The following is a 144,179-nucleotide window of genomic DNA, read 5'->3' on the forward strand; positions in this document are numbered from 1 at the left end:
TGCCATTCTTTTAGGTAGATACCCAGAAGTAGTATTGCTGGATCAAATGGTAAGCTTGTTCCCATGCGTCTGAGGATCCTCCATTCTGTTTTCCAAAGTGGTTGCACTAATTTGCAGTCCCACCAACAATGCATTAGAGTTCCCACATCTCCACATTCTTGCCAGCATTTATTGTTATTTGTGTTTTGAATGATTGCCATTCTACTTGGAGTTAGGTGAGATCTCAGGGTAGTTTTGATTTGCATCTCTCTGATTGCCAGTGATGTTGAACTTTCATGCATCCATTGACCATTTGAATTTTTCCTTTAATAAAGTGTCTATTTAGTTCACATGCCCTTTTTTTGTTTGGGTTATTTGTTTTTTTAATGCTGAGTTTCTTGAGTTCTCTGTATATTTTAGATATTAGTCCTCTATTGGAGGAGTAAAGACAAAAATCTCCCCTTCTGTTGGCTCTCAGTTGTGGTTCTTGATAGTTTCATTGATGTACAGAAGCTCTTCAGTTTAATGCAATCCCACATATTGATCTGCCTTTTAGTTATTTGTGCTTTTGGGGTCTTACTGTGACTATGTGTTACAGTGTTGGACCTACACCCTCTGCAAGGAGCCTCATAGTCTCTGGTCTAATTTCTAAGTCTTTCATTCATCTTGAATTGACTCTTGTGTATGGTGAGAAAGTGGGTTTTATTTCCATTTTTTTCTGCATATGGTTAACCATTTTTGCCAACACAATTTGTTGAACAGGCTATCTTTATTCCAGTGTATGTTTTTGGCCTGTTTGTCCAAAATCAATTGGTTGTAGGTATGCAGATTTGTTTCTGAATCTTCTATTATGCTCCATTGGTTTATTTATCTTTTTTGTGCCAGTGCCATGCTGTTTTTATTACTATGGCTTTGTAGTGTAGTGTAAAGTCATGTACTGTGATTTATCCCACATGGTTTTTGTTGCTGAGAAGTACTTTGACTATTCTGTTTTTTTTGTTGTTCCAAATGAATTTAAGGACCTATTTTTCTATGTCTGTGAGGTATGACCTTGGTAATTTAATGGGTATTGCATTGAATTTGTAGATCACTTTTGGAAGAATGGAGATTTTGGTGATATTTATTCTGCCTATTCATGAACATGGAAGATCTTTCCATTTTCTAAGGTCTTCTTCTATTTCTTTTTTCAATGTTTTATAATTTTCTTTGTAGAGGTCTTTTACCTCCTTGGTTAAGTTTATTCCTAAGTATTTTATTTTTTTTGTGTGTGTGGGAAATCCTGAGTGGAAGTGTTTTCTGGATTTTTTCAGTGGATTTATGGTTGCTAATACAGAAAAGCTTCCAGTGTTTTTAATATTGATTTTTGTATCCAGACACCTTGCTGAATTTGTTGATCAGTTCTATAGACCTTTTGGTTGAATTTTTTGGGTCATCTAAGTATAATATTATGTCAGTTCTTCCTTTCCTATTTGTACTCCTTTGATTTCCTTTTCTTGCCTTATTGCTCTGGTTAGAGTCTCAAGTACTAAATTGAGTAGAAGTGATAATGGACATCTTTCTCTTGTTTCTGTTTTTAGGGGAATATTTTCTGTTTTTAGCTCACAGTTTTTCCCCATTTTATGTGATGTTGGCTGTGGGCTTATTGTAAACTGCCTTTATGATGTTGAGGTATGTTCCTTCTATTCTGATTCTCTGCAGTGCTTTTAGGATAAATATATGTTGGATTTTGTCAGATGCTTTTTCAACATCTATTAAAATGATGATATGATTTTTGTTTTTTGTTCTGTTGATGTGATGAATTACATGGATTGATTTTCATATGTTGTACCAGCCTTACATCTCTGGGATAAACCCTACTTGGTTATGATGTATGATTTCTTGATGTGGTTTTGAATACCTCTTACTAGTATTTTGTTTAGCAGTTTTGCATCCAAGTTCATTAATGATATAGGCTTGTAGTTTTCTTTCCCTGAGCTCTTTATTTGGTTTTGGTATTAATATGCTGTTGGTTTTATAAAATGTACTTGGGAGAGTCCTGTTTCTTTCTGTTGCACAAAATTATTGATTTATGCTCTGATTTTAGTAATTTTCTGTCCTCTACTGGCTTTAGGGTTAGACTGTTCCTGTTTTTCAAGAGGCTTTGAGGTGTGATATTAGGTTTTTTATAGGTAATTTATTTGGTGATTTTCTGTCCTTATGTGAGCACTCAGTGCTATGAATTTTCCTCTTAATACTGCCTTCAAGATGTCCCAGAGGATTTGAAATGTCATATTTCTTATTTTTGTTTCTTTCTAGGAATTTCTTCATTGGGGAAGAGAGCAAACAAACAAGTATACATCTACAGGGGAAAAAAAAGCATCCCTACAAACATATACATATTCAGCAGACTTGGCCTCTGCAGTCTTTCTCTATACAGATGCTGAGTGCTACTGGCATCTTTCCTGCTGCAAGCCTGGTTTTCTGAGACTCTTTCAGTATATGCAGATAGCCGGTTTCAATGTGGCTGGATCTATTGTCAAGTGTAGGTCTCCCTCTATGCTTTCCATGAATGAGAAGCCTGAGTCTCCCTACCTGTGTAGGCAGCTGGGGCCTCTGAGACAAAACTCAGTGGATACATAAGAGTTTCTATTCTCCACTGCTAGGGTTGGGTTGGTCTGACTTCTCTCCATTCACCATGATTGGGTGGTCGGTGGTAATTTCAGATATCCTACTAGTTGAATCTAGTGTTAAGTGTAGGTCTCTCTTCATGCTTTCTACTGATGCAGAGCCCAAGTCTCTCCAGGCCTCTGCTATGTTTAACAGAAGATTCTATCCCGACCTTTGCTGCTTGAACTGCTAAGTCTCAGACCCAGAGAGTTTATTACAGCTGTGCAAGTCCCCATAACCACACTGGGCATTCTCCCATGAGGATGGTAGGTTCACTTACAGTATTGTTGAGCACCACTCTAGATCTCTGGATGGCATGGTGAGTCAGCCACCACTGCTGTAAGTCATAGTCAGTGTTTTCCCAGGAGGAACTGACAGCTTACAGTTCCAATGAGCTGAGCTGCTTACTTTGTTTCAAGTTATTGTTGGTTGTTTTCCTGTGAGTCTCTGGTAATTGGCTGCAGTGAGGCAAAATGGCCCCAGCCACTGAGGCAACCTTGGCTGCAGATGTTGGAGGTGGGTGGGGTCCTCTTTTGCTCTCTGATTGGAATTCTAGCTTTTTTTTTTTCTGTAGACTTTCACTTATCATGTTCTTTTTATACTTATGGTGCTCTCTTTCTTTTGTCACAAAGCTCTTTTTATGGCAGTGGAGACCAAGAGTCAGCAGGACTGATATATGCTTCCCTCAGTTGCCATCTTCCCAGAAGGCATGTTATGATTTTTCTAAAATATGGTTTTTAAAATTTTGGAATGTGAGTTAAAATGAAAGTCATTATTTGACAGGAACATGTTCAGTATTACAGTCTACTTTTATTGCTTTTTATTTGTCAAACATTATTCTTCATTGTTTCATGAAAGCTTTGAAAATGTTTATTAGGAATGAATGATAATGACTATCTTGAAACTTATAATATAATTGCATTATTGACTTATATAGTTTATTATAAATGTGAATCTTGTCTATATTTAAGCTTATGCTACTTTACATTAGGTTTTAAGCTCTTTAAAAATACTTGTAAACTGGGAGTGGTGGCGCACGCTTGTAATCCCCACGCTTGGGAGGCTAAGATAGGAGGATCATGCAGGTTTGAAGCCAGCTGAGGCTGGCTTAAGAAACCCTGTTTTCAAATAAAATATATAAAATAGGTCTGTGAGTGTAGCCTGGAGGTAGAAGGCCACTGGGTTCCATCCCCAGTACCACAAAAAGAACAAAAAAAGAAAAAAAATGTAAATATCAATAATTTTTTACTTTTATTAGCAATAACTCAAACTTTTATTTTCAAGATCATATTCTGCAGAATTTTTTCTACTAGTCAGAATCCTAATCACATTACAATTAAATGCTTTTTATTTTTTTATTTTAGTTTTTACTCTTTTAAGCATTGATTATAAAAAAGGAAAATGAAAGAGCTGGGCATGGTAGCCCACACATGTAATCCCAGTATTTGAGAAGCTGAGACAGGGGATTTACAGTCAGGCCAGCCTCAGCAGCTTAATGAGACCTTTTTAACAAAATAAATAAAAAGGGGGTGGGCATGTAGCTCAGAGGCAGAATGCCCCTGAGTTCAATCCCTAATAATAAAAAAAATCTATAAGGAAATAAAAGAACCAGGCATCCTGGTGGCACCTACCTGTAACCACTGAAATTGAGAAGTGGAGGTAGGAGGTTGAAGTCCAGCTTGGGCAACATAGTGAGACCTTCTCTCAAAAATTAAAACAAGCTGGGTGTGGTGATTCATATCTATAATCCCAGTATTAGGGAGGATGAAATAGGAGGATTGCAAGTTTGAGACCAGCCTCAGTAATTTAGTGAGATCCTTTTTCAAAAGTTAAAAATAACAAAAATAGAAATGGCTGGGGAGCTGGATTGCCTCTGATTTCAATCCCAAGTACCACAGGGGGAAAAATTAAAAAGAGCTTGGTATATATCTCAGTGGTAGAGAGACCCTGAGTTCAAGCCCCAGTACCACAAAATAGTAAAAAAAAATCGTATTCTTGCCCCTCAAATCTCATAATTCAGTTGAAAAATATACATATACATAATTATTTAAGATACTATGCATTATGTGCTATATGATACTGAGCGGCCAAAGTACAGGAAGAAAAGTCATTTTTTTGTAGCAGGAATAATAAAATCTTATGTTAGAGATCTAAGTAGAGGTAAAGAAACTATACAAGTAATGGTAACATGGGTATACCTGTGTGGCCAGCTGCGATGACTGGTGTAGCTACCATGCAAAATGTGCAGTAAAAAGGCAAGAATGACCTCAATGTGAGAAAGGATATTTCTTCAAGGGATATTTCTATTGTCTTGTGAATATGTGACTTCTATAATCAAATTGATGAATACCTTGAAGGCACAAATTGTCTTATCTTTGTTCCCTAAATAAGTAACAGTGACATAAGCAAGGTATAAGCTAAAAATTGTTAATTAATGAGTGAAGAGCTGAGGCTCTTAGAAGGTAATTACCAGGTGTGGTGGTACATGCCTGTAATCCAAGTACTTGGGAGGCTAAGACAAGATGATCATAGGTTTAAAGCCAGCCTCAGCAAATTAGCAAAGCTCCCAGCAACTTAGTGAGGCCCTTTTTCAGATAAAAAATAAATAAAAAAGACTCAGAGGTAGAATGCCTCTGGGTTCAATCCCTAGCACTACACACACACACACACACACACACACACACACACACACACACACATACACACACAAGATAGAAGTTAATAATTTCCTGAGTTCTTTCTATACATATTTAATAAATGGTACTGTAGCTTCTCTTAATCACTTCTAGTGATATAATGCTTGCTTCCTAATAATGTAACTTTGTTTACTGTTGAAAAACTCAAGTTCAAAAACATCTTGAACAATTGCCAAAATATTCTTCCTTCTAGTGTTGAACCACCTGTTAGTCTTACTGCCATTTTTGGAAGAGAGCCCATAAACGTGTCATAATTGACTTAGTGCCGTCTCCTCTCCCCAGCGCCACCATCTGCACCATTGTTATTGTAAGGCAGAAGTGTTAGAAGACATTGGCCGCACCCCTGGCAGTGAGTGTGGCCAGGGATCAAGAACAGACTCATGCTTCAACATCAATAGTATCCCGATTTCCTAGCAATTGTTGATTGGATAAGATTATAGATATTAGGATCATATAAGGCTAATAAACTGGAGGCAAAAGTCAGCTTATCTTTGGTGGCAAAAACTGTAAGATATCAAACTCTCAGGAGATGTCAGTAGCAAATATTTCTAAAACACGTAAAAAATCAAATTGTAGAAAGGAATAATAACTTAAAAAATCTGAGAACAAAGCAGAGAGAATGCTGGTGGCATTCAAATGTCTATTTTTTCTTATAAATGAAAAGTTGATATTTCCCAGAGTCTGTTCCATAAAGATTGCCTTTATGTTATAGTTTTTTTTTTTTAGCTTAAACTCAATGGCTTCTGCATCTACAGAAGAACCAGCAAAAAAAATGGCAATCTGTTTTAGGTGTTTACATTGTTAGTTTCAGTACTGATTGGTCATTCTTCAGCTTCTGTGAAGATAAGAATTTGTAACTGAAGACCATGGTCAGGATTCTAACTCCGATTTTTGTTGTTGCCATTCTTGATGGTATGAATTTATATTCTGTGTTCTCTATTGACTCTGTTTAATCTGGTGTAGGGATTTACAAGCAATATATTTAGAATATTTGACATTGCGTTTGTTTCAGTAGTGACATTAAATGAGTTCAAAATCTCATCTATATTACTGGGTGAAAAGTTGGGATTTAAAAAAAGAAGCAAGCCAGGGGTGGTGGCATGCCCTTGTAATCCCAGTACTTGGAAGGCTAAGAAAGGAGGATCGGGGTTGTCAGCCAGCCTCAGCTACTTAGTGAAGCCTTCCACAACTTAGTGAGAACCAATTTCAAAAGTAAAGAATAAAAAAAATAGGGTTGGGGATAGAGCTTGGAGGTAGAATGACCCTGGGTTCAATTTCCAGTACTAAAAAAAAAAAAAAAAGTGAAGGATTCTACCAATAGGTTCAAACAGAAAAGATTGGGCCAGCATAGTAGATTGCTTTGGATAGATAATAGGTGACATGCAGTAAACCTTTTCATTGTAATTGACACATTTGCTTTAGAATAGGTTCTAGAATTAAACATATTTGCCATTACTGTTTATTGGCCTCTTTATGCACATCCCTGCCTTAAGACCTTTGCATCTTTGTCAGCTCTGCCTAGAAAACTCTTCCCCATACTCTGGGCATTTCCTCTCAGTCCTTTCGGATAAGACATCACTTCGTCTAAGAGAACTTCTTGCCACTGTGTGACCTAGACTCCTTCTCACCTCCAACCATCCCTTCTATTATCAACTCTGGTTTTACTCCGCATGCTATGTTTGTATTCATGATCATTGTCCAAAATCTTATCTGAGTTGCATTATGATGTATTCTTTACATGGGTTATTTATTTATTTATTTATTTATTTATTTATTTATTTTGGTGGTAACTAGGGATGGAACCCTTCTACCTCCAAGCTACACTCCCAGACCTATTTTATATTTTATTTGGAAACAGGGTCTCTTAAGCCAGTGATCCTCCTGTCTCTGTCTCCCAAGCGCGGGGATTACAAGCGTGCGCCACCACGCCTGGCTACATGGGTAATTTAAATGTCATTTGTTCCACCAGCATAAAAAGTTTCTGGATACCACTTTTCTTTTTCTTTATGACTTTATTTAATCCACTAATTTTAAATAATTATAGATTCACAGGAAATTACAAAGAAATATTGAGGTCTTATGCCACCTTTACCCATCATTTCCTAATATTTTATTAACATCATACATAACTTTAGTACAGTAGCTTCACAGAATTCCTATCAATACAGATCATACAACTTACTCAGATTTCATCATTAGATATATGCAGATATGTGTGGGTATATTTAGTTTTTTAACATTTTATTACCTTGTAGCTCTATATAACTTCCACCATAATCAAGATACTCAAAATTTCTACTCAAAATTCCTTGATATTGCCTGTCACCCATCTCTAGCCCTGGGTACCGACTAATTTTTTCTCCTTCATTATAATTATGCCAACTCATGAATATAAATGAAATTATGCAGTATGCATCTTTTTGAGATTGACTTTTTCTCTGCTCACTATATTTATTTTGGCTACACTCCCAGACCTATGTTTATATTTTTTTATTTGGAAACAGGGTCTCTTAAGCCAGCAAGGCTGGCTTCAAACCTGTGTGATCCTCCTGTCTCTGCCTTCCAAGTGTGGGGATTATAAGTGTGTGCCACCACGTCTGGCTCTAGGGAAGGTTTTAAGAGTGCATTTGCTGGGTCTTATTGTTAAGTCCATCATTAGTCTTAAAAGTAACTACCATACTATTTTCCACAGTAGCTGTAATGTTTTATGTTTAAATAGTATTTACAAGTAACCCAGTTTCTCTATATTCTTGTTTGTATTTGGTGTTGTAACTAATTTTTTTAGTTATTATTCTGAAACATGTAGTGATATCTTATGTTTTTTTTTTTTGTGGTACTGGGGTTACTGGAAGCCCTTCTACCTCTGGGCTACACTCCCAGACCTATTTTTACATTTTTATTTGGAAACTGGCTCTCCTAAGCCAGCGTGCGGGGCTGGTTTTGAACCTGTGCGATCCTCCTGTCTCTGCCTCCCAAGTGTGGGGATTACAAGCGTGCGTCACCACGCCCGGCTAATCTCATGGTTTTATTTGTGCTTTTTACTTCTCTTATTACTGGGTGGGAATGGGAATTCCAGTTCCTAACCAGGCTTCCACTTATTCTCCCTGCCTGTGAGAGGAGGGAGTAGAGTACCATGTTATATTTCTCTTTGTGGTAGCCATTGACACAACTCTAGAGATTTGGCCCAAACCTGCTTTAACATCAAATTATGAGGGAAGAGAAAGATGCCCTGTTATTGCTAGATAGGAGTGAAATTCTGGGTTCCCCACTCAGTCTCCAACTGACACTGTGATGGAGGTTGTAAGTTATGGAGCTTGACTTCAATCCATAGAGTGCAAAGTCCGGGATCACTACTTGGTCTCTGAAACCACCCCAGCCAGAAATTTAGGGTGTCTCATTACTGTCTCCCAAGGGCTTCTCACTTTGTGGGGTGACATTTTTGTTTTTCTTCTTGTTTTGCTGTGATAGAGAGGTTATTGTCTAAACATATTGTCTCTTTCTAAACTGTATCTTTTCTGGTCCTTTAGTTGGAGAGAGCAGGCTGTTGTTGGAGCTTTACTTGGTCTGTACTTAATAGCATTCTGGGTTACTGATAATCTTCAGCTTCAAGGTTAGAATACATATTTAAAAAAACAATTCGCTTGGTGTGGTGGCACACGCTTGTAATCCCCGTGCTTGGGAGGAGGAGACAGGAGGATCACATAGGTTCAAAGCCAGCCTTGCTGGTTTAAGAGACCCTGTTTCCAAATAAAAAAGTATAAAATAGGTCTGGGAGTGTAGCCTGGAGGTAGAAGGGCTTCCAGAAAACCAAGTACCACCAAAAAAAAAAAAAAAAATCTCAGAAATGTACCAACTCATTCCTCTATCCCAAAGCTTAGTCTCTCTGCCTTTAAGTTTTCTTATGCTTGTTTTGTGTATAATGTGCAGATTATTTATTTTTGTTCTTAGGAGAAGGAATACATAATAATACATCAATTCTTTTTTTCTTTTTTGGTGGTACTGGGGTTCCTGGAAACCCTTCTACGTCCAGGCTACACTCCCAGACCTATTTTTATACTTTTTTATTTTGGAAACAGGGTCTCTTAAGCCAGCGAGGCTGGCTTTGAACCTGCAAGATCCTCCTGTCTCCGCCTCCCAAGCTCAGGGATTACAAGCATGTGCCACCACGCCCGGCAATAATACATCAATTCTATCTTCCTAGAAGTGGAGGTCAGGAGCATTGAATTTATATATGCTTCTAAATTTTTACTTTTCATAACTCCACGTTGCATTCAGAATAGTTTATTTTTCCTGAATTTGTTTCACAAATTCCTTCACCAACCTTGTCTAAAATGCTTTTACATCAAACCAGGGGATATAAAATTGCAGTTACAGTTAGTTTTCAGTTCACAAATTTCTAACTGACCTCATTTCAAAACTAAAATATTAATTTCCATTATTTTTAGTTTTGAAATTAAAAACTTGATGCTAAATTGATAAATATGTTAACATGGTTGTTTGGAGGCTTATCTGATAATTTCACAATCTACAGGGCCCTTGGGTCAGTTTCTGTTGCCTTTCTTTCTGTTGAGTTTTGTGTCTACTGACTTGTGTTGGGGCACCTTTGACTTGTATGCTGGGCAAGGACTGCCTGGTTCTATTTTCATCACATATGACTTTCTGTCACTCAGGTGATTTGATACGAGGTTTCCATCTATGAGCAGTCTTCAGATGTTGTTCTGTTTTCTGAAACACAGACTTTGGGGGTTTCACTTATAGGGATGGGTTAAATTTCCAGACACCCTCTCCACTTGACTGGATTCTATCTTCTGTTTTCCAGGTTTTGTGTGACATTTACAAATACAGCATCTCAGCTGCCACTCTCAGGCCAAGTATTGCTCCTAAAAATAAGTCAATCTCACTCCTCTGGATTTCTGTCTTCTTATAACACTTAATCCAGATATTCTTTATTATCTTGTTAGCTCTAATATGCTTTTATGAAAAACTTAAAAATGTATTTGAATGAGATTCTATTTAAGTAATTGTTTATAGAAACATTTTTTCAACTTAGTTATATATTACTAGGAAAATTAATATTTTCTTTTTTTTAAATGTTTTTAGTAATTTTGTATAGAACATAAAATAAAACTATATGTTTAACTGTATTCTTTACTGAAATAAAAAAATCTGTACAACATAATTAACATAATTTTTTGTGTGTGATACTTGGGATTGATCCCAGGAGCATTATACCTTCAAGCTACACCCCCAGCCCTATTTTATTTTTATTTTGAAACAAAGTTTTTCTAGGTTGATGAGAGTCTCACTAATTTGCTGAGGCTATCCTTGAACCTGAAATTCTCAGCCTTCCAAGTACTGGGATTACAGATGTATACCACCATGCCTGGCTATAACATAAAATTTAATCTTGTTTATTTCTTTCTCATTTTATTTAATAAACTGGTATTTATAAAATAAATTGGTTTATTTGAAAGAGTACCAGCCTTAGATTTAAGGTTTTTCATGTCTTTTCTCAGAAGTTTAACATATATATATATATATATATATATATATATATATATATATGCATATATGTGTATATATATGTATATATGTGTATATATATTTATTTCAATGAAAAATTTTTAATTTTTAAATAAAACTTGAACAAGATAACTTCTAATTTCTAAAAACTGAGATAATTTTATATTGATTAATAGAATTGTTGTCTTTCTATTCAGATGTTTAAATTTCCAACAAATAACAATTTACTGGTATAGCAGGAGATGGAGGAACTTGTGAAATATAGCACATGGAGGTTATCAGAAATGTGATATCAGAAATCTTTATAATATAAATTCTTTGGTTTTGACATAGATAAGTTGCAGAAAAAGAGGAAGAGTGAAATAATATGTTAAAAGAGAAATATGAAAGATTTCTAATAAATGCTACATGTGGGGCTTGTTCATGTTGTTACTCCAAATAATTTTTCAACACAGAAAAATATTTTTTAAAACAGAAAAATGAGACAATGAAAGAAATGTAAACATGTATGTTTAATAATTCCTGAACTATTTACAATTATAGTAATGTTATATGAGATTTTCTTAACCATGTTCAAAAATAGGGTAGACAGGCCAGTGGATAGGTTTACAGAATTCAGTTGGCCACAAGTTGATATTTTTTGAAATTGCCCAATGAACAAATAAAGTTTTATTACTCCTTCTTCTTTACCTTTGTATGTACCCAACCTTCTCCATAATAAAACATTTTAAAAAGGAACTGAAGAAAGGCATGGAAGTGATGACAATAATGTTATAATTTTATCATATGAAATAAAACTTTTACAATTTCCAGAATTCTCATAGTGTTTTGAATCCATTGTTTGTAATATCAGGCCAGGCATCTGTTTAAGTCACCAGCAAAGTGGGGGATTAAATATCCCTCTGTAATGTGGGTTTTTATAATTGGTGTTCCTAATGATAACATAGTACTTCTAATAGGAAAAAGGGTGCATCATTGGATTTCCTTATGTTTAACATAATTTATTGTTGACTTTCATATAGCTATAATATGTTTTATAATATTTGAAATTCATTGTGACACTATTTTGGTTCTCTAATTGATAATTTTAGTGAAATTAAATACAAATTAATTGTTCTCACAGTATTTAATTTTTTTTCTAATTAGGCTTCAAATACTGATGTTAATCATGCCTGAAAATAAAACAGTTTCCTCCTCTTCCAAGAGAGATGATGTAACCAAGCTAGGTAAGTTAATCCTAAATTGATTTTTTTCGAAAATAGATCTCAGGTAAATGGGATTCAAATCATTCACAGAAAATAGCAACTGCAAAGACAGTAGTCTCTACCAGGAACAGGATCACAAAGTCAAGTGAACAGGGATGAGGAAAGGGGAGTAAAAAGAAGAGCATGTTGTTTAAGGAAAACCTACTGTCTGACTTATAACCAATTTCTTCTATGCTTAACTTGTATAGATTGAAAAAAGAAGTTGGCAGTATAACAATGGAGTGCTAGAGTCCACGCCTTCTGGCTCATGTGAACTAATTGTGTATATCTCTCTTCTCACCTTCATTAGTGGCTTATCATCAGTCATGAAGTGTATTAAACTTTGACTAGCACACCACTGAAAACAAACATATTGGGGTTAGTGATATGTCTTAGTAGCAGAGTGTTGCCTAGCATACACAAAGCTGTGGATTCAATTCCCAGCATCAAAAGATAAATAAAATTAAAAATAAAATTATTTTTTAAAACGTGGTAGATTTTTAGCATTACTTTGCTCTATTGATGGCAACCTGAGATATGAGATATTTTCTTCTATATAATATTAGCAATGAATTTGCATGATATTACAACAGAGATTATATTATAGCCCATGATCCAAATTTGGACAATAGCTTCTTTATTATTTGACACCACCAAAGGTAAGAAGTGTTTTTATACATGTAAAGGGCTATAAAAAGAAAACAATAAAAACAAAATCCCTAAACAAAGAGTAATATGTAACAGAAATTGCCCATGGCCCACAAAACCTAAAATTTTTTTTGCTTGGAGCTTTTCAGAAAAAGTTTTCCAGCTTGGTATGGAATTTAACCTTGGCTGCTTTAACTGGGAACGATATAGTCTTTTTTATCAGTTATACATTGCTGTACTGGTGCTATATAGGAACCAAACACAAAAATGCAGTTGCACGCAGCATCTTAACCTTCGCTTTAGCTCACTTGTGCGTGAGTTTTCTGGGTGGGTCTGCTGATCTCAGGTGAGCTCTGCATCACTCACTCAGCCTCTGCAGTAAGGCACAGATAAACTAACCACAGCAAGTGTCATTATTGATTTTGCTCATTCTGCCTAAGGGCCTTAACAGGGAAACTAGATGACTCAGCTTTATCCTTTGTTGTCTGGCATACTCTGCTGGCAATTATGGTTAAACCTAAAGCCTAGCACATGCTAGGAAAGTGCTCTACCATTGAGCTACATCCCAAATTATTTTCTCTCATTAAATTGCTCAAACTGGCCTTGACTTGAAATATTACCACCTCGGCCTTCCTAATCTCTGGTTTTACAGTTTTATCTCCTTGCCTAGCCCATTAGGGTCTTGATTCATAGCACTGACAAGATTTCAGGATGGGTAGCAGAAGTACCACAGGCCTCTTAGGGTCAATGCTCAGAACTAGTAACACAATCATTTCTGCCACATATTTCTGTGGTACTGGGGATTGAATTCAAAGGTATTCTACCTCTGAGATGTAGGCCAGCTCTATTTTATTAATTATTTTGAAATAAGGTGACAATGAGTTACAGAGGGCCTCGCAAGGTTGTTGAGGCTGGCCATGAACCTGCAATCCTCATTTCTCAGCCTCCCTAAGACAGGGATTACATGTGTGTGTGACCATGCCCAGCTTGCCATTTTTTTTTTTTTAACAAAAGCAAGTCACAAAACCAAGTGCTTTTTACAAAAGCAAATTACAAAAGATTAGAGAAAAGAGATTAGACTTACATCTTAATCTACTTTCTCTTGCTTTAACAGAATGTCCGAGTCTTGGTAAATTGTAAAGGAATAAGCTTCATTTTGGTTCACAGTTCTGGAGGCTGAAGTCTGAGAGCATCTGCTCAGCTTCTGATGGGGCCTCATTCTGTGCCATTGCATGGCCAAAGAGAAAGACAGGTGGCACAAGCGGAAGTGACGAAACTTTCGAAGTGCCTTGCTTCTGAGTGGTAGTTAACCAGTTCTATTTAGTAGAACTGCAGAGTTCCCTCTTTCACACCTAATTGACTCTTAAAGGTCCCACCCCATTAATATTGTTACATTGAATTACAATTTTTTTTGCACTACTGGGAGTGAAACCCAGGGGCATTCTACCCCCCATCTATGCCCCCAGTGGTTCTTAGGTCTCCACCTCCCAAATGCTGGGATTACAAGCATGTGCCACCACGCATGGCTCCAGATTACAAATTTAACATGGGCATCAGAAGGGATGAATCATATTAAATCTTTATAATCTCTTGGTAGAAGATGCTGAAAAACAACACTGCAAAAAAAAAAAAGGTATATGTTGAGAGGAGAAAATGAGTGTTGCTGTGACTATAACCAAATTACCTCACTCTTCTTCAAGACCGTAAAATAAAGTGGTCATTTAGTAATTTCTGAAATGAATGAGGTGATGGCATCATGGATTTTATGTAATTATTTTCTGTATTTTTTCATCTATGGATTCATGGTTGGCAAATAGAAAAGCTACTGATTTCTTTAAGTTGATTTTGTATCCTGCTATTTTGCTGTATTGGTTAATCAGCTCTAGTAGTCTTTTGGTTGAGCTTTTTGGGCATCTGCAAAAAAGATAATTTTAATTCTTATTTTCCTATTTTAATTCCTTTGGTATTCTTCTCTTGTCTTATTGTTCTGGCAAGAGTCTCAAGGACTATATTGAAAAGGAGTGATGATAATGGGTTTCCTTGTCTTGTTCCTGATTTTAGAGGGAATTACTGCAGTATTTCCCCATTCAGTATGATGTTGGCTTAGGGTTTATTGTATATTGCCTTAATTATGTTGAGATATGTCCCTTCAATTCCAATTTTCTGCAAGGATTTTTTTTTTTATCATGAATGTATATTGGATTTGTTAAATGCTTTTTCAGCATCTATTGATATGATCATGTAGTTTTTGTTCTCAGTTCTATTTATGTGTTGAATAACATGTATTCATTTGCATTTGTTGAAAGATCCTTACTTTCCTGGGATGAAACCAACTTGATCTTGGTGTACAATTTTCTTGATGTGATTTTGAATGCACTTGGCTAGTATTTTGTTTAGAATTTTTGCATCTATGTTTATAAATGATATTGGTCTGTAATTTTCTTTTCTTGTATCTTTATTTTGTTTTGGTATGAATGTGATGCTGCCCTCATAGAAAGAGTTTGGAAGAATTCCATCACTTCTGATTTCATGGAATAACTTGTGAAGTATTTGGTTTAGTTATTCTCTAAAAGTTTTGTTGAAATTCAGCCAGAAACCTTTCTGGACCTGGGCTTTTCTTTGATGGCAGAATATTATTGTTATTTTTATTTCTTTGCTTGCTATTGGATGATTTAAATTTTCTATATCTTCTAGACTTAGGTAGGTTGTATGGGTTTAGAAATCTGTCAGTTTCTTCCATGTTTTCCAGTTTATTGGAATATAAATTTTCAAAATAGTTTCTGATGACCCTCTGAATTTTCTCTGTCTCTGATGATGTCTACTTTTTCATTTCTTATTTTAATGATTTTGATTGGTTCTCGATTTTGGTTAGGTTGGCCAGGGGCTTGTCAATCTTTTTAAAGAAATAGCTTTTTGATTTGTTGATTTTTGTATTGTTTTTTATTCTCTATTTCATTTATTTCTGCTTTTATTTTAGGTATTTCTTGCCTTCTGCTGGCTTTGGGGTTGGCCTGTTCCTGTTTTTCAAGGTCCTTGCAATGCGTCATTAGGTTATTTATTTGGCAACTTTCTGTTTCTCTTATTTCAGCACTCACTACTATAAATTTTCTTTTTAAGACAGTCTTCAGTGTGTCCCATAGATTTTGGTATGTTGTGTTTCCATTTTAGTTTTCTTAGGAAATTTTAAATTTCTTCCATTATTTCTGTTCTAACCCATTCCTCATTCAAGAGTATATCATTCAATCTCCATGTATTTCTAAAATTTCTTTTAGTTTTCCTGTTTTTTATTTCAAGTTTCTTTCATTGTGATCTGAAAATATGCAGGGAATTATATTACAACTTTTGAATTTGCTGGTGCCTGGTTTGGGGCCCAGGATGTGGTCTATTTTGGAAAAGGTTCCATGGGCAGCTGAGAAGAATGTGTATTCAGCTGTTGCTGTCTGAAATATTTTTTATATGACTATTAGGTCTATTTGATTTATAGTGCTTTTTAGGTCTGAAGAGTGTTTACTCAACTTTTTCTTGAAGACCAATCTAGTGGTGTGAGTGATGTGTTGAAGTCTCCCAATATTATTGTATATGGGTCTAATATTTTATTTGAGGCCTGATATCCCAAAGAGTTTATTTTACAAATGTGGGTACACTCTCATTTGAATCATACATGTTTACTATTATTATATCTTATTGCTGATTGTTTCTTCTATTAATAAGAAGTGCCATACCTTGTAGCTTCTAATATGTTTTAGCTTCAAGTATGTTTTATTAGATATCAGTGTTGCTACTCCTGCTTGTTCTCAATCTCTACTTGCATGTTATATCTTTCTTCATTCTTTCACCTTTAGCCTGTGTATAACTTTGTTTGTAAGATGATTTTTTGCAAGCATCATCTAGTTATGTTTTTAAATCCACATTGTCAGTCTGTGTCTTTAAACTGGTAATTAAGCCTTTGACTGACATTCAGTGTTATTACTGGAATATGACTTTTGTTTCCTATCATTTTGTTATCTGTATCCTGTTTTGTGTAGTGTTATTTCTTCTTTAATTAGTTGCTCACCTAATAGAGATTGCCTCTTCTCTGGTTCTGGAATTTGTTTCTTTTTTCTTCTTTATGATTTATTTCTTCTAGTACTTTCTCCTGCAGACTTGGTAGTCATGAATTTTTATTTCTGCTTATCTTGGAACATTTTTATTTCTTCACCAATTTTGAATGATATCTGTGATGGTTTTAGCAGTCTTGGTTGGAAGTTGTTTTCTTCCAGGGTCTGGAGTATACCATACCAGTCCCTCCTGGAATTCATGACTTTGGTTGTTAAGTTTAGAGTAATTTTTATTATTCTGCCCCTGAATGTCACCTTTTGTTCTCACTGCCTTTAAGATTCTTTCCTTGGCCTCTATGTTAGTCATTTTGATTATGACTTTAGGTCCTTTTATAGGGAGGTCTTTTTTGCTCTTGTCTTAATGGTGTTCTATACATCTCCTGTACATGAATGTCCAAGTCTTTTTTTATGTTTTGAAAATTCTCTAAAATTATTTCTCTGAAGAGATTATGGATACTCTTGTTTTGTGCCTCTATCTCTTCTTCAATGTAGAATGTTTCAATTATCCCATAATTGTTGGATATTTAGGTTCTGGTGTTGTAATATCTTTTGTATACTGTTGACTATGCTTTTGGTTTTGAATGAACTGTCTTCTAACAGTGATATTCTGTTTTCCATTTCATCTAATCTTCTAGAATTGTTTGTTATTGCTGTCTCCATTTATTGACTCCTCCATTTCCTTCAAGGCCTCTTTCTGATTCTTTCTTAAAGTCTCAATTTCCTCTTTCATGTTCTATACACATAACATGAATCCTTTCATCATATTGAAGATCAGAATTTGGAATTCTTGTAGTTCTTGTAGATCAATATTGGTCATCTCCTTGTTTTTGAGTTGTGGGAGTTTTATATTTCCTCATTTTTCCTCATTCTCATATTTTCAGAGTTCTTGGGTTTGTGTTTCTAATATTTTGTCATCTTCTTCCTTTCTGTGTTTGAGTCCTGTGTTTATTTGCTATCACTTAATAATAAGGTCTATGCGTGGGGGTAAATATTCACCCCTACCAGTTTTAGATTTCATTGTGCTAGAATTTTGCTGTCTCATTCAGAGTTGCTATCTTGAATCTGCTGTTGTTTAGTACTGCTCTGGGTTTTTGGAGGATATGATGAGCTTGGCCGCCACTGTTTCAGGTCTGGTCCAAGCAGGAGATTCTAACCACTTACAATTTAAATGAGCTGCAGCTGCTTACTTTGTTTCAAGTCATTGGCTTTTTCGCTGGGGGGTTTCTGGCAGTCCTGGAACAGTGAGGCAAGATAGTGCTACCATGACACCTGCAGCCATAGAGGTTGGAAGCAGACAGGGTACTTTTCTGCGCTTTCTTCTGCCTTCTAGCCTTGTTTCTGCCACCTTTCAATCCTTGGTGCTCTATTCAAATTAATCCTGGTTTCTTTCTCTTGTCAAGACACTGTTTTCATGGCAATAGAGATCGAGTGTCAGCAGGACTGATATGTGCTGCTTTCCTTGTTCACCATTTTCCTGAAAGTCCTTTTATGTAATTATTAATAATGGATAAAGTTTTTCTCCAATATCACATTTGTTTTCTGAACACTTAAATCATTTTGTTTTTTAGCCATTCATTCTTTCTATTAATATTAATTTTTAAAATGTTCTTACATTTTTATGAAGTTTGTGTAGCAAAGTTTAAACAATCAAATCATGCTGATGCATAATTCATGTTTAAATATTTGAAAAGAATTACTGAAAGTTTTTGGATTGAATATGATGTTAATTAAAAAGGTTAATAGTTTATTAAAATACTTCAGAGGGCTAAGCTAGTGTTATTTCTTTAAATGACTTGACAAACTATTTTCTATTAGAACAGAGAGTGACTAGTCTACACTGGTTTGCAAGAAAAACCTAGAAAAATAATTACATTAAATAGTCACACAGGCAACTTTCCATCATTGTACAAAATGGAGAAATATACTCAGTCTGAGAAAAATCACATAAGACTTAGTGAAATGTCAGTGTTCTGTGATGTAGATTGTTTCTATAAATGCATAAAATGGAAATGTCTGGATGGCTTACTGTTTGAAAATTAATATGGTTGATATTTGATTTAAAATGTGCTTGTTCTTAGAGGTAGAACACCTTTGAGTTCAAACCCCAGTACCACGCACATACATATACATGTGCAGGTACACATACACACAATGTGCTTGGTAGTAAGGCATGGCAATACTTGGAAGGCTGAGACAGGAGAATCATAAGTTCTAGGCTAACCTTAGGAACTTAGCAAAACTTTGTCTCAAAATAAAAAATAAAAAGATCTAGAAGTATAGCTCAGTTGCAGAATGCCTCTGGGTTCAATCCCCTTCATCAGAAATAAAGAGAGAAAGAAAATAACATGTGCATGGTTAGCAAGTTCAGGACTTTTTTATTTAAATGACTTTTTTTATTTATAATGCTGAAACCAAGCAATTTTCAGTTAAAATTAACTTCCATTTCTTTGGTATCATACCATCATCAAACCTCCTATTCTGTAAGGAAAACAATCAATCAATACAGAGAACACTCAACATATCAAGCAAAGCATTGACATGTTCATGCGTAAGCCACAGGACTTTATTAGCTATCAGACTTACTATTGTGTCTTGGAATATTTTGAGCATTTAAATCCAAATGGATGATGTACTAGATCTAATCATTTATCAACCTTTAAAAAGGTTGAATTTCTAGAGGATTACATGCAACATAATCCCACTTTTTTTAACATTCCAAACAAATCTTATTTTTTGATGGCACATCAACTATCATGAAACTACTGTAATCATATAAAACTCACTAAAATATAAAACTAATTGATTATTATATCCCCTTAGTTGAAGTCATGATAAAACAAATGATTAAACTTTTCCAACTTGTTATTGCAGTAGTAAGCATGAACAACTGTGTTTTCATATGACTCATTTGTGTAAATGGTAACTCTATTGGAAACAATAATATCCACTTTTTAAAAATGTGATGTTTTGATTTTCAGTCAATATTTTCACTACATAAAACTACATTTTATGCTATCATACTTTACATGCATTAAAATATTGATAATGCATTTTTATTTCTATTTATTGTCTTTATAGTATATTTTTCATAGTGTATATGTTCTATACAACAGATATTGTATTATTTATCTTTAGAAAATATTATCACCATATGACCCAGCTATACTACTCCTAGGTATCTTTCCAAAGGAATTGAAGTAAAAATATTATAGTGATACATACATGTCCATGTTTATAGCAACATAATTCACAATAACCAAATTATGAAATAAGACTAGGTATCCATCATCAAATGAATGGAGCACAAAACTGTGGCATATACACATAATGGAATTTTACTCAGCCATAAAGAAGAATAATATTATGTCATTAGCAGGAAATTGAATGGCATTTTGGATATGTAATGTTACCCAAATGCCCACATGTTAAAATTTTGGTCCTCAGCTTGGTGTGGTTGGGAGGTGGTGGGAACCTTTTAGGGTAGGGAACCTGAGATTGAGAGAGGTATTTCAGTGGCAGAGTGCTTGCCAGAGGTGTAGCTCAGAGATGGAATGCCCCTGGGTTCCATCTCCAGTACCATACACACAGTAAAGGAGTCATATCCCATAAATATATAGATTCCTGGTTTCTTTATGACTATAATTCTAACAGCAAGAAACATCTTCCTAAAAGCTTTCCACAGATGAGAACATTTTAATTGACAAATACCATTTAGCAGGTTTGCCAGAATATCTGTTTTTAGCATGTGTGTAAGGAGGTTTGACCTTGTTATCTGCTCACTTTTTCTCTGGGCCTCTCCTTTACTCCCCAGGGTAGAGTGTAGATAACCTGCAATAATCTTTTAGACTTAATTGGGTGCTAATTCATTCTTTCGCCCATCTATTATTTAGACCTATAAAATATATTTTGTTAGGAGACTAACATTTTTAAGATCTACCTCAGAGATCATGTGATTGAGGTGCACTATAAATCCTTATTAAATTTTATATCTATGGTTCTTATTAGATTGAAGTATTTCTACTATTTGCAGGTTTTCTGTTGTTCTTTTCATCTCCTCAAAGTTTGTTCCATGTTATTGTGTACATAAATGTTCATAACTGTGATAATTCTATCTTATAAATTAGTCCTTAATACAGTATTATGAAATATTTATACTTTTCTCCTTTCATAGTTTTCTATCTAAATTCTGTGTTACCTGATATCAAGTAATTATTAGTATATTTAATATTTATTTACCTGGTATATATTTTCTTAACACTCAGTTTGTTAGATTTTACTCTATTATTCAGACAAAAAATTATTATGGGTTATGTTAACCTATTTTCAATGACAAAAAAGACTATTAAGGTTTAACTTTATTATATTATCCATATTTTATACTCAAGTACACATAGATTATTTGTTATACTTTAAGTATTTAGAAAGGATTACTATTATAATGACTCACATATTAATATTTTACTTTTGTAATATACTGTGTATTGGATCCATATTTAAAGCTAGGGAGCTTTTCTTGCCCTTCCATTCTATTTTCCTAACATTTAATTAAATGGAGCATTATTTTATTTCTGACTTATAATTCTAAAATATACTTAGCATTTTTTGCATATTTTACCATTCCCTGCTTGACACAATTAATTTTATAGCAGTACTGTGTCTACATTGTCAGATAACAAGCATGTGAGCATTAGTCTATTTCAAAAGCTAATATTCAAGACTCACTGCCAGTACTTGTGCTAAATTTTCCCTGTCATTGTGAGTGTATAATGGACATTTTATCATGGATTCAGCAGGGAGGGATTATAGAAATCTGTCCTTTCAATTATTGAATGCTCAAATATCCTGCTGTGGCCTATATACTCGAATAGCAGTTTTGCTTGATAAACTTATTTACTCACATTTTCTATTTACTTTTTTTGTGTGTGTGATACCCAATTATCATTTGGTTTGAAGTATTACCAATATTATTTTATTCCATTATAATCAACCTAGTTTTGCCTATATTCCCCAAATAAAATTTTTATTTAAAGTTTAAACTTTTCCCAGAATATAACGTAAGAATTTTGGAAATATAACATGCCTGATAGAAAACTCTGAACTTTTAAACTTTTATTAAACCTTTAATAAAGCTCTAAACTTTTAAGTTTAAATTATGTCATACTCTTATGCATTTTTACCACTTGGGAATTACATATTATTGTGGAATACTCAAGTTGGTTTATCATAATTTAAATAACTATTTTATGTTGGAAATAAACTATTGTAATTAACATTGTGCTTAAATTTCTAAAACTAAGCTGTAATTCACATATCATAAAAGTCACCTCTTTAGAATTTGAAGTTCATCATTTTATTATAGTTGCAAGATTGTACAACTGTTACCACTACCTAATTCTGGATACCTTTCATAAACCACAAATTAAATCTTAAACCATCAGCAGTTATTCTTAAGTCTTCTATTCAGTTTCTGGCTTCCAAAAATCTTTATTTCTTTATGGATATGTTCATTCTGGACATTTTATATAAGTTGTTTCATAAAATAGTTGGCTTTGTATATTATCTTTCAAATTAGGATAAGTCAGATTTCTCCTGTGTTCTAAAATGGTTCTGTTTATCATTCCTGCTTATGGTTGAATAATATTTCTTTTTATGAATATTCTATATATTGTTCGTGCATTCATCAGTAGACAGATATAAGGTTGCTTCCTGTTGGGAGCTGTGAATATTTGAGTATAAGTTCTTGAGTGACCATGTGTTTTTATTTCTTTTGTAATATAGTTAGCTATAGTCAGAAGTGTAGTCACTGGGTCATGTTTTAACTCAATGTTTAACTTCCTGAGTAATTGCCAAGTTGATTTCCACAGCAGTAACAATAATTTACATCCTAAATAGCAATATGTGAGAACTCCACTTTCTTCACATCATTGCCAATACTTGATATTTTTTGTGGTTAATGTTTTTAAAGCTTTATTGTTATAGCCATCCTAGTGGATGTGGAGTGGCATCTCACTCTAGTTTTTATTTACATTTTCTAATGACTGATGATTATGAGCATCTTTAGATGTTGGTTATTGGCCATTTGTGTATCTTCTTTTGAGAAATGTTTATTGAAATCTTTTGCTCATTTTCAAATTGGGTTGTCTTTTTTATTAGCTCCTTGTATATTCTGGAATCTAGACTTTACCAGATATATGATATACTATATATTTGTCCATTCTAGAGGTTATGTTTTTTACCATTGTCATTGTGTATGTTACTTAGCACAAACATTGTTATTTTGATGAAGTTTGATTTATCTAATCTTTAAATTTTCTTATTTATTTGATGTCATCTGTGAAAAATTATTGGCTAATCCAAGGTATGGCAATATAGGAACTATTTTTCCTGCTTTGCTCCCACAGCATCAGAGCACAGAAAACTTCTCTGACCTCAGATGTGGGAGTTTCCCTCATCCCCCACCACACACACAACAAGCAATTGTGCAGCAGATCCTCCAATGGATACCAGTTACATGATTCAATTCAATTCTGATGCAATTTAGCAGAGACAGTGTCAGGGTCCACAGATTAGGGTACAGTTCCACAAGACTTCTCCCACCCATTTTATATGCCAATGTCAAGCATAGGTGGTGAACTGTGCTTCTGATTGACTGGATATAAATTGAGGTTCCAACCACCCCTCTTCTGGTTCCATTAATTTACAAGTTCAGCTCACCTCACTCAGATAAATATTTTCCTTAAATTTATTTATTACAAAGACTATGAAGAAGGATGAAAATGGTCAGCTGGATGGAAAAGATGCATAGGGAAAGAGGTGCAGAGGGGTAGGGAGCTTCCAGCCCTCTTGGGTCCTGCCACCCACCCAAAACCTCCATTTTTTTCAACTATCTCATAGGCTCCTATTCTGTCCTTTCAGGATTTCATAGAGGCTCCAACATTTAAATCATTGGCCATTTGTGATCAACTCAAACTTCAGCCCCTTTCTTCTCCCCAAAGGTTGGGGGATGAAACTTGTTCTAATGCTCCAATCACATTGTTGGTTTCCCCCACTGACCTGCCCCCATTCTCAGTACATCCAGAAGTCCACCAAGTCACCTCATTATGCTGCTAAAGAAGGATAAGTCAAAGTCATTGAGAGCATTTTATTTATTTTTAGCATAAAAACAATTTTTTATTTTTTGAGAGTTTTTTAAATTGGTTCATTATAGTCATACATCTTGACAGAGTACAAGATGGTAGAGGCATACATGCACACATCACTCATTTAACCTACCCAAATTCCCATCCCATTCTTTTCCCCCTCCTTCCTTCTCATGTTTGGTTTAGTGATTGACTGATATTTTGTGAATGTTCATCATGTATTTTAGGGAATTTCCCTCTTCCCTCCTCTCATCACCTTCAGGTTATCTTATTTGCTCCTCTGTGGTTTCTCCTTTGTCTAGAGTTCTTCCTATGACTCACTTTCTCCCTAACTTCTGCATTTTAGAGAGAATATATGATTTTTTACTTTTTAATGACTGACTAATCTCACTATGCATAATGTTATCCAGCTCCATCCATTTCCCTGCAAATAATGTAATTTTGTTTTTCTTTATGGCTGAGTAAAATTCCATTGTGTACATGTTCCATAGTTATGTAATCCATTCATCTGTTGATAGACACATTGGCTGGTTCCATAGTTTGGCAATTGTGAATTGTGTAGCTATGAACATATATACCCATGCATTATTTTGGTAGTTTGTTTTCCACTTTTTTGGGTAGATACCCAAAAGTGGTATTGCTGGATCATGTGGTAGGGTTTATTCCCATTCTTCTGAGGATCCTCCATATTGTTTTCAAAAGTGGTTTTAATAACTTGCAATCCCACCAACAATGTACTAGAGTTCCCATTTCTTCACACCCTCACCAGCATTACAAAGTCATAGCAATAAAAGTGGCATGGTATTGGCACAAAAACAAACACAGACCAATGGAGCAGAATAAAAGACTTAGAAACAAATTCACACACAGCCAATTAATTTTTGACAAAGGGGCCAAAAATACACTGAAAAAAGATGCCTTTTTAACAAATGTTGTTTGCAAAACTGGTTAACCATATGCAGAAAAATGGAAATAAAACTCACTTTTTTACCCTGCACAAGAGTCAATTCAAGATGAATCAAAGACTTGGAAATCATACTAGAGACCTTGTAGCTCCTCAAAGAGGGCATATGTCCAACATTTCAACACATTGTGCAGGTAAAAAATCTCTCAACAAGACTCCCAAAAGCACAAAAAATTAAAAGGAGGATCAATACATGGAATTGCATTAAACTGAAGAGCTTCTGTACAGCAAAGGAAACTATCAAGAACCAAAACAGAGAGTCAACAGAATGTGAGAAAATTTTTGCCAACTACTTATTTGTTAGAGGATTAATATCTAAAACATACAAAGAACTCAAGAAACTAACCACTAAGAAAACCAATACCCCAGTCAAAAAATGAGTGAGTAGCCTCCGAGGCCAGGATAATAGCCTGCCGAGGGGTTAGGCCAGTGCCGGGGCCAATGGCCAGCATCAGAGCCTGCTGTGAGGCAAGGCCACTACTGGGGCCTCCGAGGCTGGGATCAGAGCCTGCAAAGGGGTTAGGCCAATGCCAGGGCCAGCGGCCAGCAGTGGAGCCTGCCGTGAGGCAAGGCCAGTGCTGGAGCCTCCGAGGCTGGGATCAGAGCCTGCAAAGGGGTTAGGCCAATGCCGGGGCCAGCGGCCAGCAGTGGAGCCTGCCGTGAGGCAAGGTCAGTGCTGGGGCCTTCGAGGCCGGGATAAGAGCCCCATGGGTTAGGCCGAGGGGTTAGGCTGGTGCCGGGGCCAATGGCCAGCATCGGAGCCTTCTGTGATGCAAGGCCACTACTGAGGCCTCCGAGGCCGGGATTGGAGCCTGCCGAGGGGTTAGACCGATGCTGGGGCCAGTGAGGCCGGCATTGGAGCCTGCCGTGAGGCAAGGACGGTGCAGGGGCCTCCAAGGCTGAGATCGGAGCCTGCCGAGGGGTTAGGCCGATGCTGGGACCAACAGCTGGCATCGGAGCCAGACAGGAGGCAAGGCCACTACTGGGGCCTCCGAGGCCGGGATCGGAGCCTGCTAAGGGGTTAGGCCAGTGCTGGGACCAGCGAGGCTGGCATCGGAGCCTGCCATGAGGCAAGGCCAGTACTGGGGCCTCCGAGGCCAGGATAAGAGCCTGCCGAGGGGTAAGGCCGGTGCTGGGGTCAGCGTCCGGCATCGGAGCCTTCCGTGAGGCAAGGCCACTACTGAGGCCTCTGAGGCTGGGATTGGAGCCTGCTGAGGGGTTAGGCTGGTGCTGAGGCCAGCGAAGCCGGCATCGGAGCCTGCCGTGAGGCAAGGCCGGTGCTGGGGCCTCTGAGGCCGGGATAAGAGCCTGCCGAGGGGTAAGGCCAGTGCCGGGGTCAGCGGCCGGCATTGGAGCCTGCCGTGAGGCAAGGCCACTACTGAGGCCTCCGAGGCCGGAAATGGAGTCTGCCGAGGGGTTAGGCTGGTGCTGGGGTCAGCGAGGCTGGCATTGGAGCCTGCTGTGAGGCAGGGCCCGTGCTGGGACCTCCGAGGCCAGGATAAGAGCCAGCCGAGGGGTTTGGCTGGTGCCAGAGCCAATGGCCGGCATCGGAGCCTGCCGTGAGGCAAGGCCACTACTGGGGCCTCTGAGGCTGGGATCGGATCCTACCAAAGGGTTATGCCGATGCCGGGACCAGCGAGGCTGGCATTGGAGCCTGCCATGAGGCAAGGCCGGTGCTGGGGCCTCCGAGGCCAGGATAAGAGCCTGCCAAGGGGTTAAGCTGGTCCCGAGACCAACAGCCGGCATCGAGCCTTCCGTGAGGCAAGGCTGCTACTGAGGCCTCCGAGGCCGGATCGGAGCCTGCCGAGGGGTTAGACCAGGGCTGGGGCCTCTGAGGCCAGCATGGGAGCCTGCCATGAGGCAAGGCCGGTGCTGGGGCCTCCGAGGCCAAGATAAGAGCCAGCCAGGGGGGTTAGGCTGGTGCCGGGGCCAATGGCTGGCATCGGAGCCTGCCATGAGGCAAGGCTGGTGCTGGGGCCTCTGAGGCCGGGATCGGAGACTGCCGAGGGGTTAGGCCAGTGCTGGGGCCAGCAAGGCCAAGATCGGAGCTCACCATGAGGCAAGACCTGTGCTGGGGCCTCCGAGGCCAGGATCGGAGCTTGCCAAGGGGTTAGGCCGATGCTGGGGCCAACGGCCAGCATTGGAGCCTGCTGTGAGGCAAAGCCGGTGCTGGGGCCTCCAAGACCAGGATAAGAGCCTGCTGAGGGGTTAGGCTGGTGCCGGGGCCAATGGCCGGCATCGGAGCCTGCCGTGAGGCAAGGCCGGTGCTGAGGACTCCGAGGCTGGATCAGAGCCTGCCAAGGGGTTTGACCGGAGCTGGGACCAGCGAGGCTGTCATCGGAGCCTGCTGAGAGGCAAGGCCGGGGCTGGGGCCTCTGAGGCCAGGATTGGAGCCTGCCAAGGGGTTAGGCCGGTGCTGGGGCCTCTGAGGCTGGGATCATAGCCTGCCAAGGGGTTAAGCCAGTGCAGGGACCAACAGCTGGCATTGGAGCCTTCCGTGAAGCAAGGCTGCTACTGAGGCCTCCGAGGCCGGATCAGAGCCTGCCGAGGGGTTAGACCGGGGCTGGGGCCAACGAGGCCGTCATCGGAGCCTGCCGTGAGGCAAGGCTGGTGCTGGGGCCCTTGAGGCCAGGATCAGAGACTTCCGAGGGATTAGGCCGGTGCTGGGGCCAGCAAGGCCAGGATCGGAGCTCACCATGAGGCAAGGCCTGTGCTGGGGCCTCCGAGGCCGGGTTTGGAGCTTGCTGAGGGGTTAGGCCCATGCTGGGGCCAATGGCCGGCATCGGAGCCTGCCGTGGGGCAAGGCTGCTACTTGGGCCTTCGAGGCCGGGATCGGAGCCAGCTGAGGGGTTAGGCCAGTGTCGGGGCCAACAAGACCAGAATCGGGGCCTCCCATGAGGCAAGGCCGCTGCTTGAGCCAGCGAGGTCTCAATCAGTCCACCGGGTAGCCAGGCCACTGCTGGGGCTGTTAAGAGTAGGATTGGTACTTGCAACGCGGCATGCACAGAGAAATATCGCAGAAAATATAATCAGATGCTTCCCCTAATCAACAGGAAGAGGTTGAGCTATAGAAAGGGCCCTATAGTGAAGCAACTAATGTGACCAATCAGAGGGTATGGAATAGTGGAGGATGGAGCCTCTTTAAAATGCAGGAGGTACATAAACAACTATATCAAAGTTAATCACCAAACAAGCATGGGATCGAGGGAGGGGGAGGGAATGGGATGGGGGCTGGATGAAGGCTAATTGGATGATGTGTGCTTGTATATCCTCTCAAGTCTTGTACTCCAATGTGATTGATATATGACTACAATGCACCAATTAAAAAATAAATAAATTAATTAAAAAAATGAGTGAGTGAACTAAATAGACACTTCACCAAAGAAGAAATTCAAATGGCCAATAAATGCATGAAAAAATGTTCAACATTATTAGAAATCAGAGAGATACAAATCAAAACTATTTTTATATTTCAACTAACTCCAATTAGAATGGTAGTCATTGAAAACACGACAAATGATGGCAAAAGATTGTCATATTGCCTGGGAAATTCCAAGGAATTTTGAAGCTTTGTGGTAGGAACTGGAATCATCGACCGATATATTTCTTGTTATTTTCCACAAGGTTATAAGATTTGCATTTACAGTTTTTTTCTGAGAGTCTTATACTTTTAGGTCTTAAATTTTGGTATGCAATCCATTTTGAGTTAGTTTCTTTGGAGAAAAATTCATTCTTCTACATATTAGTATCCAATTTCCCTAGCACCATCTGTTGAAATACACTACTCCTTTTCATTGACTGTCCTTGATGCTCCTGTCAAAGCCAAGTAGCCATGCATTTACCATGCATATGGATTTTTTCTGTAATTTCAATTCTCTTTCATAAATCTATATGCCAATCTTTAGGCCAGGATCACACTGTCTTGGCTATTAGAGATTTATAGAAATTTTTGAAACAAGGGAGTATTGTTCCTTTAACATTATTCTTTTTTCTCATTATTATTTTGATTACTGTTGGTCCGTTTCATAGCCGGATGAATGTTAGGATTGGTTTGATAATTTCTGTAATAAAAATTTTGAAATATTTCTAGTACTTGCATTTAATCTAGAGATCAATTTGCATATTATTAGCAACTTATAAGACTATATCTTCCAATCTACTAGTACAGAATGCCTTTTTGTTTATGTAGATCTTTGATTTCAACACAGACCCACAGTTTCTCCTCCCCTTATTCACATTTTTAGTTCTAAAATCCTATGTTAAAGTTGTAGATTTAATATTGTTCTATTATGATTAACTAAAGTCCATAGTTTACATTAGGGTCTCTTCCTTGTGCAGTGTGATTCAGTGGACTATGACAAATGTATAGTGTTGTACTTCTGTGCTTTTTTTTCACCATAAGTATGAAAGCAAGTCCAGAGGGACTGGATTAGGCTATTGTCCTTCACCCAATTAGTTATGCTCTTGGGATAAAGTAGTTTTCCTCAAGGGCTTTTGGACAACATAATACTCGAGGCACATATCAAAATAGTCATGTTTACCCTGGGAATAATCCAAAATGGTTACATTTCCCTTCCTCCTAGAAGCAGAAAGGAATATTTTCCTCATATTTACTGTGAGAAACTTTGTAGCTCCTAGAGATAAAAGTAACAAAGGTATGCCTGGCCTTCTAAAACTGATGACTTCAGAGGATTTTAACTGTCAATCCAGATCACACTCAGCCTCAATGGTTCACAAAGAGTGGGAAATTTGCTTTAATCTTTACATCCTGTTCGTGCAGTGTCTCAAGGTCAATTAGAGGTAAGACAGGAGGGCTTTTTCTACCCATTTTTGGCTCTAGCAACTTCTGCTCCTAGTTAGCCATGATTCTCTGTATTTGCTTTACCCTATAGAAATGTGAAGTGTCAGTTTTCATTATATTCTTAATTTCTTGATAGAGGTACTGAGATTTAGTTAATTTTTATGACTTCCAAATTGTTTACATATCAGAGTATAACTACATATTTTTTACAAAATTTATTTGCTTCTTTTCTCTGTATGTACCATACATTTTTGTTTTAGTTGTTGAAAATTACAAATTCTCATTGAAAAGTAAACACTTAAGGTAATACAAAGACATATCTAAGAAATATTTTAGGTTTAATTAGACCACTGTAATAGAGTAGAAATTGCAGTAAAGAATATAACGTGGACTTTTTTGTTACCAAGTATGCGTGAGTATGTGCATGTGCACATGCGTGTGCACACACATTCACACAAATATAATAAAAATCTACTAGGGTGAAATAGCATTGTGTCTACAAAATATACTTTATTTAAATTTACTTGAATTAAATACTTTATGAGTAAATAATGCTAATGACCATCTGAGTCTAAATTAAGGCTTGATGTTTTGCGCTGTATAATCTTGCCTTCCTGTGATGGCTGCTGACTGGTGAGGGTAGTGATTGCTGAAGGTTATGGTGGCTGTGCAATCTCTTAAAAGAAGACAATAGTAAAATTTGACAAATTGGTTACCTCTTCCTTTCAGAAATGATTTTTCTGTAGGAGATGATGCAGCTTGATAGTATTTTGCTCATAGAAGAGTTTCTTTCAAAACTGGAATCAGCCATCTCAACCCATCTCAACCCATGCTGATGCTTTATCAACTAAATTTATGAAATATACTAGATCATTTGCTGTCAGTTTAGCAGTATTCACTGCATCTACCAGGAGTAGATTTCATCTCAAGAACCCACTATCTTTGCTTTTCCACAAAAGGCAGCTGCACATCTATTTACATTTTATCATGAGACTGCAGCAATTTAATCTTATATTTAGGTCCCACTATTCCAGCTCCTTTGCTGTTTCTGCCACTTCTTCAGTGAGTTTCTCCACTGAATTCCTGAACAACTCAAAGTTATCCACGAGGGTTGGAATTTACTTCTTTTAAATTTCTGTTAGTGTTGACATTTCGACCTCTTCCCATTAATCATGAATGGTCTTAATAGCATCTAGAATCTTTTCCAGAATTGTTTTTTACTCTTTACACATAGCCAGCAGATTCATTGCTATCTGAAAGATATGGGCCTTTTTCATCAACTATCTTAGCTAGACCTTCTAGATAACTTGTTGCAGTTTCTATATCAGCACTCATATTTCACCCTGAACTTTTATATCATGGTACCAGCTTCTTGCCTTAAACCTCATAAATTAGCCTCTGTAAAATTTAAATTTTTCTCTGTAGTTTCCTCACTTCTCTTAGGCCTCAGAGAATTGAAGAGAGTTAGGGCTCTGCTTTGGATTAGACTTTGATTTGTGGATGGTTTCATCTTCTCTCTAGACCAGTAAAATGTTTCAGTACCAGCAATAAGATTGATTTGCTTTCTTATCACTCACATGTTCTTTGGAGAGGCACTTTTAATTTTCTTCAAGAGTATTTTGTTTTCTTTGTAGTCACAACCTAGCCAACTGTATGATGCATGAGGCTTAAGTTTGAGACTATCTACGATTTCAACATAACTTTTTCATTAAACTTAATTTCTCGAGGCCGCTGTAAGGTTATTGATTGCTTAATCTTTATATAGTTGTGTCTCAGAAAAATAGGTAAGCCCAGCCAGGCGTAGTGGCCCATGCTTGTAATCCTAGCATTAGGGAGACTGAGACAGGAGGGTCGCAGTTTGTGGATAGCCTCAGCTACTTAGTGAGGCCTTTTGCAATTCAGTGAGACACCCTGTTTCAACATAAATAATTAAAAAAAAATATGGCTGGGAATATAGCTCAGAGGTACAATGCCCCTGGGTTTCATCCCCAGTACTACAAGGAAAAAGAAAGAAAGAAAGAAAGAAAGAAAGAAAGAAAGAAAGAAAGAAAGAAAGAAAAACAGGTAACCAGAGAGAGAGAGAGAGAGAGAGAGAGAGAGAGAGAGAGAGAGAGAGAGAGAGAGAGAGATGTTCAGCTGGTGAAGCAGTGAGAGCAAACACAACATTTATGAAGTTTGGCTTTTTTTTCTCCCTGTGGTGCTGGGAATTGAACCCAGGGGCTTTCTACCTCTGAACTACATCCTCAGCTTTATCTTGTTTACCCACCAAGACATCAAGTTTAATACTTTTTCCCCCAAAATGCAACATTTCTATGAAGTGACAAAAAAATACTTAAAGAGCATAACTTTAGCCCTCTACTTTTACCATGTACTATGTACTTTTAAAACATCTATAAAGCCTAGATGTTTTCAGCAGTACTTATTTCTCACTATACATACTATAGCAATGAATAAACTGCACACACATAGGTAACAAAGGCTATCATTTGAATGTGTTTTCTAAATAGGAACGTTCAGGCCTACAATCCTTTTCCTTCCTATTTTATCAACCCAAAGGTCAGATATATGCATCTGTAATACTTAGGGCTTTAATAATTTCACTTCCTAAGTGATTTTAATCTTAGCTTTTACTATGGATTTTAATACAGAGTGTACTCAATGTTTGTTACTTTTGTCATACACTGGCAACCTCTTTACCATGTAGAAAGACTAGGTGTTGTAAATTAGGACTCATTTGTCCTTTGTATACAGACTATATACAAAGTAAAAGAAACACAGATAGGGGACAGCAATCTTGCTTCACTAAGAACACATTGGTATCAAGCTATTTGCGTTCCTTCCCAGAGCCAGCACAAATACAATAATGTGTAATGCTCAGAAAAAGTGGTTTGATCATTCCATTTCCAAAGACAATTATTTTATTATGAATTTTAACAAAAGAATATCTACAAAATATATCTACTACCTCTACTTTTAATTTACTTTGTACACTTCTAAACATCCAAAAAGACTAGATGTTTCAAATAAGGATCTTAGCCTTTTTAAAACATACTCGTGAAGCAGGATCTTATTAGGTTGCTGAGGGTCTCACAACTTTCTAAGGCTGTCTTTGAACCTCTGGTCCTTCTGTCTCAGCCTCCCAGGTATCGGAATTACAGGCATGCTGCACCACATTCAGCTTAAGTTTGCTGTTTTATATGGGAGCACTTTGTGGTGCCCCCAAACAATTATAGTAATATCAGATATCACTGATCACAGATAACTACACCACATATAATAATTAACTTTTATTGGTACATTGTAGTCATACATCTTAATGGCGTACAAGATAGTAGAGGCATACATGCACAAATTACTCATTTAGCCCTTCCCCAATTTCCACCCATTCCTTTCCCCCTTAACACCCTTCCTTCTTCTCATGTTTGATTTAGTGATTTAAGTTGATATGTTTGTGAATGTTCATCATGTACTTTAGGGAATTTCCTTCTTCTCCCTTCCCATCACCCTCAGGTCGCCTTATTTGTTCACCTCTGGTTTCTAATTCTTCATCTAGAATTCCTCCTATGCCCCTTTTTCTCCCTAGCTTCTGCATATAAAAGAGAGCATTTGATTTTTTACTTTTCATGACTGACTAATCTCACTTAGCATAATGTTTTCCAGTTGCATCTATTTCCCTACAAATGACGTAATTTTGTTCTTCTTTATGGCTGAGTAAACTTCTATTGTAGACAATTAAATATGACATAAAAACATAAAATGAACAAATGATATTGAAAAAAATGATGCCAGCAGATCTACTTGTCATGGGATTGCCAGGTTTTTAATTTGTGAAAAATGCAGTATCTATAATTTATAGTAAAGCAAAGCACAACAAAAATGAGTACCCTCTTAATTGCTAGCACCAGATTCTTCTCCTGCCCATGGTTGGTTTTCATTGCTATTGTTGATTTAGTACTTGTATTCTTTTAGTGACATTTTAGTCCTTAGTGCTTTTTGTCATCTGTAGCTACTGAAGTCACTTCTCAGTTGGTTTGATGACCAATTAATGATATAACATATATCATTTTAAAGGCCTAGAGTGAATTAATTGCCCTTCTATGCTAGGTCCCTGTGCATGTTGGGGACCAGCTTCAACATTTGTCCAATGGATCTGCATATGTTGTATGCAGGTTTAGCAAGAAATGAGAGATTTGAGAGTCCAGGGGGGTATGTGCCAATTGAAGCCTTTATTAGCTGGCCAGCAGCGGTACCCTCAGTCTAGAAATCTGACTGGAGGGGCATGCCAAGGCCAGGCAACAATAACCTTTTATAATAACAAAGGACCAATCAGATTGACCCAATCCCCACAAGAGCTATTGCAACCAAGCAAATACAGAAGCCAATTCGCTATCAATAGAGGGCTAGGGCGGAACACACAGCTTTGAGCCATATATGGTGATTACTGAGGCCAACCAAAATGTGGTTAGCTAGATAACAAGAACCACGTGTCTCAATCCTCACACAGTTAACTCCATAGTTACAAAATGGTGGAGAAAACAAAATGGAGTTACTCAGGGTTTACACTTATGCCTTTCTTTTTTTTTTATTAATTTATTTTTTATTGGTGCAATGTATTCATACACCACAGTGGTATAAAGAAAATACTTTTGTAGACATTCATGCACATATCGCCCAGTTAGCCCCTACCCAATCCCCACCCCATTCCCTCCCCATCCCTCCTTCCCATGCTTGGCTTAGTGGTTGACATCTAGTATTATAGCATTTTATCCAATATTAACATTGATAATCTCACATAACAGTTTCATTTGTCTGATACCAAGATTTTGATGACTTAAAGATAACATTTCAATATTTCTTTTTGCTTTCTTTCTTACCAGAGAATATTTTTTCTTTTTTTTTTTTTTAGGTGAAACTATCATACATTTATTTATTTATTTTTCAGAAAAAATCTATCCTGATATGTAATATGAACTCTAGATACCCAAAACAATCTCGAAGAAGAACAAAGCTAGAAGATGTATATTTTCTGATTTCAAACCATATAAAGCTACAATAATTGAAACAGTGTATTACTGTTCTAAAGGCAGATATATAAACCATTTGAGTTAAATAAAGGCCTAGAGATAAATTCTTCCATACATTGTCAAGTTATTTTTGACAAGGTTTCCATGAACTTTTGGTGGAGGAAATACTAGTCTTTTAACTAAATATTGTTGAAAAATAATAATACATGAAAAAGAATAAAATTGGACCCTTACCTAACACATATACAAATATTAACTCAAAATAGATAAAAGACCTAAATATAAATCTTAATACTATAAACTTTTAGAAGAAAATCTGGGTCATAAAACCTCACAACATTGAAATTGTCAGTGATTTTTTGGATATGATTTCAATGGCACAGGCAACAAAAGGGTAAATAAACTCCCTAAAAATTAAAAAAATATTGTATATCTAAAGACAATGTAAATAGAGTTAAAAGTTACTGATCCTCTTCCAAGAGTTCCTCCTATGACCCATTTCTCCCTAACTCTCACATATTAGGGAAAGCATCTGATTTCTTATTTTTTGTGACTGACTAACCTCACTTAGCATAATGTCCTCCAGTTCCATCCATTTCCCTGAAAATGATGTAACTGAGTTTTTTTTGATGGCTGAGTAAAATTCCATTGTGTACATATCCCACAGTTTTGTAATCTATTCATCTGTTGATGGACATCTTGGCTGGTTCCATAGTTTGGCTATGGTGAATTGTGCAGCTATGAACATGGATACACATGCATTAGTTTGGTAGTTTGGTTTCTTTTCTTTTGGGTAGATACCCAACAGTGGTATTGCTGGATCAAATGGTAGGTTTGTTCCCATTCTTCTGAGGATTCTCCATACTGTTTTCCAAAGTGGTTGCACTAATTTGCAATCCCACCAACAATGTCTTAATGTCTTAGAGTTCCCACTTCTTCACATCCTCGCCAGCATCTGTTGTTGTTTGTGTTTTGAATGATTGCCATTCTAGTTGGAGTTAGGTGAAATCTCAGGGTAGTTTTGATTTGCATCTCTCTGATTGCCAGTGATGTTGAGCATTTTTTCATGCATTTATTGGCCATTTGAATTTCTTCTTTTGTGAAGTGTCTATTTAGTTCATTTGCCCATTTTGTTATTGGATGCTGTTTTCTTAGTGTTGAGTTTCTTGAGTTCTCTGTATATTCTAGATATTAGTCCTCTATCGGAGGGGTAGGTGGCAAAAATCTTCTCCCATTCTGTTGGCTCTCGATTGAGGTTCTTGACAGTTTCCTTTGCTGAACAGAAGCTCTTCAGTTTCATGCAATCCCATGTATTGATTCTCCTTTTAATTTGTTGTGCCTTTGGGGTCTTGTTGAGGAAATGTTTATCTGTGCCTATGTGTTGTAGTGTTGGACCTATGCCCTCTTCAAGGAGCTTCAAGGTCTCTCGTTTAATTTCCAAGTCTTTGATCCATTGTGAGTTGACTTTTGTACCACTTATGCCTTTCCTAAAGCTTATTCTCCACTTTTTCTTGATCTTGTAGGTGGAGTCCTACAGGGAATGACCAGATATGTTTAAAAATGACAACTCTTGGCTGGGCATGGTAATGCACGCTTATAATTCCAGTATTCTGGAGGTGGAGACCAGAGGTTTATGGTTCAAGTACAGCCTCAGCTACTCTTAGTGAGGCCCTCTGCAACTCAGTGAGACCCTGTTTCAAAAATAAATAAATAAATAAATAAATAAATAAATAAATAAATAGGACCGGGGGTGTAGCTCCGAAGTAGAATGCCCCTGGGTTCCATCCCCAGTACTAAAAAGAAAGAAAGAAAGAAAGAAAGAAAGAAAGAAAGAAAGAAAGAAAGAAAGAAAAAAAAGACAACTCTTTATAATTGAGGCTTTTAAGATTCTCTTTTACTTCCTAAATGTGGCCTTTTATTGGCCAGGGGTCTGGAGGTCACAAATGGGACAGGGAAAAGTTAAAATTGTGTTTTTACAAAAATTTATCCGTTCATTTTGAACAAATGCACCTGGGATTATGAAAGTTTTGGTACACTTTTTGTTCTGAAAAGTGTGGTTTTGACAATTTGCCTTTTTTTTTACTTTGCATTTAGATTATATATATATATTATATATATAAATATATATATATTTTTTGGTGGTGGTGCTGGAGATGAACTCAGGGGCCTCCTACCTCTGGGCTACACTCCCAGACCTATTTTATATATTTTTTTTTAAAATTTGGAAATAGGGTCTCTTAAGCCAGATCCTCCTCTGTCTCAGCCTCCCAAACACGGGGATTACAAGCGTGTACCACCACGCCTGGCTGCATTTAGATTTTTAGATGTTCTTTATGTTCTCTAACATATGTGGTTAACTTTTATTTATATTAGTTTCTAGAGAAATATTCAGAGTTGAAATTTTGGGGACACAGGCTTTTTGCATTAATTTATATTGTTTTCTACAACATGGCATTGTTTTATTATTTTTAATACTCTTTGTGCTGGGGGTTAAAACCAGGAATATTCTACCACCAAGTTACATCCCTGTATCTTTTTATTTTTTTATTTCAAAACAGGTTTCAGTAAATTGCTGAGAGTCTTACTAAGTTGCTGAGGCTGGCCTTCAATCTGCATTCCTCTTGTCTCATCCTCCAAAGTACTAGAATTTTAGGCATGCACCACTACACTTGGCTTTATTATTTTATTTAACAATTATTAAATAGCTAAGTTATCTAATACAAATGGTTATATTTCAGTTGTTTTAGTTTCATTATTATTATTATTATTATTATTATTATTATTATTATTATTCATTGTATGTGTAGGGGGGCTAGGGAATGAATCTAGGGACATTCTACCTCCAAGGTATACTCCTAGCCCTTTTTACTTTTTACTTTGGAACAGGGTTTTGCTAAGTTGCTGAGGCCCTCAATACGTTGCTGATACTTGCCTGCAATCTATGATCCTCCTATCTTAGCCTCCCAAGTACTGGGATTACAGGCATGTGCTATGACACCCAGCTTTACAATTTTAATTCATTTTTAAAATTTAATGTTCTATAATCTACCAGAAAATTATTATATATTATTTTTCTGAGAAATACATTGTTTGATGAGCACCTGTTATTGAAGTTATGTATATATTGGAATACTGTATAGCAGTACCAGTTAATCACAGAGACAGAAACACTTTAATACATGATTTTATTTTAATCAATGTTTTAAAGGGTCTGTTTCATATGCAAGTATATAGAAAGACTATTCTTGGGCTGGGACGTAGCTCAATGGCAAAGTGCTGGCCTGGCAAGTGTACCATCCTGGGTTGGATCCCCAATCGAAAAAGACAAAAAAACAACAACAACAAAAAAAAACACCCCCTTTAAAAAGAAGCTATTCTTACTGAGGTCATTATTTCAAGCAAATTTATCCCCTCATTCCTTTTTTTTACTCTTTTCTTCCTTCAGTGCATATATATTCACCCTAATTTGCTTAGAGTCTTTTGCTGGATTCCAAATACAGTTGTGGTTATAAAATCAGAAATGACCTCATGAAACTTGTGTGTTGAAGGAAAGTGATAACAGGCTTGATGCTGATGATTTAGGAAAAGCAGTATGAATACTGAACTTTAGGGTATTTTTTGGCACTTCACCTACTGATTTATTATTAGAATAACTCAATTCTATTTATTCTGGTTTTATATTTTGAGTCTAAATTGATTTTCGAAGGTTTTTTTGAGCTATCTAAAGTATTTATAACATTGTTTTCTGAACTCTTACTTTGCAATTTATCATTGGATGTTTGTTTTTTGTACAGTGTAGCAACTTTTTATTCTCATTATGTTTCTTGCAATTGCCATTTAAAAATATTTTAGGATATTGGCTACAATTATATTCAAATATTTATAGGGTAAGATCATCTCTCTACCACAAATGCATGCACATGTTTGCCATCATATCCAGATTTGTTATAGTATTACTTACTTTTTAAAATCTAAAATAATTATTGAAATATAAAGAAAGTAGTAAAGTATACTAATATTTAATATCAGTTATTAAACTATAAAATTATATGTTTTTATAATTTTTAAAAATGATTTCCTCAGGTCAAATATAACTTATATTCTTGATTGTTAAAAGAGTTTTATGTCCAATTATTGTTAGGTACCATTCTAATTTTTTTTTTAAATCTAGATTTAGGGCCGGCATGGTGGCGCATGCTTGTAATCCCCGCTCTTGGGAGGTGGAGACAGGAGGATCACGCAGGTTCGAAGCCAGCCACGCTGGTGTAAGAAACCCTGTTTCAAAAATATAAAATAGGTCTGGGAGTGTAGCCCAGGGGTAGAAGGGCTTCCAGGAACCCCAGTACCACCAAAAAAAAATCTAGATTTAGTTGTTAAATATATTCCTACACAGGTTTTACTTCCATAATTGAATTGATATGTTTTGGGCATTGTTATTTCATTGGTGCTGATATTTGTTCTTTTTAAGAAATAATAATAAATAATTTATGCAACATCTTATAAAGACTCAGTCTTTTGTTACTCTGAAAGAGGAAATTTTCTTACATCTTTTAACTTTTATTGGTGCATTATAGTCTTATAATCACATTATATGTAGTAAATAGTGACACTGACATACATGAACACAGCAGTCGTTTAGTTTCCCTCCTGTCCGCATCTCCACTTCCCCCTCCCTGATATGATTCTGAGACTGGCTCTGGTATTCTCACATATATACACAACGTCCATGAAAGTATTCACTTCACTTATTCTCTCGCTCTCCCTTCCCTGCCCTTCCCCTAGACCACCTCCCTCCCTTGCTCCACTGGGGCTTCTCCTTCATTATCTAAAGCCCCTCTTGTATCCAGATTACTCCCAAGCTTCCCCATAAGAGAGAAAACATGACCCTTCACTCTCTGTTACTGGCTAATTACACTTAACATAATATCCTCCAGGTCCATCTGTTTTCCTACAAATGACATAATTTTGTTCTTTATTGCTGAGTAGAATTCCATTGTGTGTATATTCCATAATTTTGTAATCCATCTATCTGTTGATGAACACCTAGGTTAGCTCCATAATTTAGCCATTGTGAATTGTGCTGCTATAAACATGCATATGCATGTAGTATTATAATATTCTGATTTCAGCCCTTTGGAAAGACACCAAGGAGTGGTAAGCAGGATCATATGGTGGGCCCATTTGCAGTTTCCCTGAGTTGTCTGAAGAATCTCCACAATGATCTCCATAGTGACTGCACTAATTTGCAGTCCCAACAACAATATACAAGAGTATCTGTTTCTCCACATCTTTGCCAGCATTTGACTTCTTGATGATTGACATTTTTTTTAGGACCTGGGAATGGAATACAGGGACATTTGACCTCCATGCTACATCCCCTGCCCTATTTTTAATTTTTTATTTTGAAACAGGGTCTCATTAAGTTTTTGAGGGTCACACTAAGTATCTGAGGCTGTCTGCAAATTGCGATCCTCCAGTCTCAGCCTCTTGAATGCTGAGATTACAAGCGTGTGCCACCACACCCGGCTGATGATTGCCATTCTAAGTCAAAGGAATTACAAATAGGAAAATGTGGCAGACTGGCTCAGCTGGGCACAATAAATCTGGCACTGAATATGGCCACTGAGTCTGTTCGGGACCGAGTTTTCTCAGAAAGGTGTGCAAAGGCTTCGGGTGCAGTTCTGCAGCCACTTATCTGCAGCGATTTTTTTCCCTTTTTATGAAATAAACTCCTTTAAGTTCCTATTCACAGAGCTAAAAGTGGGGATTCCTCTCCGGGAAAGAATCTGACATGGACAAATGCCTCTAGTACAATTGACACTTTATTACAAGAACCCAGGAAAATTTATATTCTTCACCAGTGAGATTAATAGTAAAAAAAAAAAAAAGAAGAGAAGTGTAATCACCACAAAACAATAGTGAAGGACATGTAAACAAAGTAAAAAGAAACACTAGTCCTGGCATTCAAGATTAGCTCCGATTAGCTCTGGATCCTGTGACCAAATCCAGCTCCCTGCCCTTTAGCCCCCTGCCCTTGCAGACAGGCAGCTCCAAAGGGCAAATTCCAGAAGACATAGGCATGCCCAGGGCTTGGAGAAGATGGCCTCTCATGGAATCTCCTTTAACTCATTTTGGAACTTTTCATTTCTAGGGCTTAGTCCGTATGGCAGGCATGGGGTGATATGGCGATCCAGGGGGATGCGATGGAGGTCTCCCAGGTTTCGTCTGCATTGCCATCTAAAGCCTGAAAGCTTAAACAAGCTCACAACACAGTTTAGCAGATAAACACCAAAAAGTAACATGAAGTTTTTAGATTTAGTTGTCAGATGTACTTCTCTAGCTGCTGAGCACTTTTCCTCAAATGACAGGCTTATTAGAAGCCTATTCCTCTTTTATTTTCCTCTTTTTTTTTGGTGGTACTGGGGTTCCTGGAAGCCCTTCTACCTCTGGGCTACACTCCCAGACCTATTTTTACATTTTTATTTGGAAACAGGGTCTCCTAAGCCAGCGCGCGCGGCTGGCTTCGAACCTGGGCGATCCTCCTGTCTCTGCCTCCTAAGTGCGGGGATTACAAATATGCGCCACCACGCCCGGCCTATTCCTCTTTTAATAATCCATTTTTCTATCACAAACCCTCTGCAACTTCCTTTTCTTTTCTGATTACCCTGATTCTCTCTTTCCCATTTGGGACAATCTTAGGATAAGCTCTTCTTCATACAAAAATGCTTTCTTATTCTCACCATATTTCCTTTCTTTCACACTTACACATTTATTATATCTGTCCTTTGTTCTGACATATTCATTTCTTAACCACGTGGTGCCTCCCTGTCTCGGGCAGCGCACATACTGGGTGTAAAGTTCAAGAATCTTCCTAGCCTTCGGCTCTATTGTATTGAGCAGTATTAGCTGCTCATCAACTAGGATGCTTTGATGTCACACACAAATTTATCTTCTCTGTATCTAGGCCAGATCACAAGGAGAGGGGGTAAACAGAGGCACAGGTTGCCTTCCTTACAAGTTTTTAGGGCTAATGGTTCAGCTGACTCTTAAGACTTTTACTGTAGGTTAATGATTAGAATGAAGGTCAGAGATAGAGGGGAAATCTGCGTTTGTAATTGCTGTGACTGGAATGTTTCCACAGCATTAACCCATACCTCTTTCTTCTCATGTTTATTTTTTTCCCTTGTTACTACCATTTCAGTAAAGAAAAGATAGTTGACTCAGGAAGCAAAGATTTTATTTTATCTTATTTTTATAGATGCGACGTGTGTCAAAATGAAGGGTCTCAGAGAGAATGCAAAGGAGAAGACAAATGCAGGTCTCCCAACCCTGTATAATTTTCATCTTTTCTTTTTGTATACATTGATTTAAAAACAATAGTAATTCTCTTAGTAATGCTTTATTAATGAGTGTAATCTTAACATTTCTTTAAAAATAATCACCTATTTATAGTGTATACATAAGATATATAATTTTCTTTCTTCTCACATTGGAAAACACATGCAGAAGAATAAATGTACCTGCCAGTATACTCTTTTGTTGTTATTGTGGCTGTTGTTGAGTGGTCCTGGGGATTGAACACATTCCAACTGAGCCACACTTGGAGCCTTAATTTTTTTTTTAATTTTGAAACAGATTTTAAATTGCTGAGGCTGACCTCAAGCCTCTGGTTCTCCTTTCTCCCATGTTACAGTGTATATCTCCATGCCCAGTGTGTATGTATAATCTTAATAAATGATTGTGAGGAAACATTTGTGTGGCCTCTACTGAAGCTATAAATGGACAAGCCCAGTGCCTTAGGGGCCTCCCCAATCCTCCTGAATGAAACTTCTTGCCATCCAGTATCTGGACCTATTCTGAAAACTAATCTCTTTGATTTTTTTTGGAATTTTAATTACACAGGTACACATGCCTGAAGATTATACTTTGTTTTCCATGTTTAATAATTGAATTATGTTACTTTAATAGTTCTGTATTGCTGCCTTGGTTTAACATTGTCATCTCCATCCATTTTGCTTTCTTTTGTTCAGTGCTATTGATGAGAACCATTCACTTTGCTATACCCTTGCACATTGTATTATCTGTATCTTATTATACTATATTATCATTTAGTGTATTAATGTTTAGTTTTTTATTCCTTTCTCTTTTGAATTACATTTAATTTGTTTCCAGGTTTTGGTTATTTTGAATATTTTTAGAAACATTGTTATATGTACATTCTAAATCAGTTTCTGTAACACATACTCATTAGCAGAACTGAGAGATATAAGATATTTCTACTACTGGTATGATTAGATTATTCCAAAATAATTGTCTAGAATGGTTGTGCTAACTTTTGGTGCCACAGCAGTGCTGGTTGCTTCATATTCTTGCTGCCATTGGATATTATGAGAATTTTAAAGTTTTTGAGAATGTACATTTGTATAGTGGTATATAGTTATGATCTTGATTTGAATTCCCTTGACTGCTAAGTCTTGTGGCCATCAAGACTCAGAAACATTTTGATAATATCCATATAATCTAAAAGGTTAGGGTGAAAATAGAGCTCAAAGAGAATACTAAGGGCAAAATTTTGGAAAAAGTTTGTGCCATCTTCACACAAATTAAAGGAAGGGGCCATGTAAGGGGATTAAGATGGTTGTAATGCAAAAAGTTCAGCAATTTAGGACATTTACCTTCAATACCCTTTCATGTCCAATGCTAGTATTTGTGAACAAGCCATATATAGCAGGCTGGCTGGCTTATTGAGTGGTTATTTACTTACACCTTCACAATTATTTCTTTCCAGTGTTTTCTTCTAAGAATATCATTGTGAAACACATAACACATTCTTATGTTTGAGACTTTGAAACATGTTGAAGATTTTAAAATCAAATATAAAGTTTTCTTCTTTCTCTACATTCCCTTTCTGAAGGCAACCTATCCTAACAGTTTCTTGACCTAGATATTTCATCTGTACCCACAAATAATCTATTTTCCAACCAGTATATACATTTCTTTAAAAAAAACAAAAAAAGTGATGACAACATTTACATAAATTTCTATGCCTTGCTATTTTCACATGATAGTGTGGCTTGGACCACTTTCTACATAAGCACATCATGAGTTAGCTATTTAATCTTAATAGCTCTGTGCTATTTTGAATTCCTTTCTGTGAGAGCTAAGCCTATTGAAGAACAGTGAGAGAACATCTGAGGATAATCTACTGTAGTTTTGGTTCAATATTTGTATTATAATTGTTTCTTCAAAGATAACAGCTTCTCCAACATAAATTTGTATACTGTGTTGCTGATTTTTAAAAATCTATATTAACTGCATACTAAAATATTCATGTTTATTTTAAAGACAATACAACATCACAAGGGTTGGTGCTATTTGGTGCCCCTAAGGAAACTGTTGGAATTGTTTGTGAAAGCAAAAAGACAAGTACAACTGAAGGTGAGAACTGAATGTAAATCATAAGCTATGTTATGACATAAGTTATGTTATATTTATTCACCTACTACTTTGTGAGATTAATACTATGTTTTTAAAGAAACAAATCCTACATATCATTGCATAACCTAGAAATATTATCTATATTAAGGATATAGTATTGTAGTGTACCAAATATTCAGCTGTTATTATTCAATTGGCTTATAAGATTTGTTACATTACTTCAAAAATAAATGAATATTTTAACATTTTTGCTACCTGTGCCAGAACTGGCAGGTGCTAGATAGTCTTTCAATTTGAAGAGGTAGATATTTCTTAGAGAAAAAAAAGAAAGAGAAAGACAAGCCTTTTGGGACTGTAAAATTCTGAATTAAGATACTGTTTAAGTAGAATCTATAAACATTGCTTCCAAAAGTGTTCCTAACATTTAATGTGGAAAGAGGTGGAAAAAGATCAGGAAATATTCATCTATAGAAGTTCGTACTTACATGAACTCAGATAATTATGGTAGAAAACTATATTTATAAAAAATTAATCTTGATTCTGGAAAATTTTTGCTCTGGGGATTTTCAGTTTAATATAAAATTTGAAAAAGTTACCATTATAATTCTTTCATTTATTTCTGTTCAATAGAAATCTTAAATAAAATGTTATGATCTTGGCTTAGAGTATGTAGCCCATAGTTACCTATAAGCCATAATTAGTTTTAGACAGATTTTTAAAATAAAAAATGAATGATTTTATGAGCCACTTAGTTTAAGATAGTGGAATAATTATGTGCAAAGATGCTTAACAAAGACCTTTACAAGAAGTATATTGCCTAGCAAGCTAAATAAGATTGAATATATATATATATGTATATGTATATATATATATAATGTAATTATATATATTCTGATAAAAAATATATATCTTATATATGGCAATTTGTACAATTTATCAGAAAATAGTGGTTAAATAAAGTAACAGCAAAATGACACCATGCCATGCCAAACAAGTATCAAGAAGTATCTTCAACATTTTGAGGAAGGACAACATAGTCTCTTCAGGCATGAAGAGCAATGTTAATGGGTGAAGAGATTTGAACTCAATCTTAAAGGATGCATTTGTTTATGAAATAAAATGTGAGGAGTTGATTTCGGTAATCTGAACAGAACACATCAAATATCAGGAAGGAAGTAGCAGACTATATAGCAAAGATGGACCGCTTTGATGATAGCCTACAGAAGTTTCAGAAATATGAGCGTAGTTAAAATAAAGCTAGAAATGATTCAGGTGACATTAAGAAACATTTTGAATTTCAGGCTCAAAAATGATCTATTAGTCTATGTATGTATGTATGTATGTATGTATGTATGTACAGAAATGTAAGAAATGAAAGTAGCCTGAGTGGAAAGAAGTTGAGTTTAGCTGTGTAGATACGGATTTGCAAATGAGGTTACCTCTGGCTTGCTGGCCTTAAGAACATCTAAATGTTGAAAATCAAATAGATGGGGGAAAGGCACAGGATATCCAAAAGTTTTTTCTTGGAATACACTACTTTCTTACTAGCCTTTTTACTTCTGTTGCATTTCCTGCATCTCCTTGATATCAGTCATCATTCTCACTGTGTGGAATGCATTAGGGCCCTCTTGTCTTGGAGTGCCCCAGTATGACTCTGATTTTTTCCCAGCTTCATGTAACTCTGATTGTATAAATGAGTTCCTTTTCCTCTGTAGACATCCTGGATTTGGTATTTTAGCTGACTTTCAGTCAGAGTTTGCTAAAGTAACAGAACACACGGGATATGTATATGGTGAAAAGGGATTATCAAATCAGTTCACTGACCAAAGCAGAATAGTCCCAAGAGGCCATCTGCATGTGGAGAGCTGGAGGAACCAGCAGCTGGTCCAGTGTTCTAAGAGCTAGAGTCTCAGAATAGGGGTGACAGATAATGCAGTCTGAGTCCAAGATGGAAAGGCCAGGAAACTCTCCAAAGGAATGTAAATGAAAGTTCAGTTGCTGCAAAGAGCAAAAGAGCTGAAGGTAAGAGCAGATGCACTTTTCTCAGGAAGAACCACACGCCGTACATGCCACTTTCTCCTTTTTATGCAAATCCTGCACCTATCAAAACAGTGCTGCCCACATTCAGGGCAAGACTGACCCTTCAGTCTGCCCTTCCAGAGCCAACCATCTCAACAATACACTCAGAGTTACACAATCTTAGGTGTTTCATAATCCAGTTAACCTGACAATCCAGATAAACTACCACACTGGCCCAAATTTTTTTATTTACTTGTCTGTGATGAATAATAATTTTCTCAAGGGATATATTCCTCTTGGTTTGTTTATTTATCAGGAAGAGCACACAAAATTTATGACAAGCCTAAATCACATACTATTAGACACATACATTCTCATCGTAACTGTTATTCTTTCTCCATCTGGCTTAGGATCCTGTCAATACAGCCTTCCATTCCCTATGATCAAGGCAAGAGTGTGGCTAGAAAATACATCTTAATCTTAAATTGTTAATTTCTTAAGTTTATAATTATTTAAATTGTCCTGTTGACGGAGTATGTGGAGAAATAGGCAAAGAAGTTAGAGTTATTAAGGAAGGAGAACATTTCACCAAAGGCTGTCTATACTGCTCTGTAGTATAAAGAGTTAAAGAGGAGGATGACAGGTGACATTTGAATATTGCCAATTGAGTATGGGAATTGATTTTTAGTTGAAAATATTTATAAAGGTAAAATTTAAATGCAATAAAATCCAGTCATTTTAAGTATATAGGTTAAGGACTTAACAAACATACATATCTAATTAGTCATCACTTCAAATAGGTTAATAGATATTTCTACTATGTCATAAAACTCATTCATGTTTCTTTGTAGTCGATATCATGTCAACTCCTAACCTACACACAACTACAAATAGAATTTTAGACATACCATTCTAAAATTTCAAGGTGAGCATGGGGAAAATAAATGAATAGATAAGTTAAACAAAATAATTTTCATAAGTAAGTCATTCAATTTGCTTTATATTTACTTTTTTGTGAGAATCAGAGAAAAACATTTGTGAAATATGACCTTTTGTTAGATGTATTAGCAGTTCACTTTTATTGCATAATAGTATTCTCTTGAATGAACATTGCACAGTTTGTTTAGCTGTTTTGCATTTTTTGATTTGGGGCTATTATATAATTTTATTTATTGAGTAAATAAACAGAAGTGGAAGGCTGAGTCATATAATATATGTATGTTTAGTTTTATAAGAAATTGCTGCTGGGTATGATGGTACATTCCTGTAATTCCAGTTCTTGGGACATTTAGACAAGCAGGATCACAGGTTTGAGGACAGGCCCACCAACTTGACAAAACTTTCAGAAACCTACTGAGGCCCTGATTCAAAACAAAAAACAAAAAAGGCTAATTGTATAGCTCAGGGGTAGACTTCCCTGGATTCAATCCCCAGTACTGAAAAATAAATGCATAAATAAAAAATAAAGAAAAGAAAAGAAGGAAGGAAAGAAGGAAAGAAGAAAATTGATGGCATTTTACATTGTATAAGTTTCAGTCATTATGTCCTCACTAATGTATAATGTCCACAATGTATAAGTTTCAGTCATTATGTCCTCACTAATACTTGGCCTTTAAAATTTCTTGCATTGTACTGGGTGTGAAGTAGTAGCAAGCTGTTAATTAAATTTATATTTTCCTGATGACTAATGAAGCTAAACATCTCTGTATGTGTTTATTAGTCATACAATATTATCATATTATATTTTATGAAGAGTTAAGTATGATGCCCATTTTATTAATTGTAAGTTGCAATTTTTTTTTTTTTTTGGTGGTACTGGGGTTCCTGGAAGCCCTTCTACCTCTGGGCTACACTCCCAGACCTATTTTTACATTTTTATTTGGAAACAGGGTCTCCTAAACCAGCGCGCGCGGCTGGCTTCGAACCTGCACGATCCTCCTGTTTCTGCCTCCCAAGCGCGGGGATTACAAGCGTGCGCCACCACGCCCGGCTGAAAATTTTTTTCTCCACATTCTCAATGTGAGCCATTTCTCAAAAACTTTCCAAATCATATGTCAAAGGGCACACTACAAGGATTTCTGGGCTCTTCTCTATATTGTTGTCTTTATCAGTTCCACGCCTTGATGAATCCAGATGTTTCCACTATCCAGTAAGCTAATGGCTCCTCTACATGAGGACCAATATGCTGTGTTCTGTTCCAAGATTTCTATATCACTCAGCCTCATGAATTTTTTTTTTTAGGAATCCAATCCTTGTTTTGCCTATTTCCTAATGTCTAAAAATTAATTGTCTTATATTTCTAATCCACATTTAGTGCTATTTATAATTGGTCTATATCAGTTACTTTTTCATGGACAATAGTGGAAATACCACTTACTGGATTTTACAAAGAAGTTTCTATAAACTGGAGAGAACAGTAGCCAAATTACAGCATGATTTTAAGAATTTGGGGAACTTAAGTTTTTTTTTTCATTTATTCAACAATTACTTTAAAGCACTAATTACAGTTGCTTTCCCTAAAGAATAAAAAACCTCATGGGGAAGATACTTGGGGAAGCAGATAAATGTGACACAGTAAAAAACAGTGGAATTAGTTCTAACACAGAGAAATTGAAAGTGCCATAGGTTCATTAGATATCTGAAAGATCTGAGAATTCCTTACAGGGAAGGGCTATGTAACGTGGATATTAATATTTGGATAGAATTGTAATTTGAATAAGAGAACAGGGCATAAAATTTTGTGGCTGCTGCTGTAAACTGCTCATTTGATAAAATGCTAGTCAGCAAAATTCAGTATAGAATAATAGTTATAGGAAGTGGTCAGGCAAAGTAGTTGGAGGATATGTGATTATTTGAGGGAAGAAAAATAAATGTTTGAAGTGCAGATTTTGAAGAGACTTAAGGGAGAAACCGTAAGTAAACACTGAGCAAGGGCATTAGCACATGAAATGAGGTTGGAGGAAAGGCAGCACTCAGCCACCTCCAGTTCTGAGAGCCTATGCACACCGTTCTACATATCCAATGATTAGAGCCTCCAAAGATGCAAGGCTGTGGAAAATACAATACCTCTGATGTCTCTAATACCTCTAATGTCAGTGCAAAGTATTTTTACTCATCTCCACACATATAGCAAAATCTTAAAGTTTATTTTCCATGAAAAATTGAAGATGCTTTCTGTTCATCACAACACAACCTTTGCAATGAAGAGAAATTGGGAGATGTGTGCATGTATGCCTCTAATATCTTGTACTCCATTAAGATATACTACAATGCACCATTAAAAAGTTTTAAAAAATAAAAAGGAACTCTTATTTTATACTTTTACACTTTGAAAAAAAATCAAGATGTTAAAGGGTCTAAAAACATGAAAAGGAATATTCAAGCCAAGTTTTTCCTAAGAGGTGAGATAAAAGGATGACAGAAATTTTGATATAATATATATAAAGAAAGCACGTATTTAAAGCAGAAAGGAAGGAAGGACTGCAGTGAAAAAAGTTAAATTTTGGGGACTGAGTGAATAAATTATGCAAGGATCAAATTCCTGGACAGTGTGAGCCTGATGGTTTATAAACACAGTCTCTATTTTATCTGCCCACACAATCAACCAGTCCTTATTTTTCATGAAATGAAAGTTTCATGTTGCAAAGTCTCAGCAAATCTCAACTCTGGCTTAGCTCCAGGAGGATCTTATCTTTTATTCATTGATTCTGAGTAAGGAAGTTGGAGCAGAGAGGCTTATTTAGAGAAGCTGAAAGTTTTACCAGAGCTCAATGCTTTAATTACTCACCCTGACTATTTGTACACAGGCTACATGAAGAGCAGCTTCATCACCGTATGTTTAACTAAAATTATTAATGCATTGTATCATGGTATTTCAGATATTAGATAACACCCTACCAACCCATTCATAAATAACTGAGATACCTGCAGTCTAGAGACTGAAAAAATTTTAACTCAAGATGCGTGCTAGTTATAAGTCAAATGAAAAGTAAAAGTAAATTAATGCAGGCACTTAGTTCTGGGAACTCTTGATTGTACCACACTGTTTCTATAAGCTGTATAAAATGAAAAACAAATGAAAGGTTTTAACTTGCATACATGGGCATAAAAACAGCAATAAATCTCCTGAATTCTGGTTCCATTTTGTGCTGATTCTGATGTTTATATCTTTTACAAATTTTAGTGTAAACTCAATTTCATAGTATTTTACTTTCCTTGCTTTAACATATGTGAAATCTTTTCTCAAAAACTATAGGAGTGCTATGGAAATTAACTAATATTCACAAAATGAGGCTGCAAGTGACATAGTCAAGAAAGACATGAAATTAATCATTGCTATCCTTTTTTTCCCCAACATTCAGTGAAGTAAAACAGATGTTTTTATTTCTAGATGGAAGGCAAACATGTCCTTATCAAGATATTTAAATATGAGCTCAATATATAAATTTTTTTGGTTTTACACTCTTCATGTTCATAGCTTTTTAAGTGTGCCTTTATTGGTATATTGTATATAATTTTATTGGCTTGTTTGTGGGTGCTTTGACAATTATAGATGAAAAATATATATATATATATATGTGTGTGTGTGTGTGTATGGAATAAAGAGGAAATATGAATATGACCCAGAAAATAGTCATAGTAAGAATATGTGCTCAAGGTATGATCAAAGCAAACTAAGACCATAAGAATATCAAAACTGATACAATGAAGGAATATTAAAAATTCAAAACTAAGTAACATGTTGCACATTTGAGATCCTCTGAATTATATTTTGGGGACTTCTCTTTATTTTGCCATACTTTTAAAATATAAAAATGAAGCCAGACATGGTGGCACATGCTTGTAATCCCAGCATTTGGGAGGCTGAGACTTGAGGACTGTGGTTCACTGACAGCCTCAAAATAAAGAATAAAAAAAAATAGGGCAGTGGGTGTAGCTCGGAGATAGAATTCCCCTGGGTTCCATCCCCAGACCTGCAAAAGTAAAATAAAATAAAATAAAAAGAAATAAAATATAAAAATCACCATCTCAGTGCAGTTTACACTTTGTTACCAGGGAGATGAACCTTAAGCTCAGTTCTCCCACCAACCTCCAGATCAGTTATATACTTGAAAAGTTATTGATTTTTTCATCTATGAAATCAGGATAATAATCTCATAGTTTTATAAAGATTAAATAAAATGTGTCATTAAAAGTGCTTATCTTAGTCTCATAGCTAGTACATTAGTTATATTGGTACTAAAAAATGTTAGTGTTACTGCGAATAGTAGTATATGCCTGCAGTCCCAGTACTTGGAAGGCTAAGACAGGAGAATTGCAAATTTAAAGCCAGTCTCAACAACTTAGTGAGACCTTCAGGAAATTAGTAAGACCCTATTTCCAAATAATAAATAAAATAGGGCTGGGGGTATAGCTAAGAGGTAGAACATCCCTGTATATAATCCCAGCATACACACACACACACACACACACACACACACACACACACACGGGGGAGGGGGAGAGAGGAAATATAGGTACATAGTCAAATACATGGAATGAAAATGAATACTTTTATTCATAAAAAATAGATATTTTATAGAGATTGCTTTTTGGAAGAGGATATTATAAAGCTTCATTTAAAAGACATTTAAAATTCTTCAGCTTAAATGAAGATATTGCAAATATAGACCATATCTATGGGCTGGCATTGAATCAAAAGACAGCAAAGTTACTTCTCTGTTCACCAAGGACGACTGGAATGAGGACATCACTCTGTCCTCACTGATACACTGAACACATTTTGCATCTCCCTTTTAAGATCAGTGATTGCAACTATAATCCAGCCCAACAGAGTCCTCAGAGTCCTCAGGACTGCAAGTAAGCATTTTGGTAGAGTTTCATGGACAACCTTGCGTTGCTTCTTCAACCTTCAGTCAATTCAGGACATGCCAGGATTAGAATCACTGAGGCACATCGGACTGAGTGGATTTTATGATGTGTACAACCTGAAGGCTATAGTGAGAACATCAATCACTCCTCGCATGAGACTCCAATTTTCAGAAATGGGAGGTAGAAAATGAGGTTATTATGAGGATGAAGGAGACCTGTTATTATTTTTTTCAGCAGGAGAAACTCATGCTAGATTTAAAGAAAAACTTCTTCAAAATATACAGTAGTTGAATATTATTTACATGGGAAGATGAAGAATCTCTTTAAAGGGTGTTCTTAAAATATAATTCAGATTTATTTTTAAGTAGTTCAGGGTTTGTTTATAAAATGAATTAACTTTTTCTGCTTTTTCTTTTTTCTTTTTGAAATGTTTAGTTCATAATGCTATAAAACACATAAACCGATTCAACTTTGCTTGAAGTTTTCTTTGAACTCAGGTTTGATTTATTAGTTACATCATTAAGTCATACTAAATTACTATTTTATTTGGCTTTTATATATTTGGAAGCTTATTCAATATTTTTATATCTCTTTTCAACCAATTTATCACAGACACTTTAAGAATGTTACAACTTTACATTTACTTAGATATACTAGCATATGCCAGTTATCCCGGTACTTGGTAGGTTGAAACAGGAGGATTAGAGGTTCAAGGCCAACCTCAGCACTTAGCAAGGCTTAGATTCAAAATAAAAGAAAACAGGGCTGGGAGGATAGCTGTAAGTACAACACTTCTGGGTTTAACCACCAGTACCAAAGAAAGAAACAGAAGAGAGAGAGAGAGAGAGAGAGAGAGAGAGAGAGAGAGAGAGAGAGAAAGAAAGAAATATTTTCACTAACACACTAGAATGTTTTTGCTTATTTTGAAAAACAAGATGTAAGTTTTGTATATATCTATTCACCACTTACTCTGCCTTCTACAGGTTTAGAGATGAATGAGGGCCTCTACTATAGCTTCCCATGTAGACGCCGCAGCTGTGCTATGGTAAAAGTTCCAGCACCATGTATCAATAAAACAATTTCACACATTGAAGAGGTAGAGTCAAAAATACAGCAGCATTTGAAACAGGTAAATGACTTATTTAAAATGTTCATATTTTTGTAAATTCTATAGAGCCTGAGGTTATTTAGAGATCAGAATGAGTATTTTTGATAACTGGCAAAATGTTTAGAATTTTGCTCAGATGCATAATTTGTTAGTCTAGACATGTTTTGATAGCCTCACTCCAGAAGAGTAAAATGAACTTATTAAATAGATTTTCCCCAACTCATTTGTTCTTTATCCAGAGGCAATCATGCTAAGTAGTAATTTCTATAAGTCAACTTGACTAGTAAATTAAATAGTATTTATATCCTTTTTGGGGACACTAAACTGATTAAATGATTAGATGAGTAAATTGGTTTATAAAAGGATAGTTTGTCCTTTATAATGAGTTATTTTGTTCTAAGGAAATATTTAATAAGTCTGTTGAAAGAGAATGTAGTGATTCTTTCTTTGTCTTTTTCATTCTGAGGAAAGTTCAATCTTTTTTTTTTTTCTTTTGTTATGTTATTGAGGATTGAATCCAGGGCATTCTTCCTCTGAGCTCTATCCTCAGCCCTATTTTATTTTATTTTTTTGTGTCTCACTAAGTTGTAAGAGCCTCAGGTAAGTTGCTGAGGCTGGACACAAACCTGCAATCTTCCTGTCTTAGCCTCCTTCCAAGTACTCAGCTACAACCACTACAGACTTTCCAAACCAAGTCATGAAAGCCAGAAGGGACTGGAGTAGCATATTTCAAACTCTGAAAGAAAACAACTTGAAGCCAAAGATTTTCTACCAGGCAAAATATCACTCAAATTAGACAAGGAAATAAAAGTCTTGCATGACAAACAGAAACTGAAGGAATATATATCTTCCAAACCATCCCTAGAGTAAATACTCAAAGAGATTAAATGCAAAGAAGAAATAAGTAATACATGCTAGAACCAGAGAAACAAGAATTTCTATTTAGCAAACATCTAAGCAAAGAAGAACAACAATTATTTCAAACAGAAGTTTAATCTCAACATTTTAGAAAATAAAAATCATCTCTCAATAATCACACCGAACATAAATGGTCTCAACTCCCTAATAAAAAGACATAAAACTGAAAAATGTATTAAAAACCAGAATCTATCTTCTGCCTGCAAGAAACACACCTTCCAAGTAAAGATAGTAACAAACTAAAGGGAAAGGGCTAGAGCAAGGTAATCCATGCCAATGGAACTTGAAGACAAGCAGGAATAGCAGCTATGATATCAAACACTTTAGACTTCAAGCCTAAGCTTATTAGAAGAGACAAATCAGGTTATTTTTTTTTTTTTACTGGTAAAAGAAACAAACCAGAAAGAGAAAATAATGATAATCAACAATTATGACCCAAACATAGGTGCATCTACTTACATAAAACAAATGCTTTGTGATGTTAAGTCACACAAAAATCCTCACACCATTAGACCAGTCTTCTAAACAAAAGACCAGTAAAGATGCCTCAGACCTAAAGAACACCATTAATCAAATGGAACTGTTAGACACATATAGAATATTCCACCCAACTACAGCAGAGTTCACATTTTTCTCAGCTGCTCATGGATCCTTCTCCAAAACAAATCACATCCTGGGCCACAAAGTCAGCACCAGCAAATAAAAAAATGTGTCATTTTAAACCATGATGGAATGAAACTAGAAATCAACTAGAAGAAGACCCAGAGAAACCACATAAACATGTGGAAAATGAATACCACACTGCTGAATGACGAATGGGTCATTGAAGAAGTAAGGCGTGAAATCAAGAAATTTCTATAAACAAATGAAAATAGACAACATATCAAAACCTCTGGGACACTTTGAAGGCTGTATTAAGAGGAAAATTCATAGGTCTGAGTGCTCACATAATAAAAACAGAAAATCATCAAATAAATAATCTAATGACACACCTCAAAGCCCTGGAAAAACAGGAATAATCTAACCCTAAAGCCAATAAAAGACAGGAAATTATTAAAATCAGAGCAGAAATCAGTGAAGTAGAGAATAAAAAAAATAAAGAAAATCAATGAAACCAAAAACTGCTTTCTTGATAAAATTAACAAGATAGATAAACCACTAGCCAACCTTACAAAAAAAGGTGAATCAACCCAAATTATGAAGATAAGAGATGAAAAAGGAGATATCACTATTGGCAGTCTAGAAATCCAGAGGATTATCAGAAACTACTTTGAAAAACTATACTCCAATAAAATGGAAAATATGGAGGAAATTAACAACACTCTAGATAAATACAACCTTCTTAAACTCAGTCAATAAGATATAGAAAATTTAACCAACTAATAGCAATCAAAGAAATTGAAATAGTAACAAAGAGCTTACCATCAAAGAAAAGCCCAGTACCAGATGGTTTCCCAAGTGAGTTTTATAAAACCTTTATAGAAGAGCTAATCTTTATATTCATCAATTTCATGAAATAGAAGAAAAAAATGGGACTCTCCCAAATACATTCTATGAAGCCAACATCACATTAGTGCCCAAACCAAATAAAGATAGCTCAAGGAAGGAAAATTACAGACCTGAATCTTTGATAAACTTGGATGCCAAACTGCTAAACAAAATATTAGCAACACACATTCAAAAACCACATCAAGGAAATCATACACCATGAAGGTTGGCTTCATCCTAGGCATACAAGGCTGGTTCAAAATATGAAAATCAATCCATGTAATTCATCATACAAACAGAACCAAAACCAAAATGACATGCTCATTTATTTCAAAAGACATGAAAAAGATTTGACAAAATCTTACATCCATTTATGCTAAAAGCACTGCAGAGAATCAAAATAGAAGAAACATACCTCAACATCATAAAGGCAATCTACAATAGGTTCACAGCCAACATCATATTAAATGGGAAAAAACTTCAAGAATTTCTTCTAAAAAACAGGAACAAAGCTGGGCATGGTGGCACACACTTGTAATCCCCACTCTTGGGAGGCTGAGACAGGAGGATTGCACAGGTTTGAAGCTAGCCTCAGCTACTTAGTGAGGCTCTCAGCAACTTAGACCCTTTTTCCAAATAAAATATAAAATAGTTCTGGGAGTATAGCCTGGAGGTAGAAAGCCTCTGGGTTCCACCCACACTACCACCAAAAAAAACCAAAAAACAAACAAACAAAAAAAACCAGGAATAAGACAAGGATGTCTATTATTATCACTTCTCTTCAATATAGTACTTGAGACTCTAGTCAGAGTAATAAGGCAAGAAAAAGAAACCAAAGGATACAGTATAGGAAAAGCAGAACTCAAACTTTCACTAATTGCAGATGACATGATACTATACCTAGAAGACCCAACAAACTCAATCAAAAGGCATATAGAACTGATCAACAAATTCAGCAAAATGTCTGGAAAAAGTCAATCTTAAAAAAATCAGAAGCTTTTCCGTACACCAACCATAAATCCAATAAAAAAGAAATCCAGAAAACACTTCCACTCAGGATTCGCCACAAAAAGTAAAATACTTAGGAATATACTTAATCAAGGAGGTAAAAGACCTCTACAAAAAAAATTATAAAGCATTTGAAAACAGAAATCAAAGAATACCTTAGAAGATGAAAAGATAGTCCAGGTTCATAGATAGGCAGAATAGATGTCATCAAAATGGCCATAATACCAAGAGTGATCCATAGATTCAATGCAATATCCATTAAATTACCAAGATCATTTCTCACAGACATAGAAAAATCAGCCCTTAAATTTATTAGGAACAACAAAACACCCAGAATAGCCAAGGTAATTCTCAGCAACAAAAAATCATTTAGGAGGAATCACAATACCTGACTTTAAACTATACTACAAAGCCATAGTAATAAAAACAGCATGGTACAGGAACAAAAACAGATAAATGGACGAATGAAGCAGAATAGAAGACTTAGAAACAGATTTACACACTTAAAAGCCAATTGATTTTTGATAAAGGGACCAAAAACATATAATGGAACAACAAATTTTCAGCAAATGGTGTTGATAAAAATGGTTAACCATATACAGAAAATTGGAAATGAATCCCACTTTCTCACCCTGCACAAGAGTCAATTCAAGATGGATCAAAGACTTGGAAATTATACCAGAGACCTTGATGCTCTTTGTAGAGAGCATAGGTCCAACACTGCAACAGATAAATACTTTCTCAACAAGACCACAAAGGTACAAGAAATGAAAGGCAAGTCAATACGTGGGACTGCATGAAAATGAAGATTTTTGTACAGCAAAAGAAACTATCAAAACCTAAACTGAGAGCCAATAGAATGGGAGAGTTTTGCAAGCTACTCTTTTGATAGAGGATATATCTAGAATATACAGAGAACTCAAGAAACTCAGCACTAAGAAAACAACCCAATCACCTAATGACACAACTCAAGGACTTTGAAAGACTGCAACAGTCTAATCCCAAAGTCAGCAGAAGGCAGAAAATTATTAAAATCAGAGCAGAAGTAAATGAAATAGAGAACAAAAAAAAAAAAAAACAATTTAAAGAATCAACAAAACACAAGGCTGGTTCTTTGAAAAGATGAATAGAATTGACAACCCCCTGGCCAACTAAACTTAAAGAGAGAATCAACTCAAATTATTAAAATCAGAAATGAAAAAGGAGACATCACCAGAGACAGTGGGGAAATTCAAAGGAGTATCAGAAACTATTTTGAAAATTTGTACTCCAATAGACTGGAAAACATGGAAGAAATCATTAGATTTCTAAGCACACATATAAACTACCTAAACTGAACCAAGAGGACATAGCAAGTCTAAACCAATGAGCAAGCAAAGAAATAGAAACAGCAATAAAATTTCTGCAATCAAAGAAAAGCCCAGGCCCTGATGCGATTCCAGCTGAATTCTACAAAACCTTCAGTGAAGAACTAATTCCACCGGGCGTGGTGGCCCACGGTTGTAATCCCCACACTTGGGAGGCGGAGACAGGAGGATCCCGCAGGTTCGATTCCAGCTGAATTCTACAAAACCTTCAGTGAAGAACTAATTCCACCGGGCGTGGTGGCCCACGGTTGTAATCCCCACACTTGGGAGGCGGAGACAGGAGGATCCCGCAGGTTCGAAGCCAGCCACACTGGATTAAGAGACCCTGTTTCCAAATAAAAAGTATAAACAATAGGTCTGAGAGTGTAGCCCAGAAGTAGAAGGGTTTCCATGAACCCCAGTACCACCAAAAAAAGAGAACTAATTCCAATACTTCACAACTTGTTCTGGGAAATTGAAAGAGAAGAAATTTCCCCAAATTTCTCCTATGAGGCTAGTATCACATTAATTCCCAAATCAAATAGAGATACCTCAGGAAAAGAAAATTAGAGACCAATATCCTTGATGAACATAGATGCAAAAATTCTAAACAAAATACTATCTATACACATTCAAAACCATATCAAGGGCCGGGCATGGTGGCACACGCTTGTAATCCCAGCATTCGGGAGGCAGAGACAAGAGGATTGTGGTTCGTGGACAGCCACGGGTACTTAGTGAGGCCCTCTGCAACTCAGTGAGACGCAGTTTCATAAATAAAAAAGACTAAAAAATAGGGCTGGGGGTGTAGCTTGGAGGTACAATGCCCCTGGGTTCCATGCCTAGTTCTGAAAAAAAAAAAAAAAAAAAAAACCAAACAAAAAACCCCCCAAAAAACAAAAAAACCATATCAAGAAAATTGTTCACCATGGTCAAGTTGGTTTCATCCCAGAAAAGCAAGGCTGGTTCAACATACACAAACCAATAAACATTATGCACCACATAAATAAAACTGAGAACAAAAACCACATGATCATATCAATAGTTCCAAAAGTATTTGGCAAAATCCAACACCCACTTATGTTAAAAACACTGCAGAAAATTGGAATAGAAGGAATGTATTTCAGCATCATGAAGGCAGTATACAATAAACCCAAAGCCAACATCATATTGAGTGGGGAAAAACTCCAAGAATTTCCTCTCCAATCAGGAATAAGACAAGGATGCCCACTATCACCACTCCTTTTCAATATAGTCCTCAAGACTCTTCACACAGCAATAAGACAAGAGAAGAATATCAAAGGAATTCAAATAGGAAGAGAGGACTTAAAACTATCCTTATTTGCAGATGACATGATCTTTTATGTAGAAGACCTAAAGAACTCAACCAAAAGACTTCTGGAGCTTATTAACCAATACAGCAAAGTTTCAGGTTACAAAATCAACCTAAAGAAATCAGTTGTTTTACTTTATGCCAACAATTAATCCACAATGAAAGAAATAAAGAATACAATTCCATTCACTATAACCTCAAAACCAATAAAATACCTAGGAATAAACCTAACCAAAGATGTAAAAGACCTCTTCAATGAAAATTATAAAACATTAAAGAAAGAAATTGAAAAAGACATTGGAGGATGGAAAGATCTCTCTTGCAAATCAATAGGCAGAATAAATATCATCAAAATGGCCATTCTGCCAAAAGTGATCGATAGATTCAATGCAATTTCCATTAAAATACCAAGAACATTCTTCATAGACCTAAAAAATTTAGTCATGAAATTTCTATAGAATCTCAGTCACCACTACTCCTTTATGGAATGGCAGAATAAATATCATTAAAATGACCATCTTTCCAAAAGTGATCTACAGATTTAACACAATGCCCATTAAACTACCAAGATCATTTCTCACAGACATAGAAAAATCAGTTCTTAAATTTATCTGGAATAACAAAACGCCCAGAATAGCCAAGGTAGTTCTCAGCAACAAAAACCATGCTGGAGGAATCACAATACCTGACTTTAAACTATACTACAAAGCCATTGTAATAAAAACAGCATGGTACTGGTAAAAACAAACAAACAAACAAACAAACAAAAAAAACAGATACATAGACCAATGGAGTAGAATAGAAGACCCAGAAACAAGTCCACACACTTTCAGCCAATTGATTTTTGACAAAGGGGCCAAAAACATACACTGGAAAAAAAGATAGCCTCTTCAACAAATGGTGTTGGCAAAACTGGTTAACCATATGCAGAAAATTGGAAATTATTCCCACTTTTTCACCCTGCACAGAAGTCAACTCAAGATGGATCAAAGACTTGGAAATCAAACCAGAGACCTTGAAGCTCCTTGAAGAGGGCATAGGTCCAACACTACAACACATAGGCACAGATAAACACTTTCTCAACAAGACCCCAAAGGCACAACAAATTAAAAGGCGAGTCAATACATGGGATCGCATGAAACTGAAGAGCTTCTGCTCAGCAAAGGAAACTGTCAAGGACCTCAATCGAGAGCCAACAGAATGGGAGAAGATTTTTGCCACCTACCCCTCCGATAGAGGACTAATATCTAGAATATACAGAGAACTCAAGAAACTCAACACTAAGAAAACAAAGCATCCAATAACAAAATGGGCAAGTGAACTAAATAGACACTTCACAAAAGAAGAAATTCAAATGGCCAATAAATGCATGAAAAAATGCTCAACATCACTGGCAATCAGAGAGATGCAAATCAAAACTACCCTGAGATTTCACCTAACTCCAACTAGAATGGCAATCATTCAAAACACAAACAACAATAGATGCTGGCGAGGATGTGGAGAAGTGGGAACTCTAAGACATTGTTGGTGGAATTGCAACCACTTTGGAAAACAGTATGGAGAATCCTCAGAAGAATGGGAACAAACCTACCATTTGATCCAGCAATACCACTGTTGGGTATCTACCCAAAAGAAAAGAAACCAAATTACCAAACTAATGCATGTGTATCTATGTTCATAGCTGCACAATTAACCATAGCCAAACTATGGAACCAGCCAAGATGTCCATCAACAGATGAATGTATTACAAAACTGTGGAATATGTACACATTGGAATTTTACTCAGCCATCAAAAAAACCTCATTTGCATCATTTTCAGGGAAATGCATGGAACTGGAGGACATTATGCTAAGTGAGATTAGTCAGTCACAAAAAAAATAAATCAGATGCTTTCCTTAATATGTGAGAGTTAGGGAAAAATGGGTCATAGGAGGAACTCTAGATAAAAAAGGAAATCCTATGGAGGAGAAAACAAGACAATCTAAAGGAGGAGAAAGGATGGGGAAGAGGAAAATCTCTAAAACACACAATGTACTTAAACATATCGAAGTCAACCACTAAGCTGAGCAAGGGAGAGAGGGACAGGGAGGGAATGGGGTGGGAATTGGGTAGGGGTTAAATCAGTGATGTGTACATGTCTGTACACACAAGTTTTTTACCCCAATATGATGTATGAATATAATGCACCAAAGGGTTTGAAATCAGAGAACTACAGTAACATATGTATACCCATGTTCATAGCAGCACAATTTGTAATAGCCAAAATATGGAACCAACCTAGGTTTCTATCAACTGATGAATGGATTCTAAAATTATAGGAAATACACACAATGGAATTCTATTCAGCTATAAAGAGCAAAATCATGTAATTCACAAGAAGATGGAAAGATCTGGAGAACATTATGTTAAGTGAGACCAGCCAAGCACAGAAAGAGAAGGGACATATGTTTTCTCTAATATGCCCAAACTAGGGAGTATTGGGGATTCCGGAGGGACTCTAGATAATGGAGGGGAAATCTCAGGAAAGCTAGACTGGAATGATAGCAGAGGAAGAAGGCTGAGTTTGATTAATGGAGGAGGTACATCCAAATATGAGTAAAAGTATGAGCATAGCACAGTTAATCTGGACACTTGGGAGGGGAGAAGGGGAGTAGGGGGGGGACACCAAGCATAGTCTGAATGTATACCATTTTCAATATGTTCCACATATAAATAAAAAAATGGGCAAGGGAATTAAAGAGACACTTCATGAAGGAAGAAATTTAAAAAGGCCAATAAATACACTAAAAATGCTCAATATCATTAGAAATCAGAGAGATGCAAATCAGAACTACCCTGAGATTTCACCTAACTTCAATTAGAGTGGCAATCATTCAAATATAAGCAACAACAAATGCTGGTGAGGATGTGGAGAAGTTGGAACTCTCATACATTGTTGGGGGGATGGCAAATTAGTCCAGCCACTTTGGAAAACATTATGGAGGATCCTCAGTAAAATGGGAACAAATTTAGCATATGATTCAATAATACTACTGGGCATCTACCCAAAAGAAAGGAAACCAAATTACCAAAATAATGCATGCATATCTATGTTCATAGCTGCACAATTCACCATTTCCAGTCTATGGAACCAGACAAGATGTCCATCAACAGATGAATAAAGCTGGGTGTGGTGGCACACACTTTTAATCCCAGTTCTTGGGAGGCTGAGACAGGAGGATTGCACAGGTTCCAAGCCAGCCTCAGCTATTTAGTGAGGCTCTCAACAACTTAGTGTGACCCTGTTGCCAAATAAAGTAGAAAATAGGTCTTGGAATATAGCCCGGAGGTAGAACAGCCTCTGGGATTCCACCCCCAGTTCCACCAATAAATAAATAAATAAATAAATAAATAAATAAATAAATAAATAAATAATAACAGATGAATGGATTACAAAACTGTGGGATATGTACACAATGCAATTTTACTCAGCCTTAAGACGAACACAGTTACATCATTTACAGGGTAATGGATGGAACTGGAGGATATTATGCTAAGTGAGATTAGTCAGTCACAAAATATAAGAAATAGGATTCTCTCCCTAATATGCTAAAGCTAGGACAAAACAAATCATAGGAGGAATTCTAGGTAAGAAGGAGATTCTATAGATGAGCAAGTAATGTTACCTGAGGGGATGGGAGGGGAGAAGAGGAAAATCCTTTAATGCACATGTTATACTTTAATCAACATATTAAAGTCAGTCCCTAAGCCAAGCATGAGAAGAAGGGAGGGGGAGGAGATGGGGTGGGAATTGGATAAGGGCTAATTGGGTGATTTGTGCATGTATGTCTCTACCATCTTTTATCCCATTAAGATGTATGACTACAATAAAATATTTACAAATAATAATTATAAAACTTGTTTGTAAGTGTAATTTACAGAGAAATATTATCTGAAAGGAGAATTATTGTGAAATAAATGCTAGTGATGTTTTAACAAGCTTCCACCTAGCCAGGCGTGGTGGCACACGATTGTAATCCCCGTGCTTGGGAGGCAGAGACAGGAGGATCATGCAGGTTCGAAGCCAGCTGTGCTGGCCTAAGAGACCCTGTTTCCAAATAAAAAAGTATAAAAATAGGTCTGGGAGTGTAGCCCAGAGGTAGAAGGTTTTCCAGGAACCCCAGTACCACCAAAAAAAAAAAAAAAAAAAAAAAAAAAAAAAAATATATATATATATATATATATATATATATATATACATATATATGTTTTAAAACCTAGTAAATGATAGTTATTTTTGTAAAAACATATTTAAAATGCCTAATTGTTCTGCAGAAAATACTATACTTTTATGAATGTGTCTGGATACATTTTAATAATTCCAGCATGCCTGAGTAAAATGCTGAGAAGGGATGTTTCTTCTTAACTTTTTACTCAATAAAGAGTCAACTAACTGTACCTTTAAGAGAAAGTGGAAAAGAAGATGAGGATTGCTTGGGAGGTCAGGGCCTGTCCTGTCATTCCCTTCAGCATCACATTCTTACACCTAATTATAATACAAGAGCCATAGTAGAGGTGCATTTAGCTTTGAAATGGCCAATTATTAACCTATTTTGATATAGTTTCTCTTTGTTCTTTTTGTTTCACTTTTTGCTGTTTTCACTATTAAAATATGATTTCCTTCTATTTCTGAAAATTTTTAAAAAATATGTATCTGTTGATTTTATTATTTTATTTTTTCTATGGTTGTGTTGTGGTATGTGTCTGCATAACCAGATATTAGTATGTTATATGAACTGAGAAATAACTGTGTATACCTCATCTAACATCTTAATTAAAAATAATTTATAAAGATTTATCAGATTACACATAGACTTTGTGAAAGAGAATTTTTCTAGAATTGACATCTTTTTGTTAGCTTATTTTTCTGCATTCTGTGTTTCCTCATGGTAAGAATAAAGGCTGTAGGGCTGCCCCACTTTGGCCTGATTGGCCCCGGGGAAGGTGAGGCCTTGCTGAGACCTGAAGCATGGCAGGATGTCACTTCCTAATTCTGTATATGTATATTTTTTCCTTTGTTTACTCGTAGCCTTTTCCTTATAAGAACACCTTTTGCCTGTGAGTTTTAAGTTTTCTTTATTTTTCTTCAAAGCTGGCTTTGACTAAAACTCTCCCTCTTTCATCTCTCTAAATTGACTCTTGACTCTTTGAGGAGCAGATGGGCAGTAGAACCTGGCCTCTTATGCCAAGTGAGGTAATTGTTTTGTCCAGTAACACCTGTGTTTTGGGAAAAATTGGGGGAAATGTTACAGCCCAAAGCATCATTAGGGTATATATGTAGAACATGACCCCTGCCAAGGAATTTTGAGTTCAGAAGAGGCAAAATATAATGAAAAACTAAATATTTGTAAATTTGCATATGATTTTGTTTTTACCACTACTGATTATTATTAAGATTTAATGAATTCCAAATATCTCAGATTCTGTGGAAAGCATTATGGAGATAAGCAACATTTGAATTGTCTCTTAATGAAGGGATATGATTTAGAAACTTAGAAATGAAATGTAAGAAAATTAGGTGGGGACCAGCAAAGTAAAATCAGACCAAAATATTGTAGGTATGTGAAGTATAGAACTCAAATTTTGTAGTGAATTTACCAACTGTTTCTTGACATGTTTAAAACTCAATTTTAATTGGGATCTTTTATTTTGACAGTTTGAAACTTCTTTTGAAGAGTGGTAAGCAACTTTTGTGCTTATTTTTATTTATATATTTTTGTTCATGTTTAAAATTTGACAATTTGCAGTTGATCAACTTTACTTAACATAATATAAAATAAAACCAATGTTTTTCACATTAAATATTAAAATATACTTTATAACAATATAAGGATTAGGATTTTTCTGAAAATGGCAGAATAAGGGATCTCTATGTTTTAGTCTCTACAGATAAACAAATATAAAATCAGCAAAAACTCCCACAAATCATAAGAATAAATATTTGCAGGAATTTTAAATCTAGCAAAAAGCATAGAACAACCAAAGGAAAAGTTATTAAAGAAGCTTCTGCATAGCATCAGGAGAGTACTGCTTACCATTTTATTATACCTGTGTGAGGGATAGCCAGGGTGAGAGCATCCTACATTTGTGGTATAAGGTGCTAGTGGTAGAATAACAAAAAGGACTTTATTTCCAATGAAGTCTTTGCATGTCTGATAGTTCCCTAAAGGACCAGTACAACGCCTTGCTTTTGACTTGGCTGACTTGGAACATGCACAGTGCTAGGGAAGCTTTAAAGCAGTGCTTTCTGAAAGCATTTAAAGTAGCTTTAAGTGCTTTTAAAGTATTTGCCTTAGCATCCTGGGGCAACATATACAATGATTGGACAAATCAAAAATTGACAGATCAAAATTCTTGGAAGCAGGTGCCATGGTGTACACCTGTAATCCTAGTTCTTGGAAAACTGAGACAGGAGGATCACAGGCCAGCCTTGGTAAGTTAGGGAGACTGTAAGCAACTTAGTGAGACCCTGTTTTAAATAGATAGATGATACATCAATCAATAGATGATAGATAGTTAAACAGATAGACAAACAGACAGAGCTGGAAGAATACTCTGAGGAAGAATAATCCTGAAATTATTTCCTCAAACCAACTAACCAACTCACCAACCAACCAACAAAAAATTCCTGAGGGGCAGGGGAAGTTTTGAAAAAGATACACATGAGGGAGTAGGGTTTTCAAAACTTCCAGTATACTATAGAATTTAAAAAGACACTGATATGATGAGAGCTGGTATATGTTAAGAAAATACCCTGATCTTTTACTTTCAGTTGGTCTTTAGGAAATCAGCAAGGCAGGAATTAAAATAGGCTGGACAAACATGAGAAGGAGGGTGGGGTGGGGGAGTGAATTTCAGTGGGAATCGGAGAAAGGCTAAATAAGTGATGTGTGATTGTATGCCTACCATTTTGTACCCCATTACAATGTATGATGACAATGCATCAGTAAAAAAATAAATAAATAAATAAATAAAAATAAAAAATAAAAAAGAGGCTGGATAGGCACTGAGGAAGCATCCCGACACGAGTCAGTTTGTTAAGATTGAGAGAACTCTTTCTTTTTCTTTTAATCTCTTTTTCTTTTGTTTCCAGTATTTAAGGTAACTCAGAAAAAACCCTAGCTCACCAGGTAGCTAAGTAAAATGATTTCAGTGGTCACACATAACAAAGAATATAGACATTTCAAAGTATATAGAAGAGTCATTAAACAAACAACAACTCAGAACAAACAGGAATAGCAAATCTAATAAAGGAAGGGTAACCTAATTTCAATTTCACATTAAAATATTCCGATTTTGCAGTTTTCTACAAAAAACATTATGAGACATGTAAGGTAAAAATATGAAAGTGTGGCTCCTTCATAGCAAAAAATATATCTAAATTATTCCCTATGAAGCCCAGAACTGGGACTTATTAAGCAAAGGTTTTAAACCAATTGTTTTAACCAAATAGAGATTCTGGGGCCAAAAAGTAAAATAACTGAAATTATAAACTTTACTAGAAGGTTTCAACAGCAGATGTGAACAGGCAGAAGAAAGAACCAGTGAACTTGTCAGGTCAATAGAGGTTACCCAGTCTAAGAAGTAAGCAGACAAGAGAATGAAGAAATTGAAAAATATCTGATAAATGTAAGGGCACAATAGTCACACCAGTATACTCACACCAGATCTTCAAACATAAGAAAGATAAAAAGGGAAAGTAAAAGTATTTAAAGAAAAACTGGTTGAAAATTTCCCCAAACTTAATTTAATACATGAGTCTAAAAATTTATTAAACTGAACTCCGTGTAAGATGAGGTTAAAGAGATCCACACAAATACAGATTTTAGTCAACTTATTCAAAGCCTGGGACAAAGAGAGAATCTTGAAAACAGCAGGTGATGAATGACTCCTCATATAGAAGAGATTAATAATAAGATTAACTTTCAGTTTCTTACCAGAAACTGGGAGCAAGAATAAGAATGACATATTTAAAGTGCTAAAAGTAGAAAAATAAAACTTGTCATAAAAATCCTATTATCCTAGAAGTATACTTCAGAAAATAAAGGAAAGTCGAACATAGTGGTGCACACCTGTAATCCCAGTACTTGGGATGCTGAGACAGTAATTCCAGGTTAAGGTGCGTCTTAACAGTTTAGCAAGGCTCTCAACAAATTAGCAAGACCCTGTTTCAAAATAAAAAATGAAATAGGACTTAGGGGATGTAGTTCAGAGTTAGAGTGCCCTTGGATGCAATCCCCAGTAATAAATAAATAAATAAATAAATAAATAAATAAATAAATAAAGTCAGTGATTCATGAGTCACAGTGATGAGAGAAAAAGGGGCTTTATTCAGTTGCCAAAGAATGAAAAAGTGGGAGTTTTAATTATAAAATCTTCTCAACTCCAGGGAATTGAGTAAAAGAGTGGAATATATATGTATATTTTTAATGGCATAGAATTTTCAGGATTGGTGTTTCTGGTCATAGTGGCTGTTAGGTGTCTTTTACCACAAAGGATAAGGCTGTAAAGGATATAGACACAGTATGAAGACACAGATGATATGGCTTTTCATGGTGTCCCAATCACCCTAATAGATATCTGAAGGCCCAAGAAAATACTCAGTATTTCTAGCAAAAGTGGGCTTCAAGTTCCTGAAAAGTAATTTAGGCAATCTTACCATCACAACCTGTGCAGTAAAGGTATTCTCTACAGAAAAGCAAGTGGGAGAATAATAATGTATCTCCAAGCTTGTGATCTACAAAATCAGTGACTTTTAAGTCAGCTAAGAGCAAATGAAGTTAGAGGATTTATTTCTTTTTCTTTCTTTCTTTTTGTTGATGTCACATTTTTTTCTTTCTTTTTTCTTTTACGGTGCACTATAGTCTCACATTATAATATGGATCATGTTGACAGTGGCATATATTCACATAGTACTTGTTGCCCCCCCCCATTCCCCTGCTTCCCCTTTTTGATTCCCTTTCAATACTGAGTGTCCAGGTTAACAATATTATATTCACATATATACACACATTTGAATGTAGCGTTTCAATTAATTAACCTCAGCATTCTTCCTCCCTTACCCCTTCTTTCTGGCTTTGCTGAGCTTTCCCCTCCATTATCTGGAGTCTCTCTGGTATCCCTAATATTCCCTAGCTTGAGTATATTAGAGAAAACATATGTCACTTCTCTTTCTGTGCTTGGCTAATCTCACTTAACAATGTTCTCCAGGTCTTTCCATTGTCTTGCAAATGACATGATTTTGTTTTTCTTTATTGCTAAGTAGAATTCCATTGTGTGCATTTCCTATAATTTTGCAATCCATTTATCTGTTGAGGCATCACAATCCCTAACTTCAAATTATATTACAGAGCAATAGTAGTTAAAACTAGTATGGTATTGACAGGCACACAGACCAATGGAACAGAATAGAAGATACAGAAACAAACACACACACTTTTAGTCAATTGATCTTTGACAAAGGGGCCAAATTCATATGCTGGAGAAAAGACAGCCTTTTCAACAAATGGTGCTGGGTGAACTGACTATTTGTGTAAAGATGGAACTAAATCCTTACCTCTCACCAAGCACAGGAATCAACTTGAGATGGATCAAAGACTGGAAATCAGACCAGAGACTGTGAATCTATTAGAGGAGGGCATAGGTTCAACACCCCAACATACAGAGGGTTTATTTCTATTTTCCTCACTGACAATAACAATAAGGGTAAATATAAAATTCAATATAATTATATTTTTGTCTTATAATTTCTTTATTTTCCCATATAATTTGAAAGACATATAGTTAATGTGCACACAGTGTCTAGATGTGTGATTTGTAAGAATAATGAAATAAATGGGAGGACAGAGCTGTAAAAGAACAGTTTTTAAATAAATATATGTATGTATTTTTGTGTATATATTATTGAATCTATGCTATCTTTAATTCAGACTTGTCTTATAAGTTAAAATATTGTCGACGTCCGGGAAGATGGTGACCGAGAAAAGCGGGGCTCTGAAAAGCGGGGCTTAAGAGCCCCGCTAACAACCAATCTCTATTACCACAAAATCAGCACCTTTCGTAGCCAGAAAACACCATCACCAGAGAAACGAAAAAATCACCAGCCCCAGAGAGGAGGGGGTCTCATAACAGAGCTCAGAGCCACAGAGGAGATACGCCAACCTCACGGCCGAGGAAGCAGCAGCAGCGCCTTACTGCCGGCAGGAGCGGCGAGCTCACTGGACAGCTACGGATACAGACCAACGCACTCAACAGCCCACCAGGCTCCAGAGAAGAGCGGCAGACAGCGAGCTGAGATGAGCCGCTGTGGAAGAGCCCGTACAGCGAGCCAAGGTGAGCCGCTGCAGAAGAGCCCGGCGGGATTTGGCAGATTTTTTGGCGCAAGGAGCATCTAAAGCTCCCTGTGTTTAGGCTCAGCACACACTGCAAGGACTCAGAGCGGAGTTCAAAAACAGAGAAGAAATATGCCAGCCTCACGGCCGAGGGTATAGCAGCAGCGCCATATTGCCACCAGCGGCAGCAGCAGCAGCAGCAAATTCACCGAGTCCACTACAGCTCCATCTGCATACTCAACAACAGTGAGTCAAATTGTGGGCCCCAGAGAAGAAATCCCAGTACTGACTCCCAGGGACTTGACCCAGTGGGGGAGTAGCGGTGGTAGAGATATCACACCATAGGAGAACACGCAACCTGGCACCCCCCATAGTCTAAAGCAACCTCTATTGACTCCCTAGGTCTGAGACTTTGCGATACAACCTAGTAAAGGAGTAGTGGTGACTGAGATACCACAGACTCGAGATCCAGAGGACCTTAAGTGAATTCGTAGTGACCCAAGGGAAGAACCCAGAGAAGGCACAAACTCCCGAAATCATGGGAAAGAGGAATAACAATGGAGCAGTGAATGCCCACAATCCCACAACATCAGAACCCGAAAAAACAGAAATTCAGAGATTTGTAGAAGATCACATCAGGAAAATAACTGTAGAAATAATAGAGGTGTTTCGAAAAGAATTCAGAGAGAGCCAAAAAGAGATAAAGGATGCAATTAATGAAGTAAAGGCCTCAATTCAAAGTACAAACAACCGATTAGACCACATGGAGAATAGAATCTCGCTCTTAGAAGATGAGCAATCCAAAAATGAATGCATAGTTTCTAATCTAGAAAAAAATATCCTACAGCAGGAATCTGACATTGAAGAAATATGGGCCCATTTTAAGAGAGCTAACCTAAGAATAATTGGAATAGAGGAGGGAAAAGAAGGTGAAACCAAAGGATCAACAATCTCTTCAAGGAAGTAACAGCAGAAAATTTTCCAAACATAGAGCAAGAGATCGATACACAGGTCCAGGAAACTTATAGAACTCCCTTTAGACAGGATCAGAGAAGAGCATCCCCATGCCACATAATTGTCAAAATGACCACTGTGGAAGCCAAGCAGAGAATCTTAAAGGCAACAAAAACAAAGGGCCAAGTGACATTCAGAGCAAACCAATTAGAATCACTCCAGACTTCCCAAACAAAGTCATGAGAGCCAGAAGGGCTTGGAGTAACATATTCCAAACTCTGAAAGAAAACCACTTCCAGCCAAAAATTTCCTACCCAGCAAAACTTTCTATCAAATTAGATGGAGAAATAAGAAGCTTCCATGACAAACTGAAGGAATTTATGTCTTCAAAACCAGCGCTAGAGAAAATACTCAAAGAGATTAACTACAAAGAAGAAATAGGTAACACACACCAGAGCCAGAGAAACAAGATTTTCCATCCAACAGACAACTAAGATTAGTTATCTGTGGAGACTCATTATTTATGTTAGTCTTTTACCTATCTCTAAATTGTATTGTTTGCTTTGATTGTTGTTAATTTTTAGGATTTCTAGTTGGAATATTAATATACCTTCAGATATAGCATTTGGAAATATTTTATCCCATTCTATCAGTAACTTTTAACTCTGTTTACATTGTCTTTGGATATACAATATTTTATTTTATTTTATTTTATTTATTTATTTTTAATTTAATTTAATTTTTTATTGGTGCAAGGTATTCATACATCATAATGGTATAAAGAAAATACTTTTGTAGACATACATGCACACATTGCCCAGTTAGCCCCTACCCAATCCCCACCCCATTCCCTCCCCATCCCTCCTTCCCATGCTTGGCTTAGTGGTTGACATCTAGTTTTATAGCAATTTATCCGATATTAACGATGATAATCTCACAAAACATTTTCATTTGTCTGATACCAAGCTTTTGATGACTAAAAGATAACAGTTCAATATTTCTTTTTGCTTTCTTTCTTACCAGAGAATATTTTTTTCTTTTCTTTTTTTTTAAGTGAAGCTATCATACATTTATTTATTTACTTTTCAGAAAAAATCTATCCTGATATGGAATATGGACTCTAGATACCCAAAAAAATCTCAAAGAAGAACAAAGCTAGAAGATGTATATTTTCTGATTTCAAATCATATAAAGCTACAATAGTTGAAACAGCCGGTCACGGTGGTACACACTTGTAATCCCTTTGCTTGGGAAGCAGAGGCAGGAGGATCGCACTGGTTTGGAGCCAGCCTTGCTGGCTTAAGAGACCCTGTTCCAAATAAAAAAATATAAAATAGATCTGGGAGTGTAGCTCAGAGGTAGAAGGGCTTCCAGGAACCCCAGTACCACCACCAAAAAAAAAAAAAAAAAAAAAAAAAAAAATATATATATATATATATATATATATATATATATATATATATATATATATTAGAAAAATTAGTAAAATGACATAATTTTCACATTATGAGTAGGTACTTTAATTATGTTAATTTAAACCTCACATATTTTCATGTCATATTGTTAAGTTCTAAGTGAAACATTTGAGAATATACTTCTTCCTCTTTTAAAAATAGACAAAAGAGCTAACAGACGAATAAGTAATAAATAAACTTAAGCAATACACGACCCAGCTCAGCCTATTAACTGGTGTGCTATATTCCACCATAAAGGAACAAATAAATACTTAAGAGCAGTCTTCGGGATAGATTCTTTAGACCATAAAGCAAATTTTGTTTGTTTGTTTGTTTTTGGTGGTACTGGGGTTCCTGGAAGCCCTTCTAACTCCGGGCTACACTCCCAGACCTATTTTTTATATTTTTATATTTTATATTTGAAAGCGCGGCTGGCTTCGAACCTGCACAATCCTCCTGTCTCTGCCTCCCAAGCGCGGGGATTACAAACATGCGCCATCACGCTGGCTGCAAATCTTAATAAAAATGATCAAAATTATACAAGGCCTCTTATAGGATTGAGCAGAATGAAACTAGAGAAAATTTCCCTTCTGAAACTTGGGACATTTATTTATATGTATAAAGTAAGCAAAATATTCTTTTTAAATCAATAGGTCAATAAAGTATTAATTACTGGGAAAATTAATAATATTCTGAGAGTAATGTATTGAAACTTATGGTACACAGCAAAAGTAGTATTTAGGGGGATATTTAGATCTGTAAATGCTTGCATTCAAAATTAAGATAGAGCCTGGCGTGGTGGCTCATGCTTGTAATCCCCGCTCTTGGGAGGCGGAGACAGGAGGTTCGCACAGGTTCGAAGCCAGCAGTGCTGGCTTAAGAGACCGTTTTCAAATTTAAAAAAATATATAAAATAGGTCTGGGAGTGTAGTCCAAAGGTAGAAGGGCTTCCAGGAACCCCAGTACCAACAACAACAAAAAAAATTAAGATATAAAACCCAGTAAGCTAACTTTCTACCTCAAGAAACTAAAAATATAAGTAAACTAAATCAAAAGTTGGAAAAGGGAGTAATTTTTAAAAACATAGAAAAAATAAAATATCGAATAAAAATAAGTAAAAGCCAATGAAAAACAGTTGTTTCTTTGAAAACATCAAACTTATAATCCTTTAGACTGAGAGAAAAAGAGACTAAAATTAAGTTTTTTGTTGTTGTTGGTTTTTTTTTTTTTTTTGGTGGCACTGGGGTTCCTGGAAGCCCTTCTACCTCCAGGCTACACTCCCAGACCTATTTTTACATTTTTTTAAAATTTGGAAACAGGGTCTCCTAAGCCAGCGCACGCGGCTGGCTTCGAACCTGCGAGATCCTCCTATCTCCGACTCCCAAGTGCGGGGATTACAAGCGTGCAACACCACGCCTGGCTAAAATTAAGTTTTTATGTGTGTTGTATTGGGATATTAAACGTAGGGGCATTCTATCTCTGAGCTACACTTCTAACCCTTTTTATTTATTTGTTTTTCAAAATAGGGTCTTGTCAGTTTGCTAATAGTCTTGCTGCATATCTAAGATATACTTGAACCTGTGATCCTCCTCTCAGCCTCCCAACTACTGAAATTACAGGCATGCACTACCATGCCTGGCTTCAAACTGATATTTCTTTTCTTTTCTTTTCTTTTCTTTTCTTTTCTTTTCTTTTCTTTTCTTTTCTCTTCTTTTCTTTTGTGGTAGTACTAGTGGAACCCAGAGGCTTACTACCTCTGAGCTATACTCCTAGACCTATATTTTTTATTATTTCTATTATTTTATAAAATAATTTGGAAACAGGGTCTCACTAAGTTGCTGAGAGCCTCACTAAGTAGCTGAGGCTGGCTTCGAACTTGTGTGATTCTCCTGTCTCAGCCTCCCAAGCGTGGGGATTACAAGAGTGCACCACCACGCCTGGCTCAAATTAATATTTTTTAAAACCTGTACATTGTATTAGATCCTACATAAATAAAATGGATATCATGAATAAAATGAACTATTGCATTCTAATTTAATAATCAGCATAAAATGGACTAATTCTGGAAAACATGTAAACTATCATAACCAACTCAGGAAAAGGAAAGCCTGGACTAAAGTATAAAAAGTAAAGAGGCCAGGCATGGTGGCACCTGCCTGCAATCCCAGTACTTGGGATATTGAGATAGGAGAATAACAGGTTGGAGGCCAGCCTTAGCAACTAGCAATACTCTGTTTCAAAATAAAAATTAAAAAATATATGTGGAGATATAGCTCAAAAGTTGAACACCTCTGAGTTCAATCCTCAGTACCTCATCCACATACAAACTGTAGAAATTGAATCAGTAATCAAAAAACTTCCAAACAAAAAAGAAAACGTCCATGACCAGATGGCTTCATTGGTTAATTCTGCTAATACTTGAGAAAATAATTTATACTCATCCTTCTCAAATTTGCTGAAAATCTAGAAGAAAAGATAATGGTTCCCGATGGATTTTATATGGTCAACACTAAAACAATCTTAAAATTAAGTAAAGACATAACAAACACCGGACGTGGTGGCACATGCTTGTAATCCCCACTCTTGGGAGGTGGAGAGAGGAGGATTGCGCTGGTGGCTTAAGAGACTCTGTTTCTTAATAAAAATATAAAATAGGTCTTGGAGGGTAGCCCGGATTTAGAAGGCTTTCCAGGAAACCCAGTACCACCAAAAAAAAAAAAAAAAAAAAAAAAAAGAAAGAAAGAAAGAAAAAAGAAAAGACATAAGACATAACAAGAAAATTGCAGGTTAGTGTCTCTTTCAATATAAATATCAACAAATATATTCATTTAAATTTCAACAATATAAATTTCAGCAAAATGCTAGCAACCTAGCAGTGAATCTTGCAACTGTTAATGGAATTATACATCATAAACATGTTGAATTAACCCTAGGATTATAAATGTGGTTCAATATTCACAAAATCAGTCATACCCCATATTAATAAAATGAAGGAAAAACCCATTTAAAGATCTCAGTTGATGGAAAATATATGTTATTTATAAAATCCTTTCAAAATGAAAACACTCAAAACTCTTGGAGTTTAAGGGAAATTCCCAAACACAATAAAAGATAATTTATGAAACAACCCAATCAAGAAATGGGCAATTGAACTGAATAGACACTTTACAAAAGAAGAGATACAAATGGCCAAAAGATACATTAAAAGATGTTCTACATCATTAGCCATTGGGGAGGTGGAAATCAAAACTACACTGAGATTCCATCTAACCCCAGTCAGAGGGGCAAGCATAAAGAAAGCAAGTAACAACAAATGCTGGCAATGTGGGGAAAGAGGAACTCTTTTACACTGTTGGAGGGAATGCAAACTAGTTCAGCCACTATTTAGATCTTTGTAGAGATTCCTTAGAAAACTGGGAATAGATCCACCATATGATCCAGCTCTACCACTTGTGGGTATTTTTCCAAAGGGGTTGAAATCAGAGAACTACAGCAACATATGCATACCTATGTTCATAGAAGCACAATTTGTAATAGCCAAAATATGGAACCAACCCAGGTCCCCATCAACAGATGAATGGATTGCAAAATTATGGAAAATACACACAATGGAATTCTATTCAGCTATAAAGAAGAACAAAATCATATCATTTGCAAGACGATGGAAAGTCCTGGAGAGCATTATGTTAAGTGAGGTCAGCCAAGAACAGAAAGAGAAGGGACATATCTTTCCTCTAATATGCCCAAACTAGTGAGCATTGGGGATATCATAGGGACTCCAGATAATGGAAGGGAAATATCAGCAAAGGTTGAATGGAAAGATAGGAGAAGAAGAAGACTGAACTTGATTAATGGGGGTCTATTTCCGAATGTGTGTAAAAGTATGCATATAGCATATTTACCCTGGACAATCATTAATGGGAGGTAGGGAAGGGAAAACGGGGGTGGGAGGGTGAGGGCACCAAGTACAGTTTAAATGTATACCATTTATTTTCAATTAAAATACATATAAAATAAAAATAAAAGTTGATTCCCTTTGTAAAATAACAAAAAGAAAATAAAAAAAAGAGAAAAAAATAAAACTCCACAGTTGACTCCGTACTTATTGGTGAAGACTGAGTTTCTTCCTACACACAGGATCAAGAGAAGGATGCTGTTCTCATTGCTTTAGTTCAACACTGGAACCCTTGTACCATGCTAATATGGATATAAAATGATCCATGCACTGTAAAAGCAATTTGTTTCTCAAAAAGTGAAGTCCACAATTACCAGCTAAGCCACAAATTTCAGTGTTAAGTATCTAGACAAGAAGTATTAGAAAAAGGTGTTCAGAGCCAGGTGATGTGCCAAATGCTTGTAATCCCAGCATTTGGGAGGCTGAGACAGGAGGATCGCAGCTCGAGAACAACCTCAGCTACTACTTACTGAGGCCTGTTGCAACTCAGTGAGACCCTGTTTCAAAATTAAAAAAAAAAAAAAAAAAAAACAAGAACTAGGGCTTGGAGCATAACTTGTAGGTAGAATGCCCCTGAATTCCATCTGCAGTACTGCAAAAAAAAAATTGTTCAGATAAAAACTTAAATGTACACACACAGGTTCATAGCATTGGCATTCACAATAGCTAAAAGTTGGAATCAATTGCAAACTCATTGATAGATTAATGGATAAACAAAGTATGTTATTTATACAATAAAATATTCTTCCATACAGGGAAATGAAGTTCTACAATATAATAATATAAACCTAAAAACTATTATGCTAACTGAAAGAATACATACACAAAATATCACCTTTATGCAATTCTGTTTATATGAAACACCTTTAATGGATATATCCATAGAGACAGAAAGCATTTGGACATTGCTAAGGTATAGTGGGGGTGGGAAAGAAGAGACAGCTTAATTAGTTAATTTTATATGTTGTGACTTCCCTCAATAAAACAATAGAGGAATTAACATAGAATTAGAACTTTAGAATACCACACATAAAAATAGACCTATTATGTTTAATAATTTTCCATATCACATAGTATTAGCCAGTAAAGAACACATTGTTAATTGATGCTGTGAAAATTATTTTCTCTATGCTAAAGGAAAAAAATCAAAATATATATCACATTCAAAAAATATTTAGAAGCTGAGTGTGGTGGTGTATACTTGTAATCCCAGTACTTGAGAGGATGAGACAGATGGATCAAGTTCTCAGACATACTCAGCTACATAGTGAAGACCTCTGCAACTTAGTGAGACTTTATTTAAAATAATGACCAATGGAACTCGAAGACAAGCAGGAGTAACAACTATGACAACAGAAAGACTTCAAGCCCACACTTATTAGAAGAAACAAAGCAGGTCATTTTTTTACTTGTAAAAGGAACAATCCAGCAAGAGGAAATAATGATAGTCAACATTTATGCCACAAACATAGGTGCATCTACTTTCAAAAAACAAACTCTTTGCAACATTAAGTCAAATATAAGTCCCAACATTAATACTGGGAGATTTCAAAACTGCTTTCATGCCACTAGACCAATTTTCTAGACTAAAGATCAGTAAAGGTGCTACAGACCTAAAGGACACCATCAACCAAATGGACTTAAGACATATAGAATATTCCATCCAACTTCAGAAGAGTTCACATTTTTCTCAGCTGCTTACAGAACCTTCTCCAAAATAGATCAAATAATAGGCCACAACGTGAGTACTAGCAAATTAAAAAATGTGACATTCTCTTGTGTCTTTTAGGACCATAATGGAATGAAACTAGAAATCAACTATAAGAAGACCCAGAGAAACCAAATAATATGTGGAAACTGAACACCACACTGCTGAATGAAGAATGAGTCATAGAAGTAGTAAGGGGGGAAATCAAGTAATTTCTAGAAACTAAAATAGTGAAACAACATATCAAATCCTCTGGAATACTTTGAAAGCAGTATTAAGAGAAAAATTTATAGTACTGAGTGCCCACATGAGAGAAAAAATCACAAAAAATAACTTATTATACATCTCAAAGCCCTTGAAAAACAGTAATAGTCTCAACCTAAAGCCAGTAGAAGACAAGAAATTATTAAAATCAGATCAGAAATAACAAAGTACAAAATTAAAAAAAATACAGAAAATCAACAAAACCAAATTCTGGTTTCCTGATAAAATTAACAAGATAGATAAACCACTAGCCAACCTAACAAAAAAAGGAGAAAATGAACCTAAGTTATGAAGATAATAGATGAAAAAGGAGATATTACCACCAACAGTATAGAAATTCAGAGGATTGTCATCAACTACTTTGAAAAACTATACTCCAACAAAATGGAAAATCTGGAAGAAGCTGACAACTTTCTAGATAAATACAACCTTCCTAAACTGAGTCAATAAAATGTAGAAAATTTAAACCAACCAATAGCAGTTAAAGTGATTGAAGCAACAACAAAAACCCTACCATTCCAGGACCAGATGGTTTCCCAAGTAAATTTTATAAAGCCTTTATAGAAGGGCTAATCTTGATATTCCTCAATCTATTTCATGAAATAGAAAGAAATGAGACTCCAAAATATATTCTATAAAGGCAACATCACATTAATACCAAAAAGAAAATAAAGAAAGCTCAGGGAAAGAAAACTACAGGCCTTTATGTGTTGATGAACTTGGATGCAAAACTGCTAAAAAAAATTAGCAAAACACATTCAAAAACACATCAAGAAAATCATATACCATGACTAAGTAGCATTCATCCAAAAGATGCAAGGCTGGTTCAATATACAAAATTAACTCATGCAATTCATCACATAAACAGAATGAAAGACAACAAATGATCCTTTCAAGAAAAACTAAAGAAGCATTTGACAAAATCCAACATTTATTTATGCTAAAAGCACTGCAGAGAGTCAAAATAGAAGAAACATACCTCAACATCATAAGGGCAATCTACAATAGGCTCATAACCAATATCATATTAAGTGGATAATTTGAGAATTTCCCCTAAAAACAGAAACAAGACAAGGATGTCCAACAAAAAAAAAACCCTAGAATATCCAAATTCATTCTCAACAACCAAAACCATGCATAATTTACCATCTTCTGCTGGCTTTGGGGTTCAATTGTTCCTGCTTTTCAAGGGCTTTGTATAAAATCTTATACTAAAAATCTATAGTAATAAAACCAGCATGGTACTGGCACAAAAACAAACCAGTGGAGCATAATAGATGACTCAAAAACAAATCCACACACTTACAGCCAATTGATTTATGACAAAGGGGTCAAAAATCATATACTGGAAAAAGATAGCCTGTTTGACAAATGGTGTTGGCAAAACTGCAGAAAAATAGAAACACACCTGACTTTCTCACCTTGCAGAAAAGTCAAATCAAGATGTATCAGAGACGTGAAAATTAGACTGGAGACCATGAGGCATCTTGAAGAGGGCATAAGTCAAACACTGTAACACATGGGGACAGGTAAAAACTCCTCTCCCTTTTATCAACCCTCACCATAGTAAAAACCACTGCTTACATGCTGACACCTCTAAATTTCTACTACTAAGATTGTATCTGACAGAATATCCACATAATCACACACAAAAGGAAGATGCCAAGACATAAGAAAAACAAGGCTGAGAACTCTCAAAATATAAGACTAGGAATGGGGAAGAAATAATGGAAATCACGAATACTGACCTATAAGAAATTCAAGAAGAATTCCAAATCCTGATCTTCAATATGATGAAAGGCCTAACAGCAAGTGTACAAAAAATGAAAAAGGAAATGGAGAAATTAAGAAGGAATCAGAAAAAGGTCTCAAATGAAATGAGTCAATAAATGAAATGAAGACAGCAATAGAAAGAAATTCTGGAAGATTAGATGAAATAAAAATACAGTCAATAGCATACAGAAGTCATTACAGAAAGAAAACCTAAATATCCAACAACTATGAAACAAATAAAGTCCTAACTTACAGATAAAAGGCATTAAAGAAGGGATGGAGGTACAGACCAAGAGTATTTGTAATATCTTCAGAGAAGTAATTTTAGAGAATTTCCCAAATATGGAAAGAGACTTGGACTTACATGTTCAGGAGATATAGAGAACACTGTTAAGATCAAAGAAGGACCTCCCCACGCCATGTAATAATAACAGTGACCAACATAGAGGCCAAAGAAAAAATGTTAAAAGCATTGAGAACAAAAGAATGGGTAACATTTAGGATCAAAACAATAAAAACCACCCCAGACTTTACAATCCAAGTCATGTATGCTAGAAGAGGCTGGTATGATGTAATCCAGACCCTGGAAGAAAACAACCTCCAACCAAACTGCTATATCCAGCAATGTTATTACTGAAAATTGATGGAGAAACAAAAGTGTTTCAAGATAAGCAGCATCTCAAAAAAATTCATGAATACAAAGCCAACACTAGAGAAAATATTTAAAGAAATAGACCATAAAGAAAGAAAAAAAGCCATTTTCTTAACCAGAGAAGAGATTAAATTGATCATCGGGTCAATAAAGTAAAAAAGAAGTAACATTATATCAAACAAAAGATAGAACACAAAATTACAGGAAACAAAAATGATATTTCAATAATAACACTAAACATCAAAGGACTTAACTCACCAATTAAAAGACACAGACTGGCAATGTGTATTAAAAAACATAACCCAAATATATTCTACTTTGAAGAAATTCACCTTATAGCCAAAGACATTCATAGGTTGAAAGTCAAAGGATGGAAAAAGGTATTTCATGCTAATGGAGACCAAAGGGGTAGCAACGCTGATGTCGAATAAAACAGACTTTAAGCTAAAACACACTAGAAGAGAAAAAGGAGGACACTTCCTTTTATTAAAAGAAACAATTCACCAAGAAGATATAATGATAGTAAATGTTTATACCCCAAATATGGGTGTACCAACATTTGTAAATAAATCCTTCAGGACATCAGATCTCTCAAATAGACCCAAATTCAATACTTTCGGGAGACTTCAATACATCTCTCATGCCACTAAATTGATCTTCAAGGCAAAGATGAGTAAAGACTCTTCAGAGTAACAAAAACTATAAACCAAATGGACCTAACAGACATTACAGAAAATTTAAACCAGTAACAGCAGAATACACATTCTTCTCAATAGTCTATGAAATCTTCTCTAAAATAGATCATATCCAAGGCCACAAAGTCCACAAAGCAATCACCAACAAGTTCAAAAGATGTAATATAATTCCCTGCATCTTTTCAGACCACCAAGGAATGAAGGTAGAAATCAACAAATGGAAGACCAAAAGAAACTATTTAAATACATGGAGATTGAATGAAATACTATTGAATGATGAGTTGGTCTGATCAGAAATAAAGGGAGAAATAAATTTCTGAAATTACATAATAGACATACAACTAACTAAAATAAATGGGACACTCTGAAGGCAGTGTTAAGTGGAAAGTTTATACCATTGAGTGCTCACATAAGAAGAACACAGAGTTGTCAAGTAAACAACCTAATGATGCATCTTAAGGACTTATATAGAATGCAACAGTCTAGTTCCAAATTCTGCAGAAGGCAGGAAATTATAAAATTAGAGCAGAAATAAATGAAATAGAAAACAAAAAACAATTCAAAGAATCAACAAAAACAAAAAGCTGGTTCTTTAAAAAAGATTAATATGATTGATAAACCCCTGGCCAACCTAACCAAAAGAAAGAATGAACTCAAATTACTAAAATCAGAAATGAAAAAAGGAGACATCACCACAGAGAGTGGGAAAATTTGAAGGATTATCATAAACTGTTTTGAAAATTTATACTCCAATAGACTGGAAAACATGGAAGAAATAACTAGATTTATAAGGACATATAACCTACCTAAACTGAATGAACCAAGAGGACAAAGCAAGCCTAAACCAACCAATAGCAAGCAAAGAAACAGAAACAGCAATAAAAATTTTGCCATCAAAGAAAAGCCCAGGCACTGATGGGTTTCCAGCTGAAGTCTACAAAACCTTCAGTGAAGAACTAATCCCAGTACTTCATAACTTGTTCCAGAAAATTGAAAGAGATGGAATTCTCCTAAATTTCTTCTATGAGGCCAATATCACATTAATGCCAAAACAAAATAAAGATACCTCAAGAAAAGATGATTACACACCAATATCCTTGTTGTACATAGATGCAAAAATTCTAAACAAAATGCTAGCTGTATGCATTAAAAACCATATCAAGAGAATAGAAGATACAGAAACAACCACACATACCCCTATAGTCAATTGATCTTTGACAAAGGAGCTAAACTCATATGCTGGAGAAAAGACAGCCTTCTCAACAAATGGTGCTGGGTGAACTGGCTATCCATTGTAGAAAGATGGAACTAAATCCTTCTCATCATGCACAGGAATCAACTCAAGATAGATAAAAGACATAAATTAGACCAGACTGTGAAGTTATTAGAGGAGGGCATAGGCTCAACACTCCCAACATATAGTCACAGGCCATAATTTTTTCAAAAAGACCTTTAAAGTACAGGAAATTAAAAGAATTAACAAGTGGAATGGCATAAAACTAAAAAGTTTCTTCTCACTAAAAGAAACCATCAAGAACCTAAATAGAAAGCCTATAGAATGGGAGATCTTTACCAACCACCACTCAGATAGAGGGCTAAAAGCCAGAATATACAAAGAGCTCAAAAGACTCTACACTAGCAAAACAAATAACCCAATCAAGAAATGGACAACTGAATTGCATGGACACATCACAAAAGAAGATACAAATGGTCAATAAATACATGAAAATATGTTCAATATCATTAGCTATCAGGGAGATGCAAATAAAAACTACGTTAATATTGCATCTAACCCCAATCAGAGTGGCAAGCATAAAGAAGTCAAATAACAACAAATGCTGGTGAGAATGTGGGGAAAGTGGAACTCTTTTACACTGTTGGTAGGAGTGCAAACTAGTTCAGCTGCTATAAAGATCAGTGTGAATATTCCTTAGAAAACTGGGAATAGGTCCACCATATAATATGATCTAGCTATACCACTCCTGGGTATCTTTCCAAAAAGATTGAAACCAGAGAACTACAGTAACATGCATACCCATGTTCATAGCAGCACAATTTGTAATAGCCAAAATATGGAACCAACCTGGGTCTCCATCAAATTAATGGATTGCACAATTATGGGAAATGCACACAATGGAATTTTACTCAGCAATAAAAAAAATTCATGCCATTCACAAGAAGATGGAAAGACCTGGAGAACATTATATTAAGTGAGATCAACCAATTACAGAAAGAGAAGGGACATATATTTTCTCTAATATGCCAAAACTAGGGAGAATTGGGGATACCAGAGGGACTCCAGATAATGGAGGGGAAACCTCAGCAAAGCTGGAAAAGAAGGGTAGGAGAGGAGAAAGGCTGAGGTTGATTAATGGAGGTTGATTAATGATTAACTTGATTATGTGTAAAAGTATGAATGTAACATGGTCAACCTTGATACTCATTTTTGGGAGGTGGGAAAAGAGGGGGAGGAGGGCACCAAAAACTGTCTAAATGTATGCCATTTTTAAGATGATTCACATAAAAATTTTAAAAAAATTTAAAAAACAGTCAGGAGTAGACCTCCCCACCAAAAAATTCTATGGTATTTGTACACAATGGAATTTTACTCAGCCATAATAAAAATCACAATTACATAATTTAAAGGAAAATGGATGGAACTGGAGAATATTATGCTAATTGAAATTAGTCACAAAAATAAGAAATCAGATGCTCTCCCTAATGTGTGGAAGCTAGGGATAAAACAGTTCATAGGAGGAACTCTAGATGAAGAACAGGGTGCTATAGATAAGCAAATAAGGCAACCTAACTTAGGGGGTGGAAAGGGAGAAGAGGAAAATCCCTAATGTACATCATGTACATTAACAAACATATCAAAGGCAATCACTAAGCCAAACATGAGAAGGAGGGAGGGGGGAGAAAAGAGGTAGGGCACTGGGTAGGGGCTAATTGGGTGATGTGTGCATGTCTGCCTTTACCATCTTGTACTCCATTAAGTTGTATGACTATGATGCACCAATGAAAAATTAAAAATATAAAATAAAACATTTTTCTCTCCCCCAAATAAATTACTAAGCCAAAAAATAAAAGAAAAAAAATTTTTTTAAAGAATAAAAAATAGGGGTGTGGGTATAGCTCTGAGGTAGAATGTCCCTGGATTCCATCCCCAATACCACACAAAAAAATTTGAATTTAAAATTAAAACTAAACAAAAATATATAGTGAACATTTTCCTGATCTTAGAAATGACAGGCTTTCCTGCATAAATTGTGGAATAAGGCAGCCCTCTTAGCGCAGTAGGCAGCGTGTCAGTCTCGCAAATTGTGGAATAAGAAGAAGGAGGGGAGAGTAAAATGATCCATAATAGTAAATAGTATTAAAATATAGTGAAAACAATGTACTCTGAGCTAGAGCAGAATGCAAGTTTTATGACCAATTTTATAAAAATTTAAATATTAGGCTATTCCTTTTTATTTTATTTTTGTGGTACTGAGTATTGAACTCGGTGTCATTCTACATCTAGATGCACATCCAGCCTTATTTTATTGTTTATTTTGAAGCAGAGCCTCACTATGTTGCTGAGCCTGGCCATAACTGGAGTCCTCCTGTTTCAGCCTCCCTAGCAATGGGATAATAAGCATTAGTCACCACACCTGGCTTAGACTATTATCTTTTGTGTTATGGTTGAAAATAATAAAGGAATATGGATCATTTTATGATTTTATGATTTTATATATATATATAATACTATCAAATTAATTTGTAATTATTTTAATAAGAATCAATAACTTAATGAACACTCAGAATAAAAACTTTAGCCGGGCGTGGTGGCGCACGCTTGTAATCCCCGCACTTGGGAGGCAGAGACAGGAGGATCGCGCAGGTTCGAAGCCAGCCGTGCTGGTGTAAGAGACCCTGTTTCAAAAATATAAAATAGGTCTGGGAGTGTAGCCCGGAGGAAGAAGGGCTTCCAGGAACCCCAGTACCACCAAAAAAAAAAAAAAGAATAAAAACTTTATTTTGTTGATATTGATTTTTCTAAAACTTTTAACAGTGAAGAATACCTTTTAAAAACAAATGACTAATTCAAATCCTAGTATTGAGAAATACTAATAGAGATACCTCCTTATTGAACATATAGACATTACTTAGAATGCTAATTTAGAAAGAAAATAAAAGTTTAATTTGGGCATTTTTTTCTAAAAGTATATTAACTTTAAATCTGGAATGATATTTTTATTCCTTGTACTAGTTTTCTAGAAATTGATGGACTAAAATTAGAAAATTATCTTATCCAAAATTTTTTCATAAACACCTTTTTCTTATGGTAACATTCTATAGGAAAACCTAATTTCTTAATAAAAAACAACTTTAATATCCTCTCAAGAAACTTCAAGTTTTCTGTAACAAATTTTAGATTCTATTAATTTGTTAGTCTTATTACATATTGGAATTTTCTTATATTAGTCCCCTATGTAATATAATATACATACTTAATTTATCAGACATATTAAAAATTCATGATGAGCATCACCTAAAATCTATTTTACTAACTAAAAATAAATATGGAATACTGTACAAAGTTTTGTGTCATCCTTGCACAGGGCCATGCTCTCCTTCTGTGTATTATTTCCATTTTATCACATGTGCTGCCAAATCAAGCACCTGTGTCATTAACTTTAAGTACATTCCTCTTTACTAATTGATTGCTTTTCCCCTATTATGTAGGAGCAGAATTTCTTTCACAAAAGACCTCAGAAAAGATTGGAGCATTGCAACATCAGCGACAGATGTCAAACCAGAAGAAGAGAGAGGTAAATGGGTTCTTTATACTCAAATACTTGTAAATATATTTAAAGCTTACTGTGTGTGTGTGTGTGTGTGTGTGTGTGTGTGTGTGTGTGTGTATGTTACTGAAAATTTGACAATCCAGGGGTATTCTATCTCTGAGCTATACCTCCAGCTCTATTTTATTTTTTATTTCAAAAAGTGGCCTTACTAAGTTGCAGAAGGCCTTGCTCAAGTTTCTGAGGATGGCCATAAATCTGTGTTCCTCTGTCTCAGCCTCCAAAGTACTGGAATTACAAATGTGCCACTATCCCTGAATGCTTGCTAACTTTTTATTTAATATATTTCTAATTTTCACAATAATCATATTTATAAATTTTATATTTTTGTGTTGAATAAAGAAAATATCCCTCTCTAGTATTTGATGAAACACTTATTCAACAAATATTTATTAATGACTACTATGTACTGGTTTAGGGCCTGAGTATATAATTATAACTATATGCCTCTTATGAACTTAATTGTAGTTCAGAGAGTACTCAGTGATAGTCAAAGTGTTCTGTCTCTGTGGCAAAGAAAAATGTTTACCTCTGTATTTTCCAGGAGAGTAGCTACTAGCTGCATACAGCTTTTGAGCCATTGAAATATGTCTAGTGAAACTGAGAAACTTGACTTTTAGGTTTAATTTTAATTAATGTACATAAAATAGTTTTATGTGGTTCATGGCTTTCATAATGGACCTCACAGTACTAGTGCATATTTAAATTATGAATACAGTTCATCACAATTTACAAAATTTACTGTATTTTATATTCTGGTAAAGTTTTATATTTCCATTACTTTAGTGTATTTGAATATATTCTTTAGATTATATTAAATATTTCCTTTTTACTTATCACAAAATTTTTCTAAAAATTTTACTGGTTAACTGATAACCTCAGAATTTTTTATTTGTTGATTTTTATTTTTAATGGGCTACACAATAGTAGAGGTCTACATGCACAAATCACACATTTATTCCTTCCCCAATTCCCACCTTATTCCCTCCCTTTCCTTTCTTCTTGAGTTTATCTTAGTGGCTGGTTTTGACATTTTTGTGAATGTGCATCATGCACATTAGGGTGATTCTCTCTGTCCCTACCCATTTTCCTCAATTAGATAGCATTCTTTACCCACATAAAATTTCTCCTTCTTTGTCTAGAGTCCCTCCTGTGTCCCATTTTCTTCCTAGAGTCCTCATATTAGGGATAATATCAGACTTCAATTTTTGTGATGGGTAATTTCACTTAGAATCATATTCTCTAGTTGCACCCATTCCCCGCGAATGACATAATTTTGTTCTTTATGGCTGGGTAAAATTCCAGTTCCTACTTATCCACATCCTTACCAGCAATTGTTGTTTGTAACTTAACTGATTGCCATTCCAATTAGGGTTATGTGAAATCTCAGGGTAGTTATTATTTGCATCTAATTGCTAATGATGTTGAACATTTTTTATACATTTACTGGCCATTTGAATTTCTTCATTAGTGAAGTGTCTACATAGTTCACGAATGCATTTAGTGTGTGTGTGTGCGTGTGGCACTGGGGTTCTGGAAGCCCTTCTACCTCCGGGCTACACTCCCAGACCTACTTTATAGTTTTGAAACAGGGTCTCTTAAGCCAGCGCAGTTGGCTTCGAACCTGTACGATACTCCTGTCTCCGCCTCCCAAGCACGGGGATTACAAGCGTGCGCCACCACGCCTGGCCAAACATGTACATTGTTTGCTTGAGTTACTTTTTATTGGTGGTGATTTTATCAAGTTCTTTGTATATTCTAGATATTAGTCCTATATTAGAGGAGTAGATTTCAAAAATCTTCTCCTATCCTGTTGGCATTCTGTTGAGGTTCTTGATAGTTTAGTTTACTGTGCAGAAGCTCTGCAGTTTAATGCAAACTCATATATTGATCCTCCTTTTAATTTCTTATTTCCTTAGGATCTTGTTGAGAAAGTTTGTATCTGTAGCTATGTGTTGAAGTATTGGATTTATGCCCTCTCCAAGTAGCTGTAAGATCTCAGGTTTAATTTCCAGGTCTTTGATTCATTTTTTTTTTTTTTTTGGTGGTACTGGGGTTCCTGGAAGCCCTTCTATCTCCGGGCTACACTCCCAGACCTATTTTTACATTTTTATTTGGAAACAGGGTCTCCTAAGCCAGCGCGCGCAGCTAGCTTCGAACCTGCGTGATCCTCCTGTCTCTGCCTCCCAAGCGCGGGGATTACAAGCGTGCGCCACCACGCCCGGCTGTCTTTGATTCATTTTAAATGAACTCTTGTGCATGTTGAGAATGTAGGCTTTGTTTTCATTTTTTCTGCATATGGTTAACCAGTTTTGCCTACACCATTTGTTGAAAAGGCTATCTTTTTTCCAATGTGTGTTTTTGGTCTCTTTATAAAAAATAATTAGGTTTAGGTGTACAGATTTGTTTCTGAGTCTTCTATTCTGCTCAATTTGTCTAGGCATCTGTTTTTGTGCCAGTACCATGCTGTTTTCATCACTATTGTCTTTGTAGTATATTTTAAAGTTAGGTCTTATGATTCTACCCGTGAAGTTTTTGTTGTTGAGGACTATTTTGGGTATTCTAGGATTTTTGTTTTTCCAAGTGAATTTAAGGACTGAATTTTCTATGTTTAAAAGGTATGACCTTGGTAATTTAATGGGTATTGCATTGAATCTGCAATTTACTTTTGGAAGAATGGCCATTTTGATGATATTTATTCTGCCTATCAAAGAGCATGAATGATCTTTCCATCTTCTAAGGTCTTCTTCAATTTCTTTTTTTTAGTATTTTATAATTTTTCTTGTAGAGGTCTTTTCTCTCCTTGGTTAGGTTTATTCCTTATATTTTATTTTTTCTGGGACATTTTGAATGGAAGTGTTCTCTAAATGTTTTTCTTTGAGTTTTTGATTGACATATAGGAAAACTTCTAATTTTTTAAGATTGATTTTGTATCCAGACACTTTGCTGAATTTGGTGATCAGTTCTGTCAGTTTTTAGATTTTGTAGAATGCCATTTCAGCATCTATTGAAATGATCATGTGATTTTTTTGTTTTTGTTTATGTGGTGAAATATATGGATTGTTTTTTTGTTTGTTTGCTTGCTTGTTTTTTGTTGAGTCAACCTTGCATCCCTGGGATAAGCTTGACTGGTCACGATGTATAATTTTCTGAATGTGGTTTTGAATGCACATTACTAGTATTTTGTTTAGCAATTTTGCATCTAAGTTCATCAGTGATATTAACTTGTAGTTTTCTTTTCTTGAGCTGTCTTTATTTGGTTTTGGTATTATTGTGATGTTGGCTATATAGAATGTATTTGTGAGTGTTCCATTTTTTTCTGTTTCATGGAATAGGTTGAGGAGTATTGGGATTAGCTGTTCTATAAATGGTTTTATAAAATTTACCTGGGAAACCATCTGGTCCTGGGCTTTTCTTTGATAGTAGGCTCTTTTTTATTGTTTTATTTATTTATTTATTTTCTTTTAAATTTTTTTTATTGGTGCATTATATTCAAACAACATATTGGGGTAAAAAACTTGTGTGTACAAACATGTACTTATCGCTGATTTAACCCCTACCCAATTCCCAACCCCTTCCCTCCCCATCCCTCCCTCCCTTGCTTGGCTTAGTGATTGACTTCAATATGTTTAAGTACATTGTGTGTTTTAGAGATTTTCCTCTTCCCCCCTCCTTTCTCCTCCTTTAGGTTGTCTTGTTTGCTCCTCTATAGGATTTCCTCTTTCAAGAGTTCCTCCTATGACCCATTTCTCCCTAACTCTCACATATTAAGGAAAGCATCTGATTTTTTATTTTTTGTGTGTGTGACTGACTAATCTTACTTAGCATAATGTCCTCCAGTTCTATCCATTTCCCTGAAAATGATGTAATTGAGTTTTTTTGATGGCTGAGTAAAATTCCATTGTGTACATATCCCACAGTTTTGTAATCCATTCATCTGTTGATGGACATCTTGGTTGGTTCCATAGTTTAGCTATGGTGAATTGTGCAGCTATGAACATAAATACACATGCATTAGTTTGGTAATTTGGCTTCCTATCTTTTGGGTAGATACCCAGAAGTGGTATTACTGGATCAAATGGTAGATTTGTTCCCATTCTTCTGAGGATTCTCCATACTGTTTTCCAAAGTGGTTGCACTAATTTGCAATCCCACCAACAGTGTTTTAGAGTTCCCACTTCTCCACATCCTTGCCAGCATCTATTGTTGTTTGTGTTTGGAATGATTGCCATTCTAGTTGGAGTTAGGTGAAATCTCAGGGTAGTTCTGATTTGTATCTCTCTGATTGCCAGTGATGTTGAGCATTTTTTCATGCATTTATTGGCCATTTGAATTTCTTCTTTTGTGAAGTGTCTATTTAGTTCATTTGCCCATTTTGTTATTGGATGCTTTGTTTTCTTAGTGTTGAATTTCTTGAGTTCTCTATATGTTCTAGATATTAATCCTCTATCGGTGGTGTAGGTGGCAAAAATCTTCTCCCATTCTGTTGGCTCTCGATTGAGGTTCTTGATAGTTACCTTTGCTGAGCAGAAGCTCTTCAGTTTCATGCAATCCCATGTATTGATTCTCCTTTTAATTCGTTGTGCCTTTGGGGTCTTGTTGAGGAAATGTTTATCTGTGCCTATGTGTTGTAGTGTTGGACCTATGCCCTCTTCAAGGAGCTTCAAGGTCTCTGGTTTAATTTCCAAGTCTTTGATCCATCATGAGTTGACTTTTGTACAGGGTGAAAAAGTGGGATTAATTTCCAATTTTCTGCATATGGTTAACCAGTTTTGCCAACACCATTTGTTGAAGAGGCTATCTTTTTTCCAGTGTATGTTTTTGGCCCCTTTGTCAAAAATCAATTGGCTGAAAGTGTGTGGACTTGTTTCTGGGTCTTCTATTCTGCTTCATTGGTCTATAAATCTGTTCTTTTGCCAGTACCATGCTGTTTTTGTTACAATGGCTTTGTAGTATAGTTTAAAGTCAGGTACTGTGATTCCTCCTGTGTGGTTTTTGTTGCTGAGAACTACCTTGGCTATTCTGGGCTTTTAGTTATTCCAGATAAATTTAAGGACTGCTTTTTCTATGTCTGTGAGGAATGATTTTGGTAGTTTAATGGGAATTGCATTAAATCTGTAGATCACTTTTGGGAGGATGGCCATTTTAATGATACTTATTCTGCCAATCCATGGACATGGAAGATCTTTCCATTTTCTAAGAACTTCTTCTATTTTTTCAGTGTTTTATAATTTTCTTTGTAGAGATCTATTACCTTCTTGGTCAAGTTTATTCCTTGGTATTTTATTTTTTTTTGTGAGAGATCCTGAGTAGAAGTGTTTTCTGAATTTCTTTTTCAGTGGATTTATGGTTGGTATACAGGAAAGCTGATTTTTTAAGATTGATTTTGTATCCAGATACTTTGCTGAATTTGTTGATCAGTTCTATAAGCCTTTTGGTTGAGTTTGTTTGGTTTTCTAAATATAGTATCATATCATCTGCAAATAGTGAAAGCTTGAGTTCTTCTTTTCCTATTTGTACTCCTCTGATTTCCTTTTCTTGCCTTATTGAACTGGCTAGAATCTCTAGTACTATATTGAAGAGAAGTTGTGATAGTGGATATCCTTGTCTCGTTCCAGTTTTTAGGGGGAATTCTTGAAGTTTTTCCTCATTTAATATGATGTTTTCAGTGAGCTTATTGTAGATTGCCTTAATAATGTTGAGATATTTTCCTTCTATTCCAATTTTCTGCAGTGTTTTTTTTATCATAAATGGATTTATGGTTGAATTTTATCAAATGCTTTATCAGCGTCTATTGAGATTTTTGTCTTTGATTCTGTTTATATGATGAATTACGTGGATTGATTTTTGTATATTGAACCAGCCTTGCATCCCTGGGATAAACCCTACCTGGTCATGGTGCATGATTTTCTTGATGTGGTTTTGAATGCATGTTGCTAGTATTTTGTTTAATAGTTTTGCATTCAAGTTCATCAGAGATATAGGCCTGTAGTTTTCCTTATTTGAACTGTCTTTATTCGGTTTGGGTATTATTGTGATGTTGGCTTCATAGAATGCATGTGGGAGAGTCCCGGTTTTTTCTATTTCGTGAAGTAGTTTGATTAGAATTTGGGTTAGCTCTTCTATAAAGGTTTTATAGAATTCAATTGGGAAATCATCTGGTCCTGGGCTTTTCTTTGATGGTAAGCTCTTTATTGCTGTTTCAATCTCTTTGATTGTTATTGGTTGATTTAAGTTTTCTATATCTTCTTGACTCAGTTTAGGAAGGTTGTATTTATCTAGGAAGTTGTCGATTTCCTCCAGATTTTCCATTTTGTTGGAGTATAGTTTTTCAAAGTAGTATCTGATAATCCTCTGGATTTCTATTCTGTCAGTAGTAATATCTCCTTTTTCATCTCTTATCTTCATAATTTGGGTTGATTCTCTTTTTTTTTTTTTAGTTAGGTTGGCTAGTGGTTTATCAATCTTGTTAATTTTTTCAAGAAACCAGCTTTTGGTTTTGTTGATTTTCTGTATTGTTTTTTTGTTCTCTATTTCGTTAATTTCTGCTCTAATTTTAATAATTTACCGCCTTCTGCTGGCTTTGGGGTTCAATTGTTCCTGCTTTTCAAGGGCTTTGAAGTGTGTCATAAGGCTATTTATTTGAAGATTTTCTGTTTTCTTTATGTGAGCACTCAGTGCTATAAATTTTCCTCTTAATACTGCCTTCAAAGTGTCCCAGAGGTTTTGATATGTTGCTTCTTTATTTTCATTTGTTTCTAGAAATTTCTTGATTTCACCTCTTACATCTTCTATGACCCATTCATTCAGAAGTCTGGTGTTCAGTCTCCACATGTTTATGTTGTTTCTCTGGGTCTTCTTATAGTTGATTTCTAGTTTCATTTTATTATGATCTGAAATGACACAGGGAAATATGTAAGATTTTTTAAATTTGCTAGTGCTCATTTTGTGTCCCAGGACACTGCCAGCAGTTTGTTTTGGAAAAGGTTCCATGAGCAGCTGAGAAAAATGTGAACTCCGATGTAATTTGGTGAAATATTCTATATGTGTCCAACAGGTCCATTTGGTTAATGGTGTTCTTGAGTTCTGAGGCACCTTTATTGACACTTTGTCTGGAAGATCAGTCTAGTATTGTGAGAGGTGTGTTGAAGTCTCCCAGTATTATTGTGTTGGGATTTATGTGTGACTTCATGTCACAAAGAGTTTGATTTATGAAAGTAGTTGCCCCTATATTTGGGGCATAGATGTTGATTATTGTTATTTCCTCTTGCTGTACTATTCCTTTTACCAGTAAAATGTGGCCTTCTTTGTCTTTTCTAATAAGTTTGGGTTTGAAGTCTAACTCGTCTGATATCATAGTTGCTACTCCTGCTTGTCTTCAAGTACCATTAGCATGGATTACCTTGCTACAGCCCTTTACCTTGAGTTTGTTCTTGTCTTTACTTGTAAGGTGTGTTTCTTGTAAGCAGCAGATGGATAGATTCTGACTTTTAATCCATTTTGCCACTTTATGTCTTTTTATTGGGGAGTTGAGGCCGTTTACATTCAGTGTGATTATAGAGAGATAATTTTTAATTCCCAACATGTTAAGATATTATTTCTGTTTGAGATACTGTTTATTCTTCTTTGCTTAGTTGTCTGCTGGATGGGAATTCTTGTTTCTTTGGTTCTGGCATGTATTACCCATTTCCTCATTGCAGTTAATCTCCTTGAGTATTTTCTCCAGCGCTGGTTTTGAAGACATAAATTCCTTCAGTTCCTATTTGTCATGGAAGTTTTTTATTTCCCCATCTAATTTGATGGATAGTTTTTCTGGGTAGGAAATTTTTGGCTGGAAGTTGTTTTCTTTCAGAGTTTAGAATATGTTACTCCATGCCCTTCTGGCTTTCATGACTTGGTTTGGGAAATCTGGAGTGATTCTAATTGGTTTGCCTCTGAATGTCATATGGCCCTTTGTTTTTGTTGCCTTTAAGATTCTGTCCTTGGCTTCCACATTAGTCATTTTGACAATTATGTGGCGTGGGAATCCTCTTCTCTGATCCTGTCTAAAGGGAGTTCTATAAGTTTCCTGTACCTGTGTATCGACCTCTTGCTCTATGTTTGGAAAATTTTCTGCTATTACTTCCTTGAAGAGATTATTAATCCCTTTGGTTTCACCATTTTTTTCCCTCCTCTATTCCAATTATTCTTAGGTTAGCTCTTTTAAAATGGGCCCATATTTCTTCAATGTCAGATTCCTGCTGTTGGATTTTTTTTTTAATTAGAAACTATGCATTCATTTTTGGAGTGATCATCTTCAAGAAGCGAGATTCTATTCTCTATGTGGTCTAATCTGTTGTTTATACTTTGAATTGAGGCCTTTATTTCAATGATTGCATATTTTATCTCTTTTTGACTCTCTCTGAATTCTTTTCTAAAGTCCTCTATTATTTCTAAAGTTATTTTCCTGATTTGATCTTCTAGAGATATTTGGATTTCTGTGTTATCAGATTCTGATGTTGTGGGGTTGTGGACATTTACTGCTCCATTGTTATTTCTCTTTCCCATGATTTTGGAAGTTTGTGCCTTTTCTGGGTTCTTCCCTGGGTCACTACAAGTTCACTTAAGTTGCTCTGGATCTCGAGTCTGTGGTATCTCAGTCACCACTACTCCTTTACTGGGTTGTATCACAAAGTCACAGACCCAGAAGTCAATCGAGGCTGCTTAGACCATGGGGGGGGTGCCAAGTTGGGTGTTCTCCAGCGGGGAGTTGTGACTATGGTGTGATATCTCTGCCAGCACCACTCCCCCACTGGGTTGCACTGCTAAAATCTCCGACCCAGGGAGACTATCTGTGCAAGTCCCTGGGAGTGCAGTACTGGGATTTCTCCCTGAGGGGCTGCAATTTGACTCACGGTTGTTGAGTGCGCTGATGGAGCTATAGTGGACTCGGTGGATTCGCAGCTGCCGCCGCTGGCAATATAACACCACTGCCACGCCCTCGGCCATGAGGCCGGCGTATTACTTCTCTGGTTTTGAGCTCTGCTCTGAGTCCCTGCCATGTGTGCTGTGCCCGGCCCTTGGGAGCTTTAGATGTTCCCTGAACCGAAAACACTGATGACTGCCGCCTGGCTGTTCAGCAACTGCTCACCTCAAATCACTGTCTACCCCTCCTCTCTGTAGCCTGGTGGCTGGTTGAGTGCATTGGTCTTCAGCCATCAGGCGAACTCACCGCTGCTGCCAGCAGTAAGGCGCTGCTGTCGCGTCCTAGGCCGTGAGGTTGGCATAGTTTTCTGGTTATGAATTCCGCCACGTCCCTGTGGGGTGTGCTGATTCCGGCTCTTGGGAGCTTTAGATGCTCCTTGCACCGAAAAAACTACTGACTGCCGCCCGGCTGTTCAGCAGCTGCTCACCTCGGTTTGCTTTCTGGCGCCTGGTAGCTCACCCCTCCTTTCTGGCACCTGGTAGCTGGTTGAGTGCATTGGTCTAGAGCCGTCTGGTGAACTCGCCGCTGCCGCTGGTAGTAAGGCGCTGCTGCTGCATCCTAGGCTGCGAGGCCAGCATACCTCCTCTCTGGATTTGAGCTCCGTTCTGAGTCTCCCTCCTCTCTGGAGCCTGGTGCTGCTAGGGATGATGTAGCCCACGCCGCTCCGCCCCGCAGCTCTGGCTGCTCCGGATGCTCCGCGCCTTGGCTCTGGCTGCTCCGGCCGCTTCGCACCGCGGCTCCGGCTGCTCTGGCCGCTTCACGCAGCTGCTCCAGATGCTCCGCACCACGGCGGCTGCGGCACTTCAGGCTGGTTTCTTTCTGGTGTCTCATTTTTCCAGCCCTCTTTTTCTCTGTCCCTTGTATTTACAGTTTTTATTTCTTTGCTGATGGTGTTTTCTGGCTCTGAAAAGCACTGGTTTTGTAGTAATAGAGATCGATTATTAGCGGGACTTGTAAGTTCTGCTTTTCTCTGTCGCCATCTTCCCGGAAGCCCCATAGTAGGCTCTGTATTGCTTCTTTAATATCTTTAATTGCTATTGATTGGTTTATATTTTCTATATGTTTTTGATTCAACTTAGAAAGAGTGTATGTGTCTAGAATTTTGACAATTTTTTCTAGGTTTTTCATTTTGTTGGAGTATAGTTTTTTCAAATAGTTTTTTAAAATAATCTTCTAGATTTCCATACCATCAGTAGTAATATGACCTTTTTCATCTCTTATTTTAGAAATTTGGGTTAATTTTCTCTATTGGTTAGGTTGGCAAGTGGTTTATCTACCTTGTTTAATTTTTTGAAAAACCAACTTTTGGTTTTGTTAATTTTTTGTATTTTTTATTCTCTACTTCATTGATTTCTAGGCTGATTTTAATAACTTCCTGTCTTTTAATGGCTTTGGGGTTAGACTCTTCTTGTTTTTCAAGGACTTTGAGGTGTGTCATTAGGTTATTTATTTGGTGATTTTCTGTTCTTCTTATGTGAGCTTTAAATGCTATGACTTTTCTTCTTAATACTGCCTTCAAGGTGTGTTAGGGACTTTGATATGTTGCATGTCTTTGTTTATAGGGATTTAAAAATTTTTCCCTTTACTTTTTATTTTTTTTGTGGTACTAGGGATGGAACCCAGGAGGCAATCTACCTGTTAGCTACACTTCCAGCCCTCTATATTTATTCTTTTTTTTTAAACAAGGTATCACTAAGTCACTGAGTGCCTCAATAAGTAGATGAGGTTGGCCTGAAAACCTGTGATCCTATCATCTCAGCCTTTCAAGTACTGGGATTACAAGCATGTGCCACCATACCCAGCTCATTCCTTATTTTTTATATTGCTCTATCCTCAGATCTTTGGAGTCTTGTCTTTCTTGACACTTAATATTTATATATTCTTGACATTTCAAATTTGTCTAAAGTTACTGTTTATAGATATAAATCCTACAAAGATGGAACATTATCTGTCTTCTTTGCCTTCTTATTTCCAGGAGAGCACAATATCTGACATAATAAGCTCTGTACATATTTATTTTATAATGAGATGAATGAATATTAATGGTAATATTTTTGTTAACATTAAGCCATATTATTCCAGAGCTATGAACCAGGAATCACAAGTATCTCTCATTAAAGAAAGTAATTTTTATTGTAACTGAATAAATAGAATTTGAAAATCATTATGAATTCCTAGCAAGATCAAGTAGAGAAGTTATTGTCTGATAAGACTGAAGAATACGAAGTATATATTTTTTGCAATATTTGTGGATAGAACCCAGGGGCATTCTACCTCTGAGCTACACACCCAGCCCTATTTTTTATTCTTTATTTTAAAATGGGGTCTCATTGAGTTGCAAAGGGCCTCACTAAGTATCTGAGGCTGGCCGCAAACCCAGATTCTCCTGTCCCAGCCTCCCAAGTGCTGCAATTAAAAGTGTGTGCCACCACATCTTGTTCCAAGTGTATTTTATCTAAGAACCATCTGAAAATTTGTAATGTTTATCTGATTCAATCATTATTATTTGTTTCTTTACAGAATAAACAAAAACACATATGTAAATGAAAGAAAACTCTATAGTATTGCTGTTGAATATGACATCTTTTTTTTCTAATAAAATAACATTCTTGAAGAATTTGGTTGAGATTCAGCTATACTGTTTATATAATTATTCATTGAAAAATTTGTATTCAAAGATCATAATCAGTGTTATGATTGTGCTAAAATAAAAGTTTATAGAATGCTAATTTATTTTTCTAACATTTACTTATTAGATTTATAAATATTTAAAAGAATAATTACAGAATAAAGACCTATGTTCCAAATCACACAGCTTATAGGTTGGTTCATTAAAAAAATGTGAATGCATATTTCTATTTTAAGATGTAAAGTGTCCAGAGTTAAAGGAAAAATTGGAAACATTGCTATCAGAGGCCAGCCATCTCATTAAAAGTCTAGAAACTGATCGGGCAGAAGCTGAAGAAGCTTTAAAAGTACAAAAATCAAGAAGAAGGAGGATTAGCATGAAAATTGACTCTTGGTCGATCTGGAAACTTCAGGAGCTCCCTTTAGCAGTAGAGAGAGGTAAGAATAAGTATTTTTCTACTTTACCATTTACTTTGTTAGGGGAATCACAGATAACCAACCAACATACTGTAAAGTAAAGGACCTTTGAACAAATGCTATGCTATTTAGAGGTATGGGGTTTTCTGTTCTTCAAACACTTTGCCTATCAAGAAATTTTTGACTACCTACCTGATTTTGTCTTGCAGAAGTGATAAAACATTTATTTTTTCTTTTGATACTGGAGATTAAACCCAGAGGCATTTTACCTCCAAGCTTCATTAGCCCTTTATATTTTTTTGTTTTTAAACAGGGTCTCAGTAGGTAGCTAAGAGTTTTGCTAAGGATAGCCTTGAACCTGCGATTCTTCTGCCTCAGCCTCCCACATCCTGAGATTACAGTTTTGTGTTCCCATACTTGGCTAGAAGGTGAAATTTTTAATTTGGGGTTCACATGTTTTTTGCTTTTCTAAATACTGTGCTCATAAATTCTATCATTTAAGGAATATCTGAAAGGAAAAAGGAAATGATATTAACTATAACTCTGTGACAACAGCCATTAATTCAAATTATATATTATGGTGAGCCCATACACACATCTTTGTCATATGTCATAACTCATCTAAAATTATTGTCTTCAAAGCATGGTGCACATATTCAGAGTAGTTTCAAGACAACATGAGAACTGTCATTTATAATTCCCTTTCTTTTATTTTCAGTGTTGAGGGTTGAAACCAGGAGTGGTTTACCTCTGAGCTATACCCCCAGCTCTATTTTATTCCTTTTTTAAAATTTTCAGACAGGGTCTCACCAAGTTACTTAGGCTGGTCTCAAACCTGTGATCATCTGTCTCAGCCTCCCAAGTATTAGGGTCACAGGCATGCACCATCATTCCTCGTTCATTTATATATCTATATCTATATCTCTGTATATATTTATTATTGGTGCATTGTAGTTAAACATCTTAATGGAGTACAAAATTGTAGAGGCATACATGCACACATCACTCGTTTGGCCCTTCCTCACTTCCCACCTCATTCCTTTGCCCTCCTTCCTTCTCATTTTTGGCTTAGTGATTGACTTTGATAGGTTTGTTAATGTACATTATATACATTAGGGAATTTTCCTCTTCCTTCCCTCAGTTATTTCACCTTATTTGCTCATCCATGGTTTTCTTTGTCTACATGTTACTTTTTGGTAATTCTTTCTTATAATAGAATTTATAATATATAGATACTACCAATGCAGTAGCATAAGTATATGATTTATAGATGCATGATAAAGATGTGTCAGTGTTTTAAAAGGAATGAGGCTGTAGTATGTTTAGAGTAGGTGCCTTGGAAATTCTAGATCCCAGAAGATTCTTGAGCAGATTTATATTTATCCTCAGAGGAGCCATCTGCAATTTTCTTTCTCGGCCTTCTTTGTTAAATCATAGTGGAAGAGTTAGCATTGAGGCCTGGTTTTATTTCACCTTTTGCAGTTTATATTCTCATACAAGGGTATGGAGTTTTCATTAATGAGTTATTGAAACAAAATTAAATTAATATGATTATGTACCCATTTTACCCATTTACTAATAAGTGAATTTTGAATGATGGACTAAGTCTTTGTCATGGGATAACATATTGCTATGTTGTCTTTTAATCAATAATATTAAATATATTCTTAAAATTTTTTACTTGTTTTATTTTAAGTAGTCAACATACGCAGTGAAGTTAAACTCATTGTTATTATGTATTTATTAACTTAAGACTCTTCTGAGCCCGGGGTGGTGGCACACGCTTGAAATCGCAGCATTTAGGAGGCTGAGACAGATAAATCACAGTTTGAGGACAGCCTTAGCTGCTTAGTGAGGCCCTTTGCAATTCAGTGAGACCCTGTTTTAAAATAAAGAATAAAAAGCCGGACATGGTGGCACCTGCTTGTAATCCCCGAGCTTGGGAAGCAGAGACAGGAGGATCATGTGGGTTTGAAGCCAGCCTAGCTGGCTTAAGAGACCCTGTTTCCAAATAAAAATATAAAATAAAGAATAAAAAAAATAGGGCTGTGGTGTAGCTTGAAGGTAGAATGCCCCTGGATTCCATCCCCAGAACCACAAACAGAATAAAACAAGAATTTTCTTTTTGAAAAATATTTCTGAAAACTGAAATATTTATTTCAGGAATAAAAAGTATAGTAGCTGCCTTGTTTTAATATATTGGATAAAATTTCTATACAATTTTTTTTACGAAGAATCGAATTATATATTTTTAAAAATTTGTAAATTTCTTAACATTTTTAAACAAGAAAAAACCTTTAATCTCCTTAATAGCTTTCACATTAAGAACAATGTTTTGTAAGTTTAGATACATTTATTATGGAATTAAGTAAGCTGCATTTGTATGTATCTTCTGAATACTACTCCAGATCCATCCCTCCTCAAGCTTTCCATCTTCACTTGTTTATTTTGTTTTGTGGCCCAGAAAGCTGGTTCACAATGGATTAAACTTGTCTTCCTGCTATAATCATTCAATGAGGATCAACAGCAAGAGACTACAGGGAGATCTCTGAGAAGAGTGAGGCAGGGATATTTATAACTCTGGCTTCCTTCTCCTCTCTCTATCCACTGTCATTCAACTGCAGGTCCTTCCTAAAAATGACAGCCCTTGGCATCTGATACACAGCCAATTTTCTAGCAAACTGGTTTTCTTTTTCCTATTGAAAAGATAATCAGATAAGTTTTCTTTTGTGAATTGCGTGCTATATAATCTCACCCATTATAAAACTGGGTATATATAGGAGCATTCCCTTGTAAGGTCCAGGGGCGCCTCCATTATCCCCACGTAGTACTGGAAGGCACAAATAACTTGGACCCCCTGGTCTTCACATTGAACATGCACTGCACATACCTGCTTTCCCATATCTACATGGACGGCTCAGGGCCATTTTCATAATTATTAATGGATGATGAAGTAAGCACAGCTCTGGTTTATGTGTGGATGTGAAAGGTATGTTGACAAAATTTGGAAAGCTGCTACATTTTGACCCTAATATAAGAAGGATAGTGGCAAATCATCTCTGCACAAAATTTTAAGCACTCCTTTAGACAGGAAAGATGGTTGGCCAAGGTTAAACTGAGCAGTGGCAAAAGACTGGCAAGATGGTAAGGAAAAGGAAAGACTATGAATGTGATATTGGTGAAAAGAAGTCTAGGAGACTGGGAGGCTTCCCTTCCAGGAGGAAGAGTATGAAGATTATTGTGCCCTGTATGAATGCCCACTAGTGCTGTAGGCAGGGAGGTCTCAATATTTAATAGAATGTCAAATATTCTTGTTTAGTTTTCTTTTGCATTATTTTCTCTTATAAAGTATTCATTTATTACTAAAATAATGGTTTGTAACAAATTGCCTTGTAACTCAGTGGTTTATAAAAATAACTCTCATATTTCACTCAAGTGATTAGGATCAGCTTGGGAGGCTCTTCTTTAGGCTTAAGGCATGGGCTCAGGTCTGCTTAATGTGTCTCCCATCCTTGTGGGCTAACAGATTCACAAGGTCATGGTTCTTACAGAGCAAATGTCAAGAGTACAAAAGGGTGAGTAGAGATACAGGATACAAGCCAAGCACATTGGCATGCATCTGTAATCCCATTACTTGGGAAGCTGGGACAGAAATATCTCAGGTTCCAGTGCAGCCTAAGCAATTTAACAAGACCCTGTTTCAAATTAAAAATAAATAAATAAATAAAAAGCACTAGAGGTACAACTTAGAGGTAGGATGCCCTTTGTTCATCCACAGTTCACATCCTCCCACCCAAAAATAGAAGTCTACTGGGTTTTTCAATGCTTTTTTTGCCTCTACTACATTTATAGTTTTACTGATTCTGGATGGTACTTCATGTTAACGTCTTAGTTGAATTTTGATCTCCAAACCTTCATAAGTTTCACATTCAAGTTATTTTATCTGTGTACCTTGCAGTTATTCTTTTTTTATTGGTCACTTTACTCATACGTCTTGATGCAGTTCAGAGCGATAGAAGCGTACATGCACACAGCACTCATTGACTCTTCCTCCAGTTCCCCTGCTCCTTCTCCCTCCCCGCCTTGTACATCACCTCCATTGAGGTGTTTCCCTTTTCAGATCTTTCTCCCATTCCCATCTCCTTAGTTAGGCCCCCTCTTTCACTCCATTAAGGCTTCTTCTTTGTCTGGAGTCCCTTCTCTGTCTCATTTTCTCCTAGCTTCCATATATGAGGGAGAACTTCTGACTATTTTTTGTGACTGACTAATCTCATTTAGCATAATATTTTCCATTCTACCCATTTCTCTGCAAATAATAAAATTTTGTGCTTCTTTATGGCTAAGTAGAATTCCTTTGTGTATATATTCCATAAATTTGTAATCTATCTTTTGATGGAAACCTCCTCTGGCGGTAAACATATATTCATACATTGCTATGGTAGTTGTAGGAGGTCTACATGCAAGCTGGCTAGCAGCCCGTGGGTCTGTGGTATCTCTCTTTAAATCCTTGTCTCTGGCATGCAGAGGTGTGCAGGACAGCTGTGCCCCAGAGGCACCCACAGCCTGTGCAGCGGGTGAGGCTGTTTTTTGTTGTTCTTTTTTTTTCCTCCAGGTCTGCCTTCTTTTTTTTTTCCCAGTCTCTTGTGTTTATTATTAATTTTCCTCTACTAAACATATTATCTGGTTTTGTAGTGCTTTGTTTTTGGAACAATGTTGACCAACTGTTAGCAGGATTCCTAAACACTGCTGCTCTCAGTGGCCATCTTCCCTGCCTCCTCTAGAGAAAGATTTTATCTGTGCCTTTGTTTTGCAATGTTGGATCTATGCCTTCTTCAAGGAGCCCCAGGGTCTCTGCTCTAATTTCCAAGTTTTTGATATACCTTGAATTGACTCTTGTGCATGGTGAGAAAGTGGGGTTTATTTCCATTTTTCTTGCACATGGTTAACCATTTTTGCCAGCACTATTTGTTGAACTGACTATCTTTCTTTCAATATATGTTTTTGGCCCCCTTGTCAAAAATCAATTGGCTGTAAGTGTGTGCATTTGTTTGTGAGACTTCTATTCTGTTCCATTGGTCTATGTATCTGTTTTTGTACCAGTACTATGCTGTTTTTATTACAATGGCTTTGTAGTATAAAGATTCCTCTTGCATGTTTTTTGTTGCTGAGAACTACTTTGGCTATTCTGTGTTTTTTGTTGTTTCAAATGAATTTAAGGACTGATTTTTCTATGTCCATGAGGAATGATCATGGTAATTTAACGGTATTGCATTGAATCTGTAGATCACTTTTGTAGGTATGGCCATCTTGATGATGTTTATTCTGCCTATCCATGAGCATGGAAGATCTTTCCATATTCTAAGATCTTCTTTGATTTCTGTTTTCAGTGTTTTATAATTTTCCTTATAGAAGTCTTTTACCTCCTTGGTTAAGTTTTTATTTTATTTTTTTGTGGGAAATCCTGAGTTAAAGTTTCTTTTTCAGTGGATTTATGGTTGGTTCATAGAAAAGCTTCTGATTTTTTTTTTTTTTTTTTTTTTTTTTTGTGGTACTGGGGTTCCTGGAAACCCTTCTACTTCCAGGCTACACTCCCAGACCCTTTTTTTTATATTTTTATTTGGAAACATGGTCTCTTAAGCCAGCGCGGCTGGCTTCAAACCTGCTTAATCCTCCTGTCTCCACCTCCCAAGCGTGGGGATTATAAGTGTGCGCCACCATGCCCGGCTGCTTCTGAATTTTTTAAGATTGATTTTTATCCAGACATTTTGCAGAATTTGTTGATCAGTTCTATAAGTATTTTGGTTGAGTTTGTTGTATCTTCTAAGTATAGTACGTCATCTGCAAATAGTAAAAATTTGAGTTCTCCTGTTTGTACTCCTTTGATTTCCTTTTCTTGCCTTATTGCTCTGACGAGAGTCTCAAGGTACTATATTAAAGAGAAGTGGTGATAATGAACATCCTTGTCTTATTCCTGTTTTTAAAGAGAATTCTCGATGTTTTTCCCCATTTAATATGATGTTGGCAGTGGGCTTATTGTAGATTGCCTTTATGATCTTGAGGTATGTTCCTTTTATTCTGATTCTCTGCAGTGCTTTTATTATAAATGGATGTTGGATTTTTCAAATGCTTTTTCAGCATGTATTGAAATGATCATGTGATTTTTGTCTTTGGTTCTGTTTATTCGATGGATTACATGGATTGATTTTCGTATGTTGAACCAGCCTTGCATCCCTGGAATGAAGCCTACCTGGTCATGGTGCATGATTTTCTTGATGTGGTTTTGAATGTGTATTGCTAGTATTTTGTTTAATATTTTTGCATCCAAGTTCATCAACAATAAAGGCCTGTTGTTTTCTTTCCCTGAGCTGTCTTTATTTTCATTTCGGTATTAATGTGATGTTGACTTCATAGCATGTATTTGGGAGGTCTCATTTTGTTTTCTATTTCTTGAAATAGATTGAAGAGTATCAGGATTTGCTCTTCTATAAAGGTTTTATAAAATTCACTTGGGAAGCCATCTGGTCCTGGGCTTTTTCTTTGATGGTAAGCTCTTTATTGCTGTTTCAATCTCTTTGATTGCTATTCGTGGGTTTAAATTTCCTATATTTTATTGACTCAGTTTAGGAAGATTTTATTTATCTAGAAAGTTGTCAATTTCCTCCAGATTTTTCTTTTTGTTGGAATATAGTTTTTCAAAGTAGTTTCTGATAATCTTCTGGATTTCTGCACTGTCAGTAGTGATGTCTCCTTTTTCATATCTTATCATCATAATGTGAGTTGATGCTCTTTTTTCTAGTTAAGTTGGCTAGTGGCTTATCTATCTTGTTAATTTTTTCGAGGAACCAACTTTTGGTTTTGTTGATTTTCTGGTTTTTTTTTTTTTTTTTTTTTTTTTTTTGGTGGTAATGAGAGTGGAACCCAGGGGTTTCTACCCCCAAGCTATACTCCCAGACCTATTTTTTTAAAAATATTTTTTATTTGGAAACAAGATCTTACCAAGTTGCTGAGAGCCTCACTAAGTAACTGAGGCTGGCTTTGAACCTGTGTGATCCTCTTGTCTCAGCCTCCCAAGCACAGGGATTACAAGTGTGCGCCACCATGCTTGGCCCCTGTATTTCTTATTTTTTTGTATTCTCTATTTCATTATACTCTGATTTTTAACAATTTCCTGTCTTCTACTGGCTTTGGGGTTAGATTTTTCCTGTTTTTCAAAGGCTTTGAGATGTGTCAAAGTCAAGGGCATTACAAAAGTCAAGGGTATTACATGTTAATTCAAGAACAAATTTTTTCTATATCTGTGAAAACTGATCATGATATTTTAAAGGAGACTGCATTTAATCTGTAAACCAGTTTTGGAAATAAGGACATTTTGATATTTGTTTTGCCAATGCAAGAGCATCAGAGACCCTCTAAGATCTTTTTCAATTTCTTTCTTTAATGTTTGATCATTTTCATTGTAGAGGTCTTTTACTTCCTTCATTGGGTTTATTTCTAAGTATATTATTGTTTTTAATTTTGTTATGAGTGGAAATGTTTTCTAGATTTCTTTTTCAGTAGACTTATGATTGACATATAGAAAATCTTCTTATATTTTTAGATTTATTTTGTATCCAGACACTTTACTGAATTTGTTAATCAGTTCTAAAAGTCTTTTGGTTTAGCTTATTGGATTATTCTAAACATAAAATTATGTCATCTGCAAATAAAGATAGTTTCAGTTTGTCTTTTTCTATTTGTAATTTTTTGACTTTTTTCTTTTGCCATATTACTTTGGCTAAAGTTTTGGGTACTATATTAAAAAAGAGATATGATAATGGGCATCCTTGTCTTGTTTCTGATTTTAAAGGGAATTCTCATAGTTTTTCCCCATTCAACATGATATTGGCTATGGTTTTATTGTATACAACCTTTATGATGTTGAGGGAAATTTCTTTTATTCTGATTCTCTGCAATGCTTTTAGCAAGAATGGGTGTTGAATTTTGTCGAATGGTTTTTCAGTGTCTATTGAGATGATCATTTGATTTGTGTACTTAATTCTGTTTATATGATGAATTACATGGATTGTATTTTGTATGTTTATCTAGCCTTGAATCCCTGTGATGAACCTGACTTGTTCATGATGTTTAATTTTCTTGATTTGGTAAGAAGAACAGAAAATTACCAAGAAAATAACCTAATGACACACCTCAAAGCCCTTCAGAGGCAGAAACAGACCCAGACATGGTGGTGTATGCTTGTAATCCCAGCATTAAGGAGGTGAAGACTGGAGGATCATGGTTAACAGACAGCCTCAGTTACTTAGTGAGGCCCTTCACAACTCAGTGAGACTCTGTTTCAAAAATATAAAGTCTAAAGTATAGGGCCAGGTGTATCTTAGAGGTAGAATGACCCTGAGTTCCATCCCCAGTTCTGTAAAAAAAAAAAAAAAAAGCAGAAACAGTCTAATTCCAAAGCCACTAGAAGACAGAAAATCATTAAAACCAGAGAAGGAATCAATGAAGCAGAGAATAGCAACAACAACAAAACCAAAAGCTGATTTCTCAAAAAAAAAAAAAAAAAAAGATAACCACTAGCCAACCTAACGATAAGAAAGAGAAAATCAACGCAAGTTAACAAAATAAGAGATGAAAAAGATGATACTAAACCGAGCATGGTGGTGCACACTTGTAATCCCTGTATTTGGGAGGCCAAGACCGGAAGATAGCAGTTTTTTGGCTAGCCTCAGCTACTTGTTGAGGCCCCCCTAAAACTTAGTGAGACACTGTTTCAAAATAAAGAATAAAAAATAGGTCTGGGAGTGTGACTTGGAGGTAGAATTCCTCTGGGTTCAATTCCCAGTACTAAAAACAATAAAAGAGATGATATTACCACATACAACATGTAACATGGATATTACCACATACAGCATCAGAATATCCTTTGAAAAATTATACTCCAACAAAATAAAAAACCTATAAGAAATTGACAAGTTGGTAGACACGTAAAACCTTCATAAATTGAATCAAGAAGATATAGAAAATTTATTTATTTATTTTTGACATTTTATTGGTATATTGTAGTCATACATCTTAATGGAATACAAGATGGGAGGCATACATGCAAACATCACCCAGTGAGCCCTTGCCCAATTCCCACTTCATTCCCTCCCCCTCCCTCCTTCTCATGCTTGGCTTAGTGATTGACATTGTTATGTTGGTTAATGTACATCATGTGCATTAGAGAATTTCCCTCTTTTGCCTTCCCATCCCCTCAGTGAGGTCACCTTATTTGCTCATCGATGGTTTCTCCTTCTTTTTCTAGTGTTCCTTTTAAGACCCATTTTCTCCCTAGCTTCCGCATATTAAGGAGAGCATCCAATTTCTTATTTTTTGTCACTGACTAACCTCACTTAGCATAATGTTCTCCAGTTCCATCCATTTCCTTGTAAATGACATAATTGTGTTTTCCTTTATGGCTGAGTAAAATTCCATTGTGTACATATCCCATAGTTTTATAATCCGTTCATCTGTTGATGGACATCTTGGTTGGTTCCATAGTTTAGCAATGGAGAATTTTGCAAGAAGATGTAGAAAATTTAAACTGACCAGTAGCAATCAAACAGATTGAAGCAGCGATAAAGAGCCTACCATAAAAATAAAAGCCCAGGTAAAGATGGTTTCTTAGCTGAATTTTATAAAACATTTATAGAAGATCTAATCCCAATATTTCTTAATCTATTCCACAAAATAGAAAGAAACAGGATTCTCCCAAACACATTCTATGAAGTGAAGCCAGCATCCCATTAATACCCAAACTGAAGAAAGATACCTCAAGAAAAGAAACTACAGACCAAAATCATTGATGTACTTTGACGCAAAACTTTTAAATACTAGCAAGTTATACTTTTTCCACCCAGAGCTCACTTATGAGTTTTGTAGCCATGGCCAAACTAAGTAAAATGTTGCCAACATATTTTCAAAACTAAATTCAATTTCTTTAATGGTTTTAGGTTTCTTTTGTTTCTTCGTGAGACATTTCTGATAATTTATGTTTTCTGTGGAATCTTGCCATTTCATTTGTGTTGTCTGATATGCTGCCATGAATTTGTTTAGAATATTCCTTAATAATCACTGTAACTTCTTTAATATCATTGATGATGACACCTCTTTTTCTACTAATTTGGTAACTTGTTCCTTATGTCTTTGTTTCTTCGTCAGCCTAGAAAAAATGTTATCAGTTTTGTTGAAATTTTCAAAAATTTAACTTTTGTTTTTATTGACTGACTTTTCTATTGTTTTTCAACTCTTATATCATTGATTTTTTTCTCTGATTTTCTCTTGAGCCTACCCAGGAACAATTTACCCTGATTTATTTCTCTTAAAAGCTTTTATTGTTTACTTAGTGCCCTTTTTCCTTTTTAAGAATTGGCACTTAGTCTACGAATTTTCTTCTAGAACATGTATTTGCTGCATTTAATAAATGTTCATATGCTATGAGTTCATTTTTATTTTTTAAAATATTTTATTAATTCCTTTGTGATTGGGTTTTGGATCCTTTTTTTGTTTTGTTTTGTTTTAGAAGTTATTGTTTGCCAAGTGTGGTGACACACACATGTATTCTCAGTGATATTAGTGCTGAGATAGAAGGATTACAAGTTTTAGCAATCCTGCCTGGTCAATTTAATGAGATTCTGTCTTAAAATGAAAAACTGAAAAAGAGGGTATGGGAATGTTGCTCAGTATCAGAGCTTCCCTGTGTTCCATATCTAGCATAAAAAGTTCTTTAATTTACAAATATTTTGAAATTTTCACAATATTCTTTCTGTTATTTCTAAAAAAATTATTATGCTCAGAAATATTCTTGAATTGTTTCAATCATGTTAAAATTATTAACACTTTAAAGTCTCCAGGACCTTTGAGGAATGTTCTACATAGATAAAATGTATATATATTTTGCTGTTGTTGAATAAAATATGTATAAACATTATGAAGTTCAACTAAGTTAAGAATGCTGTTTAAGTCTTTTATCTCTTTAATGATATCTGGTCTATCTGTTCATTGAATTGTCAGGAGTATGGTGTTGAACTATCCAGCTATGAGTTAAACTATAAAATCTGTGGGAAAAACAATAACAAAAAATGTATTGTCAGTTTTTCTTTATATATTTAGATTTTTAAAAATCATTTAAAATAATGTGACAAGTTGTTTGAGAAAGTAAGAAATTAGCCAATGCCAACTTTTACATTTGGAAAGGAAGTTTTTAAAAATTATTAGGCATTAGTGTTAGATTTAATCTTGAGGGAATTCTTAATAGTCTGATGTCCAAGAATCACCATGTTGGTACAACTGAAGGGTACAAAACAGGATTAGAATTATTAGTGGATTTATGCAGATTATTTTAATATAATTTTTGATGTAAGATTATGTTTTCAACATACTCTTTATATAAACATTTATTTTGTATATAAATTTTGTATGAGCAATCTTATCACTTGTAATAATTTTCAGGTGATTTTTTGTTTTATCATATCATTGTAACACCAAAAAATAATAGTCACTTTTACTTTTTCCATTCTGTTACTTATAATTCCTATTTCAATAATATTTAATCTAGGTGCTTTGGGGAGATCTCTACTCTTGCATTTTTTCACATTGGAGTAGTTGCATAAAGTGCTATTAATCAATATATTAATTGATTAATAATATTCATTGATAAAACATCTTTGAATCCCTTTGGGGATGAATGAAGAAAGCAATATATTTTATAATATAATATTAAAATATCCTTTTTATTTTTTATTTTACTAAATGTTAAATAATCTTAAACCAGTTTTATATTCCTGAAATAAAGTTAGGCTGCATAGTTGGAGATATATATATATATTACACATACATACACTAGGTAATATATATATATATTTTAATCTATATTTATGAAACAGGGTGTCACTACTTTGTAGAGCGCCTCATTAAATAGCTTAGGCTATCTATGAACCTGCAATCCTCCTGTCTCAGCCTTCCAAATACTGGGATTACAAGCATGTGCCACCAGACCTATTTTATATTTTATTTGGAAACAGGGTCTCACTAAGTTGCTGAGAGCCTCATTAAGTAGCTGAGGCTGGCTTTGAACCTGTGCTATCTTCCTGTCTCAGCTCCCCAAGTGCAGGGATTACATGCATGCACCATCATGCCCGGCCAAAATATTTTTTAAAATTAAGATTCACAAAATAATTTCCAAAATTAAAATATTTTTAAATATTTTATTTTATTTTAAAATATTTCTTTCTGGATCTTTTCTTTCAAAATTTAATCCTCTTTTGTTCTAATCCTACATATAGAACATGAGGCCTATATGAGAGATATTATAGAATTACAATGGCATCTCCAAGGTAGAGCTCATCACTTAGAACATCTGGAGAAAGAGAAGACAAAATTAGAAGAGGCTAATGCCAAGGTTCAAACTGACATAAGCTACATGCATGAATATGCACCTCTGATGGAGTCAAAGCGGAAACAAGAATTTGAAGCTCTGAGGGAGCGTTATCATAAGAAATTCGAGGTAAGGGAATAAAAGATTAGATGTACATCTCACAAGTTATTACTTAGCCATTCAAAATATTTTCACAGTAAGATATTAAAATATCTCTAAAAGTTTCATTTTTATTAAAAGTTGATCTGCTAAACTATATATAATATAATCTATTGGTATCCATTCAAACTATGTCTTCTTCAGTTGCCTTTATATTTAGGAATATTAATATTATATAGTCCATCTACTAATAAAACTTGAGAAATTTAAGACAGCCTGGTAATTTTTAAACTAAGGGAAAATGAAATTAGAAATTATTAGTAATTTTTTGGTTATGAAAATACATAAATGCTACATTCTTCTTAATGATAAATTAACATTTCCTTTCTTATTGTGGGATCATATTATAGATATTCTTTATGTATGTCATAAAAATAAAATTTTAAATTTATATTATATTATGTTTGATCATTTTAAAGTAAATAAAACAATCTATTCAATGTCTTCTGTATTCACTCAAACGTTTCATTTTTCTCCTTTCTTTAGAAAAGATAACCCTTATCACAAATTTCATTTGTTTTTAAGAAACATTGAATAATATTGTGTAGATGTGCTTAAGAACACTCTGTTTTGTTTTTTTTTTAATTATAAAGAGAGAGCTGGGCATGGTGACGCACACTTGTAATTCCACTACTTGGGAGGCTGAGACAGAAAGATCTCAAGTTCATGGCTGACCTCTGCTACTTAGTGAGCTCCTCCACAACTTTATAGTGAGACACTGTTTCAAAATAAAAAAATAAAAATAGGGCTGGGGATAGCTCAGAGATAAAATGGATTCAATCCTCAGTACAACAAAATAATATAGAAAGGTATCCCATTTTATAATTATGTGCAGCTTGTTTTTTTTAAATCTGACATTGTTTTAGTTTAATCAAGCTAGTGTTGACATTTATAGGTCTATGTTATTTATTTTCCTTACCATGTTCTATCAAGAAGAGATATGATTAATTATTAATCATTTTCTCTCTTGAACATCAGAGTTCTTTATAATATTTGATGAGAAAAGTGCTATTTGACTAGAAATAATAATCACCCATGAACATATTCCTCTGTGATGTAAATATTTTTTTGCTATATATTCTTATCTAGTAGATTTTTTGGGTAATGGATTATACATATTATTAATTTTATTGGCTAATCTCAAGTTTCTTCCCCAAAGAGACCTTAATGTATTATTTGAGTAATGACAATGCTAAAGCCTTCTCTGGCTGTTCCACTCTGGACAAAAATGTCTTGTCCTTCTTTCTAAGTAACAGGTGTATATGGTTGGGAGGCTACATATCAGGCTAATATCCCATTTCTTTTCACTCTCCTAATAGAATGCAGGTAGAAATCATTGGAAGGAATTTATAGGAAAGCTTTTTAGAATGTGCTGATTCATTCTTTCTTTCTTTCTTTCTTTCTTTCTTTCTTTCTTTCTTTCTTTCTTTCTTTAAATTTTTTATTGGTGCACTGTATTCATACATCATAGTGGGATACAAAGAAACTTTTGTAGACAAACATGCACACATTGCCCAGTCAGCCCCCACCCGATCCCCACCCCATTCCTTCCCCATCCCTCCTTCCCATGCTTGGCTTAATGGTTGACATCTAGTATTATAGCAATTTATCCAAAATTAACAATGATAATCTTACATAACAGTTTCATTTGTCTGATACCAAGCTTTTGATAACTTAAAGATAACATTTCAATATTTTTTTTGCTTTCTTTCTTACCAGAGAATATTTCTTTTTCTTTTTCTTTTTTAGGTGAAACTATCATATACTTACATATTCATTTTTCAAAAAAAATCTATCCTAATATGGAATATGGACTTTAAATACCCAAAACGATCTCAAAAAAGAACAAAGCTAGAAGATACATATTTTCTGATTTCAAACCATATAAAGCTACAATAACTGAAACAGTGTATTACTGTTCTAAAGGCAGATATATAAACCATTGGAGTTAAATAAAAGCCTAGAGCTAAATTCTTCCATATATTGTCAAGTTATTTTTGACAAGGTTTCCACAAACATTTGGTGGAGGAAATAATAATCTTTTAACTAAATATCGTTGAAAAATAATAATTACATGAAAAAGAATAAAATTGGACCCTTACCTAATCCCATATACAAATATTAACTCAAAATAGATAAAAGACCTAAATATAAATCTTAATACTATAAACTTTAGAAGAAAGTCTGGGTCATAAAACCTCACAACATTGAAATTGGCAGTGATTTCTTGGATATGATTTCAATGGCACAGGCAACAGAAGAGTATACAAACTCCCTAAAAAAATAAAAAAATATTGTATATCCAAATACAATGTAAACAGAGTTAAAAGTTACTGATAGAATGGGATAAAATATTTCCAAATGCTATATCTGAAGGTATATTAATATTCCAACTAGAAATCCTAAAAATTAACATCAAAGCAAACAATACAATTTAGAGATAGGTAAAAGACTAACATAAATAACGAGTCTCCACAGATAACTAATCTTAGTTGTCTGTTGGATGGAAAATCTTGTTTCTCTGGCTCTGGTGTGTGTGACCTATTTCTTCTGTGTAGTTAATCTCTTTGAGTATTTTCTCTTGCGCTGGTTTTGAAGACATAAATTCCTTCAGTTTCTGTTTGTCATGGAAGCTTCTTATTTCTCCATCTAATTTGATAGAAAGTTTTGCTGGGTAGGAAATTTTTGGCTGGAAGTTGTTTTCTTTCAGAGTTTGGAATATGTTACTCCAAGCCCTTCTGGCTCTCATGACTTGGTTTGGGAAGTCTGGAGTGATTCTAATTGGTTTTCCTCTGAATGTCACTTGGCCCTTTGCTTTTGTTGCCTTTAAGATTCTCTGCTTGGCTTCCACATTGGTCATTTTGACAACTATGTGGCGTGGGGATTCTCTTCTCCGATCCTGTCTAAAGGGAGTTCTATAAGTTTCCTGGACCTGTGTATCGATCTCTTGCTCTATGTTTGGAAAATTTTCTGCTATTACTTCCTTGAAGAGATTGTTGATCCCTTTGGTTTCACTTTCTTTTCCCTCCTCTATTCCTATTATTCTTAGGTTAGCTCTCTTAAAATGGGCCCATATTTCTTCAATGTCAGATTCCTGCTGTAGGATATTTTATTCTAGATTAGAATCTATGCATTCATTTTTTGATTGATCATCTTCTAAGAGTGAGATTCTATTCTCCATGTGGTCTAATCGGTTGTTTGTACTTTTAATTGAGGACTTTACTTCATTAATTGCATCCTTTATCTCTCTTTGGCTCTCTCTGAATTCTTTTCGAAACACCTCTATTATTTCTACAGTTATTTTCCTGATTTGATCTTCTAGAAATCTCTGAATTTCTGTTTTATCAGGTTCTAATGTTGTGGGGTTGTGGGCATTCATTGCTCCATTGTTATTCCTCTTTCCCATGATTTCGGATGTTTGTGCCTTCTCTGGGTTCTTCCCTTGGGTCACTACGACTTCACTTAAGGTCCTCTGGATCTCGAGTCTGTGGTATCTCAGTCCTACTCAGACTACTCCTTTACTGGGTTGTATCACAGAGTCTCAGACCCAGGGAGTTGATAGAGGCTGCTTTAGACTATGGGGGGTGCCAGATTGGGCATTCTCCTATGGTGTGATATCTCTGCCACTGCCACTCCCCCACTGGGTCAAGTCCCTGGGAGTCAATACTGGGATTTCTCCTCTGGGGCCCACAATTTGACTCACTGTTGTTGAGTACGCAGATGGAGTTGTAGTGGACTCGGTGAATTTGCTGCTGCTGCCACTGGTGACAATATGGCGCCGCTGCCACGCCCTCGGACATGAGGCTGGTGTATTTTTTCTCTGTTTTTGAGCTCTGCTCTGAGTCCCTGCAGCATGTGCTGAGCCCAGCCACTGGGAGCTTGAGATGCTCCTTGTGCTGAAAAATCTGCCGAATCCCACCCGGCTGATCCGCAGCGGCTCACCTCGGCTCACTGCCTGCCGCTTCTCTCTGGAGCCTGGTGGGCTGTTGAGTGCATTGGTCTGTAGCCGTCCAGTGAACTTGCTGCTGCCGCGTCCTCGGTCGTGTGGCCGGCGTATCTCCTCTGTGACTCAAGCTCCATTCTGAGTCCCCCTCCTCCCTGGGGCTGGTGCTGTAAGAAAAGATGGCGCCTGCCGCTCCGTGCCACGGCTCCGGCCATAGCACTGCGGTCTGGTTTCTTTCTGGTGTCCCATTTTTCCAGCCCTGTTTTTCTCTGTCCCTTGTAATTACATTTTTTTGTTTCTCTGGTGATCGTGTTTTCTGGCTATGAAAGGCGCTGATTTTGTGGTAATAGAGATTGTTGTTAGTGGGGCTCTTAAGCCCCACTTTTCTCGGTCGCCATCTTCCCGGAACTCTCTTTCTTTCTTTCTTTCTTTCTTTCTTTCTTTCTTTCTTTCTTTCTTTCTTTCTTTTTTTTGGGGGGGGCTGTGCTGGGGATGGAACACAGGATATTCTACCTCTGAGCTACATCCCTAGCCCTATTTTTTATTCTTTATCTGGAAACATAGTATCACTGAGTCGCAAAGGCCCTACCTCGATCCTCCTCTCTTAGCCTCCCAAATGCTGGGGGATTACAAGTGTGTACCATCACACCCATTCATTCTAATTTTTTTCTGTGTGTGTGTGTGTGTGTGTGTGTGTGTGTGTGTGTGTGTGTGTTACTGAGGATTAAACCCAGAGTCATTCTACCTCTGAGCTATACCCCCAGCTCTTTTTGTGTTTGTTTTGAAACGGGATCTTCCTAGATTGCTGAGATTGTAATTTGCTGAGACTGTCTTCATGCCTGTGATCCTTCTCAGCCTCCCAAGTACTTGGATCACAGGTATGTGTCATCAAACTGGAAAAGGAGTATATTTTTTCTTCTTTCTTTTGAATACTGGGAATTGAATTAAAATCCTCACACCACTGAGCTATATTCCAGCCTACTAATTAGTTCTAAAGAAGTATCTTTATAATTTTCTAAACATTTCAGCAACCTAGATATGATAACTGCAGCTCAAACTTACATTGTATGGTGAGAAGCAGCTTCAGGAATCAATTGCCAGTAGTTAATATTGCTGTTCGGAAAGGCCAACGAGACTCATAAAACACAAAAATAACCTACTTAAGCAACTTATTTGGCTTGCTTCTGTTATTTCCAGACAAATCCCGTCCTGACACTCACAATTTTGTCAGTGTTTAATTATCATACCTAAATTTTTCTAACATATTTTAAATTAGTAGCCCTTTGTTGTTTTGCTGTGATTTTCTTTGATAGTCAACTTGGGAATTTTGTGGGCAAGGTAGACAGAGCTATTGGTCAGGTAAAAGAGAGGCTTGAGATTGGGAGGAAAGTAACATAATCCATTCTAGCAGCATATATTTTTTAGAGCCTACCAGCATCACTATGCTGACTAATTTTATACATCAACTTGACAAGACCACAGTGCCAAGATATTTGCTCAAATATCATTCAGGATTTTTCAGTGAAGATAGTTTTTCAAAAATGTAACACTTAAATCTATGGATTTTGAGTCAGATTGGTTTCCCTTCATAATGTGACTGTGCCTCACACAATCAGTTGAAATTCTTAAAGTAATGAAGAGTCACCTCCCCTGAACAAGAAGAAATTCTGTTAGCACACTTCCTATGGATTTGGGCTGCAAATTTTCCTTGTATCTCTAGCCCAACAGCTTATACTATAAGATTTGGGCCTGTATGTAAACCAGTTTCTTAAAATAAATATATCTGTTTCTCTCTGGCTATTTTTGACTCCTGTTGCTTCTGTTTCTGGAAGAACTCTAATACATCCACCTGTAATTTAATGACACCCTTCTACCAGTCCCACTAGATTTTGCCACTCATTGCATCTTAAATTCCTGGATCAGAGCTTCTGTTTACCTGTTTTTAATTCAATCTGCCATCTCCTAGCTATTCTGAGACTCAAAATAAATGAGAGTGTGACCTTCTTGGTGTCTGTAGTGTTAGCCAGGGGCTGTGATGGAACTATCCACTGTGGATGGGCAGCAAAGGAAAGTAGATTCCCAAATGCAATGGAAGTGCTGTTATAAAGGACCATAAACATAGTGTAGCCTAAATATGAAAACCTATACACCAAGGTAAAACAAAAGTGATACTTTAGAAAAAAAACATTTTTTGCCTATAAAAGGTACATAACTGAAAAACTAAAAAAATGAAAAGGAGAAGTATGAACACTGAGAGAACCAAATACCTTCTCAGAGAGAAAATGAAATACATGAATAGGGACTATAGGGAAGCAAGATAGAATAGTTTTGCAGCAGGAGTCCTTGTGTTTAAGTTCGAGCCATATCTATATTATGTATATTTTAAGTTATCTTTTAACCTTTGTGCCACAGTTTCTTCATTTGTAAAATGAATATAATAATCATGTTCTGCATCATCAATTTAATGTGTGCATGACTGAGATAAATAGAATTAAAGATAGAGCAGAATAAAACGTAGAGTATAATGAGAAAAGAGTTTTTATGGAAATTCATAGCTACAGACACTTTTATTTAAAAAGAAAGATCTAATTTCATAACCTACTGTAGAACATGTAAAACTAGAAAAGGAGGGGCAAGCTAAATCTCAAAGCAGGAAGGGAACAATAAAGAACAGAATGGAGATGGAAAAATAGAGAATAGAAAATCAACAGATAATAAATATCACATGTTCTCTTTTGAGAAGATAAAATTAACAAAATTTAGCTATATTGATCAAGAATAATGAGAAATTCAAATATCCTGTTATGAATTGTAAATGGGATGTCCCCAATAATACCTCATGTGTTGGCAATGTAGGTTAGAGGTGGGGATGGCTGGAGGAGGAGTGTCCCTGAGTGGCATGGCCTTTGGAACTGTATGGGTCCCTAGCTCCTTCTTGATTCTGTCAGCTTCTGGCCACTATGAACTGAGTACAGCTTTTCTCCACTAAGCCCTACCACCATGATGCCTCTGCCTTGGAACAGGCAGACCATGGACAGAACTCCCAAAACTGTCAGCACTTCTCTAAGTTCTTCTTGTCAGGCATTTTGACCACAGAAATGAACAAGCTAACTAAAACCAGAAATGAAATGATGACATGAATACAAGATTTACTGAAATTTTAAAAAGTTTAGAAGAATGGTCCAAATATTTTTTTTGCCAACAAATACCTAGACAAATGGGAAAAATTCCTAGGAACACAAAATCTGTTGAAATTCATTTAGGAGAAAGAAAAACATACACACACACTTTTGGTGGAATATAAATTAGTATAGTCATTATGGAGAAAAGTACAAACATTTTTCAATAAACTTACATATAACTACCATCTAAACCAGCAATACTACAACTGGATACATAGCTAAAGAAAATGAAAAATTAAATATGCTTAAAAGACACCTGAACTGTCATATTTATTGCAGCACTGTTCATGATAGATAGAATATGTAATCAAACTAAAAGTCTATCAGTGGATAAAATGATAAATAAAATATGCTCATGTATTCACAATTAAGTACTTTTCAGCCATTATAAAGCATGAAATATTGTCAGTTGAGATACATGGGTGAACCTGGATCAGATATAATTATTCCAGGAATACAGACTACTTATACTATTGACTGAATAAAGTCAATACATGCACATACACATTTACATGCACACATACACACACAGAGAGACATGTACACAAATGATCATTTCATGTAATAAAGGAAAACACTGGACAAAGTCCAGACCTCTTTCATGGTAAAAACTCTCAACAATCTCTCAAACTTTTCTCAACAAAGACCTTGCTCAATATGATAAAGACTATTTGTTTAAAGCTCATAGCTAATACTAAACACAATGGTAAAAGACATAAAGCATTTCTTCCAGGATTATGAACAATAAAAGGGGCTCACATTCACCACTTTGTTCAACATTGTATAGGAAATTGTATCCAGAGCAATTAGTATGAAAAGAGAGTAAAATACATCCAAATGTGAAAAAATATTTCTATTCCTAGTAGACATGATCTAATATAGAGAAATTCCTAAAGAATTCACAAAACAAATTATTGCCACAAATTCAGCAAACTTGGAGGATATGACAATGTATGGAAATATCAGTTGCATTTTAATATGCTACCAACAAATAAGACAAAAATAAAATTAAGAGAGGAATTTCATTTATAAAGATTAAAAAAGAAAAGGATGAAACTAGAGAATATTATGCTAAGAACGATCAATCAGTCTCAGATAGTCAAGGATTGTGTGATTTATTTCATATGTAGAAGCTAGAAGGAAAATAAGAAACACAAATGACTTCAGATAAATAAGGAGAAGAGACTACATAATAACAGGTTGGAGTGGGGAAGGAGATGTGGAGGGAAATTGGAAGATTTCTGATTTGATAGGAAACAAAATGGAATAAAATATATTTTTAAAAATGAAATAAAAGTAGATTTTAATGGAAGCAACAACTAGAAAATGTTTGTTCTCTAAATAAGTCTACTCTTTTTTTTTTTTTTTTTTTTGGTGGTACTGGGGTTCCTGGAAACCCTTCTACCTCTGGACTACACTCCCAGACCTTTTTTTATACTTTTTTATTTGGAAACAGGGTCTCTTAAGCCAGTGTGGCTGTCTTTGAACCTGAGCAATTCTCCTGTCTCTGCCTCCTAAGCATGGATATTACAAACATGCGCCACCACGCCTGGTGGACTTGCCCATTTTTTTTTTCTTAGTGCTTTGTTTCTTGAGTTATTTGTTTTATTTGTTATTTCTTGGTTATTTGTTTTCTTAGTGCTGAGTTTCTTGAGTTCTCTGTATATTCTAGATATTAGTCCTCTATTGGAGGAGTAGATGGCAAAAATCTTCTCCCATTTGGTTGGCTCTTGATTGAGATTCTTGATAGTTTCTTTTGCTATACAGAAGCTCTTCAGTTTCATGAAATCCCATGTATTGATTTGCCTTTTAGTTTCTTATGCCTTTGAAGTCTTGTTGACAATGTTTTTATCTGTACCTATGTGTTGCAGTGTTGAACCTATGCCCTCTTCAAGGAAACTCAAGGTCTCTGGTCTGATTTTCAAGTCTTTGATCCATCTTGAGTTGACTCTTGTGCAGGGTGATAAAGTGGGGTTTATTTCCATTTTCTGCATATGGTTAATCAGTTTTGCCAGCACCATTTGTTGAACAGGCTATCTTTTGTTCAGTGTATGTTTTTAGCCCCTTTGTCAAAAATCAATTGGATTTGTTTCTGAGTCTTCTCTTCTGCTTTATTGGTCCATGTATCTGTTTTTGTGCTGGTACCATGCACCATGCTGTTTTTATTACTATGGCTTTGTTTTGTGATTACTCCTGCATGGTTTCTGTTGCTTTGTGAAAGAAGAAATTGCAGTGGCCAATCAATGCATGAAAAAATGCTCAACATCACTAGCAATTAGAGAGATGCAAATCAAAACTACCCTGAGATTTCACCTAATTCCAACTACAATGGTAATCATTCAAAACACAACAACAAATGCTGGCAAGGATGTGGAGAAGTATGAACTCTAAGACATTGTTGGTGGGATTGCAAATTAGTGCAACCACTTTGGAAAACAGTATGGAGGATCCTCAGGAGAATAGTAACAAATTTACCATTTGACCCAGCAATACCACTTCTGGGTATCTACTCAAAAGAAAGGAAACCAACTACAAAACTAATGCATGTGTATCTATGTTCATAGCTGCACAATTCACCGTAGTCAAACTATGGAACCAGCCAAGATGTCCATCAACAGATGAATGGATTACAAAACTGGGGATATGTACACAATGGGATTTTACTCAGCCATAAAGAAAAACACAATTACATCATTTACAGGGATATGGATGGAACTGGAGGACATTATGCTAAGTGAGATTACTGAGTCATAAAAATAAGAAATTGGATGCTTTCTCTAATATGAAAAAGGGAGGGAGAAATGGGTCATAGGAGGAGCTCTAGATGAAGAAGGAGTTTCTATAGATGAGCAAATAAGGTGACCTGAGGGGATGGGAGGGGGGAAAAGTGAAATTCTCTAATGCACATGATGTACTTTAACAAACATATCAAAGTCAATCACTAAGCCAAGTATGAGAAAAAGGGAGGGGGAGAGAATGGACAGGAATTGAGTAAGGGCTAATTGGGTGATGTGTGCATATATATCTCCACCATCTTGTATCCCATTAAGATGTATGACTACAATTAACCAATTAAAATTTTTAAAAAACAAAAAAATAAATAAAAGAAAGAAAACAAATTTATAGAGGTACAGATGTATAAGACTATAATTGTAAACTTTTGCCTGGTGCTATGGAGCATGCCTGAAATTCCAGTTCTTGAGAGCTGAGAGAGGAGAGATATAAATTCAGGGCCAATCTTTAGAAGTTACTGAGAATATGTCTCAAAATAAATAAATGAGAAGTGTTAAGAGTATATGCCCCTGGGTTTAACCCCCAGTAAAACTGACTAGTTAACTAACCTCTTACTGGGGAAAATAAAGATAGGATTAATGTAGACACAATATATTCTAAGATAGCAAAACTTACCAGAATAAAAAAGTCAGTCATTCTAAAATTGTTATGTGAACATCAAAATCTAGTAAAATTGGTGTGAGCAAACTTTTGGTCTCTCAATTTAAAAATAATTTTAAAACAATATTATTATTATTATTATTATTATTATTATTATTATTAATTTGTGGGTCTGTGGATGGAACCCAGGGGCATTCAACCTCCGAGCTATACCCCCTGCCCTATTTTTTATTCTTTATTTTGAAACTGGGTCTCACTGAGTTGCTGAGGGCCTCAATAAGTAGCTGAGGCTGTCCATGAACCGTGATCCTCCTGTCTCAGACTCCTGAATGCTGGGATTACAAGTGTGCGCCGCCACGCCTGGATAAAACAAATTATTTAAAACAGAATGGATTTTGCAATGTGAGTTTGCTTTGGTTTTGCTGGTGAGAATACAAGTTGTTATTCTTTTTCTGGAGAATAATTTGGCAATTAGTATTTATGAAAATCTTTACCTTCTGACCTGCCATATTTTTTTTTCTAACAACAAATTTGAAGAAAATATTTAAAGTTGCGCAGTTTCCTTACAGGGTTTTCTCCTTGTAGTAATGATTATGCTATATATTTGTCATAAGGTTACATATACTAAGTTGTATGTATTATTCCTATAACTGACAATGTGTTAAGTAATGAATAGTATGTGAAATAAGGGAATATTATTAAAAGTTATGTGCTCTTGAGATGATAGATAGAAAAACAAAAAATCAGATATAAACACAGAATAGAAAGGTGGGGAAGAAAAGGAGAATATGTTTTAATGAGAAAAAGTAAAAACTTAAATTTTTGAATCATTACATTAAGATCATGTTTGTTTCTGGTTGAAGGGAGTCCAGGTGACTCTATTTACTTTGCTTTCAGATTTTTTTACAATAAACTTTTACCAATAAAAAGAATGAAAAGTAACCTTTTTGGGTAGGTGAAAAAATAATTTTATTTCAGACTTATTAACTTGGATATTGAAGTCATTTTTGTCAATAATTTTATACATCCCAGCATTAATGCCTATTAGGATAAAGGAAAAACTGAAACTGCACTTTCAAAATAATAGACTATATATGGTGAGGAAGTGTGTGTAAAGAACTTTTCATCTAAATTGTCAGTACTCTAGGTTAAAGTTCATTCTTTTAATTAGTCATTACGTGTATATATTGCCAAAGTGTTTTTTTTTTTTTAATTTCTAGGTCATGGAACTATTCAAAAGTATACATGGTGAACTTGAAGAAGCTACCGAAGCCGTTGAGAATGCCAAATTGAAGGCTAAAAAGTTTAAAGAAGAAATGGACAGGGATATTCTCAATGATGAAGAAAACATAGAGTCCTACAAGTATGAATTTGTCACAAATACTACTTACAGCAGTTATATATAAAATACTTTAAAATATAATGCATATTACTATTCAAAATTTCAGAGAAAATAGAATTTAGATAACCTATATATTATCAACAAGTTTACATATAAATTGTGTTATTTTATGTGTCTAACTTTTTAAATTCCTAAAGGACTATATTTTTGTATATTTTCCGCTTTTACATATATAGCCAAATTGCCTAAGGATGTGGTATAATAACAATATATACAATATATATTCTTGCTATCCATGTGTAAAAGTAACATATATATTTGTGTGTGTGTGGTACTGGGGTTCCTGGAAACCCTTCTACCTCCGGGCTACATTCCCAGACACCTATTTTTTGTATTTTTTATATTTTTATTTGGAAACAGGGTCTCTTAAGCCAGCAAGGCTGGCTTTGAACCTGTGTGATCCTCCTGTCTCCGCCTCCCAAGCACAGGGATTACAAGCGTGCACCACCACGCCCAGCTACCCTATATTTTTTAAATATTATTTTAAGCCAGGCATGGTGGCACAGATTTGTAATCCCAATACTTGGGAGGCTGAGAGAGGAGGACCACACAGGTTTGAAGCCAGCTTCATCTACTTAGTGAATCTCTCAGCAAATTAGTGAGACCCTATTTCCAAATATAATATATAAAATAGGTCTGGGAGTGTAGTCCAGAGGTAGAAAAGCCCTTGGGTTCCATCTCCAGTAGCAAAAAAAAAAAAAATTATTTATGTATTTCAGTCATACATCACAATTAGGTTCAATGTGATAAAAACATACATGTCCACAGCTCTTGGTGTTTGCCTCTACACCCCACTACTCCCCTTTTCCCTCCACACACATTTGTGAAATTGGTAGGAGTACTTTAACAGTTTTAGTATTACTTGAACCATTTTCTTCTTTAATCCTTTCCCTTTCCCTAATTCCCTCCACCAATCCCTTCTCACTACTCTACAAATCTCTTTCTACATTATTTAGAGTCCCTTATGTTTTCCATTTTCTCTCTAGCTTTCGCATATGAGAGAAAACAACCTTTGACCTTCTGAGATTGTCTGATCTCACATAGCATAACAGTTTCTAGTTTCATCCATTTTCCTGCAAATGAAATAAGTTTGTTCTTTTTTATGGCTGAGTAGAATCCCACTGTGTGTGTGTGTGTGTGTGTGTGTGTGTGTGTGTGTGTGTGTGTGACATACCATCATGCCATATTTTCTTTACCCATTTATCTCTTGACAGGCACCTGGGTTGATTCCATAATTTGACTACTGTGAACTGCACCACTATAAACATGAATATACATGTACCGCTATAGTATTCTAACTTTAATTATTTTGGAAAAATACTGAGTGGGGTGGTTCCACCTTGTATTTTAATGAAATATTAGAAAGAAATTATATACAAATGCATTAATCATAAATAGCATTTAATTATTTAACTTATATCATTTGTCTAATAGAATGGAATATATTCTAATATATATTGATTAAGTATACCTTGCATATTATTGAGTGTTCAAGTTTTTACTTTTGTTTCTAATGTAATTCTCTTTTCTGATATTCTTCCAGTAGCTTTCATAAGCTTTAAGTTATTTGTGGTTCTGATACATCATATACTAGAGAAAAACTCATTATGGAAATAAAATTAGACATATATAAACAAAATGAATACAATTGTATAAAATCTTATGTTCTAGACATTTATTTGTTGATATTTTTCTATTTTCTCACATACAGTATAGATTCAATATGTGCTTAAAGATTACATATTGGTCCGGGCCTCTGGCCCCGACCCTGGGCGGGTGGGCAGGCGCTGGCGGGGCACCCCTAGGCGACCCCCTTTCCACCTGAAAGGACCCTGTGGTCCAGGCCTCTGGCCCTGACTCTGGGTGTGTGGGCAGGCGCTGGCAGGACACCCCTAGGCGACCCCCTCCCCACCCGGAAGGACCCTGTGGTCCAGGCCTCTGGCCCCAATCCTGGATGGGTGGGCAGGCGCTGGTGGGGCACCCCTAGGCGACCCCCCTTCCACCCAGAAGGACCCTGTAAAAAAGGAAAAGAAAAAGAAAAAAAGGAAAATATTGGAGAGGGGTCAAGGAGGCCATGGCGGATGCCAGGATACTGGAGATGCAGACAAAACTTATCCAAATGAACTGGAATTATTGGAAAAATTCCCCGCTAAGGAGGACTGCTTCTTCTCTACATTGTGAAGAATCTTGGACATCACCTGTAAGGAGAGAGACTTTAGCGGAGACCAGGAGAAGCAGAAATCGGAGCCTACCAACCTTATTTTTTTTGGAGAAATTACACCAAAGGTCGAATGCTACCATTGCGCATGCTTAGGAACACTGGACAACATTCAGTGGAAAAAGAGCTTGGGAAAGATTTGAAATGTGGAGACAGTGGCAGTGGCAGTGGCCAGTACTCAGGAGAGGCAGAGATCTGATGCATTACACCTGGAACTTTTGAAGTAATGACCCTAGAAGCAGAATGCTACCACCCGCACCCTCGAGAATGTGGGACAAATGGTTGGGCAAAGAGGGTGCTCTGATTAGAGCCTGCTGAGGGGTGAGGCTGGCAACAGACACAGTAAAGCTGGGATTGGAGCCTGTCATGAGGCCAGGCCAGTTCTGGAGCCCTCAAGGCCGGGATCAAAGCCTGCTGAGTGGTCAGGCCGGTGCTGGGGCCAGTGAAGCCAGGATTGGATCATGCCGCGAGGCAAGGCCAGTGCTGGGGCCTTTGAGGCTGGAATCAGAGCCTGCCGAGGGTTTAGGCCAGTGCCGGGGCCAACAAGGCCGGGATTGGAGCCTTCCATGAGGCAAGGCCACTATTGAGGCCTCCAAGGCCGGGATCGGAGCCTGCCGAGGGGTTAGGCTGGTGCTGGGGCCAGCGAGGCCGGGATCGGAGCCTGCCATGAGGCAATGCTGGTGCTGGGGCCTCTGACGCTGGGATCAGAGCCTGCTAAGGGATTAGGCCGGTGCCGGGGTCAGCGGCCGGCATCAGAGACCTCCGTGAGGCAAGGCTGCTATTGAGGCCTCCGAGGCCGGGATCGGAGCCTGCCTAGGGGTTAGGCCGGTGCTGGGGCCAGCGAGGCTGGCATCGCAGCCTGCCGTGAGGCAAGGCTGGTGCTGGGGCCTCCGAGGCTGGGATAGGAGCCTGCCGAGGGGTCAGGCCGGTGCTGGGGCCAGCAGCTGGCATCTGAGCCTTCTGTGAGGCAAGGCTGCTATTGCCTCTGAGGCCGGGATCAGAGCCTGCCTAGGGGTTAGGCTGGTGCTGGGGCCAGCGAGGCCGGGAATGGAGCCTGCCGTGAGGCAAGGCCAGTGCTGGGGCCTCCGAGGCCGGGATTAGAGCCAGCTGAGGGGTTAGGCCAGTGCCGGGGCCAGCGGCCGGCATTGGAGACTTCCGTGAGGTAAGGCCTCTATTGAGGCCTCTGAGGCTGGGATCAGAGCCTGCCAAGGGGTTAGGCTGGTGCTGGGGCCAGCGAGGCTGGGATCGGAGCCTGCCTTGAGGCAAGGCTGGTGCTGGGGCCTCCGAGGCCGGTATCGGAGCCTGCCGAGACGTTAGGCCGGTGCCAGGGCCAGCGTGGCTGGGATCGGAGCCTGCCGTGAGGCAAGGCCGGTGCTGGGGCCTCCGAGACAGGGATCAGAGCCTGCCGAAGTGTTAGGCTGGTGCTGGAGATAGCGAGGCCGGGATTAGAGCCTGCCACGAGGCCAGGCTGGTGCCGGGGCCTCTGAGGCCGGGATTGGAGTCTGCCGAGGGGTTAGGCCCTTGCTGGGGCCAGTGGCCGGCATCGGAGCCTTCCATGAGGCAAGGCCACTATTGAGGCCTCCGAGGTTGGCATCGGAGCCTGCCGAGGGGTTAGGTCGGTACTGGGGCCAGCGAGGCCGGGATCGGAGCCTGCCGTGAGGCAAGGATGGTGCCGGGGTCTTGGAGGCTGGGATCGGAGCCTTCCGAGGGGTTAGGCCAGTGCCGGGGCCAGCGGCCGGCATTGGAGCCTTCCGTGAAGCAAGGCCACTACTGAGGCCTCCGAGGCCTGGATCGGAGCCTGCCGAGGGGTTAGGCCGATGCCGGGGCCATCGGCTAGCATCAGAGCCTGCCGTGAGGAAGGCCAGTGCTGGGGCCTCCGAGGCCAGGATCAGAGCCAGCTGAGGGGTTAGGCCAGTGTCGGGGCCAGTGAGACCAGAATCGGGGCCTCCCATGAGGCAAGGCCAATGCTTGAGCCAGTGAGGTCTGGATCAGTCCACCGGGTAGCCAGGCCACAACTGGGGCCGTCAAGAGTGAGATCGGTATTTGCAAAGCGGCATGCACAGTGAAACATCGCAGAAAATTAAAACCAAATGCTTCCCCTAATCAGCAATAACTAGGAGGAAAGGGGCAACAGGAAGTGGTTGAGCTATAGAAAGGGCCCTATATTGAAGCAATTAAGGTGACCAATCAGAGGGTATGGAATAGGGGAGGATGGAGCCTCTTTAAAAAGCAGGAGGTACATAAATATATGTATCAAAGTTAGTCACCAAACAAGCATGGGATCGAGGGAGGGGGAGGGAATGGGATGGGAACTGGATGAGGACTAATTGGATGATGTGTGCTTGTATATCCTCTTACGTCTTGTATTCCAATGTGATGTATGATTACAATGCACCAATAAAAATAAATTTTATAAAAAGATTACATATTATTCCAGCTACGCAGGAGGCTGAGGCAGAAGGATGAAAATTTAAAAAAAAAGAGTTTAAGTCCAGCTTTAGCAATTTAGAATGTAATTTTCTCAAATTAAAAAGTTGTACTAGGGATGTAACTCATAGATAGAATGTTGCATGCTCGAGGCCCTGGATTCAATCCCTAGAACCACAAAAATAAAAAAAAAAAACAAGATTATCTATTCTTTAATAAATCTCTTCTCTAAATTGTTAGATATGTTGCATTTCTTATAATTATTCAATCATTTACATTTTCTTATTTCCACCATAATTAATTTTTGACCTTTGGTTTATCAAAATATACATATTTTAAGTTTACACAGGTTTTTAATTATCATGCTTTCTAGTGCATTTTACAGCACTCGGGGAATATTGTATAGTTTTAATCCACTGAAACGCATAGAATATAAATGGATGGATTAGGAACAAGGCACTTTTGGTAAATATTTCTTGTGTAACTGAAAATATTCTTATCATTATTTTCACCTGTTTCATTGGATAGAGTTAATCTTTTTTTAACAATATTAATATCTGTGCCCTTTTCAAAATACTGAATATCTGGTTCAACTCAAATCACAAAGTGATATTTTAGAAGTACTATTCTGTATTATTACTGATTTTTTTTGATACTTACTCTGTCAAGTGTTGAACAAGACTATAAACTTGTCCACTATAGTAGTATATCTGTACATAATTTTTGGTAATTCCATCGGTTTTTTGCTTCATATATTTTAAACTATATTCTCAGTTACATACAATTTTAATGCTGTTATATTTTCCTTGGATACTGTCTAACGTATTTCATCAATGCTAATTCACTTTTGTTGACTACTGGAAGTTGTTTTTATTCATTCAGTATATTGCCACTGAGATCAATTTGGTTGTTGAATGTATCATTTCTTTTTATTACTGAGTAGGATTCCATTGTATGGACATGCTGAAATTTGTTTATGCAATCACTCTTGATGGACATCTAGTTCATTTTAATTTTTCCTATTAAGAGTAAAACTGCCATGGATATTTATATACAATATTTGCTAAACATAACTTTTAATATCTGTGGGATAAATACAGTTTTATAAGACACAGCCAAATTATTTTCCAGAGTGACTATAGTATTTCACATTCACACCAGCAATATATGAGGTGTTCATTTTCTCTACAATATATTGTTTTGTAAAAAAAAAAAATCTAGCCATTTGAAGTTTTACCTCATCATAGTTTTAATTTGCATTTTATTTGCACATATTTTCAAGGGTTTATTTACTGTTGCACTCTCTTCTTGGAAACATATCTGTTCAAGTGTTTTTCTAATTCATTTTCTAATTGGATTGTTGTTTTCTTATGATTGAGAATAGAGAATTCTTCCTGTATTGAGGATACTTGTTTTTTTTTTTTTTTTTCCCTGCGGTACCAGGGATGAAACCCAGTGGCATTCTACCTGAGCTACAACTCAGCCCTATTTTTTATTCTTTATTTTGAAACAGGGTCTCACTGAGTTTCAGAGGACCCACTAAGTAGCTGAGGCTGCCTCCTACTGTCTCAGCCTCCCAAATGCTGGGATTACAAGCATGTGCCACCACGCCCAGCTAGTATACAAGTTTTTAAAATTAGATATGTTATTTGTAAATATTTTTATATAATAAAAGGTTTTTACTGCTTTCTGAATGAGTATATTATAATGCAAATATTTTTAATTTTGGTATAATTTATCAGTTCTTTCTTTTATATCATATGTTTAGTGTTATATATAAGATCTCACGTTCTGATTATTAGGTTGTAACTCTTATGCTTCATATTTAGATACATGGATAATTTTTAGTTAAATTGTGTGTGAGGTGTGAGATTTAGTTTGAGGTTCATTTTAGCTTTTTCTTTTTTGCCTATGAATATCCAGTCATTCTAGCATCATATGTTAAATTGCTTCTATTAAATTACATTTTTACTGAGGTTTCCTCTCCATTATCTGGGGCCCCTCTGGTATTCCTAATAGTCCCTAGTGTGGGCATATTAGAGAAAACATATGTCTCTTCTCTTTCTGTGCTTGGCTGATCCCACTTAACATAATGTTCTTCAGGTCTTTCCATCTTCTTGCAAATGACATGATTTTGTTCTTCTTTATAGCTGAGTAGAATTCCATTGTGTGTGTTTCCCTAATTTTTCAATCCATTCATCTTTTGATGGAGACCTAGGTTGGTTCTATATTTTGGCTATTACAAAATTAGCTGAGCATATTGTGGATATATTTCTGAGTTCTCTGCTTTGTTTTATTTATCTGTGTATTTATTACCCTGCCAATATCACTTTCTCATTCACTTTACTTGGGTAATAATTCTTAACAACAAATAGAGTGATTCTTTCCATTTTATTCTGAATTTTTTATAGTTTAGCAGGTATAAGAATAATAAAATTTAAATTATCAGTGAAGACAAGCAGAGTAGCAACTTTCAATTCAAAAGATCCACAGGATACTAAGGGATTGGTGCCATTACCTCATCAAAAATTAGGATAGAGGAACTGCTAAAATAGACCTCCATGGCTTGATGCTAGGCAGTTGTCTACCTCTCAGGCAAAAATCCATACTTACCTTTTGGAAGTAGAGGTAATAGGTATGACTGAGAGATAAAAAAAAACTTCAAAAGAAGGAAACATAGCCCAATTTACCAATTCTGAATGCTTAGGATTTTCACCTCTCATTGCCTATCTGGCTTCTAGAATTCTGATAGGTAAGCCTATACTCACAGTCAAGAAAGGGTAAGAAAGAATCTATTTCTTGTGTGTTTGTTGCAGTAATTTTTACTTCTATACCTGGGCTATGTGCTTCAGTTTTAGTTGACCCTACCCATATAATTAGAGTTGATGCATGACAATCAGGGCAAATTTAAAAATCACACAATATGTTTATTGGCAACTGGCATTTTTTTGTGAATTTCTAATGTATATAAAATATATGTGCCTTTATCTATTTTATAATGTTTCTACTTTACAACCATTTGTAGGATGTTTGTGGGGAGGGCTGGAGATTGAACCCAGGGATGTTCTACCTCCCAGCTACACCCTAGTCCTATTTCATTTTTAAATTTTTTATTGGTGCATTGTAGTCATACATCTTAATGGAATGCAAGGTGGTAGAGGCATACATGGACACATCACTCATTTAGCCTTTCTCCAGTTCCCACCCCATTCTCTTTCCCTCCTCTCCATTTCATGTTTGGCTTAGTGATTGACTGAAATGTTTGTGAATGGACCTCATGTACATTAAGGAATTCCCTCTTCTCCTTTCCCATTGCTCTCAGGTAGCCTTATTTCCTTATCTGGGGTTTCTTCTTTTTTGTGTAGAGTTTAGTGCCTTTGCCCCTTTTACTTGCTAGCTTTCACATATTAGGGAGAGAATCTAATTTTTTTACTTTATGTCATTGACTAAATCTCACTTAGCATAATGTTCTCCTGTTCCATTGATTTTCCTGCAAAGTAACACAGTTTTGTTTAATCAGTCATAGCGAAGTAAAATTTCATTCTGTATATCTCCCATAATTTTGTAATTCATTCATCTATCAATGGACATTTTGGCTTGTTCCATAGTTGACAATTGTGAATTGTGCAGCCACGAACCCACGCATAAGTCTAGTAGTTTGGTTTCTATTTTTGGGGGTAGATACCCTGAAGTGGTATTGCTGGATCATATGGTAAATTAATTCCTATTCTTCTGAGAATCCTCCATACTGTTTTCCAAAGTGGTTACACTAATTTGCAATCCTACCAACAATGTTTTAGAGTTCCCACTTCTCTACATCCTTGCCAGCATTTATTGTTGTTTGTGTTCTGAATGATTGCCATTCTAATTGGAGTTAGGTGAAATCTCAGAGTAGTTTTGATTTGCATCGCTCTGATTACTAATGATGTTGAACATGTTTTTCATACATTTGTTGGCCATTTGAATTTCTTCTTTTGTGAAGTGTTTATTTACTTCATTTGCCATTTTTTTATTGTGTTACTTGTTTTCTTTGGCGGTGAGTTTCTTGAGTTCTCTGTATGTACTAGATATTAGTTCTCTATCAGAGGAGTAGTTGGCAAAATTTTTCTCCCATTCTATCTGCTCTTTGTTGAGGTTCTTGATAGTGTCCTTTTGCTGTACAGAAATTCTTCAGTTTAATGCACTCCTAAGAATTGGTATTCTTTTTACTTTCTTGTACTTTTGGGGTCATGTTGAGAAATATTTTACCTGTGCCTATATGTTGAAGAATTGGACCTATGCTCTCTTCAAGGAGCTGCAAGTTCTCTAGTATAATTTCAAAGCCTTTGATCCATGTTGAATTAACTCTTGTGCAGGGTGAAAAATTGGGGTTTATTTCCATTTTTCTGCATATGATTAACCAGTTTTCCCAACACCATTTGATGAACAGGCTATTCTTTCCTCCAGTGTTTGTTTTTGGCCCCTTTGTCAAAAATCAATTGGCTGTAAGTTTGTGGATTTGTTTCTGAGACTTCTTTTCTGCTCTATTGGTCTATGCATCTGTTTTTGTGCCAGTATCATGCTGTTTTTATTACTACGGCTTTGTAGTATAGTTTGAAGTCAACAAATTCTGCATAGAATTTGTTGCTGAGAACCACTTTGGCTATTCTGGACTTTTTGTTGCTCCAAATAAATCCTTAAAGAAGGACTGAGTTTTTTTATGTTGGTAAGGAATGATCTTGGGAATTTAATGGGTATTGCATTGATTCTATAGATAATTTTTGGAAGAATGGCCATTTTGATGATATTTATTCTGCCTATCCAAGAACATGGAAGAGATTTCCATCTTCTAAGTTCTTCAATTTCTTTTTCTATGTTTTATAATTATTTCTGTAGAGGTCTTTTACCATTTGGTTAGGTTTATTCCTAAGAATTATATGTATTTTTTGTGGGATATTGTGAATGGAAGTGTTTTCTGAATTTCTTTTTCAGTGGATTTATGCTTGTCATAAGGGAAGTTTCTAATTTTTATTTTTATCTATTTCTTTGCTTATTTGTTGTGGTGCAGGAAATGGAACCCAGGACCTTCTTCCTTCAGGCTACACCCCCAGGCCTATTTTATATTTTATTTTGAAACAGGGTCTCACTAAGTTGCTGAGAGCCTCACCTGTGTGATCCTCCTGTCTCAGCCTCTCAAGTACTGGTTTTACAAGTGTGCACCACCATGCCTGACTCACTTCTGATTTTTTAAGTTTGATTTTATATCCATCCAAGCACTGTGCAGAATTTGTTGATAAGTTCTATGAACCTTTTTGTTGAGTTTGTTGGGTCTTCTAAGTATAGTATATGTCACCTGCAAATAAGGATAGTTTTAGTTGTTTGCTTTCAATTTGTACTCCTTTGATTTCCTTCTTTTGCCTTATTGCTCTGGCTAGAGTCTCAAGTATTATATTTAAAAGTTGTGGTGATAATTGACCTTCTTGTCTTGTTTCTGTTTTTAGGAGGAACTCTCACAGTTTCTCCCCCTTTAATATGATTTTGGCTGTGGGCCTACTGTATGTTGTTTTTATGATGTTGAGGTATGTTACTTCTGTTATGATACTCTGCAGTGCTTTTATCATAAATAGGGTTGGATTGTGTATAGAATGTTTTCCAGTGTCTATTTAAATGATCATGTAATGTTTGTAAGGCAACCTAACTGAGGGGTATGGGAGGAGAGAACAGAGAAATTCCCTAATGTACATGATGTACATTCAAAAATATAGCAAAGTCAGAGCTGGGCGTGGTGGCACAAGCTTGTAATCCCCTGTGCTTGGAAGGCGGAGACAGGAGGACCGCTGTTCACAGGCAGCCTCAGCTACTTAGTGAGGCCCTTTGCAACTCAGACCATGTTTTAAAATAAAGAATTAAAAAATAGGGCTGGGGCTGTAGCTCAGAGGCAGAATGTCCCTGGGTTCCATCCCCAGTACCACTAAATAAAAAAAATAATTAAAAAATAAATAAAAGAAAAAAGCTTTCTATAAAATGTAAACAAGTTATATAAATGAAGGGCTTATTATGGAATATGCCATGCTCTAGGATGGTGCTAGAAAAACAATGTAATGAAATGAATATAGACTCAACACCAAAAATAAACAAATAATAATTTATAAATAATTTTTCATTTCTCTTCCTTTCCTTCGGAAACATAAAAATTACTGGTAACTTTTTCTCACTGATTACTAATCTCATGGGTGCTTTTTAGGAATTGGAAATTTTCTTGGAACGGGAGAATTTTGGAAATAAATTCTGTTGACTCATATTAAATCTGAAACGAATTTAAATATACTTTTTTTCTTTTGATGTGGACAAAATCAGTTGTTTTTTCTGTTTAGAAAAGAGCTGGATAAACTTGACACTCTATATTCTCACTATACTGCATCAATACAAAACACTAATATTCATATTGAGGAAAAAGAAGAAGCAGTGGCTGAAGTTTTGAAGGAAGCAAAGACAACAACAAATGAAGTAGCTGCTTTAACAAAAACAGTGAGTTTTCATATTTAAAAATAAGAAATAGTGATTGTACTAATTTGCTATGAATAGTAAATGTCCTCTATCAATAAATAGAGATAATGTAGCATAAAGACAATATTCTGCTTATATTAATTTTCTATTGTTATTCAAAAGATTACCAAAGATTCAGCACCTTAACACAATGCCATTTATAATCTCAGCATTTCTCTGAAAACTGGTCATAGCATAGTTCAATGGGTTCCTCTGCTCCATGTCTAACAAGACTGAAATGGACTTGCATTTTTTTCTGGAAATTCTGGGAAGAATCTGCTTTCAGGCTTCTGCAAGCTTGACAGAAATCAGTTCCTGAGGCTTGATCACTGGGGTCCCTGTTTTCTTGGTGGCTTGTTTACCTGAAATTGCTGTTTTCTGAGGCCACCTGCATTTCCTAGCTGGGGTTCTCTTCAGATCTAAAGTCATCCATGGTGCGCTGAGTACTTCCCATGCTGGGAGCCACTTTTAACTTTCCATTTTTACACCACAGTCCTGAAGTCAAAACTTTATTCTGCCATCTTATTAATTCTAGTAAAAGGAGAGAAAGAATAGTAAAAAGAAATAATAGAATAACAAAAGGAAATACACAATTCCTGTGTAAATTTTGCATTCCTACCTAGAGCTATGAAGACCCTTGCTACTTTCTAATGTAAGGATCTTTAGTTGTAACTCATTATGGTGTTTTAACCCATATTTATTAATGGGATTACATATTTTAGTGGCCTTTAGGAGTCATTTGTATCTCCTATTCCATGAAAATTCTGCTCCTTATTTTTTATCTTTTCTGATTTGTAAAAATTTGTTGAATATGATGGAGATTAAATATTTTAAAGTTACTAGGAATTGATATCAAGGGCATTCTACCACCATACTATACTCTCACCCCTTTACCTGTTTATTATTTTGAAACAGGGTCTTGCTAAGTTGCTAAGTTGCTATGGGTCTCACTTTGTTAAGTCTAACCTTGAACCTGGAATCTTCCTGTCTCAGCCTCTGAAATATTGGGATTACAGGTATGTGCTCTGTACCAAGTTAACTTTCATTTCTTTATGGTAAATTCTGCTGAAGAGGAGTTCCAATTTAATGTGATAAAGTTTATGAATGCCTTCATTTGAGCTTTGTGCTTTTCTGAACTTAAGAAATCTTCCACATCCCAAGGTCATGAAACTATTCTCTAAATTTCAGCATTATCTTGTTCATTTCCTTCAGAAATATGGTTGATATTGTGATTTTAACTGCATACATTATGTTTTATTTGATGGAGAAATGAAATATTAAGATAGGAATCTCTAAACATGCCCATGACCTATTGCTTCATTTATCTAGTTAAATTTTCTAAGTCAGACCTTATCCAATTTTCACTGAAATTTCTGGAAGACAAACTCTTTGCAAAAATCAATCTGTGATTAGTCTCAAATTAACCTTTTTATCTTCATTAAATTTTAGTTGTTTTAAAATTAATTTTAACACAATTACAGTATGTTCTTAAAAGTGGTCTATATCATCCAAATTACTTAGAGTTATTAGGACTTAATTTGTATCCTAAAATATGCAAAATTTGCATAACTATTTCATTAAAAGATAACTTTTTTCTGATTTGGGAACACTATTCTAAGTAGGTTCATTTTTTTCATCTATGTTAATTTTACTATTTAAGTCTTTCGTTTTCTGATTTATATTCTGACTGACCTATCAATTACTGTATGAGCTGTATTAAAATATCACAGTAAGGCAGTAGATTTCAATTTTTTGTCTTATGTAACATTATAAAAGTAAGTTTAGAATGTTTAAAATTCAGTCCTCCTTTATTTTTTTGTTTTGTTTTTATCTCTTTGTTTTCAGTGTTGGAGGTTGAACCCAGGGCTTTGAAAGCAATAGGCAAATGCTTTACAAGATTTGAAATTATAAATTATATGTTTGAAATGCACATTTCACTTATCGGACATAAATCATAATCAACACTTAAAACTCCCTTTCTCAACAGTTGTTTTATGGACCTAAGAATCAATTCTCATATATATTACATTTTCTACCATTTCATGCTTATTATATTTAATAATTGCTTTAAGATAATTTATTATTAATTAAAACAATAAATACTTCATTATAATTTTCCCAGTTAAACATTTTATGTGTGTGAATGTGTGGTACTGGTGATAGAATCTAGGGTCATTTTGCCCCTGAGCGACATTCCAAGCTCGATATTAGTTTTATTTTTATTTTCTATTTATTATTATTATTATTTTTAATTATTATTTTGGTGGTACTGGGGTTCCTGGAAGCCCTTCTATCTCCGGGCTACACTCCCAGACCTATTTTATTTTTGGAAACAAGATCTCTTATGCCAGCGCGGCTGGCTTCGAACCTGCACGATCCTCCTGTCTCCGCCTCCCAAGCACGGGGATTACAAGTGTGCACCACCACGCCCAGCTATTTTTGTTTGTTTTGAAATAGGGTCTCCCTATCCTGCTGAGAATCTCACTACATTGCCAAGGCTGTCCTCAAACCTGCCAGCCTCCCAGCCTCCATCTCAGCCTCTCAACTACTGGGATTACGGGCATGCACAACCATTCCTGTCTTGGATTAACATTTTCTGTACATTTCTTTTTGCCTATCATATCTTACTATTTTGCTGCTTCTTCTTCTTCTTCTTTTTCTTCTTCTTCTTCTTCTTCTTCTTCTTCTTCTTCTTCTTCTTCTTCTTCTTTTTTTTTTTTTTTTGGTGGTACTGAGGTTCCTGGAAGCCCTTCTACCTCCCGGCTACACTCCCAGACCTATTTTTATATTTTTTTATTTGGAAACTGGGTCTCCTAAACTAGCATGCATGGCTTACTTCGAACCTGCATGATCCTCCTGTCTCTGCCTCCCAAGCGCGGGGATTACAAGCGTGCGCCACCACACCCTGCTTGGCTTCATTTTTTCATTGTTATTAAACTATAATTTTTATAAATGTCTTTAGTGAGAGTTTATATTCTCAAAATTTTGTTTTTATTCCTTACTTTCATTTTTGTTTTAAAATGTCTCTATTTTGTTTTGATTGATGCAACTTAAAGAAAAAAAAACATGAATTAACATGATAATAAGTTAGACACTCTGCAGAGGTAATGTAGGAGAATCCCCAAACAGTCAAGGCTGAAAACAAACAAACAAACAAACAAACAAACAAACAAACCTACAAAACAAAAACTAAACTTAAAACTGAGCTGAAGTACCTGGAAAAAATTGATTAATTAGACAGATGGTGATACAATTCCCTTTAGAACTCTCCCTTGCTTATTTCTCAAGCCTCTCTCCTACTATTTCTTTCCTTCTAACTACATAAACTAGCTGTGCAGAAAAATTGAAGATTCCCAGAATGTAACACATGCTTTCTTTCTTCCAACTCCTCATAACACAAACAAGCAAATAACCCTTCCTTCTCATTACATACAAGATTTGACAGTTCACCCCTGAGTCTTGCCTTTGTCTAGCTCAATCCTCTGGTCTAAGAATTCATATGGGAACAGGAAAATCCTTCTAAGACCGTCTCCTCACTCTCTTCTGTCTGCAGTAAACTCTAATTACACTCCAATTGTAGTCCCGAACTCTTACAACACTGTTGAAATCTGCACTCAATCAATTGTTTCTTTTAAGACTATAAAGTTGTTGAGGGCATGAGATGCATTATAATTTTTGTTTAATTTCTGCATAATTTTTCAGTGCCTGTTTAATATTAGGAATTCAAAAAATGTTAGTTGAATAAGTAAGAGAATCAATTAATAAATGGGGGGCAGTAAAGAAGGTGATATAAACAGGGGGAAGTAAGAGGATTCTGCAGTTTGAGTCTGGAAATAGTTTTCTGAGGTTGAGTATAGAGAGTAGCCATTCACATAATTTCTATGATTTAAAAGTATTCATGTGCTGGGCATGGTGGCATATGCCTGTAATACCAATACCTAGGAGGCTGAGACAGGAAGATCTGAGGTTTGAGGTGAGCCCCTGCAACGTACTAAGACCATCAACTTAGCAAGACCCTATTTCTTGTTTTATTTTTATGTAGATCATATTGAAAATGGCATAAATTCAGACTGTGCTTGGGGCCCCTCATACCCTCCAGTTCCCCTACCACTCCTCCCAACAATGAGTGTCCAGGTTGACCATGCTACATTCACATTTATACTCATATTCAAATGTAGCTTCTCCATTAGTCAACCTCAGCCTTCTTCATCTCCTATCCTTCCATTTCAGCTTTGCTTTGGTTTCCTCTCCATTATCTGGAGTCCCTTTGGTATTCCTAATAGTACCTTGTTTGGACATATTAGAGAAAATATATGTCCCTCTCTTTCTGTGCTTGGCTGGTCTCATTTAACATAATGTTTCTCCAGGTCTTTCCATCTTCTTGTGAATGGCATGATTTTTTTCTTTATAGCTGAGTAGAATTCCATTGTGTGTATATCCCATAATTTTGCAATCCATTCATCTGTTGATCGAGACCTAGGTTGGTTCCATATTTTGGCTATTACAAATTGTGCTGCTATGAATATAGGTATGTATATGTTACTGTATTTCAACCCCTTTGGAAACATACCCAAGAGTGGTATAGCCAAATCGTATGGTGGATACATTCCCGGTTTTCTAAGGAATCTCTACACTGATCTCCATAGCAGCTGAACTAGTTTGCACTCCCACCAACAGTGTAAAAGACTTCCTCTTTCCCCACATCCTCCCTAGCATTTGTTGTTTGATTTCTTTATGCTTGCCACTTTGATAATATGGTTTCTCTTCAGATCGTATAAATCTTTCGCCTCTTACTACAGACTCAATATCAAAATCAAAATAAAAAAGGGCTAGGGGTATAGCTCAGAGGTAGGACCCTACCACCTCCACCAGGTTCAAGTCCTAGTTTAACAAAAATGTTCTTTAAAAAGTATTCTTGTAGCTTCCTAAAATGTACAATTCTTTGTTAGGGACAACTACAAGTACAAGTGATGTGTAACATGGTAAATAAAATTTTAAAATATTGCAGTGTTATTAAAAACCTCAACTTTCCAATCATATTTAAATTGTCACCTATGATAATATATCCATCAATAAAACAATTTCAGAGAGGGAAAATTTATTCACTGAACAATCTTTTTAAAAATGTCATTGATTATGTATAAAATATCAAATATGGTCTTCCTTAATTTGATTTCATAAAATATTTTCATGAAAAATTGTGAATGTATAAGATTAATAATAATTTTCAATTTTAGAAATCATTTAGGGACTATCATACTTTTTAGGGAAAGTGAGAACATGATAAAGTTTTTCCTATGTTTTTCTCATTATATAAGCCTTTAAGAATACATTTGTGTGTGTGTGTGTGTGTGTGTGTGTGTAGCACTGGGATGGAACCCAGGGGCTTACTACCTCCGGAGTATATCCCCAGACCTATTTTATATTTATTTTGAAGCAGGATCTCACTAAATTGTGGAGGGCCTCACTTAGTAGCTGAAGCTGGCTTCAAACCTGTGCCCTCCTCCTGTCTCAGCCTCCCAACTACTAGGATTATAAGAGTGTGCCACCGCCCAGCTGAATGTCACAACCCTTCCTTCCTTCCTTCCTTCCTTCCTTCCTTCCTTCCTTCCTTCCTCCCTCCCTCCCTCTCTCCTTTCTCTCTCTCTCTCTCTCTCTTTCTCTCTCTCTCTCTCTCTCTTCTTTCTTTCTTTCTTTCTTTCTTTCTTCTTTCTTTCTTTCTTTCTTTCTTTCTTTCTTTCTTTCTTTCTTTCTTTCTTTCTTTCTTTCTTTTTTCCTCTGTGCTAGGGATTTAACACAGTTCATTCTGTCTCTGAGCTATACCCCTAGCCCAATTTTTTATTCTTTATTTGGAAACAGGGTCTCACTAAGTTGCAAAGGGCCTCACTAAGTAGCTGAGGCTGGCCACGGATCTGAATCCTCCTGTCTCAGCCTCCCAAGTACTGCGATTACAAGTGTGCACCACTACTCCTGGCTAAGATACATTTTCAAGAAGCGCAGGTTAAGCACTCAATTAAGAGTAATGATGTGCATTATCACCACATTATTATTTTTAGTATGTAATTGAAACTTCTAATTCAAGAAAAAAGCAAGATTTGTGATGACTAATTGCACATACAACTTAACTGATTTTTTGAAACTTAAGGCATATTTTACTTCCAATTTAGCCTTTACCTAATTAACATAGAATTTTCTCTATTTTTATTGTAATTGAATCTATTAAATATATTTTCTTATTCATTTCTAAACCAATATCTTTGATAAACTGAAAAAAATCTTAAAATTGATTAAGTACTTTAAAATAATGTGAAAGTTGGGTGTGGTGGTGCACACTTGTAATTCCAGCATTTAAGAGGCTGAGACAGAAGGATCATGGTTTGTGGACAGCCTCAGCTATTACTTAGTGAGGCCCTTTGCAACTTAGTGAGACTCTGTTTCAAAACAAAGAATAAAAAATAGGGCTGGGGGTATAGCCCGGAGGATGAGTACCCCTGGGTTTCATCCCCAGTACTGCATCATCATCATCATCATCATCATCATCATCATCATCATCATCATCAATTGTTCTTAAATGTAAAATTATAGGTTCTCTATAATTTCCTTTTTCTTCTTTATAGTTGGCTCTTCCCATAGTTAAAAATGTTTAGAAAATAATTCTATTATCTGAAACATTTAAAAAGTTTTTGTGATTCAGAAAAGTCACACACAGTTTATTTAATAGGGTAATAAGCAATAACTTTTAAGGGTTTAGAAATATTTATTTTTTATTTTTCTTGAATAATGACAGACATACAAAATTGTTTTCATAATCCAGTTTGCAGAAGAAAATTATGAATAAGTGAATTCCTTTTAAATATAAACTAGTGTTTTCATAATTTTGGGTTATTGTCAATAGACAGCTAACTTTTATTACTACCTTTTGAATTATAACACTAAAAAGCATCCAAGTAACTATGTTTTTATTCCAGATATTTTCTTCAAAATCTTTCAAATCTAGCAATAAGCTTCTCAAAAATAGATGAGATAATAGTTAGTACTAACAATTTACCAAATAGGAAACCTTTCCAGATAGGCTGAGTGATTTTGTAGTGCACACAAAGCTAATAGAGAGCCAAATATATATATATATATATATATATATATATATATATATATATATATATATTATATATAATTTGTGTGTGTGTGGCATTTATATATCTAAAATATTAAGTGGCATCTATGAAATATGCCTTTATAATCTTTTATTTTGAAAAAGTACTTAAAGCTATCTAAACATTTATTTCAAATATGTTCCTGGTACCATGTTAATTTTTTAAATATACCCTGCTATAAGAGCTATTATGAAGAATTCATATTAACTAATAAAAATAACTTTGTGGGCATCTGTGAAGATTATTTCATAAGTTTCTCATTTGACCTATTGAAATGATGTAGTATATTAATAATTAACCATTTTTAAATTTACTGGCTGAACTCCTTTTAGTTATGGTTTTGTTCTTTTAATTTACTGCTGAATTTGACTTGCAAGTATTTTATTGAATATTTTACATCCATATTCATAAATCTGTATTTCAGTGTTCTTATTTTGTGCTATATTTGATAGATTTTCTTATCAGGATTATTCTGGCTTTATAAAATAACTTTGAAGTTTTCTTACTGTTATGGTTGTGGAGAAACTGTTCCCCGGGAACCCCTGCTAGGGTCCCGGACACATTTACCCCCAACCCATAACAAAACCCAAAATGACCAAAACCAGAAAAAGACCGTGGATTCTTGTCCTAAGCTAAGAATAAATATGCATAGCTTGGACAGTTGCTGAAGATTTAAAGAAGTTTACTAAAAGATAGAAATACAGAGATAGTTACAGCCCTAAGCTGGAGAGAGGCACAGGGGGGCAATTCTAATGAAAATACCATCAAACTCCAGTTTACTAAGTGTTTTTATCCCGCCCAAGTCTGAGGCAGGTCCTTTGATCTGTAGATATGCTAGCCCCATCTCTAGCCCAGTCTCTGCTGTCTCCAGGCAGATTTGCCCCAGAAGGGGAAGGGGGGCAGCTGTCCTGCCTCCAAACACAGCCCTCTACACCTCTTGTTCCATCCCCCAAGGTGTGTGAAATTGTTTTTCAGGGATCTGGGATTTCTTCAGATTTCCCTTAGGCCATTTGTTTCTCTTTTAGAAATGTAAAGAAGCCTCTTTCCTGGCTTGGGCTTTCTTTCCTTCACTTTAGAAATGTAAATTACAAGTCCCTCCTTTCTGCTAGCCCTGACCTTCTTAGTATAAAGGATATATTTTTAAAATTGGAAATCTTTCCCAATACTGGTACATTAATACATTTTAAAACCTCTTCCCAATACTAGTACACTTACTTTCTTACTATCCAGAGAATTAATACATATTTAACAACTTTCTCTTAAAAATTTAATAGAATGTGGTGAAAATATAACAGTTTTTGTTCATTTTCATTATTTAAATTGCTATTTTCTTTTTTATGGATAATGATTTAATTTATCATATGAATTTATATCAGTCTATATATTAATTCTTAAAGTTTATTTAAAATTTAAATAATTTAGGACATAATCTAACCAGATTAAAACTTCCAAATAAATTACCATATTATGATATATAGAATACTGTCTTATGCTTTTCTCTGCCTACTTTCTAATTGCGTACATTTTTATTTTTTAAATTATATTTTCAATCTGAAAATTTTAAATAAAGATATAGCTTTAATAGTTCTATATTCTTTTGAACCCTAATATGTTAATCTGTGTTTTTATGCTTATAACTTCCTTCTTGCTTCTTTATGTTTATTTCATTTCTTTTTACTTTATGCTTTCCAGGTTGAATGCTGTGTGTGTGTGTGTGTGTGTGTGTGTGTGTGTGTGTGTACAGATGGCTGTGCTTATTCTCTGCCCAAGTGCTATAGTTGTCAATCTTGTCACACTTGATATCAGACCCTCTGAAAGGTGTTTCTTCCTTTACCATCTCTAAAGTCTTTCCTTGTAGTCGCATGTAAGGTCTTTCTGTTGGGGCTTTCCCATCACTTTGCGGCAGTTGCTATTAATATATCCCCTTTTCTTCCTTGCAATACTCATAGATTCTGAAGGAATTTGTTATACAAAAAAATGACTGAAGTTATTTCATGCTTTAAGTAGCACAAGTACTCAGTGTCCATTATCCACTGTTTAGAATATACTCAAATGAGTAGATGGAAATATTGATCTTACTATCTAGATATACTCACTGTTAATAATATTTTTCATATCCTTATATCCTTATAAGAGGTTTTAAAAATTATATATTATTCTATGCATAAAAGTAATCGGTGGCATGTTTCTCTTATACTATATAAAAACATATTTCAATATCATCTTACATTTTAAAATATATATTAATGGTTTAAAGATTTCTTTTTTACACAAAAACCTTTTATTTTATTTATTTATTTTTTAGATTTAATTTTCTTTCTTATTGGGGCATTGTATTTATACATCATAATGGGGTAAAAAACTTGTGTATACATAAATGCACATATCACCCAGCCAGCCCCCACCCAGTCCCCACCTCACTCCCTCACCATCCTTCCCTCCCATGCTTGGTTTAGTGGTTGACTTCGATATGAATAAGTACATCATGTGCTTTAAAGTGTTTCCCTCTCCCCACCTCCCATCCCCACAGTTAGGTTGCCTTTTTTGCTCATCTATAGGATCTCTTTTTTTCACCTGGACTTCCTCCTATGACCCCATTCACCCTAGCTTTTACATATTAGGGAAAGCATCCTTACTTTTTGTGACTGACTAATCTCACTTAGCATAATGTCCTCAAGATCCATCCATTTCCCTGAAAATAACACAACTGTATTTTTTTTATGGCTGAGTAAAATTCCATTGTGTACATATCCCACAGTTTTGTAATCCATTCATCTGTTGATGGACATCTTGACTGATTCCACAGTTTGCCTATGGTGAATTGTGCAGCTATGAACATAGATACACATGCATTAGTTTGGTAGTTTGGTTTCTTTTCTTTTGGGTAGATACCCAGAAGTGGTATTGCTGGATCGAATGGTAGATTTGTTCCCTTCTTCTGAGGATTCTCCATACTGTTTTCCAGAGTGGTTGCACTAATTTGCAATCCCACCAACAATGCTTTAGAGTTCCCACTTTGCCAGAGCCAGCTGGCAAAAGTACGGTTCCAAAGACAGGAGTAAGGATTAAAGACTTCAAGCATGGGAGAGTCGCCAGTCTCTACTGGGCTGACCCTGGGTTTATTCTTTTGTGGTTATTTATGCAGTTTCTAGTTTCAGGTTACATACACCAGAATACAAGAATGACAAGTCCAAAGTACATACATCACAGGCAGGTCAAACAATACCCTGGTGCAACACAAACAACACAAACCTAATCTTATCTCAGACTGAACAATAGCATCATTAGTTCTGAGAGAGTCTTAATTACTTTGAAACCTCCATGACCCCAAACCTTGTTGACCAAGGATAGTCAGAAGTACTCTTTTAGTAAAGATAAGGGGAAGACCTTAA

The sequence above is a fragment of the Muscardinus avellanarius genome (assembly GCF_963383645.1).
Source record: "Muscardinus avellanarius genome assembly, chromosome: 17".
NCBI classification, from domain to species: Eukaryota; Metazoa; Chordata; class Mammalia; order Rodentia; family Gliridae; genus Muscardinus; species Muscardinus avellanarius.